The sequence below is a fragment of the Topomyia yanbarensis genome, chromosome 2 (genome assembly GCF_030247195.1).
Source record: "Topomyia yanbarensis strain Yona2022 chromosome 2, ASM3024719v1, whole genome shotgun sequence".
NCBI classification, from domain to species: domain Eukaryota; kingdom Metazoa; phylum Arthropoda; class Insecta; order Diptera; family Culicidae; genus Topomyia; species Topomyia yanbarensis.
In genome coordinates this window covers 29,584,838-29,729,016 of record NC_080671.1, presented here as the reverse complement: position 1 = coordinate 29,729,016, position 144,179 = coordinate 29,584,838, and the positions used below count along the sequence as shown (strand labels likewise).

The following is a 144,179-nucleotide window of genomic DNA, read 5'->3' as shown; positions in this document are numbered from 1 at the left end:
CCCTGTCGACCGAATCCACCGTTTGCTGAGAAAGGGCAAGTACGCCGGAGCATCCATCTTGTAGGCGGCCGCAATGGAATATCTCGCCGCGGAAGTATTGAAGCTGGCAGTAAATACAGTTCGTGAAAACAAAAAGATCAGGATCATCTACCGCTATCTGCAACTGGCCACTCGAATTGACGAAGAGCTGGACAAATTGCTCTTCGGTATAACCATTACCTCCAGGGTGCAGCTTTGCTTAACATCCAGGCCGCTTTGCTAACGAAGAAGACCAAAAACTTTAAATCTGACCGAAACAATGAAAAAAAAAGAATGATTTTTTTAACAGGATTTCTTTTGAATCAGTTTTATCGTGTGAATTTTAGTTTAGAAGAAGAGCTAAAAGATGCACATTTTTTGTACAATTGCTTCATTTACCGGAGAAATATTTTAAAACATTTGAATTCCAAACATTGTTACGCGAAAAATCAGAAACAGAAAATAAGTAAAAATACGAATTTAAGGAGTTCATCTGAGAAAACTTCTCATAACTCGATAACTGTGGGTGACAGAGACAGCATTTCATCGGCAAAAGTTTTAAAAATATTCTCCCTTGCAACTTTGTCGAAGACGGTCGAGCGTCGATTCATTTTACAACATAAGAACCTGCTGCATTCGTCAGTCATTGCGAATGGCTTCTGCTATCCAATGTTTAACGTACCATAATAACGGCCAACATCGTTCTATTCGTATATATTAATAACCCTTATTTTAACAGTAGTTGTTTCGCTATCTGCCCAGTAAGAATCACTAATTGTATGTTAGAGTATAAAATAGCAAAAAGTTAAACTACCTTCAACCTGATTTTAATACAATATTTCAGAAGACAGTAAAATTTCCAATTAACAGCCTAAAGTACAGTCTATTTTGGTCCGGTTATGTCTCTGACATTACCTACCCATCTTTTCTTTGAGTAATCCTCGAACGTCTTTGAACGATTTGGATTTGCCTTCGATATAGCGTATCGGAAACAAAATTTAAGTTGTTTTATATCGAGGTATGAAATTTATGTATGTATTTATTACCATCTTTCGAAAGGAAATAATTTTAAGCTCACACTTGATGCGTTGCGTTGCGTAAGGTCACAGTACTCTCATTCCCACACAGACTACTTGAGGAACATTGTTCGGGAATAACGGGTACCTGTCCAAGCAAGAACTTGGTGTAAGAGCCACAATTGTGGGCCACGACCATCTTTACCGTAACTTGTGATGTTAGAAAGGAAGTGTTGATGTGGTACTTAATTAACGGAAGCCCCCGACTCAGTGGCAGTACCACGGATTGGGTAGTGGGTAGGAATTTAGTCAGGATTCGCTTCAAGAAAGCGATATGACCGAGAATATAATTTTGTGTTGTAGAAGTTATATATTTACTTACGTCTGAACAGTTCACTGATTGATTAGAATAAATATATTCAGTTCTTTAATTTTGGGATGTTATCGGCTAAATAAGTCATAAAAATAATCGAAAACGACGTGTTGTCTCTTTATCCGACAGTTTCGGTGACTTCATGTTCATGTTAAATATTTAGATTTAGTATAACCGATTATTGAAAATGAATTCCATCAGAATCAACTTCAACTCCGGACAGCCGGTCATCGGGAGTGTTGCTAGCAATTTAAATTTTATTAATTCAAGGATGTTTGATTTGTTAGGAGCTTAGATTTTAATTTTTGATTGCCTCATTACATTAACATGTGATATGGCCCAATAGTTATGATAGCGTCCAATATTGTGGATTAAGAAAATACGCGAATAAGAGTGAAAATAACGACCATTGAAGGGAAACACAAGATATTGATAATCTAATGCACGGGCTTGTTAGTAATAACGGAATATTAAAGTAGATTAAAAAATGCAGACGTGGCGAATCTTCAGTACCTATTGACCCGTGATCATCGACACTATAGTTTGAATAAAGTCGTGTTGGAACTGCTCTTTGATCAACTATTCAATTTTGCGGTAGTGTTTTCAAGGAACAGAAATCTCTTTGTATTATTGCTTGGTTCAATTATTTTGAACAAATGACTACAATGAATTAGTGTTGATGAATAGATTTTTAACGTGTTACTCGTTCGAAATTATTCCTATTTCTATCACCATCTTTTGCAACTCTTTCCATTCTAATTATTTAAATTCAAGAGAATGTTGGAACTCATCAAGCAACCCGAATTTTTCACAGAGCTAATTTTTTTACCAAAAATTTATTGCTCAAGCTGAACACAAAACGATTTCAAATCTGAGAATTTTTATTTATTCAAACTTTTATGGGATTCCCACTGGCACGTCAGTTTCAAGATATATCCCAACGATTTTCGAAAATCCCTAAATCATTTAATACACAAGTCGCTTGACAATAAATATAATTCCAATTTACTGCAACCGCAAGCAGTTGGAAAAGACCACCTGGGAAACGTCCCTTTTGCAAGAGTATCACCTCTCCACCACCAAATTGAACCATCAATCAAAGCAACCCGTGTTCATCTTTCAAGCCCCATATTAACATATCAAAATACCAATTCCCATGCAATGCATTTTTAACACCCCGAAGTGTGGCACAACGGGGTGTGTGTGTTGGTGGTTTGATAATGAATCCACGATAAGATCAGCGTTCTTTCCCATCTCCCGCGTACTCACTGAACCACTGTACCCAGGCCGTGGTTGTTTGTTGTTGTGTAACAGCAACCCAGCTTCGAGTTTGTGTCGGAGGCACGTGCGTGATACGAATTAATCGATCCTTATCGAAATTTCCGCTTCGAACAAATGAATCCTTTTTTACTTTTGGTGGATTTTCTCCCCTTTATCGTTTTGGTATCACTATACACGAGGGGCATTGAACACTGTAAGTAAAGCAAACTATTAACCTATTTGTTTGCGGGAAACAAATAGAAAGTGTTTATAGTGCGTTATCAGCTAAAACTGATCAGCTCAATAACTTTTTCTTTGTTGTTATTGCATTATTTTACATTGACGAGAAAGGGTTTGTATTGTTCACAGACGATACTGTTATTCTGAATAATACAACAGTGTCAGACACGCTGACGGGAAGTACTTTTTCACGCCAAGTTAGCTCCCGCTGATCAAGTTCCTAGTCCCCGTCGAGGGTGGAAAAAATGCGGATGCACTTCCAACGCAGCGTGACGTTTTGTACATACATAGAAAGTTAGGTGAATGGAGAATGAACTGCAAAATGGGTGCTGCATTGGCTTTGTTGGCAGTAATACACACATTCGACTTTAATTTACAGGAAACCATATCCAACCTTAGACCCTCCCTTTCGAATTTAGCACATATATTTATAATTTTTCATTTGAAGCGATTTTATTGTTAAAAGCGTCTTCCAAAACATGATTTTCTATTCCTTTTAAAACTTTTTACAAATCTAGTATTTTATTTAAACTGTAGAAATACCGCTAATCTGGAAACGTGTCTAAACGGTCTTTCGATAATACAGTGTCCGTCGAAGTGAAACCAATTAAAAAGGCTATAAATTCGGTTTAGAATATTATTTTTTATTTATTTCAACGTACAAAGGTTTAAATATAATCAAAAATACAGAATCAATTCACTTTTGCTCGTTATGATCATCTTTCACCGTGACTATGGCATTGCAATAGTCAAACACGAATCACAAGCTGCCTAAATGTGACGCCGGTATTTTGGCCCACTCTCGGACAATGGCTTTCTTCAGCGTCTCTGGGCTAAGGTATTGTGCGTGTTCATGATTTTTTGCAGAATTTTTAATTTAATTTTTCAAAAGTTATCAAAAAAATTCTGTGAACGTGAGGCCTGGGGAGACTTGATCAAGAGAATTTTGAAAAATGGGAACAAAAAATAATGACATAAAACATACCCTAATCATTTTTTCCATAATGCCGAGATTCTTGGTTAGCAGTAAAAATATAAAAGGGTTTCATTTCATAAATCTCGATTTTTTAAATGCATTTCTTTTTAAGGATTAACTGTACTGCTTACATTGCCTGTTGATCCCTTCATCTTCAGGTGTACATCTGAAGATTTTAGGATACATAAGCTGATGCTGGTATTTTTTACTGAATTTATTGTTTCCATTGCCGATATTTCATATATTTTTACATACAAACTGAAAAATTCTTGTGAGTAAACCAACAAGTTTGTATTTGGAATGGGGCTTCTGAAGCCAATTACTATTCGATTTGGTGGTGTTCCGATAAAAAGTCCATTTTTGTGCCGGTCTACTATTCACACGTCACGAAATCACTCATATTACTGCCAACTTTGATTACTAGGTGTGATTTTTTGCGTGATTAACATTAACAGTATGTACCACAGAATAGTAAATATCAGACATTTTTTATCATTCTTCAGCTTATTGCCACTTGGTCAAGTCTCCCCAACATTATTTATTGCGTTCAATGTCCTACAAATTTTAGTAATACTTATTCCAACATTTATGTGAATCATAATCTACTTCATAAGGAGTATAATATGAGTACTTTAAAAGTATTTATTAGTCGAGCAGATATCTCCTCACAAAGTTTGATAAAAAATACATCAGTTAACACAAATTTATTAATTACGGCATATTTTCAATATGGAAAGGATTTTGCATTCCAAACTTATAAAATTACCTTAAAGGATCGAAACAAGTATAAAAGCATTTTTGAAAAAAATCAAGAACCTAATAGAACACGCCATAGCCAATAATAGAATATCTTCCCATGTTCCCCTATGTAGTATGCCTATATAGGGTTCGTCGCGGTTGCGGTAATTACCGCAACCGCGCGGTATTTACCGCACCCGCACCGCAAAAATTGCGGTGCGGTGAGACCCTTTTTCCCGCGGATGCGGTGCGGGAAATGAGCTTCTACCGCGCGGTATTACCGCAACCGCGCTTCAAAAAATAATTGTCTGCAGTCTGCATTAAAAAGTGAATTAAAACTATGACTTTTACCATTTGAGAAGGACGCAACTAGATTTATTTTCTGAACGAATGCTTATCAATGTCATTATTAGGAAAATTCTTCTGTCAGAACGTTCGAGTCTTACTTATTACCCTACAATAGAGAAACATAATAAACATTTAATTGCTCTAATTTCCATAGACTTGACAATGATTTGAGAAGAAATTCGAATATAATCTGTATTCGACCTATCGCAATTTGATTTTTTACATTTTGGTTATTCTATTATGATAAAATATACTATTACTAAGAAATAAAATCTATAAGCTGTGTCCAATATAATTTGGCACCATTATTTTTACGACATATTTTGAAAACTATTTATTTAATACTTCAAACTAAAAATTTACAAACGAGCCTTTTCAAATACATAAAACGCACAATCCAATCATTGAAATTGTGCTGTCAAATCCAATTAAAAATGCACCATTTCTCTCGATTTCTCTTGGAAATCGCGGAATTATGAATCGTTTTCGATGACATTTTCTCAACTGTGAATTTTGATTAATTTGGAGAACTTAAAGATGAACTAATCATACTTAGATTTAAAAACAACCCACAGAATGTAATTATCATCATCAAACCAAACGAATTTGGAGGATTTTTTTTTCGCGTGCATCCATTGTTCGTCTAACTGGGAATTTTTTCTACCAAATTAATATTTTTCAGTTAGGAGTATTTTGTAAATTTTTGAAAGTAGAGCTTTCGTAGTTAGTGTAGGGCATTGCGATTTTTTTGTGTTTCTCAAAGCCTCCCCTCATACTGTGAAAAGTGTAAAAATTAGCCCAGATGCCAAATTTTGAATAGTTTGGACAGTTTTTGCCTTAATTGAAAATTTATCTTGAAATCTCAGCGTAGAGGTTAGGTATTTTTACATAGAATGTGTATGCAAAGTTTGAATGAAACCGCTTAAGTAGTTTTTGAATAGCAGGTACCACCGCAAACCATGTTTTTCCAGAGACGTTCTACAAAAAGCTTCGTCACCGAGTCGTTTGTCGACTGCATGGATTACAGCATGTTATTGAAATGATACACTATAATGTACAAAACTTTTTATCAATTCGCTTAACTCCAAGTTTAAAAAAATCGCAAAAAAGTATTTTTTTGCGCCAAAACCCTTACCACTCCCCCCCTTAATAAAACTTTCACGTTGATTTTTTTCATAAATATTACATTCAGAGGAGTCCGTAAAGGTAATTTTGGTGTAAATAAGAATAACATTTTATTATATATGGTTATACAAAATAAATGAATAATTTTTAAAAATACATGATTTTTACCGCATTTACCGCATTACCGCGCGGTGCGGTGCGGTAAATGCAATGCGGTTGCGGTATGCGGTGCGGTTTTATTATTTTTTTGCGGTTGCGGTGCGGACTATCCATTTACCGCCCACATCCGCACCGCGACGAACCCTATGCCTATATATACTCTCTTATTCTTACTTGCTGAAAATTAAAAACTAATACATCTACGATTAACGAGCAAAGTAAGAGAAGAAGATTAGAATGTCGAGTGCACTATTAATTTGGAATTGAAATACAACACCATTGGTAAGAAACTAGCCCATTTGGAAAACCATTCCGACGGCATTCCTAACCAAAACTCACCAAAAACCAATCAACAACATAGCGCGGTTGGCTCACTTATTCCACCGGATCGAAGTGTGCCACGCGTGAGCGCTCCGAACTGACAGCACTCTGTCATACAGTCTCTGTGTAATGTGTCTTCGCTAACAGACTGGCAGTTTCTCCATTCTTTCGCTTCGCTTCGTTGGTTGTGTGAGGGGAAAATGAGTATCTGTGTGCTCAGGTCAGTACTTTTGGAATTAGGGGAAACGAAGTATTAGTTTGGTTGTTTTGTTCAGAGAGGCCATATTCATGCTGTATCATTCTTTTACTTCTACACTCTACACGGTGTTTGAATCACCGATAATAGTGGATGTTGAAAAAAATTACTTTTTTATCAAAAATATATGTTATAGAGTACTTGACAATCTGTAACTGTATTGGTGTGTTCTACGGTTTGTTTTCCTCCACCTGTCATAGATGGAGGAAAACTAGGGTTACCAACCGTCCTTATTTTAAAGGACATGTCCTTATTTTCGAGGTTTTTGGAAAGCGTCCTTATTTTAATTCAAATGTCCTTATTTTTAGTCTCAGACCTTGGCATATACAACGTGGTTCAACATGATGTTTTTAACAGGGCATGTCATGTTATTGTCGTTTAGTATTGTTCGCCACCACAGTATGCTCACCATTTTCAAATTTATTCAACTATATTTCGAAAATCAGCGATCTGTGAGAAATGTGTTTCGTGCACTCCGACCATAATATGGTCGACATAATCGGCCAACTTACTCCACTATTCGCCATACAATCAAAGAGTAAAAGTTGCAATTCTCGTTATTGGATGATTAGCGAACGAATCGACCACATCTAGCACGCATTGAAGAAAACATAGCGGCGGTGACATTCCCAAGCAGAGTTGCACGAAATCATGACTATCACCTTTTCATCAAAATGTACGTAAAACTTCGGTCACAAATCAAAATGATCGTCGTTTTTAGTTGAGAGAACTTGAGCAACCAAAACTTAGCATAGTGAGTGCCAGCAACAGTGACGAGGGAGAGTGAGAAAAAAAAATGACGGCGCGCAGCGCAGACAGCAGAGTCAAGTGAGCACACAATGCAAATTCTCCTCTTTCCGTTTTGTTTACCTCGCGCTGTTTTGTCTACCTCGTAAATTCAACAAGCTTAGTTTTATTCATTGAATTATCACCATATGATTCAATCACTAAACAGTATTTATTGACCCTTCTGCGCTTGCCTTATATTCGAACGAAAACAGTAATATACTGAAATTTAAACTTGAAAGATACGTATATGCTTTTTCACCTGGTTACCTGTAAACATATTTATCAAGAGATAGAGCACATTTTTAACTAACCAAACACATCAATATGACGAAAAAATTAAAATCTATTTGTTTTGTTTTCCTTGCATTTCAACTCTGCCTACTGCGATTGCGAATAAATAAAAGTCAGTTTCATATTATTAGGGAAGCCCATAGAATGCAACACGAATATTATATTATTAAATATTACATTGCTTTAGCTAGTTCCATAGTCATACATCAAATGAATTTATGAATGCGCGTAATTCTATTACAGCTCTTATCCAAACGGCGAAGGAAATTGAAATACAATTTTTCTCGAACAATCTTTGGTTAGCAACCAAACCACTTTTAAATAGGTACCTAATGTATTTGAACTGTAATATTGAATTCAAGGCTTGTATCGTGCAGAATTTAAAACTTCCCTTGCCAGACTTAATGACAATAATTTTCGAAACTGACTGTCATCGAGAGGTTTCAGTCAAGCTGAAACGAAACGAAGTGAGCAAAAGAGCAAAAAGACAGAACATTTTTCCGCAAAGGTACTCACGTAGTATGACTGACAGTATATGTTGCTATATCAGTGTGAGAGCTTACATGGAAAGAGAGTCGAATATGAGTGCTTGCGACCGTGTAGGATGGTTTTCTGTTTACGGTTACCGAATGCAGCACTGTTCCCAAGCATCAGAAACCAACATTACTCGACTAATTAGCTAGATACCACTTGAAATTCGTCATCAAAAATTGGACCAGTCGAATGGATTACCTCAAGCGCCAACATGGTCAATATTTAAAAGAAATTGTTTTCAAACAATAAATGGCAAAAATGTTCTTTTGATTGACAAATAAATATTTCGCGATTCACTCAATTTTCAAATTTTTGCGAGATCAAAAAAAACGTCATGATGAATCACCCTGTATTAAATTATTCAGATCAACTTTATTCCAAGAGAATCAATTTCAATTGTCAATTTCAAATACTTCCAGCGATTGTTTTTGTTAATGAATACTCTCTGCGACTCATTCCAACCAAAAGTTCTTTTACTCAGAAGTAACCAAAATTTGTTGGATAGCTCGATATGAGGTTTGGCCAAAGTGGTTATCTTCGCTCAATATTGACACTACACCATTTAAATTTGTCTCGATCAAGATTCAACGTCCCAGATCAACTGCTGGAAAATAAGCCAGAATCCCGACTTTTTCAAAATTCTGGCTCAAGTGATAAATGATTCTGGCTCGAATTCCGAATAGATTTGGCAGGGATGTCCTTAATTTGCTCTCAGTCCATTTGGTAACCCTAGGAAAACAAATCGAAAATAACTTTTCGGTCGGATTATTTTCAAGATGAAATATGATCAACCGGAATTGTACGTCCCCCGAATCAGTTATACAGCGACATAGAGCATTTCAACACCATTATAAATACTTTACGAGAGCTAATTCAAATGTTTAATTAGGCTGACAGTTTTATATATGACAGCTGGAGGAAAACAAACCCCCAAGTAGTGTGAGTGAAATCGTTTGCATAGAACTCTATTGAATTAAATTATTCATTTTTTCTCTCACTCTATTGAATTAAATTATTCATTTTTTCTCGAGTCTCTTGGCTATTTTCTGCAAATTGATGATTAAGAGAAACGAAAGATGCTTTATTTATTTTAACTTGTTTCGCTCAGACAAACTACAATTTGCTAAAAACTTAGCAGTATTTAGAAACTTTAAAATTGTTTGTGGCTTGAATCAGCTAAGGACCGGTATTTATTTGACATATTCATGGAATATCGGCAGCACCTATCTATAGTCGTAGCTATTTAGGGGGCCAGATTTTGGAGAATGTTTGTAATTTAAGGTCTTAGTTGGGTTGTTTACTTGCTCGATAACATTTATAAACTTCAAGGAGACTGATTTACCGTACGGTATTGAGGTTGGTATGCAATTTTGGACATTAATGTTCCAAATGACCATCAACCGCAGTGAACAATAGTTTCGACTTCGACGTTTGGTTAGTACTTTGAAGACAGTTGTGAGGGGTTTTTTGTACTCGAACAAAAGTAACTTCCAGATAATCCAACAGTTTTGGCAGCTCCCGAGTTAACGCTGATTGATTAACTATGTACGATAGGGTTCGTCACGGTTGCGGTAATTACCGCAGCCGCGCGGTATTTACCGCACCCGCACCGCAATAACTGCGGTGCGGTGAGACACTTTTTCTCGCGGATGCGATGCGGGAAATGAGCTTTTACCGCGCGGTATTACCGCAACCGAGCTTAAAAAATAATTGATAAAGTCTGCAGTCTGAATTAAAAAGTGAACTAAAACTTTCTTTTTTAGCATTTAAGAACGACGCAAATTATTACCTTACAATAGGGAAACATAATAAACATTTAATTGCTCTAATTTCCATGGACTTGACAATGATTTGAAAAGAAATCGAAATATAATCTGTATTGGACCTATCGTTACTTGATTTTTTACAATTTGTTTATTCTAATATGATAAAACAATCTGTTACTAAGAAATAAAATCTATAAGCTGTGTCCAATATCATTTGGCATCATTATTTTCACGACATATTTTGAACACATTGAAAAATTTACAAGCGAACTTTTTCAAATATATAAAATGCACAATCCAATCATTGAAAAACAATTGAATTGTACTGTCAAATCCAATTTAAAAATGCCTCAATTCTCCCGATTCCTCTTGGCAATCGTGAAATTATGTATCGTTTACGATGACATTTTCTCAACTGTGAATTTGGTTAATTTCGAGAACTTAAAGATGAACTTAAAAATGTCTTAAGACTTAAAAACAACCCAAAGAATGAAATTATCATCATCAAACCAATCGAATTTGGAAGAATCAGTAGTAAGGGAGACAAATGTTTGAAAAGCGTCCAAAATAAGGAGGGGTCCAAATTAGGCTGATAATCTTATCATTCGTTCTTCAACATCGTATTTCTATCTCTTTTGGTTTCTGTGTAAATTCGCAATGAATTTTCCTGCAGTTCGCTTTTTTTCGCATACGTCCATTGTTCGTCCAACTGGGAATATTTTCTACCAAATTAACAACAAATATTTTTCAGTTAGGAGTATTTTGTAACTTTTTGAAATTAAAGCTTTCTAAGTTAGTGTAGGGTATTTCGAATTTTTTGTGTTTCTCAAAGCCTCCCTTCATATTGTTACAAGTATCAAAGTTAGCCCAGATACCAAATTTTGCACACGAAAATGTTTGACCCCTACCAACTTCTATTGAAGTTTTTGCCATTGGCATTAGGGAAAAATATTAGAAAAAATACATAAAAAGGTAGAACTTTCGAACTAGCTATTAGAAAATTACAACTCATTGAATTTTAAGGGAGCAATCTTAGTAGGGAAATTGTGGGAAAAACCGACACCGCACAACTTTTCCTAGAAATCAAATTATTCATTTCATAATGCTACATTATTATTAGTACGTTTATTTAGAGCATTTGAAGAAAAATTGGATTTACGTTAGTGCGCCGAATGTCATAAAAATAAACAAAACATACGACAGCAGCGTTCATACTCGTCTGGATGTTAAATTTTTTTAGTAGATTTTAAGGTTTTAACCGAACAAAAGCGTTTCAAATCACCCCATTTTTCAGTACCTATTATTACCGGCCTTTCCTATGATCAACTAGATGCATTGAAGACGAGTTTGAGAAATTCAATATTTTTAATTGCTTTCATAAAATAATGTGCGCTGTTGGGGTAAAATCGACACGCTGTTAAGATGGTTGTGTATACTTGCGATTCATTTCAAAATACTGGGGATCTTTGTGACACTTCAATTAGCCTATTAGAACACTATAGTATTAGCAGAAATACACAGAAATACTTTTATTGTGTTTATTTCTTGTAAGTCTCTCTAAAAATCAATTTTTTTTACTTATCTGATTCTATCGAAGCTTTTGATATTTCTACAAAAAGCTCATCAAACCGAATTTCTAGTGTTCTCTTGGTTTGTCATAGACGAACTTTATCACAATGAGACAATGATATTATGTATACCCCAATAGATCGTTGATGATCAGAGTCCGAAAAATAAAATCTGAAAAAGATAGTTTTACTAAGAAGTGTGTGTGTCACTTATAAGTGAATGAATCCAATTAGCAGAACGTAGAACGCTTGCAAATCTTCTCTTATGAAATAAAATGACGCTGAAGGTTGCAATGATGTGCGCAAGGATTATTGGGAAATACTCATATCAATAAATAATCCTATAGCATAAAATACTCTTATTTATAGTACTACGCTTTCGAACTTTCTTCCCCTCACTACATGATGAAGCAATAAAAAGCACATATTTGCATCATACATACTCACACTTTATTAATCACGCATATATCTCATTTTTAATAAAGATAAAGATTTTAATAAAGTGGAGAGAAAATATATTAAAGGGGGTGTCGATCTTACCCCTATGGGGTGCCGGTTTTACCCGCAGTGCTTACAAAAAGTCACTTTGTTTTCCAAGTTTTACAACCAATATTTTTTAATGAAATTAATTTTTTGAAGCGCTGAAAAAATTAAGTCTTGTTAAGAATTTTCTGAAGAAGAATTGTGCATAAAAATTATAATTTCATTGGTTTTGTGGCAACTTAGAAAAAGTGTTAAGCTTAAGGTATCGGTTTTAACCATAATTCCCCTATTTGAATAAGAATACATCCATTTCTTGAAAAATACGAAGTAAGTGTTTTGACGTTGTTCCTAAAATCCCCTATTTGTAAAAACATTTCTGCTGTATGCTGTAAATCAGACATCTTTTGCAGTTTTTCAAATGTCCTTCAACAACTCTATACCGGTTGAGATAGGATGGATACCTGTTATGTTATGTGTAGAACGATTTCTAATAATTAAATTAAAAGTTTTCCTTTTAAATGCTGCGGAAGACCGTTTTTGTATGTATAATGATGAAATACAGCTACATTTCATAGGACTTCAGTGTTATGCTAATATTTAGCTTGTTTCGAAAGTATTTATCTCAAGATCTACGGCATTTTATTAATAAACCTTGCAAAGTTGACATTTTTTAATAAATGTTACATTCTGAGGAGTCCGTCAAAGTTAATGTTCGTGTGAATAGGAAATATTTTTTATTATATATAGTTATTCAAATAAATTAATAATTTTTCAACACATTTTTCAAAAATACAGAATTTTACCGCATTTACCGCATTACCGCGCGGTGCGGTGCGGTAAATGCAGTGCGGTTGCGGTAAGCGGTGCGGTTTTAATATTTTTTTGCGGTTGCGGTGCGGACTATCCATTTACCGCCCACATCCGCACCGCGACGAACCCTAGTGTACGATGCAGTGAAACGAAACAGGTATTTCTTAAACAAGGTTTTTTGACAAAAATGAGTAACCTAATTCGGGTCAAAACCAAGCGTCAAAATCTCTCGAATCTAATGTTCAACACAGCGCTCGATGGCACAATACGAAGGTCGAATGTGCCTCACGAAATATCGCATGCTACTGGGCTTTGCGGACGACATCGATATCAGTGACGTTGATCATAGAGTAGTATAAAATCCATGTTTAGCCTATTAAAAGGGAGGCTGCAAAAATCGAACTGACAAGACAAAGTACACGGTAGTTGGTAGAGAACAAGGCAGTCCGAACGGTACCGGTTCCGCAGTGGAAAGTGAAGGGGTAGAGTACGAGGTTTTTGATGAATTCACATATCTTGGAACACTAGTGACTTGTGATAACGATGTTAGCCGCGAGGTAAAAAGCCGTGTAGCGGATGTAAATAAGTCTGTCTATGGTTTGTGTAGCGCACGCTTCACTTGTTCTATAAAAATCGCTTATACTCCCTGTTGCTCTGTGCTGCAATAAGGTATGGACGCTGAAGGAAGCAAACTATCGACTGCTTAAGAGAAGAAATCTAAGTTCAGTACTAGGCGACACAGCAGAGAATGGAGAATGGCGCACTAGCTGTACCAAATAGACAAACATGCTGCCCACACTACTTTTACAGTAAACGGCAAGTTACGGCGGATAGCCTAGAACAACGATTCAATAGCCTACCGATCGCCAGCATCTAGTTTAACCTGCCTGTCCGCCATTTCGTTTACTGGGTGATATTAGGAGGCTGATATAACACAGTAGACTGCAGTTGGCTGGACATTAGACTGGTTCAATTTTTGACTTTTAGCTCCACCAGGCTTTATTGATTACTTTTATGGCCCTTAGTAATTGTGCAAATTTTGGTATCGATCGGTTGTGTCTACGGACCCTCCAAAAATTTAAAAGATTGTATGGAAATTAGTATGGAAAATCGGTTAAAATTGAAAATAAATTCTTAAAAATCACCTCATCAATCAATTCATGAGAACACTATATATTTCTAAAGGTATTCTTCTACTGAACACATTCGTGGAACATTGTAAGTTTGTGAAAATTCGCTGAAAAAGTTATTAACTAAAGAAGCAGCATGACTTCAAAATAAGTGGATTTTCCCAACAAACATTAGGAGCTGAACTATAAGACTACGTGTTGATTTAAAGCAGATTAAAGGTTATGTAAGCTGAATAAAACTTTCGCTGAACTATTTAAACATTAACAGTTTATTCAGCCTATTTAAAATCCAGTATTCGCCAGTTCCAACTAGGCTGAACTATACTGCTAATAAATGTAATAGCGACAATATTAAAGCTTTTATTCAACCATCGTAATTAGACTGAAGTGCGAGTTGAATAAACGATGCTGTTACCAATAGTACTATCTTTAATCATTAAGCTGCACTACATGTCTTCAAAAGGTTGTTTCTACCTTTACATTTACTGTTATACCACCTTTGACTTTTAGCTGAATTATGTGTTTAACAAAGGTAATTGTAACTACTACAAAAATTGGCGCGATTAGCAAATCATGAGGAATGGCAACCGACCTGGGTTCGAGTCCCAATACACACACAATATTTTTTTTTACTATTAAGTGAAGGATTTTTTTTTTATTATTTCGGTACATTCCAATTGAGATGTTTTGCATATATTACAGTTAAGGAGCAATAGATCAATAAATGAATAAAGAAAGTTTATTTAGTTTTTTTTATATCTACTGAGTATTCACCACGGGAAATACACGATTTACAGTTTTTCGATGTACAAGCTTACCAAATCACACGCGCCCTCGTTTATGTAAATTTACCTTTTAATTCGAAACGGTCTGTTTACTTGTGAAAAATGAATATTCTCATATTGAACAAAAGAGAAACTTTTTTTCCAACGTTGCTATAAATGTTTTGACACCAGCATTGTTACCATGATTTTTTTCTATCCATCGACTTGCAAACAAAGGTACAATGAAATGATTATTCACGCTGGCGAACTTAATGGATATAAATAAATAAACTATTGAATTCGAACAGCGACTTCCGCTTACCCAAAAAATCACAATGGAAAGAAAATCATTTGGCAGGGAGTGGTAAATAAATTGAGGAGATGGCCACCTTAAACGACTTCAATCCATCATTTCGTTACCACCACTTTCATATAACACCCATTTTACTTATCTAAATGTTTTGTGACAACCATAAATCCTCACCTTGGAAATAAAAATGACTACAATCATCATTTTTGAAATAAATAAATTATCTAATTTAAAATTCCCGAATGTTCTAAAAATTATTAATTAACAAAATTGAAGTAAAAAAATTATCGTAGGTTGGGATTCGAACCCAAGCCAACTAGGTTCACTGAAATCTATAGAAGGCTACTGTAGCCTTTGTACAGACTCTATTCAGCAGCATAGACTTGTCGGTACATCGGTGAAATCTTAAGCATTCGATGTATGCAAGATTGGTGCAGACAGTAAGGTAAGTGCTTAGTATTCAACAGGTTGCTGGTTCGGATCCAGGTACGTGATATCATATCCAACAAGGTAATACAATTTTTCTCCAACTGAAACGTAGCACTAATAAAAGAATATGGCTTCCAAAGAGATTGATGGCGTGTGTAACTTGAAATAAATGTCTTTTTTAACAATTTTCCTATGATAATTCTCTCAGCTGAATAGCGGTAACGAAAAGGTTTATTGATAAAGCTGAACTGTGGTTTTCTTCAGGCTGTATACGTGCTGAAGAATTGTTCTTTCATGTGTCTTAATCAGACAAGCTGAATAAATTCTCCAAATCCCGGATGTTTAAGGGTGGAATAAACGATATATGAGTACACGTATACTTCCAATGTTCAGCTAGAGCTGAATAAAGCAACTGTTAAAACGTCTATAAAACCACGAAATGTTTGTTGGGTTATTATTAATCATAGCAACCCTGTTTGAATAGCTGCATCCACCATACGGGAGCGGTGGGTGGTAAGCCTAGTTTCCACTTGTATAACGAATTTATTTTTAATTTTCACAGATTTTTCTTACTAATTTCCATATAAACTTTGGAATTTTTGGAGGGTCCGTAGACACAACCGATCGGTACCAAAATTTGCACAATTACTAAGGGTCATAAAAGGAGTCAGTAAAGCCTGGTGGAGCTAAAAGTCAAAAATTGAACCAGTCTACTGGACATGTAGTTCGAATGCGAGAAAAGAGACCAGTTAATGTTATACTCAGCAGAGAACCTGCAAGAGGTCTTCGACTTCGGGGTAGATGATGATAATGAATGATGATTCGAATTAAAAATCGAAAAGCAGAGGCCTGTTTAGCAAAGAATCGAATATGGGTGTTGCTTACGCGACAAAATAATTTTATCGACTAGGCGTAAGGTACTCTTAAGTATCGGTATTATTTTGAAGTACAGTACAAATATTTGTTAGCTGAAACGAAAATCCTACACTGTTCAGAAGGATATATAGTCACATGACGTGCGAGAAAATCCCAAAAATCGACGTCATGTATTCTTTTGCTAATATTTATTATATTTTTCTGTGTGATCGAATGAAATTATCCCAATATGTTACGAAAATCGGATGAAAAAACCATTTTCAACATGTCGTTGAAGCAAGGATTTTGGTTCAATTCAATTCACACGAATTATTAATACCTTCGAACTTTAAATGGCGATATTTCACGTTCGAGCTGAGAAGAAATCATTTACGTCTGTAACACTATTAAGAAATTGAATGTAATATCAGTAATTTATATTTATACGCCTTACAAATTTTGAGATGGCCTCCCATGGATCAGTTATTATGCATCTGACTCGGAATTTAGTGTAGTTTCAAGGCTTCATCTTGCGCATTTTAGCACCAAAATAGAGACACACTGTAGCTAATTCCTCTTCTAACAAATCAATTACCTACACAACTTCATATTGGTGAAAAACTAATGATTCTTAATAATTCTAGAAACCACTTCTGCTATCAGATTTAATTGGCCACTACTATTGACGTGTACATTAACCCCTTAGCACCCACCGCTTTCAAATGTGTTTACATAACCAATAAGGACACATTCAAATCTGTTATCTATAATGGATTCAGTGACCAAAATGTGTTAAAAATCCAGTTTAAAGCCATTTTTTATACTTTTGTCACAACTTCGTATGACAAGTTGCCACTGTTCGCTACTACCGTAATGGATACCTGAGCATTTCATTATGTCAGCTGTTGGTGCACCACGTTCTATAACAGAAATTTCCATAAATCTTGTTTTCGGATGGTGCTTCTTGTTGAAGGTTCTGTAACAGGTAGACTATGAATTTTCAGTTTTTTTTTCCTTTTTTGAAAGCATGTTTTCCTGTATATTGTGCAACAACTGATCAATTCCATTTCGTACAGTAAAGGTTATAAACGTTCGAACCCGTGTATCGAGCCCCGACTATGTACGGGGAACGTGCCATTTGAGCCAATATATTCTGATTCCTGATCGAGCCCTTGGAACACTACGTCAAAATTTTCATAAGAATTCTCGAATAATAAGGTCTTGGGGAAGCATTTGGATTTCCGACGAACTTAGGTTTTCGGATTCACACACCGACAACGACGGATGTACCACCGAACGGAACCTATGTTTATCAGTGGGGAAACAGATCAACAATTGGAAAATTACCATAGTACACTAAATTAGTCTCACTTTATTTCAAAAAAAGTTTGATTTCAAAATAAAAAATCTACAACCACGAGTCGCCAGCACTGCATGATTTTAGAAAGACTTCAACCACCGACAACCAGGGATGCGAACGGTTCTATTCTTCTTCTATTCTAACCCTTACACAACCAGTATTGAAAAGCATCCTGGAAAACACTACAGTAATTCTGTATTGTTTTTCTTGTCAATATTAATACTTGAAGCATATTTTCATATGTCGCAAATATTAAAGCGGCCAGGCCTACTGTGCAGAGTTCGATTTGGAAATGTTTCAAAATTAGACGGCAATTAAATCATTCATTCAATGAATAATTTAATTAACGAATTGTTTTGAATCTTAAAGGAGGAAGAAACGAGGACAACTGTACCGACCGTTTCAGTTTGAAGGGGATACAATAAATCGTTGGGAGTGACTTGACTAAGAAAGTTAATGTCACTCCTTTGGTCCTTTGGGATGGGACAGAGGTATTTACTCCTTGCCTGGTTTAAGGCCCCTTTACTCGCTCTCAAACTTACCGTGCCGTGTCAGATAAGAATATTAACTATAGCTACATAATTCCGAAGAATTCAGAAGTAAGTGCAGATATTATTATCTAGAGACAGGCGATCCACATACCCCAATCCATGACACAGTTCATACTCTCCCTGCCCAAATATTGAAAAATATATGCATATAACGAATCTTATAGATATACTTCAGATAGTGAAAATAAATTGTAACGAAATACTTAGAAGGAATAAAATCACCTAGCGCTATAGAAAAAATGACATAACAATTTGAAAGTAGAAAATAATATAGTCAGAACGATCTCGCCGGTAATTGCAAATACATCACACTGCGTTGTGGCTATGTCAGCGTAGATTGCTGGTTGATGTTTCGCTTCTGATGCCGATGATGAAGACAACACAATATATACGGACGTTGGCAAAGGGTAAGTTTTGCTGCTGGAACTTGCTAGCGTTACTCCACTAGCCGCGATGTATATTGCAGCCACAGCTGGTCTATCGGTGGCGGATCAATATTGACGAGTGTAAGTGAAAATCTGTATTCGGAATAATATTTTGTACCACTTGTCCCTCTGCTACCACTAAATATACAAATTCTCGGTAATGTTTAATTTCACTATAATATTTTAGTAATTAATTGATTATAAGTCAATAATTAATTAATTAATATACTGTAGATATTGTAATGGAAACAAACCGACGACATCAGTCTTAAGAGGCTTAACTTTGTACCTCTCATTGTAGGATGACCGATTAAGCGAACCATCTGTACCATTCACCATCACGTCGAATCCGCTCAAATGCCTTCATAGTCTTGTGTACAATTACCGCTGAAATCACCTCCGAACCAGAGTTACAAATAATCGAAGCTCTATTTTGACGGCTGAAAATGAACCTGATGCGACTCGCGGTGAATAGAAAAAATATTCATTCAAATATCCATGTTATTCATTCAGTTGAATATCGTACAATATATTCATTTCACTAATTATCAAGGAAAATGTTTTCAAATACCGGTAAAGCATATGAAACAACAATCAACATCGCATACATTGTGCCAGGGCCTACTTTGATGCGTTTGATTCGTTGCTGCACGGTCGCTTCGTGTAATAATCGGAGACGAATGAAAATGTGCATGGATGAATGGGCGGTTTGTCCGTTTGACGTTTTCAGCTGCGTCACTGAATATTGAAAATGAATGTGGCTGAATATGATCAATTTTCATTCAATGAATTTGAATATTTTTGACTCTGCTCCGAAAAAAAACCAGCGGTGGCGGGCCGGGCGAAGGTTTCGCTCGAACTTCACATCCGCACGTAGAAGCTTGCTTCTCAGCGAGCAGCACAATGACGCCAAAATCGTTCCGGGAACGCTGAACTAGCTAACCACCGTATAGCACTCCGTGTTCTGGCACCGAGAATTCGTCGGAAGTAGTCCAACAAATAAAATGCAGCAAAATGTTGCATAGAAAAAAAGAACTGACAGAAAAATCAGAACTGTCTCGAAAGAGACCTCGCCTACTATCCGACAACCAGGGACGCGAACGGTAGCGGTAAACTACATATTTTCCGGTTCATTTACATTCGCACAAGTCGTACAGTCCGCTACAGCGACACATCACTACTGTAACTAATGGCCGGTTAGCCCAGTACAAGACCCTCTATAGCTTCACAGGGTCGGGAACCGCGTTAGGAAAAACTCACCTGAACACTCTAACCACGATTTGGTCTCAACCTGAAAACAATTTCAAAGGCGCACGCAAGAAATGTGTAAAACAGAAAAGTCCAATAACCAATTTAATTTAAATGAAACTAATTTTTATTGAAAAAACGAGAAATGAGGAAAAAACTTTTATTCAACTTACTGGACACAGCGTTAATTCGTCGATGATGGCTGCTTCCACGTGCTGCTGCTGTCCGCGTGTTCCGCCGGCCGATGGCCACCGGTTTTCGTCGCTGTCTTACCGCTTGGCTGGGCCCCAGCTCTTCCGCCGAGAACTTTCTCCGGCCTTCCGTTGGTTTCACTCGGATCAGCGCGGTCGTATGTTGACGGACGACCGTTCGACACTTCTGAGCCACTGCCACTTTTCTGCGGAAGAATCTGGCCTTAAATGTGGCTGACGAGAGGTCCCGATTTTCCAGCATCGAGAGTCACTTATGCACTCAAAAGGTGGTGTAAAATTTTACACTTCAAACTTATGGCGAATTACTGTGCCGATTTACAAAGTTCCGGGAATGGTAACGGCTTCCCGACACGAATATAAGATAATTTTATTTTTATAAAAACTGTCGAATAACTGTTGATAAAAATCACTGTGTGGCTTTCACGGAGTCAGAAAATAAGAGAGCCCAACCATGTGGTACAGGAGCTTATATAGCCAGAGGGATTCACTCGGGCGGTTTCGCTTCGGGTGCTGGCGCAAAGGTATAGCCTTCATTCGGCTAAAAACGGTGGCTCGGCAGAACACGCGATCATCTTCCCGCCCGATCATCAGGCGTACCATTCAGTCTGAGTTTTGAATAGTTGTTTTTTTTTTTCAAAACCGACGTTGTGACGACCCACATATTCACGAGTATTTAACTGAAATGGAATGCAACATGTTCAATTTATTGTTTGGACTCGTAATTAATTTGATTGTACCATTATCTTTATATAAAAATATCTTTTTCTTGCGTGTATTTTACATTTAACGAATTTTTTTAAAAAACATTTACAGCAATACTGACACCCAGTCATTGCTTTAAGGTGGCACCTTGTCGAAGGTTACAATACTACACCTGCCAGAACGGTAGCCAAACCGAGTACACTTTTCCGTACAGCAGTAAATACATTATTGTTTTGCTGCTGTACTCCGATTGCTCGGTGAGAGTGCGGCGCAGTAAAGTGTGCCCTCTCGTTTTGTACACTCTTCTCTGCACATTCAAAGAGAGACGGGCCGCACACGAAAGCGTTGATGCTGATCGTGACGTAAATGAACCGCATTCATTGTCGTTGTTTGGCATTATAAATATTAAATAGAATAAAAATATTAAAAGTGCAAAATAAGTAAAGAGAAGCTGCACCGCTCGTGGCTGTACTAGGGGCAGTATTTATTTGTCATGTTACTGCTTTGCACACAGGCTGTCGTACAGCGCTGGGCGTCCTGCAGTAGCAAACGACAGCAGCGTCGTATGAGAAAGGAGAATGTATGCAAATGTGTATTGTCTCGAGAACAAAGGAAATATTTAATTTATTCTTGCCATCATGAGTAAAGTTGACGAAAAAACTCTGCTCCGACCCAACACAGCGGCCGTTGACTTAAAATTCTGTTCAATACGATTAAGTTGACGTGGAGTGGAATACCTGCTGAAGGTGAAGATGCAGCTTAGGCTTGAGGAGGTTATGTATCTTCAGTATCATCATCTTCGCAATGTAGTACTCGTATCATTCAACACGTTAGTCCAAGCCGAACGTTTCGTTTTGCAGAACAACTTGAAGCACGTGGCTGAAAGTGATAAAGTTGGAATTAAGATTCCCGTGTATATAGAAAAAGACTACGTTAATGTAAAGCTACATGACCTATCACCCCGTACCCCTCCTGATCTAATTGCAAAATACATGTCGCAATACGGAGAAGTAGAATTCGTTACACGTGTTACACGTGATACGGAGAGAAATGTCTTCCCAGGTACACCTAACGGTGTTCTTGTCGTGAGGATGAGGATCGAAAGACCTATCCCCTCCCACTTGACTATTAAACTCAAAACCCACGATGCTACTATTAACCAAACTACGTTATGCACCGATGAGGGGCAAACTCCAACATGCAAGTATTGTAATCAGACAGCGCACCACGGAAAATCTTGCGCCGAAGCTACAGAGGAGAATGCATCCATGGCAAACCAACCAAAAAAGAGTTTTCAATACCAATACCTGAACTACAAACGGTTTCCAAATTTGTGGCAGCTGTTCAGTCCATATTGACAACAGCAAAAGCAGCATCCAGTACCTCAAAAACTACTGTAAGCAACATCGATGAAGAAAATAATAACAATGACGACGGATTTACATTGGTCACCGTAAGCGTAAGAATCAGGAAAGAACACCTGATCGCGAGCACCAAGAACTTTTAACGATGATGACCTTGATGCGAAGGACAGGAGAGAATAAAATGATCCCCATGATGCAGCAAGCGAACCGCGAAAGAAGGTCTCCGCTCGCAGTAAAAAGTTGCGCGCACGAGATCCAACGAATAATCAATAATATTTGCGTTTATTTTTCTTCTTACATATTATTATTACATGAAAGATCCACGGCTCCGTTAAGCTACCGCTATGAGCCGTGTCAAATAAACGAAATAAAAAAATAGGGCATTCACAATTATATTCACAATTATAATACAGCAAAAACCCGGCTCTATCAGCCCTTTTGGTGTATTTTCCGTAGATGTAGCCTCATAACACTGGGTGGCTGACGAAATCGGATCGAAAAACTGACCAAATTGGGGGCTGATAAGAACGGGTTTTCACTGTATGACGAGCACAAGAAGATTATATTCTTTTGCTGCTGAAAAAAATAGTGTAGTATTAAATTCCAAACCCCATCTTATGGTCAAACCACAGCAACATTTATATTTTTTTATTCCATTCACCATGTACGATTTGAAATAAGTTGTGGTGACTATATTTATAAATTCGAGTAATTTTGAAGATTCGTGTTTGTTTTTTTATTTAATTCGTATATTTCATACGGTTCGTAGCTGTAGTCCGCGGTTCTTTGATATGTTTACAAAATGTAAAAATGTAAATAAAAACTTGGTTTAAATCACAATTAGACATCTGAGTCTTTCTCTTTTACCCAATCTTTTCCATTAGAAAGTAAAGAGATAAGCTTTCAACGTCTAAATTAGTCCTACAGGATATACAAGTACAGCGTTGACCCATATTTATAAATACCCTGTTGATATACAAACCCGATTTTACGAACCAGATCTATCTCTTAACAATAGCAAATCGTTCAAGAAATGGGTTCAAGTGCTATCAGATTATAGTCAAGATTTAGATTTTGTGCTTCAGCAAATAGAAAAGTTAAATTAAAGACCTATATCTACATTTAATATCAGCAAACTCATATGTATGTAAGCTCTTTAATCACAAACAAGTTAATTTTGTGAACAAACTAATCGCATTCTTTAACTGATAACTCTGGAACCATAACTGCGATCCAAATGAAATGTGACATTAGTTAGGAAATGTACTATACCTTTCATTTGAGACTAAGTTTTTGAAAATCGAGTCTACGGAGAAAAATATGTGTATTTAATTTCAGAAACTTTGTCAAGGTATTACCGGTTTATATGAGAATTTTATGTGTGACCACACTCTTCAACCCGAAACGCCAGAACCAGAACTTTATTCTAAATAGAATTCAATTGCAGCCTATGGTGGTATTACACCTTCATTTGAGTATATTTTTTTTTAAATTGGCCCAGCCAGTGAGTGATATCATTTGACACGCAAACATTTTCTGATCTCGACGAACTGAATCGAATGATACATGAGAATCAGCCCTGCGAGTTTCAGTTAAGAAGTCGGTTTTCAGAGTAGGGGAGAGAGGGTAACAGTGGATCAGCAGGAACTATGAAACATTCGCAATAAAATCACAATGCATGATCGGAATCGTCTAATTCCCTCATATTTCACAATTTCTAATTCTTTACACGTGTTGCTATATTTTGGAAGAGATCTGATAACTCTATCTCTTTTAATGGATATTTGTTTGTTTTGTGATAGCCAGAGTAAATTTGCAATGATAAACATTATTCCATCTTTATGAATTACCATTCATTGAATAAATGTTTAGTCTATTGCTATTTATTGCAAATTTTATGCTCAACATTTGCCGCGAACAAAGTTTTTTGGTAACTACTCATGGTTCTGTGTGATTTCACAATTTTCATGAATAGACCCATTGGGTAACTGTGAAACGATGGCGTATGGGGAACAGTGATTTTTGTTTGTTTTTGTGGTCTGTCTCAAAATGTCAATGGGTTCCGATTTTCCACACTAAATACTACTCATATAGTGCAAAATTAGTAAATTTGGCCAAATTTTGTAGAAATTGTCTCTTATTTCAGGATTGCAGCTAATATGCATATATGGTGGTTCGATGTTACGCGATGATATAGTGGATTCTTTCGTAAACAAACGATTTTCGCCTCAATATAACTTTAATTCAAAGCGTTAGGATCATTCTTCGTCAAAACAAAAGAACAAAATTTATAAGTAGAATATTTCACTATAGACGACATCGTGTTTCATAGTTCCTACCCATGGGGCACACTGATACATTTTACCACCAACTGTTTATTATCCAAAAAATGTTATTTCCCGTGAATTTTACCAGCTGGAAAAAATATATGTATTAGTTAACAACATAGTGGCACTATGTATCACTTTTGATTACACAAATAACATGTATTATCATCAAAATTAAATTGTAGAAAAAATGTGTTTCATTGTTACCCTCTCTCCCCTAACTGCTTAGCTTTTATATGACAAAGGCAAAACAAATGTTATTGATTATCCGATGAATCTCGTGCACGCAACTTTTTACTGATGGTGGAGACCTTCTTTTGCTGCGGGGAAACATTTGTCTGCTCGCAAACTGCGTCACGGGGATCATTCAATTCTCTTCTGTCTTTCACGTCAAAGACACCATCGTTAAAGTTGTCTTAGTGTTCACGATTTTCTTTCCTGCTTCTTGCACTTACGCGTGACTAGTGTAGATCCGTCGTCAATGTTATTGACTTCTTAACTAATGTTGTTTACAGTTGATTTTGGGCTGCTGGATGCTGCGTTTGCAGTTGTTATTATGGCTTCATGATGACAAGACTAAATAAAATGTTTCCTTTTTTTTTCAAGATAATAAACATTAGATCGAGATGATATTTTTTGTAAAAAAAAAAATAATGATTCAAATTGCAAAAACCCCTAAATCAAACAGTTTTAAATGGTTGTAAATTTCAAATAGCCAGATAGCTAGAAGTGAACAGGAATTGACAGCAAAGCCCAGTGTATCTAATGTAGCGTAAGAGACGAACTGAGAGAGTTCATTTCTTAACGTAGCAATGAGAGCACCAATATGAAGAGTTTTATTTTTGAACATTGCTGGGCTTCTTTTGCACTTTGTGGAGCTAATCCTTCTTATTAACCTGTGAAATCAAGCTAGTCGCATTGATAGGAACCCATTTGACTCAAACCCAAAGTATGGCTGAATTTTCTATCTCAGGGTACAAATTAGTGAATTGTTTCTCTATACCGTTTGTTTCTTTAATACTTCTTGATTGTGAACAGAGCAGCATTTCTGATGTGATGAAACTGAACAGAGTCGACATCCGGTTTAGGAAATGCCACTTCGCCGAATCTTGCTACCCTTGAAATCAATTGAGAAAATGTTGTATGCATACATATTCCCTTAAGGTTCTATTAAGTCACGCTACATCCTCGCTGTAGGAATAGAAATGACGACGCCGTTGCTTAACTGATAAGTCTGACTGCTGTTAATCACAATATGTTTAAATCCAAACCTTCCTTCGTATGGGAAGTGGCTCACATTTTGACTTTGCGATTTTCGTTTAACCGTAAACCGAGGCTTCGAATTTAACATATACAAACTCCATTGTAGAATAAATTTATTTCAGAATTACAAGATTTATCCATAATTAAAGAAAGCTCAAAAATGAATAAAGTGTACTTCGCTTGGAACTCGGCCACTTTTTCTTTGTTGCTGCGTATCTAGTGGTCGAATTCATATTAAGACAGCCAGATTATCCGCAAAATACACTTGATTTAGTGGTGAAAGTTTCGTGTCGATACGTGTCATCTTCATAAAGTTATGCAAGATGGAAGACGAGAAAAGAAAATCAATCCTATGCACCCACTTCGAAAAACCGACACTGACCTGTTAACGCAGCGATATTTTGTGGCAACATTTGTGCAGCGTCCTGAGTCGACTTTTCAGTTTTATTTAACTTATGCCTGTTCAATACTTTTCGATAAGGTGGAATTGCAGTTGGGTGTGAACCAAATCCACTTTATTGACACGGTACCACTGTACCACCTCTCGGCTGTCATGGTAGCTTGCCAAATCTAGACAGAGCTTCATTGCGACTTTATGAGTCTTAATGTAAGGTAGTACACATTTCTACAGGCACTCTTGTTTATAGAGCTTCGAGTCCATTGATAAAAAGCGTGGGATTGCGAATTGGCTGGGACCTCTGGCTGCAACTAGATTAATTTTTTTTCCAGGAGCCCGCACAAACGGATTTTCGTCGTGGGTGTGTAGGATCAATTTTCTTTTCTCGACTTCCATCTAGCACAACTTTTTTCTGATCATATAACTATTAAAATTTCACTACTGAAACAAGTGTATTTTACAGACACTAACAGTAAATTGCTTCCAATTCCGATAACTAGAGGTACTGCTGCAAAATTCAAAAAGTGTCCGAATTCTAAGTGCAAGATGCAAGTCTAAGGCACGGTTTAAATATTTGATTTAACGTGTCCTTAATTTGGTCTCATCCAATTTGGAGACCCAACAATACATCTATGATGATCACAGAGATTCCCTGAAGTACAAAAGACTTCCTAAAGTTAGAAGTTTGCTGATGTTCTAAGGAAGCTTGTTTGAAGTTCATTGAACTTGATTTAAGATTGTAATGCTTTTCTCAAGTTCATAGTTTCCTAAATCGAGTTAAACATGCTTCAAGCACGGTTAATTTTCCTAGAGTTCACAGAATTTCACTCAGATACAGTGAAGTTTGAATTAATTAACTGAATTGTAAAACATTTCTAAACTAAAAACTTTGTCTTTCGGAATTTAGTAAAGCTTTTCTGAGGTTTATATAACTTTCTTGATGTTTTTAGAACACCACTGAAGTTCACAAAATTTTCCCTAAATATTCAAAAATTCCCTATAGAGGTCCGCAGAATTTCTCTAAGTTAGCAGCACGTTCTTTAAGCTTGAAATTCTATAAATTACATTCACCATTGATACGAGTTCTTCAGCTCTCTATGTTTGTTGACTCCAAGGGGTGAGCCGCTTAATACAAATCAAATTGTGCTCGCAAATAAACAGCGTGGTAGCTTGTGCCGCAATGTGCCACGATAAGATTGACTATTTCGGGAGTGTACGTAGGGGAGCCCGGGGCTAGTTGGCGGTTGGGGTAAGTTGGCGGAACACTTTTTAATTCGTTTGTATTGATCAGTTTGTGCTGTATTTTGTTTTGTGGTTTCAAGTGATGTGAACTACATTTTCCAATGTGTTTATAACGAGACTCCATTTATTTTGTGAAAGTGCGGGCGATATTACCTTTTTCTGCGTTAATTTTTTTTTTCGTTTTCTCAAACTTTTTTTGTTATTTCTAGCGAGTTGTAAGTTATTTCGCCAGGGCCGTAGAGAGAAAATACGGGCCCGGGGGGTCCAGCGTACGGGCCCCCGCCACTGTATATTACCCGTGCACCACAAAGTTAAATATTTGGTGACTTTGAAAAGAGCCATTTTTGTCAATAGTATTAGTAAAAGTAAAGAAAAGGAAAGATTATAAATGTAGTGATTACAAAAATTAAAAACATCTAAACGGAGGTCAATGATACAAGGAAAAAAAACAAAGGGAAAACTTAATACTGAAAGAGTATACAGAAAAACTAAAAATCGCAAAGTCAATCACATAACCAACTTAAAGTCAATTGTCAAAAAATGTATAATCAAAAACAAAACCTATAAAAATCGATAAAAGAAAACAGGAAACAAGACAAACAAATTGCAAAGATTAAAAAAGTCAACAAAACAAATAAAAAGAATATGAACATTGATATAAAATTAAAATGCATAAAACTGAAAAGTTAGAAAATAATAAAATATATTTAATATAAAAAACAAGAAATATTTAAAGCAATGGAAAAGTGAATAAAACGTTAAGAATGCATAAAAGTAGAGGAACAGATAGACAAAAATTAAATAAACATGAAGAAATTTAAAAAATAGGGAAAAAATCAGAGGATTTTGAAAAATTTTAAAATTGGAAGGATGGAAAAACGAAAAAATGATGAATTTTGGAAGGAATCTATTGAACAAAAACGGACAAAATGGAAAACAAAAAATAGTAAAACACCAAAATGGCATACCATAGAAACATACAAAATCGAAAAAATAAGAAGAAATTGAAAAAATAAATTAGATTATTTAGAGAATGGAAAAAAGTTTTAGAAATAAAACTTGATAGAAATTTAAACAACAGCCTAAATGTAAAACGAAGAAAAAATGGGTATAATGGCAACAAAGATAAATCTAATGTTTTCTAGAAAAATTTATATATAAAAAAACAAACCTATTGGAAAATGGCCAATAGAAAAAGCACTTTCAAAATAGGTTAAATGGAAAAATGAAGAATAACAAAAATGAACAAAATGAAAGATTAAGGAACATGTAAAAAAAAATAAAATTATATTAAATTAGCAATGAGAAAAAGTAAAACCACGGAAAACCGAAAGGTAAAAACTAGAAAACATGTACCAAAATACGAGAAAGGTGAATAAAAGGACAATAAGACATTTTGAGATGAATTTAAAAAGGAAAAATGCAAAAATATATGGCGAAAAAAGAAAAAAAAGAATGATAAGAATGAATGGAGTAAATAGAAAAATTTTAAAAGTTGGATGGAATGACAAAAGTAACAAATAAAAAAGCAGGGAATGAAAAAAATATAACAACAGAAAAAATAAAATATAATGGAATTCCTTCGAAAATTTTCAAATAAAATGGAATAACATAGATGTGACTATAAATTAAGGTAAGTGGTAGTGATAAAAATGCAAAAATGAAGATCGTGAAAAGATGGATAAAATACAAATATGGTAACAAAGGAAATAGATAAAAAAGGCAGAATGTTGAAATTGCATAAATACAAAAAAATCAACAGCTTGAAAAAAATTTGAACACTTTTTTATGCTGTCTTCCGTTTTAATTACACTATTTTAAAACTGCAAAAATGCACTTTTATATCACAGATACGTATTTCGGCTACGGCTTGCAGTCTTCATCAGTGTTTGTATCAATATGCGAAAGACATCAAAAAAGAAAAGTGTTTAATATAAAATTCCACTAAGTCGCCCAAAAACAGCTGAAAAAATTGATCATCGAAATTTTAACAAAATTTTAAAAAATCCATGTAAAGATAAAAAATGGGGAAAATAGCAAAACATGAATCAAATTTCAAATAAGGGTTGTGGTTAGATTTTACGCTATGCTGGTTTCGAAAACATTCATAAAAGCTAAATAAGCTCTGCTTTATTTCTTATGTAGCTCGTAGCACAAAATATATCATATATTCTTCACATTTACCGCTGAGCGTAATGCTGTGGTAGAGCATTTAGGTGTATTTTTGCATTTGTAAACAGTTTTATTGATTTAGTGGGGGTAGTACTTCACATCCTTGAATATTCACAAAAAAAATCAAAACGCACCAACCACTTTCGCTGTGAAGGATAACCCGAGCGAACTTTGCTCAGCTCTACAATAAACAAACACGGGGCGTAAAATCACACTTCAGTGTTTTTCGAGAATCTTTGTGAGGAGCATATAATCCATTGATCCATTGTAGTGCAGGTCCTGTGGGGTAAAGTAAATCTGATCCCAAATGGTGGTTAACACTTTTTGAATATATTTGCCAACATCGAAGGACCCTACTTATCGATTAGCGTCTGCAACCTGAGGATGATGTTTATGATGACTGTGTGCTATAAAATGATGCTGAGGGTTCCTGATGAAGAAAAAATTGCATTCTTTCGGGCGAAATCCGAATTATCTGAACAAAGACCCGGAATTCGCTTCCAAAAACCGATATGGCAACCCTAAATAGAAGGTTGAGAAGTTTTCTTTTTCTTTCCAATAATTACTTTCGATAATAATCCAGCAGTTGCGAAGACAGGAAATTCAATAAATCAAAAAAATCCATTTCATATTGACGAAATTTGAAGACAACCTCATGACTTCTAATCAAATCATTTATTTTTTACCCTTAGCAAGTCTGATTTTTTTTCGATAATAGAAAGATTAACCTTAGGGCCGCTTCGCTTCTTCATTCAGGTTAGAAAATTTTCTTTAAAAATTCTCCATTCCTATCTGCGGGGTTAGGAATCGAACCCAGGTGAGCTGCGTACATGGTAGTCGATGTAACAACAACGCTATACCCGCCCTAGTCTGATCTTCTGATTGGGTACACATATATGCAGTAGTTTAGAATTTTCACTATTCTAGTTACATCATACACAAGATATTGAATTTTTTGTTGACAAGTATTGGCTAAAATTTTAGTTTCTGTAAAAAATCCGGACCCCCTTCAAAACTCCGGCCCCCTTCAAAACTCCGGGCCCGGGGAGAAACAACCCAGCCCCCCCCCCCTCGGCGGCCCTGTATTCCGCCAATGTATACGTTTTTCGACAGTATCAAAAATAATCAAAAAATTAAAAGTTTTTTTTTCAATTTTGAACAGCATACCCGGTTGGGGTAAGTTGGCGGTGTGTATTTGTTCTGTAATTTATTCGAAATTTTTTTTTCTCACGCGTATGGTTACTGGGCTCAAGAGTCAACTTAGTAATGATGCCCTAGTGATCTAATGCAAGATGACAGATTTGTTTCCGTACTTAAAGAAAATTAAAGTACACTGGAACAAAAAATAATAAAGTTGTTCCTGTACTCACTTCTCTTTTTTCCTACCAGAGGAAACGTTGTTTTCAAAAATTGATTTCTGACAAGCTTTTTAGTTAAATTTTGGTGCCACGCGCAGCTTCAAAGAAGATTATAACCTGTTGGTGATCTAATGTACTGCAGACGTACCCTTTGCTCAGAAGATGTAATCGATACTCACCCTCTTTCCGAGCAAATTGTTGGGGTCTTCTCTCTATCTCCCTACCTCTCTCTCTATCTGCCTGTCTCTCTCGTTCTTTCTGAAAACCGCAAGCAAATTATCATGGTCTTCTCTCTCCTGCCCATACTAACCAAACCGAAGAGTCGGCTCGCACTCAACATCAGCATATGCTCTTTATTCGATGAACCAGCTCTATCAACTCACGTTAGACATGTTTGAACTTGTTCACGTGGAAAACACAGCAAAGAGATTTTAGAAGCGAGTTCTATATTGTTTGAACACTCGCGTTGACAGGTACGTACATATCTTGCTGCGTATTGGATATCAGCTGAAAATTATAAATTTCATAAATTTTTGTGAATTTGATTACTGATTACTGAAAAGTTTTTTGTATACTTTAAAACGCGAAATTACTAAGAAATGAACATATACCAAAAGCAGCAAAAGATTTTGATATTCCTCTGTGAACGCTGGAGAGATATTGTGCGAAGGCCAGAAAGGAAATCGGTGTTCCGATCTCTGCAGAAGAAAGAGGCTAATCTAAATATCGGTTACACAAACGTACGGCAAGTAAGTGGATTATAAAGATAAGATTAAAAATCAATATTTCAAAGTAAAATATAAATGAATTTTCAAAGATTCATTATTATAAATAAAATAGATTACATATATGGAGGTAGGCACAGCGCAGAATGCTGTTTTCGATGGCAGTGCACCGATGTAGTGGATTGCATTGGTTTTGCACTTTCTAGCAGAAGTGGCAATGGAACATACCCAGTTTTCTGCACTTCTGCTAGAAAGTGCAAAACCAGTGCACTCCACTACACCGGTGCACTTACAATCGAAAATCCTATGAGTCGATTGCCTTAAACTCCTCCCCAGCGTATTGGATTAATGATATTAGTAACTTGAAAAATGAGGTGAATGACATTAAATTTTAAACCTTTATTATCTAAAAGAATAGAATAAAGTAGAACTAAATAAATTCTTTTGTAGTATTTTACAATAACTAAGACTATAAAAACCATCGTTATGTTGACGATTGCAGTATAAAATAAATATATAAAACATAGCGCACTTGAAAAATTTAAATAATTGAAAACTTTAATTTTTAAGTTTCTTATATTTCACTTTAATTAGTGTTCATTCATTATATCAAATTCAGGTATTCAATCCTAAGCAAGAGAATCTATTGCTTGAGTATCTCATCAAAACAGCGTATATTTACTTCGGACTTTCGCCAAAGGAAGTACGAAAACTTGCCTTGGAATATGCAGTAGGTGCCGAAATCAAAACGCCGGTGTCGTGGATCGAAAAAAACATGGCCGGAACTGACTGGTTCAGCGCTTTTTTAAAAAGACATCCGACACTTTCAATCCGAACTCCTGAAGCAACTTCTTTGGCTCGAACAAGCAGTTTTAATCCAGTCAACGTTGGAAAGTCTTTTGATAATTTGGAGATAGTCCTTGCCCGAGAATCATTCGAAGCTAACGACATTTGGAACGTCGATGAGACCGGAGCTACTACAGTCCAAAATCCAAATCGTGTAGCCGCTCGTCGTGGCTTCAAGCAAGTTGGAAGAATTACATCAGCAGAACGTGGTTCTTTAGTTTCAGCGGGTGGAAACTCCATTCCTCCCTTTTTTATATTTCCAAGAGTAAAATTTCACAACCATTTTATACGCGATGCTCCCACGGTTAGTGCAGGAGATGCCAACCCTTCTGGATGGATGAACGAAGATGGGTTTCTCAAGTTTGCCCACCATTTCGTTAAACATGCTCGCCCTTTGAAGCAGCGACCTGTGCTACTCTTACTTGATAACCATGGCTCACATTTGTCGTTGGATGTGTTGGATTTTTTTGTGAAGTCACAGTTTTATCTTTTCCTCCACATTGCAGCCATAAGCTGCAACCATTGGACCGCACAGTATTTGGGCCATTCAAAAAATACTACAATTCCTTTGCTGACTCCTGGATGACGTGTAATCCAGGAAAAACAATGTCTATTTACGATATACCGGGTATTGTGTGCTCTGAATATCCCATTGCTTGCACACCATCTAACATCAAAGCGGGATTCAGAGTCGCAGGAATTTGGCCTTACGATCGCCATGTTTTTACTCCGGCAGACTTTTTACCTGGATAGTCAACAGATCGACCAACCTCTGAAGAGGAGCACCCAACAATCGTGGAAACTTCAGCACCCGAGAACCACGAGATTTCTCTGGAAAGAAACACGTCCAGAAATGAGCCGTTTCGGTCTACTCTGCCAGAAGAAGTCAGACCTTTGCCCAAAGCAAATCTTCGAAAGACAGAGGCCTCGCAAAGAAAGGGCAGAAAGCGTAGGCAAACTGCGATTTTAACCGATTCGCCGGTAAAATTAGCGCTTAAAGAAGAGAAACAAAAATCATTTGAAAAGCGAGATGCTCTGGTGAAGAAAGAGGCTGAAAAGTTAGTGCGAGTTGCAAAGGAAACTGAACTTATCAACAAACGTGCTTCGTCAGCTTCAAAAATGACTAAGAAAAAATTGAGTTTTGGTTACTAATTTGTACGATATTATTTCTATATGATTGCTTTTCCTTACACCGCCAACTTACCCCATACATACCGCCAACTTGCTCCGGGGTCGGGGTAAGTTGGCGGGTTTTCCGCGTCTTATATTTATGTCAATAAAACTGGAAACGATTATTCAAATATTTTGAAAAAAAATATGTAAGGTAGCCAACAATATGCAATTCTACGTATTTTATTTTACACGTTTGTACTAAGTAAGAGAGATAAAAAGGATAATTCAAAACACCGCCAACTAGCCTACGTAATTTCGTACGTACACTCCCGAAAAAATGTATCTTATTGTTGAATTGTTGTACTACTGGAATCCGTTTAGTTAAAATAAGTTTCTCCCTACTCTAAAAGTAGTGTGTTTACTGACTCCTTATCCAATTCCATCGAAAAACGATTCCAATCCACCTTATCAATCCCCTTAAAAGCGCAATCATCGTTAATCAAAACAAAATTCAGTGAAAAAAATAACACTTGGCATGCAGGAGGGTGTTGATTCGTATCACCCTTCCCGATCGGCACTGCAATGGCATCAAATCGAAACGCGGGGGTGCAACAACTTGCACACGCAACATTCTACCACCCTCTATATTCACGACCGGCGGCGCCTCACCGGGCAAAAAATAACAACAACAGCGACAAGCGTCAAAACATCTGCTCGGCCGCCTGCGATGGCATGACTCAGTACGCTGACACCGACCGTACAAATACGAGCGCTTTTGTGAATGAATAACTTTCTTTTACGGGTGGTGCACCCCGCCGGAAGAATTTCACTACGCTTACTACGATCTACGAGAGCAGCGCGAATGAACAGGGAATGGAATGAACTTTTCCACCCCGGCGGAAGGGGGTGTGTTTGCGCAGACTTCACGGTCGCGATGAATCAATGCCGCCACGTTCAGGCGGTTCGGGATGTCAGTTTGTATGCCAGTTGCCGGTTTCGAGTCGAAAGCTAACCGAACTTCCTCGACCCGGTAAGGACTTCAGTAAGGATTCGGCATCGGGAAAGTGAAGGTTTACCGTGTGCGTAGCTCCGCGCTTCAGCAAAGTGAAAAGAAAGTGGCACGTTTCGTTCGGTTTCACGGGTATGAGAGCACGACTTAATTCAAAAGGGGGGTGGTAAATAGGAGGAACATTGTATTGCTGTTTTTTTTTTGGTTCGTTTTCTTGGCTCTCCTCCGGCGCCGCTCTCGTGGTCCAATGTTCGGATGGTTAAGGACTCGTGGTGCGTACGTGTTCGAACTGCAAAATTCGTCCCCGCCTGTGTCAGTTGTGTTATCCTTTATATTTTTTTTTCTTTCGCTGCTTGACGAACGAGGGTTTTTGATGCGTTCCGTGATCGAAAACGAATTTCGATGCGGGGTTTGCGGGAAGCGTCATCAATTTTTCGCACCGAAACACGTGTAGCTGGAGCATAACTACTGCCTTAAGGATTACCTCCCGGCTCCGGCAGACGGATTACTCATACCAAGACCAAGAGCCGGTTTGTGAGACGACGACTTCATGAACAAGGATTACCAGTGTGTTTGTGGGTGTTTTTTTATATTCCACCTGGGTTTTATCTTTTGCCTCTGTGTTGATTGGTGGACGGGAATAAAACGGAAATAGCTTGGCGTGTGGAAATTTTATAGTCTGCAAATAGAATGGAATCAGCAAGGTGATTCACATCGTGTTTCGGGTTGTGGAATTTAGTGCACGGTAGCGAAGATTAGCTCGAAACGGCCAAGCGTGAAAAAGTGGGAAACAGTGTTACTTTGAAACAAAAAAACCGAGTAGTGCCTGTGTTAGCATCATCAGCGAGAAAAGGGATTTTAAGGTCAGCCGAAACAACTTTTCATCAGACAAGGATTACCGAACGGATTAACGAGCATTGATTCTGTTAGTTTGCTGTTCAAGGGAAACACAGGATTACACGAAGGGAATCAATTGGATTACAAACAGGATTATAACAAAGTGAAAATGTGGTAAATGGTTCCTTGGGAAGATCAGAGTGAAACGTCGACAGTGTAATGAATATTGGAACGATTGTTCCTTCGTCACAATCAACGTGAGGTGAATGTCGTTGATACCCTTCTTGCATAGGAAAGATTCTGTTGAAAACGTTTACTTTTCGTCTTTTTTCCCGAAGCAAACCTAAACTGAATCCCATTTCAAGATTCGACCACGCAAACGGAACCACTTTCAAGTTGAAGGAGAGTCCCGACCGCTGAAGTGTCGCTCGAGGATATGTACGTTTCGTTCTTCAGAGGGAAGAAAATTGCCTTAGATTTGATTGTTCAGCAGCTCTACTGCTGCCACACTTGGAAGCGTCAGCAACCGACAGCAGTCTAGAAAATATTCTCTTCTCGGTTCAGTGGGTGGAAAACTTCTCTGGCTGATGCTGTTGCTGCACTGCAACTGTTGTTCTTTGGCACAATCGAATGCTTCCGCAAGCGGAAGGAGTTTGTCGGAGTTTAGTCTAGTGCTGCAAATGAAAATTGCATGAGATGAAAGTGATAGTCATATCACAATGCAGACAGTGAATGTTTGCCAAGGTTAATATTATTGGTCCGGAAGTTCGTTGCTGTCCCCACTGATGGTGGAAACTAATAAGGCAAAGTGAGAATACGGGGTTTAGAAGTTGCTTTGTAAATTGAAACAACATGCTATAAAGATGCTGCTTACGGGATGTTCATTAAAGGGGATCTAGTTCAGATGTGCTTCTTCAAACAACGGTTCGAAATAACCAACATAGAATCTCTAGAAACAGTGTACAGTGTTTGATAAGCTACATTCATTGCTTCTAGAGCCCCGGCACAATGGACGTGATGATACTTGCAATACACGTTCGACATAGGAAGAAGTTTTCCGCACCTTAACTTGCAACTAAATACGAGCGAAGTGAACTTCACTATTTTTAACCTGCACCTGTTGCAGCAACAAGAGCACTTTTTTTCCATCGGTAAAGGATGTCGTGTACTGTAAAAAATATGGTTTCACCGAGGACTTTGCTAGGCTACTTTGGAATGGCTTTAATAAGTTTGAAAATTTGTTGATATTGAAGGTATCGTAAACAGAGTTCAGCCAGTGTTTTCCGTTGGAGTTAAGCCCATGCCAGCATGTGGAATGAAGTATAGTGGCTTATATTTATATCCTGTGAACTTTGCTCCAGCATATTGCGGTGGCTTTCTAATATTTCCAAATTGATGTACCTGAGAGATTTAAGAGCTTATATATCTTGACTTTTAAGGATTGTTTGAATGTTTGAGTTTTACGTTAAGCTTTCAATACCAGTTTACTAGGGCAGTGGACAACAGATCGAAAAATAAGGAAGTGAAATAACAGTTTTAAAACCCGTGAAGAACTTCTTCCACTCTACTGCCTAGGATTCGAAGATATTTAGCGAATCCGGCGCCTACACATTAACAGTGTAGTTCCCCTGTTGCTCACTGCCTCAGTAAAACTAGTATTGGCGGTTGAAATCCTTAATCAACACGCAACAAATTGTTCAAAAACCAACAGCGTTAGATTTTACGTCAAATCTTTGTGATAGGCATAAGGAAGGCAGACATTCATACCGGCTTGAACCTTCGTTCGTACCGGTCACAAATCTTGATAGCTCCTGGTTCACCTAGAGTTTTTCAACAGCAACAGTCTTTCTCAAGACTACCTATATTTTTTTCGACAATTAGTTTTTCTCAAGGCAACCTACTTTTTTTACACAATCAGTCTAGAGTTTCTAGACTAAAACATTTTTCAAGAACAATTCAGCTTAAAGAAATATTTAATTCTTCCAACATACCTGGGTCCCTCCAGAAAGGCCTTGTGCCAAAAACTAAAGCTAAACGGAAAAGAGTATCTTCTCAGGGGAGTGGGCGTAGCGTATTGGTAAATCGATTGCCTTGTACGCAGCGCACCTGGGTTCGAGTCCCGACCCCGCACATAGGGTTAGAAATTTTTCCTAAGAGATTTTTCTAACCCGAAGAGGCGAATGACCTTAAGATTAAAACCTCTATAATTGAAATAAAAAAAAGTATCTTCTCCACCCGAAAATTCAATTGACTGCAGCAACTCATTCGATGTTTTATCCGAATGTGAAGCTGATAAAATTTCTAAATTTCCTCGCATTGCGCATAATGCTAATGAGAAGAAAACGAAATTACATCCGCCTATAACAGTGATGATCTCCTACTTCAAAGCCTTTCAAACTGAGCGTTCCTTCCGGACGTGAAAGTCTCTTTTCAGATTGGCCGAAGAGGAGAATGTCGAGTTACAGCGGAGGAATTGATTCATGAGGTAGCCCATTCAAGGCTGTCTTGAAAGGGCTACCTCAAGGTCAAATTTTGGATGAAATATCCAACGAATTGAAAAATTTACTTGGCTTTTCTCCTTCACAAGTTATTCTTATGAAGAGAAAGGCTAGCGGCGATAACACGCCAGTATGCTTTGAAATTATCCAGGAGCTTTATTTAATTCATTTTAACCGTAATGAGGTTAATAATTTGAAAGTATTTGAAAAAGCATGTTTTATGTTTCACGTGCGAGTAAAGTGGGAACATTATAGACGACATAGGGGCAGAATTCAAAATCTGACCCAGTGTCGCAGATGGCAAGGCTTTGGGCACGGCACAAAAAATTGTCATTTGGATTCCAAATGTATGATCTGTGGTGATAAATCGCACATGAAAGATACTTGTCCGGTGAAAAAAAACCACAAAAAGTTTCAAATGCGCTAATTGTGGCGAAAATCATAAATCGAATTTCTGGGGTTCGAGAAAAAATTATAAATTCTCGTTCTAGACAACAAAAACAACAAATAAAAAATGTACCTACTTCTTCAGGTACACTTCTAGAAAACTCATCCAAACGTGCTTATCCGATTCAAAATAGATTAACAACTTCTTCTACATCCGTCACTCCATCCTACAGTCAAAATAACGGCTATCGTTACCACGCCTATAAACTCGTTTGCACCCAACGCTTCCTTTAGTCCAATGGATCTAGGTAGCGTAACGGAAGAAAAATTAAAATACTTGCAGGACTCTATGTTACCTATGACGATTGCCATGTTAAATTCTACCTCCATGTTTGAAGATTTTCAAGCGGGATGGGAATTTGCTAACAAAATTATAATGAAATTAAAGTTAAACAATGACTTTAAATAATCGTTTAAATTTATTAAATTCGCTCGTTCATTAAAAACGCGCGAAGACGAATTTTTCAACTTCTTGAGGATACACAATGTGCATATAGCCGTTGTGACCGAAACTTTTTTAAAACCAAATATTAAATTGAAGAGTAACTCTAATTTTGTTATTCATCGATTTGATCGAATTGTTGGATTCGGCGGAGGAATCGCAATAGCGGTTAATCGCAGGATCAAACATTCCGTTACGCCGTCTCTTGACACCAAGGTGATCGAGAGTTTGGGTATCGAAGTTGAAACTGATCTTGGTATCATTTTTATTTCGGCAGCCTATTTGCCTTTTCAGTGCACTGGCGAGCAAATTAATTTCTTGAAAGGAGACTTACAAAAACTTACAAGATATCGGTCGAAATTCTTCATAATCGGTGATTTTAACGCTAAACGCGGAGCCCGGAATAATGCTCAAAGCAATTCCAACGGTAAACTACTTTTTAATGATTGCTCTGCTGGTTATTATTCAATTTTGTTCCCGAATGGTCCTACGTGCTATTCGTCTGTAAGGAATCCATCAACAATTGATTTGGTTTTGACAGATCAGTACCAACAACACAGAAAAAAATTTAATACTCCTATTATTGACGACGATCTTCAACTTCTGATTCACTTGAAGAATGTTCGAAGACGTCAATATCAACGTTCTCGTGATCCTGCTATGAAATGTATCTATCAGGATCTACAAAAAGAAATTAAGCATAGATTGACACTCTTAAGAAATGAAAATTTCGCGAAAGAGGTTGAACAAATCAAGCCAAATTCTAAACCTTTCTGGAAACTTTCTAAGGTTCTTAAGAAACCTCAGAAACCAATTCCAGCTTTGAAGGAAGGTGATCACATACTTCTTACAAACGAAGAAAAAGCTTAAAAACTTGCTCAGCAGTTTGAAAGCGTCCATAATTTTAATCTCAACGTTGTGAGTCATATTGAAACCGAAGTCTTACAAAAATATGAAAACGTTTCAAATCAAGTATTGTCTCTAGACAATATTGTTGAAACAAACTATGATGAGATCAAATCCATCATGAAAATGTTAAAAAATATGAAAGCACCAGGTTATGATGGATTTTTTAACATTCTTTTTAAAAACCTTCCCGAAATCACCATGAGATACTTGGTCAAAATATTCAACAAATATTTTGAATTAGCATACTTCCCTGAAAGATGGAAAAATGCCAAGGATATTCTTATTTTGAAGCCAGATAAAATCCCAGCAGAAGCATCTAGCTATCGACCAATTAGTTTACTCTCTTCTATTAGTTAATTATTTGAAAAAATCATCCTAACTAGAATGATGACACATATCAATGAGAATTCTACTTTTCTTCCTGAGCAGTTTGGATTTCGTATTGGACATTCAACTACTCATCAACTTGTGAGTGTAACTAACACGATAAAGACAAATATCTCAGAGGGCTATTCCACTGGAGTTGCTCTTCAAGATATCGAAAAAGCTTTCGACAGTGTTTGGCACAAAGGATTAATTGCCAAAATGTGGGATTTCAATTTTCCAATTTACATAAGAAGGTTAATTAAAAATTATCTTACTAACCGTACCCTACAGGTTTCTTATCAGAATTGTAAATCTAATAAGCTACCCGTTAAAGCAGGCGTCCCTCAAGGATCAAGCGTCGCACCAATCCTATACAATATTTTTACCTCTGATCTTCCAAATCTACCTACAGGCTGTAAGTCACTATACTAGCGTCTCATCCACTGGTAGGAGTCTTCGTATTATCTGCAGTCGACTGCAACGAAGCTTGAATATTTTCAATGATTACCTGAAAAAATGGAAAATTTCCACTAATGCGGCAAAAACACAATTGATTGTGTTTCCGCATAAGCCAAGAGCTTCTTCTCTTAAACCAAATAATAACCATATTATTAAATTTAATGGTTTGAACTTAACGTGGTCAGATCAAGTTAAATACTTGGGTTTGATTTACGATAAAAAACTCATTTTTAAGGATCACATTGAAGGAATCGAAACAAAATGCAATAAGTATATAAAATGTTTATACCCTCTTATAAATAGGAATTCTAGGCTCTGCCTAAAGAACAAACTATTAATACATAAACAAATATTTAGACCGGCAATGCTATATGCAGTGCCAATCTGGGCAAGTTGTTGTGCTACTAGGAAAAAAACGCTTCAAAGGATTCAGAATAAAATTCTGAAAATGATTTTGAAGCGACCTCCCTGGTTTAGCACAAATGAGTTGCACAGACTCGCAAACATAGAAACATTAGAAATTATGACGAACAGTATTATAAGCAACTTCCGACAAAAATCGTTGCAATCTTCAATTGCAACGATTAGCTCTCTTTATAGTTCATAAGTTAGTTTATAAGATTTGTTTAGCTCCTTATTCAGAAGACAAGTAGGTTTAAAATATACTACTACTTGTTATCACTTAAAAATAATTAACTGAATCATGTAAACAATAGAGATGAAAAGTCACCACTTGTGGCTGAACACCCAATATACTAAATTAGAAATATAATGCAAACAAAACAATATAATCAAATAGAAAACCTGTTTTAATCCACCTAGCGGTGCAATTGTGCCTTTCTCATTTCTCTAAACTAGGGCACGGAGGCTTTTTATGTTCAACATAATTGTGGAAATGTCCATTACATTCTTAGTACACTTTGCACTTATACACAATGGCATGCCAGCCACGAACTTGATGAGCTACGTGTCGACGGTGAAACACTTGAAACAAAAAAATATCATACTCCATTAGCCTAATCAGCATTAGATCAATGTTATCAGCTTGCTAACTCATTTTGTCATGCGGGGATGGGTATGTGAGGAGGGCGAAAGTCCCACGAACGAACGACTCCCCAGCTTAAATTGGTATGCTTTGTAATATAGTGGTGGATTAAAGATGATGGGGCTGAAAGTGAGGGGTATGAGGTGGTGGTCTGAGGGGTGATTTAAGGAGATTTTTAAAGGAGGGGAGTGAACAGTAGAGAAGGGGTGTAACCCCTCTCCGTAAACCATCAACTACGCCCCTGTTAAAATCCAGAAACCTTATGCGAGTCGAAAAAAAAATTTGGCCGGGATTAGGTTGACGTTTTTCAGAGTGATTGCATAACCTTTCTATATGAGAAAGGCAAAAAGGCAGACATTCGCACGCACTGCCTCTTCGATATAGTCATCACCAGTGAGACGACTGTTGTGGCAATGCTCATGCAGCGATTGATAATAATATTTCTTGTCAGTGGCGTAGCCAGAAATTGGATTTGGTGGGGTTTTTGATGAAAATCGCTGATTTTTCGAAAATGCTAGAATCTGCTGTAACTTTGTTAGAATAGTGTACAAACAAGAAGCATCAATAAATAATAGGTTTCAAAGCGCTATATTTAACATTCTTTTATAATATGTTTTGAAATTTTAAGAATATGCACTTACAAAGTTGAATAAATGTTCAAAAACTTTTACCGCGGTTAAAATGGAATAATTCCGAAACCGTCAGCTTTGAAGGTTTAAAAGTTTCAAAGAACTTTTTCAACATAAAACATCGCGTATTCTTATACAATAATTTTTGTAATCAATTCTCTTAGAAGGGTAAAAAAAGTAAGAGACAACACGTACCTAGAAAAATGTTAGGACTGCTGTTTAAAACGATATTGATGAAATTTTCTTAAATAAATTTTTCTTCAAAATAACTTTTTATTTTAAGATTTAAAAAACTGGTTCCTTCGACAGTAATGTCAGAAAAACTTATTACGGTACCCTAAACGCACGGAGCATTGGTGTCTTCAAGAAAGTTATTTGAAATAGCACTCTCGAAAACTTTACTGAAGACATCATGTCTCGAACTAAAATTTGTTTTTGGCTCATAACATTTCTCCAATTGCATAATATAGGGACATAAGCATACCAATGGAAAGCTAGAGGCGTTAGCTAATAACTGATGAAGAAATTTAATTTATTCCGCTAATATGAAAAATATTACTGACAATTTAGTGAAATGATCATTTATTCCTATGTAGAAAAATTTGGACGGTTGTCGGTACCCTACGGAAATGTAATAAAAATGGCAGAATATGAATAAAAATCACCAACATTCAAAGAGAAAATTAAATTCATTTGTTTCAACAACTATCGAAAGGCACTTTTAACTTAAGTCCTCATCAGAAGCACAATTGGGGTTATGAAAAGTTGGTATGCATATTACGCACCACTTACGCACTGGCGGATCGCATCCATTGCAATTGAGTGATTTTTAGTCAGTTATTTTTTTACAAAAGCATCAGAGAAATAAGACAAACGTTCACACAGGTACGTAGTCAGAGGAGGATGGGGTTAGAAGGTACCCCCTTCAAATTTTATGAAAAAAAATTAAAAATTGACGCAAATCAAAAAACTGAAATTTGCAAACAATAGACTCCCCCTGGACGTGACAATCTGGTGTATACAATGACACCCAGCGATGAAAACACGACCAAATGCGTTTTTTCATGTAAATTTTCAAATGAAATCCTATACAGCGTCGTGTCCGACGACAACTTACATCTTTATTTACAGGGTGACCAACTTACACCACACAGAGTTGAATTAGATTAAAGTAAATGTTACCCAAGTAACCAAAAGGTATGGAAAGTGGACAAGAGGAGCCAAAACCAGGAGTGAAAACCTAAGAGTTAAAACCAACTTGGATTGCTTTGATTTTTTTACTCACTCCCAGAAACGTACATAACAATGATTGGTTTCCACCGCTCCTTTGGAAACAGGCTGCTTGGTTTGAAATGTGTGGTTTATTTGAAACACTGGTCGGTAAGGTTGTCAAAGTTTCTTCCGTATTCAATGTTCAAAATAATTCGTTGAAATTCTTCATTAAATGAATAATTTGAATACCGTATAATTTTGAGTCATCTTGATTTTGCACGCTACACAGTTGGCCTGGATGCTTTAATGATTCTGTAACATATCATATGTACCACAAACGTAACTATTGAGAAGAAAAATTGTACTCTACACATTACAGGTAAAAATCAATCAAATTCATGAAAAAAAAATGATTTTGTAAAATGAACCATTCATGAAAATCATGATCATGTATCCTGAATAAGTTTTTTTATGATTATAGGTCATAGTTTGGTGATACACTGATTTGTATTAACTGTATCGACTAAAAGGGAATGGAACGATTTCAGTAGATCAGTTACGATTTCTATGTACGTTATCGTGATATTTGTGCATTTCATGAATAGTCATGAATTTCACAATTTCTGTTCGTGTTATCGCGTCATCTTATTAGTGAGCTCCCTCTCGGATTTTTAGAATGCAGTATTGTGGTTCATGTTCATGATTTTGGGAGCTTTGCCACATTTCGTATTTTTTACAAATATTACTTTAAATTTTATTCATGAGTTTACCGTCGAAATTTTTACACAAAGTACAGTGACAATATGAACAGGGTAATGGAAGCGTAAGTGATCATCGCCATCTTTATGGTTTTGTTAACAGTAGCACGAGCTCGAACAAGATATTGCTGAAGATTCATGAACAGTAATTGATAAGGGACACCAGCCAATAAGTTCAGCAAAATACGGAAAAACGTCTCATCTCTCTGCTAGGTACATTGAATCAGGGTTTTCACATTAATTGGAAAGACAAGAAAAATTCCTTCTTGGGCGTAAACTAAGACACAAAGGGCAAAGGGTTCGAGATTGGTTGGTTTATCGCACAAGGAATTTTTCTTGTCTTTCCATTTAATGTAAAAAAACCTTGATTCAATGTACCTAGCAGAGAGATGAGACGTTTTTCCGTATTTTGCAGAACTTATAGGCTGGTGTCCCTTATCAATTACTGGGTCTGTTCAAAAACTAATATCCTTGAAGGGAAACTGTTCATCAATTGGCATAAACTTAAAGGTGGTATTGCTTTACAAACCGAAATTTTCTCATTTTGGACTTCTATTCTAAACCGAGATACTGAATCCTTCTTATTGCAGTATATTAAATGAGATTAAAATTAACTTAGTTATGACAGTTTTCAAATAAAGTATGCATGGAAGAATATCATACGCAATTCAGATATTGCAAAGACATGTTATCGAAAATGGTACATTTTGAAGATTAAGTAGAAGTTTAATTGTTACTCTGTTATTTTAAATATAGGAAAATATTCTATCCTGATAATTTTTTTTTTAATTTTGTAAAATACTGCACGCATCAACATCCTCAGTTGCTGTTTATATTGAAGTTTGAAACTCGTCTTGAGAGTCTAGAACAAAAACATCTATGTAGCTAGCATTACGCGTACTTGGCTTTTCTATCTTAAATCGATTTTATTCGAATGCTCTTCGCTCTTCGAGGTGCAAGGTCAAACGATTGATGAATCGATTATTTAGTAACAGTTTTTTGAATCATTTTTTTTCACTTCTTCAACAAGTTCTTCCGCTTGGTTTAGTACCAGAGCAGCTCCAGGTCTTGGCTGATGTTCGTAGCGTTTATTCACCTGAAATAGGAATTTTCATCTTGCATCATAAAATATTCAAATGGTACAGTCGACAAGCTACTTTGATTGCCATACCATTGCTGATTGCATACAAACATATTGAGCTTGAGCTTGTGCGGCCACCCCTGGCTGACTCCACTATCTGAACTAGATATCGATCCATCAACTCATGGACCGGGGACCACCGGCTTTACTTGAAACTTCATCAAACCAATCGAATTGAGAGGAATTCACAGTAAAGGAGGCAAATGTATGAAAAGAGTCCAGAATAGGTTGGGGTCCCAATTTGGTTGGTTACTCTACGTCTTGTACTTTAAATCCCTTCTTGTACTTAACGGGGGATTATCATACAAACGGTAAAAACAATAATGAATCTTTGCCCCTAGTTAAAAAAAAATGTTTCCATGTTAAAGGCCTAAACGATTTCTTTATTTTTAAGATTTTATTAAAAATTGGTTCATTTTTTCCGTTAAAATATCGAAAAGTTGACATGTTTATTCAGTTGGTGTCCTAGATTCCAAGAGAACGGTTTGATCCATATTCATGATATTAATAAGAAAATTTCAAGCTCTTCAATGTGGACCTAAAAAGGTTGAAAAGCATTTATTTTTACTATTTTTAGCTAGAAATCATAAAATATTGTTTTTATTAGCCAGAAATGAATGTATGTATTTTAACGAATTTTTTTCAAATTAATAAAAGTTCAAGCCTTTAATATGGAAACTTTTTTACACCTCGCGCAAAGATTCAGTATGATTTTAAGTATTTATATGATAGCCTCCCCTTAAATGTACATTACTATATCAAACCCTTTTTAGGTCGACTCAGATCATTTTGAATTGCTGGGCGTACTATTTTTTATAAGAATATCGTATCTGGCGGTACTTCGACACTTACTACGCCACCTAGTGACGAAAACATGAAACCGTCGGATTTTTACATATATTTTGAGTTATTCCATACAAACTTCAAGCCACTTTAGAAATACATAAACTTACTGGATAATGCAAATGTAACCGTTCAGCGATATCTTACGGTTTTCTGAACTATTTCACAAACTCCATTTGTGACTCTACCATGTATTTTTGGCGCTCAGCGCCGCTTCAATTTTTTCCGGACATCACACTGAATCTTGACAAATGAATACCCAAGTAACCATAAGCGTTAAGCCATTGCACTATATTGGCTATATATTTGAACTAAGCATTAACAAAGCAATGAAGGTCTATATTAGCATCAATAATGCATAACTGCACAGCCGATATATAGCATTATCGCTTGCTCTATATACTTATATAAAGCTGATATAACGCGTACATGCTTCAAGGATCTTTAAAGCATGTAAGCTTTACAAGTGCATTTAGTGCCATTATAGAGCAAATAAAAAACCGATACAATTCTATTGTAATGCTGTGGGTTTATTTGTTATGCAACTCTTCTTGAAGATTATATTCGGCATATTTCATTTCAATCGAACATGTGCAATATAGTCTAGTGAGCAAACGCAGCGCACTTACCGTGAAGGACGAGGCAAGGTACCTCAGTTCGAGACTGACTAAAGGTAATTTTCGTAAAACATTCATATTATGTGAGAAAGAAAACCCATTAACCCATTATAACTCAGATATGTTAAAACTTTTGGTTATTTATACAATACTTCGTGAAGCGTCATATTATGCCCAAATAAGTATGGGAAAAATAAAATAATCACTTCGGAACGTTTTGTTGCGGAAAAAACCAACGTATGAAATTTCATACGCTGGGCTGATAGGGTATCAAAAAATCATTACAGAGAAAATTCGTGTAATACTCTTCTATTTAGCAGGACATCGAATAATATATTCAACCTTGCGAGATCATTCATTTATCAGCTTTTTTGAATGATTTTAACACTTCCCCCCTCTCTCGTACCGTTTCGTCTCATGATAGGTTCGTTGGATCAAACTATCTTTTCCTTAAACTTTGTGATTATTTTAAGACAAAGAACATTTACTTACAAGAATTTACATAAAAACATATTCTGGTTAGAAGCAAGCATAATTTGCAACGTATTAAGAATTTGATACCTTTGAATGCACAGATTCAACGTTAAAATCGGCGAGAATGTTGTAAATTCCCTCCAGGTCCTAAAGAGGAAATAATTTCGCCTTAGAAAAAAAGATATCGGTTCAGCCCAGCGTATGAAATTTCATACCTTGAACTACCAGCAGAATTTTCGCAATTGTTTCGCCAATTTCTTCCATTTTTTCGCACTGAGTCACATCTTTTACACTTCTCGTGGTCATTTGTTCTCAATCAGAAACAAGAGTTGGTGATTTATAAGAGAAATTTAATAATATGTATTGTTCATATTTAGGTTCGCATTTTGTTCAAATTTGATATTCAAAAACACAATTAAATTTTATAAAAATAGATGATTTAGCATACACATTATAAATTATTGGGTATTAATTAACGTTCAACGAAGACTAGAAGTTTGAAGACGCGTTTATTGTATAACAAGAATGGTTCAGAAATGTGTTGTATTTGCGTTAAGGATATTCACTACAATGCATTAGAAGAGAGACAATTACGGTTTTAAACAGAACATCTTGTTTTATTTTTTTTTTCTTTTTGCTTATCATACCGAAAGGAAACATAAGAAATGGTTTCAAAACCATGGCGGACAATGACAGCCAACTAAAGCTTTTTAATAGCATTAGTATTGCCAATATAAGGCTTTCAAAATTGACATTTGTGCACTGGTGCTATATAATAGTATTAGTACTGCAGAAACGAGCTGTCAATCTCTGCGCAGTAATAGCACTATATTTCGCCTTTTCTGGCATAATATCAGCATTATATCAGTATTTAGGGCTTCACGGCTCTTTAAGACAGCTTTATATGTGGATCTTAAGCAGATATTAGGCTACGTTATAATGCTTAACGGTTACTTCCCAAGCAACATATGTAACAAGTCAAAGAAAAGTTTTAATCTATTTGGTTGAATATCAGTTGTAGGAAAGTATCAAAGCATTTTTTCAGACCATGGATTGTTGCTAATAGACCACAAACAAGTTTGTTGCTGCTAATCGAACCGTAAAAAGTAGTTTTGTTGACTAAAAGAATTATTTTCCTTTTAACAACACTGACTCTAAGCGATAGTCAGTAGGTGGAGCCTATTATGTTTGATAACTGTTAGTTGAAAGTAACTCAACATTATAGTGGAAAGCAGCTGTCAGCGTTTGTTTGCAATTAGTATCATATAAAGAACATAATACTTGCAAACTTGGAAAATACTTGTCGATACTTTAACAAAACAAATTTGCAACAACGAGATGGCGTTATCGATGCATTTGTATTCGTTGTCTTTCTTCTGTCAACGAATAAGCCACAACGAGAAGGCCGCCAGGATGCTTTCATAAATTTTAGCACTATACTCGAATTGCATATTGGTAGGCGCAATCGAAAGCTGCGTCATTTGTCTGGAGCGCTATATCTTATTGTTATATTTTCATCCATTCCTGATTTTATGTGAGGGCGCATTGAAAATATAAACGTAAAATTTAAAAATTCACAGTAAATCTAGATGCGCCGGTGAAATTTAAGTATACAAGAGCAAAATGTTTGCTTTCAAATATTCCAAATTATCTTGCCAAAATCACATCGCATTATTTCAGCGCGGAAAATTTTTCAAACATAATTGAACTCGATTTGAAACTAGGTGGCAAAATTGATTTTCAATACAGCGTACGTTTTCATGACAAGTTACAAATAGACTCCGCCTTGGGCTTTTTTGGTGATGAAACAGTTGAGATCATGTTCACCTCGGCTTGATTATTGCATGTGATTTGGTTTCATTATTAGTTGTTAATATTATTTTACTACAAAATATGTTGCTTGGGTTGGGTAGTTTATTTTATATCTGCCGCTCCTATCTATGACTGCTCGTTAGCAACTGGACACATCCATGTTATATTTCATGACCCAAAATGCAAACTGAATTCATGAACAATATTCCGATTTTTTTGAAAACCCCATAAAGATCTCAAGACCATGTGCATAGTTTATTGACAGTGGAAATGACGGAGTATCTCCTGAATTTCACAAGCGCGCAAGATAGATCGTGAATGAAACCAGTTCACAAATCCATAAATATTTTATGATTTTGTGGATCATTGTGAATCATGAATCACAATGAAATGAAACGTACATGAATAAAATTTTGAGTTCTGTGAAATTGTTCACGTGACACGAAATTGCATACTTTTTAACTATACCGTGAAAGTAAAAGCGTATTTTATGATTTTGTCAACTATACCACTAACGCGAATGATGAATCGTGACCACTATACCAATAATATCCGAGATTCGTGAATTAGGTCACGAGAACTTATCAAAACAGATTTTTGGAACTGATGCAAATCCACGAAAACCATGCAACATTAACTCCCAAAAACGAAAATTGGATTAAACTAATTCGCGCGTTAAGGACACAAGACCTAACTTAAATTAAGTTTAATTTTTGTGTATCGAATTCATCTCGTCAGTAACTTGAACCAACTGGGAGTTTACTTAGATGGTGCATCTAAACTAGTGCCCAAATTAGCACTAGTTACTAAGTTACTGGACGTTGGCATAGAAATAGTGCAACATACTGAGAAGAGAGGAACGACATCCAGACATACAGTAAGGAAATAATGAGCACAAAAATTAACAAAAAATAGAAAATTTCTTCATAGCACCCTCCTCAAAATATCCACCCCATTACCAAGAAAGTCGACAACAATGTAGGATAGATTTATTTTGTAATGTTTTTGAAGAGCATCAACAAGGCGGTAAGCACCAAAGCTCATTCTCCGGCAGATTTATATAAACACAGAAACAGTGCGTTTTGTTTGTAAAAATAATGAATTTTACATGTGACGTAAATCTTATTTAACATAAATATTTTGTGACTGAAACGAAAAAATTACTTAATTTTATGTTTCTTTTCGTGTATCTTGAATCCCCATGAAACAGAATTTATTAATACATAACACTACTCTGAGAATTATGTTTCATGACCCACTTTTACACCATAGTCTGGAGAATACTTCGTGATTCTAAACTTAAGTGAGTAAACTTGTAAAACGTACTGCATGAAACTGAATTCTGTGATTTGTAAAGCGTAAATTTACATGCTCTTTGACTTAGGCGGCAGTATCAAGCTAACCGAATTTAGTCTCATTTCAAACTTCTCTGGAGCTGTGCATCCTGTACTCTTAGAAAAAATCGTGTAAATTTAAATCTACTAGGATGCACATAAAGGGAGCGAACCGATTGACATAAATTTACGTCTGTCTGACATGACAATATCTCGAAGCATAAATTTGTGTCATTTTCTTACTTTTACATGATCTCATGTAAAGTATTATTGTTATGTAAATTTTAGGACAGACGTAAATGTATGTCAATCGGTTCGCTCCCTTTATGTGCATCCTAGTAGATTTAAATTTACACGATTTTTTCTAAGAGTGTAAGTACTCATCTCTGGTATACAAATCCAACAATCAGTTCTCAAAATCGGCCAATCGAACTGGAACTTACTGGTTCCACAAACTTACAAGCATTACCAATTTTCTAAGCCTGTCATTTACCAGGATACATTAGCCAAACTTCCACTCAACACGCATTGTTATTCAAAGCATCCGCAACTTACACTGTCCGGCGCGTTCATAACTTTCTCGCATACGGAATAAAGCTCCTTCATTATTGGCAATCATTATCCTCATTTTGCTAAAAAGTTCCTACATCGTCGCAGAACAAGTTAGATTATCTCCCGCCTTGGAGACTGTCCTCTTTTCGAAAATCATGCTCGGCACGTAATGTATAAAAGTTTGCGGAGTTATTCCCTCTGCGCTGCTGGCTGCCTTCTCGCCTGTCACCCAACTCGATTGGCTTGTTTATGGCCTGGCTGGAACCAGTTGGAATGCTGAAATGATAGAGAATTTTCCAAGCTCCAAAAGCCATGTTTCAATTAATTCGTTTCAACACCAACAAGTTTATTACGGTACCACGGTAGCCCAAACAACGAACAATTAATCGCTTCCGATGGGAGGGGGGAAGGGGTAGTAAAAAGTTCACCAAACCCATCCTATCGACAGGTGAAAATCTTCCCGTTTTGTTGGTAGGCAGCAAAAATAAAATGATTTACCACTCTCTGGCGTGTTATCAAACAATTTGAAAGTTTACCAGGAGCCGAGTTGAACCTCAGTACAGCGAGTTTAATTTGAATGAAGTGGGTGGGCACTGGAACATAAAATATTTAATCATAGTTCGGAATAAAAACGAGTTTATGAGATTCGCTGCTCTTTCAGCAGTTTGAAAATGTTTGAAGTAAAAAGAGCCTTGAACTACCTACACCAGTATTTAACATATATTTACCTCACTGTCGGTTGCACCCTGCCACGTTGTGCTGTGAGAGAATACAATTTTCTTTTTCAACCATGGCACACTACGTTGAGGAAACAACAGTTTAGTGAAACCTCCGTCCCCGTCGATTTACCTAAGTACAGGTTGAAAAAGGGTGTGACGAAAAGGGGTTTCCGCTCGTGTCCGCGTCGGTGATACAGAGTAGGGTGACTTTGATACCGACTAGCAAGTGCAGGATAGTGTTGATGAACTGAATTTATAGTTTGCAGTGGCAAACCCTGAACGGTTGCGTGGGTGGGAACGGATGAAAGATGTTGCTTGCTCAAAGTAAACGCTACAGTTCTTCTTCGTTATTTTGTCTTGTTTGTTTGTTTTGCTCTTTCACTGTAGTGGCTTGGGAAATTTACTGTATATAAAAAGGAATTTAATTTATTCGCTCACATTTTGTTGTAATTCATATTATCATTCTTTACAAACTATATACCATAGAATTTCTCTATGCTGAAAATCTATTACACTTCCCGAACGTCCTCAAACCGTCGCAACACGACCATAAATATCCATCAATTGACATTCCGTAATTGAACGCCCCTGTTTTCAGCACTCTTTCGATAACCCACCGAAAGAGATAAAGCATCAACGGGAGAAGCCTTCCGGCACCCAAAACCGATAACGGTGCTTCTCGATAAATAAAAATAAAAACCTGCAGTGATCTGTCGTCCTCTGCCATGAGGAAGATAAATCGTGCGGCAGCATTTCGGTGGAAAATAAAATTTTCCGCAAACCCGAAATTTGTTTTCCATTTCTTCCCTTCAGATCTCTGCGAGCTTCAGGCTCTTTCCCAATGTCTAAGGCGCAATTTATCATGGCGCGCTTTACTTTCAAGTGTTTGACCCAGATTCCAAAGTTTGCACGATTTGGATTAAAGTTTTTTTCTCCGCTTACACTTTGTTTCAATCCCGATACGGAGCGAAAAACCGAAGAACCATAAATAATGCTGTTTGTCAAACATGGGATGAAAAATCGCCCAAGCAGAGATGAAAACAGCAAACAGACAGGCATCCAAATCCCCCTGCCGGCACAGCCGCAAAAAAAGTAAAACGCTTCCATGGGATGAAAATTTTCGTCCGTCAGCCAGCAGCTCCCGAACCCGAACTCGGATGGTCGGGCAGCGGAAGCTGCTGGGTACGTGAATTCCAACAGAACACCGGAGATCAAACGCATTTTTTTCGGTGGTGCAATTAATTAGTGAAATTATTCGGAATAGAAATTGTTTTAGACTGGAGAGCCCTGGGCGGTGTTGAGATGGATAATCTGGCGTATGAGTGGTTGAGCGGTTGAGAATTTAAATTGAGATCAATTAGACTTGATGCTGTGGGGTTGTGAGTGAATGTGCGATGACAGTGTCACGAGTGTCTCACTTCTGAATCCTTCAGGATAAAGTTATATACCGAATAATTCATTATCTTGATTCTAGGTACATGCTTTATTTACATTAGCTGCCTAACAGGATAAAGATACTAGTACAATTTTCGTTGGGATAGAACTTTTGCTAGTTTAGGCGTAGAAATACTATCGTTTATGGACGAGATGTTAATTAGGTCTTTCTCGAACGCGCCTGGTAAAAGTTTTCGGAAGTCATAACACATTTCTGTGGGGAGCTTACATGGAGAGCTCTACCAGAATGTCTTTCTTGCGAATTTGATAATTGAGCCCTTCTTTGGATTTAAACACACACACGCAGTTAATGCTACACAACAATAGGTTATGATTTTAAGCTGTTGTTGAAGAAATCTACAATCCTGAATTGAGCGGATGAGATAAAATATTTGGAGATCATCAGCGAAGCACTGGAGAGGATTCATCAGCACCAAATACACGATATTGAAGTAAAGCACAAACATCAACAGTTCTAAGTAGCTTACCTGGGTTATTCCTGGCGTAGAAGTAAATGTTGATTCTTAGCAATATCCAATGGCAACCATTATCTATCAAAAGGGGCAGATAAGTTAGTGTAAACAATATATGTTTCACTCCCTCTTATGTAGGATGATAGACACGGCCGGTACACTGCTCAACGTCCTACTGCTAGTACCTAAACAATTAAATTTATCATGCCATATTTAAAACTAAATCCAATTGTTTCCTTATGTGCTTTTAACATCTATCCATATTTAAAATTGAACATCTAAAGCGTAAACCTGGCAACAATAAAACAAAGAGGCTTGGCGAGATGGGCCAACCGTGGCCTTAGCCTGTCATGGAGATGACAATACAAATGGAAAAAGAAAATAAGAAAAAAAAAGCAAAGAAGAACAAATGTGAAGCAGTGTAATCTGCCCATCATAGCTGGTACAATTATTGCAGAATCATGACAGTGCTATTTTGAAAATGTTGACAGCTGCTAAAATCTTTAAGAATATCTGCGGGAGTAAGATTTTTTTCCAAGTGGACTGCAGGCCATTCATATGCCGAATGTCTCATTGTTTCTCTTTCCAATTTCCTTGTAAGCAAAATAATTTGAAAAGAAATATATGGCGGGATTGTTGAGAGATAGAAAAAAAAAACATCGAATGTTGCAATGAAGAGATTCTAGTGCATTATGCTTTGTTTCTCGTACTCTGAATTACAACATTCATTGAGAGAGATTTTTTTTGATTTGCTTCACGAAAGTAACTTGTACTCAGTTTCAACATGTAAGGAATGAGAAATTGATTTCATAAAAAACCAACGATCGAGACCGCTGAAATCTTCATACGCCGAAAAATCTTTTTTTTTATCACTTTATGGACAGCTAGGGCCGAGGGTGGTGGCTAGCGGATTTCATACACCCTTGACCTGACGGACAAAGCTATGGTGCCTTGAACACAGGCAACGCAGATCCAAGGCCATCATTGAAATGATAAGTTCTGCGTTTGAGATGTACTTCCCCCGGTTGCCAGACGAATACCTGTAATTATTACTTGTTGCTTTGTATGTATGAATCTAATATTCAGTCCTGGGTGGTGTATGCGTGGAAGGTGTGGTTTTTAGCGTTCGAGTCCAGGAGTGCATATCTGTCTGGGTTAGCGTGGGCGTTTACTAATTATGTAATAGTGTGATCGCCAAAGGCTCGAGCATTTTAATGCTAGCGTGCCTCTAACTTTGCGTGCATAAATTCGATTTTAGATTCGTGTGGCCATTCGCATATTCACGTGTATTCTTGAACGATCGCGCGCGGACCGTGAATATAATTAATTTTTAGTGTATGGTAGAGGAACGTGTTGTGTGGTGAATATGCATCATTCATTGCATCATTCTTGATTGGTCCAACTGAAGGCATGAGTCGAGAGTAGAGAATTCCGAACGTTGCTGGTCTATGATCGCGCGAGAGGTGGGTTAATGCTTGAGACCGCGGTTGTAAAGTTATAGGTGCTGAAAAGTTCACTTAAGTAAGGGGGTGTTTTAATGTTGGCGAAATTGCGAGCGTAGGTGTGTGTGGATGATTGAAATTGTAATGTAAATTCGCGTTTTTGACCAGGTTTGTGTTATCGCGAAAGTTAGGGGCGTTTGTGCGCTTTGGATGTGAGTGTATATAGGAGAATATGCTATTGATTGTGTTAGTGAGTATGAGTATGAACCTAACTTAAGATATAGTAATAAAAGGAAAAATAACATGCCGAATGTTTCTTTTTTTAGGTCACTAACCGTGCATTGCAGAATGCCCGAAAACTCTGAACTAGGCCTCGTCGAGTCCAGTCTGTCCGTCTCGTCCTGTCGTGTCTAGGGTTTCCAGGTTACATGCATTCACCAGATGAGACTAGCTTATGTCAGCTTACTTGTGCATAGGTTTCGTAGAATAGAGGCGATCATCGAAATGATAGATTCTACGAGTGAATGCACTTGGCCTAGTCACCTTTCAAGCATTTGTGTATTTGTGTATGTTGAGATATGTGTAGAGCCTGTAAATAATATTTTAATACGAATAATAATTTATACGTTAAAATAAGAAATGTGTAATATACTACTTGCAGTTTGTTGATCGTTCCTACTTATCTGATTCCATCGAGTATGAGAATACATCTCCATTGTTCTAAAACCTGGCGACGTCTGATGGCAGAGAAGAATCATTGTTGGCAGCAATGTTGCTCTTCTTGGATGTATGAGCTCGAAAAGGTCACCACAATAATATAACGTATGAGACCGAAAATAAATAAAAATAAAATAAAGAGAAGAGTTAGTATTGTTATTGAGTATTAATAATATTCCGATTTTTCCGAGAGTTGTCCTACTGGAGCTGTAGAGTTAATTGATTCAATTAAGGCGTGGAGGTTCACTCTCGAGACCGGGATTATTAATTTATAAGTGCTAAACCATTCACTTAGTCACCGGGGTGTTATAATTTTTATGATATCGTGGGTGTGGTCGTGCGTGGATAATCGCGACGGACTCGAGCGTTTGTATGTGGACGTTTTTGTCGCGTGTGCTAGTATGTATGTAACTTCGCGTGGACACATTATTTTTATAAGCGTGTGGCCATTCGCATGTTCGCGTATTCTTCAATGATCGCGCGTGGACGTCTTGTCTAGTTTTTATTTCTATTGGTCCAGCGAAAGGCATGAATTTGGGCTGCTAGGATCAAGGGCGGAGACTTCCGGACGTGACCGATTCATGATTGCGCGAGCTTAGGTTCTTAGGTTCCAACGTTCACCTAATCAATCGGGGTGTTTGAATACTGGCGAGATCGCGGGCGTTCGTATTTGTGACCTGGTTTGTGTTATCGCGCAGGCCACGTTTGTACGTTTGGAATGAGAGATTGTTAGTGTATATGAGAGAATAGGCAATTTGTGTTAGTGAGTGTTAGCATGGATCTAATTGAAAATATAGCAACAAAAGAAGGGTGCCTGCAAAGAGAATTGTATATTATTTGACCATGGCAGTGGATAATAAAGGTCACCAAGTTAAGTACTAAAATTGATCACAATGTAGCTTAACTAAAAAGAAATTAATCATATCCCAAGTTTCCGTGATATAATCACTGTAATACTGCTTTGGTGGAAAAGCCCCCGGACCACATCAAGGTACAGTATCATGCCGAGGGAGAAACTGATTTCATAAAAAAAAACCAACGATCGAGACTGCTGAAATCTTCATACGCCGAAAAATCTTCGAACAATACACTGAGAAAAGAGCAAAATACTCGATTTTACTCCCTGAATAGTTGGCAATACAGAGCTTATGGCGCTAGTTTTATAAACCAGTCGTTGAATGCTCGAAAGGAAGGATTCTCACTGTCATGTCAGTGGGTTTGCAACAGTAACCAGGCAGCCATCCCGTATGCTGAGAATCGGATTTTAAACATTTAAAAAAGGCGAGATTAAGTCCTTTTTTACAATTTCACACCGCTCACTACAGTATATTTTATTCCTACATTCAAGGAGAACTGGAGTTAGTTACAAATGAGACTTCGAGTTCTTTGTTCGGCTATTAGCAACACATTAGTCCCATATATGGACGATGTTGGTCCAACATTGGTCCGATGTAGGTACAACATTAAACTGAGCCGAAAGTTTCGAAAAATAGTTTTTTTGCTATAAATCAAGATTTTGAGGGTACACAACATTTTTCATGCAAAATTTTGGGTTGCATTTGATGAGATCTACAATCTATACTAGGTCTCTTGAAAAGTGCAAAATCACTGTAGCACCGTGTAATCAGTGCCAGATAGCTCGAAAGTTCGCCCAGATAATCTCAGAATAGTGATGTTCGTTACTGGCAATAGTTTTTTTGACGTAGGACTACGTCTTTGTTTTCGATATGGGGGTGCACTTTGCAAATTCAACAAAAATGGCATGTAACGAAAAGTAGTCCAATTTTAAACGCAGATTTTTCGGAAATTTGTCACAATTTTTTTTCCTGTTTCAGTAATCACAGATGGTAAAATGATATTTCACAGATTTCAATGTGGTATGCATGTTTGTTAACGGATGCATGCGTAACCTGCATGATAGCAATCTGTGCTGTCATTGCACAAAGACGAAAACTTTCTTAGCAACAAATTTACGCGGATCGATGAAAAGCAAAGATGATTAACTGTTATGTGTCCAACAAAAAAACACCTTTAAAAGGCCAACGTGGGTACCCGGGTACCCACAAACTGAAATGCTCATAACTATGGCTTCCTTTATCCGATTTGGACACTTTTAGATTTTTTGGATTCAGGAACTCGTCCACTTTTTGATTTGTAAAATTGAACCGGATGACTGGATCTGCTTGGTAATCCGGACTTTCCAGGGTAATGTTCCTGTACTAGGGTATGATTTGTAAATTTTAATAATGTTCTAGCAATGTGAGTATCAAAACTCTTCAAATTGTCTCGGAAGTCAGTTATTTATTGTTACGGGACCTAATGGCAATTTTAAAAATGGAATTGGAATGAAATGCCCACTCACGGCCCCATGGGAACCTGCTCCGGAATGTCCGTTCCGGGGTCAAATTACCAAATGGTTCCAAAACCACGAGATACAGCCTACTGATGCAATTCCAAGAATTTTGATACCCATTTTGCTAGTATTCCATTGAAGTTCACAAATAGTATCCCAGTACTGGAACCTGCTTCCGGAAATCCGGATTCCCGGGAACCGAATAACTTGATTCCTTTTTACCAAGTCCAAAAGCGGATGAGTTCCTGAATCCAAAACACTCAAAATCATCAAAATCGGTTGGAAATGACATTAGTTATTGGCATTTCAGTTTTGTGGGTACCCGGGTACCCACGTCGGCCTGTTACGTAGTAAAAAAATTCAGGAGCTCCTCCTATCCCCCCCTTACTATATCAACAATATTATTAACCCACAAGCTTGACTTAATGAAGTTCTAAGATGTCACAAAGTTTCAATTTCCAGTTAAGGATAAAACATAGGAATTTCATTAATTGAAACCTAAAAAGGTACCCGGGTAGCGCGTCGGATACATAACGGTTAAGACCACTGCATTCGCTACATTTGTTTACGTACTTTAGGAAAGTTAAAATGATGGCAAAATAAATCTAGAAAGCTTGGTCTATACATGAAATGTGATTATATTGTCTAAAATTTGATTTTTCTTCACCGGTCCGGGTTTTTTTACCACACACAATCGAAAAGTTTTTACAATTTTTGAAAGCTTATCTTGTGCTTAAGCTTAAAGATTTAGTTTCAGATATTAGTTCGGTTACGGTTTTCTTTCTTAAGATCTTCTCAAATAAGTTTAATTGGATTCGAACGCCTACTACAAATGAAATAACCTGATAACCAAGAATGTTTGGTTAGATGTGTAACATTCGATGTTGATTGGTTGTGCTTAAACTATTCGTAAGAAATATATTTGAATTATTATTACTCTACATGTACTAAGAAAATAAATATTTTACATTAGGTTGTATAGTCCTACGTCTACAGTTCGTGCAACCCCATAGGGCTGCCCCTTATAGTTTTTTATAAAGGACTAACGCATTTACATGCCCGCTCACAAAATTGAGATCGACGGTGCGGTCACCGATACAAGTTTGTCGTTCGGGGCTGGCTATTTCAAGAACCCCCTGCTCCCGCCGGAGAAGATTTTGAAGATCTGGCAAACGCACAGATGGGGTAAAATTATGTGTCTCTTCAAATTCGTATCGGGTTCTCTTGGGGGAACTGCTTTGCATTTAATTATGTCTTAATTGACAAGGCTCGTCTGCCTGTTTGGTTCTTTACACCGTGCGTCATGCATTGCACTAAATAAATGAAATGGACCATTGTAGCTATAAGGATCTGTTTTGAGAATGCTGTAATGTGTGTCTATTGTGGGGAGAGTCCACATAATCTATTACCATGGTCCGCGTACAAAGAGCGCTCGAGAAATCTGAGGTGTTCCCTTGAAAGATGCTCTAAGTGCTCATTGATAGAAATACTGAAAAGAAACCTACTCCAATCACCACGCTAAATCGTTATGCTCCATTGGATCAGGAAGAGTATGACTATGAAGATTCTTATATAGGGACATCTCTTACTGCAGCTAAAATATTTTGGTATTTGATTCCTTGGAAAAGTTTAAACAAACAGCTCCTGGTCTTATAAATCCAAAATCGTCCTGAGAACGAAGAATGAAACTAGGTAATTATTATTAGTGAGTACCCAGTTTCATTCTGCAACAATATTATTAAACAACGAACACATAAATTGTACCATACTTTTGAACCTAAAAACACTGATGTGACAATGAAATTTTTTTTTCTGCACCTTATATACCGGGTCTGGAGGAAAATAGCCCGGTATTTATCACAGCATAACATAATACTGGCTTTTAAAACCATTGACAAAATTAAAGACACAGTACACAGTAAGCTTAAGGACAGAATAGAAAAAGACCGTCGAACTAATGTTGTTTACGAAATACCATGCGGTGTCTGTACAGATAAAACATACATTGGACAAATCAGGGCCGGCGGAACATTTTTTTCTCGAGTGGGTAGTAAGATTCGCAGTGATTTCTATCGGTACTGTCGAAAGCTCATATAAGTGAAAATGAAATTTTCCTGATAATAACTATTGACCCTTTGTTAACGGGCTGTATGACCGACGGCTCATTGAAAATGTGTTACTGATACTATAAAGATAACAACCAATTACTCCATTCTTTTAAATTGCGCGGCATTAATTTTTCGTTCCATACGATAAAATCTCCTTTTTGATGCCCGCATGATAGTGTTGACTAATAGGAAAGTACGACGACCGACATCCTTTCATGGAGCTTAATGGAGGTCGATTTGAATATTTCCTCGATTCCAAAAATAATGCAGACAGGTCTCCTTTTCAATACAAATTAAATCCATCAGTACAACTGGCCTCTGGATAGCCTAATTTCGATTTCGTCGAAATATCGCCCATTTTGTCTACGTACCCGCCCGGGAAGTAGAGATTAATTGTGTAGTCTCCTAGAGGGGCCTTAGTTGCGAAATATGGAGTTGGCTCCTTCCAGAACCCTTTGCTTCAATATGTAAAACTTCTGGTATGCAAGCGATTGCGTACAACAAAAATCGAGGAGTATATGAAAACAACTTATTTTCCCTGAGCCTCATTTCGAACCCTTCGCCGGATCTGTTCTTCCAAATTTTGTTCTTTTGAACGGGGCTCGTCTATCTGTTTACCTTTTTGTGCCGCGGGACATGAGCCGCCGTCGTTGCAAACAATGGGGCCGCAGAGTTACCTCATTGTAGAAACAAGGCACTATGTGGAAAATGCGGAATCACGAAAAGTTTTCCTTCTGTAGAGAGACTCCGTATAAACTGTCGACATATCTCGCATATGAACTGTACGGGTGAAAACTGAAGCATTCTAGTAAGGAACGCTCCGAGAAGAAATGCTAAAGATAGTTGCGCCCCGGCCACGACTAATTTCTACCCTCCCTTTTTCACAAAAGACACTAAACACTTTCGAAATCATTTCCTCTCCTATGCTTCCTCGTAAAGGCCTGAAAGTGTCCCTCGAAGGGTGCTGTTACAAAACCGAAGTAAGTGGCTCCTGGTCTCAGCAATTCCACATGGGACATCCAAAACCAAGCATCTATATATTACAGTTCAATTATTTTCGTAGGTTTTACACGATGCATTTGCATTATCTAAAACCTAGTTAACTTCTGACGTAGATCTTCCACAATTTAAACATTATTCGCAAACGCCGAGAAAACACTATGGAGGTGCGTTTCTGTGGAACAAAATGTGCCATTATTTTAATCGGATTAGCCTCGGTACCAGGTATTAAAGTTGTCGCTTCTCAAATCCTAATCAAAGGCAAAGACTTATTGATTTTGTTTCGGTATACATAGCACCTCAGCTGGTTCTAGAAGACTTCAACTCTCACGGTATGCCATGGGGTTGTCTTCACGATGATAACCAATTTATCTTAGTGCATGATATTCGCGACAATTTAAATGTTACCATCTTGAATATGGTGGAAATGGCACGAATGCCTACTCCACCAACGCGGCAAAGTGCGTTAGATTTATCATTGTACTCGACTTCACTACAATTTGTGTGGTCGTTGATTGAAAGAGCTACGCGTATATCCGAAACAATCTAATCAAAATAATAAATTCCTACGATGGAAGCACACAACGTTTTTACTAACTTGATTCTCTAAACTGCGATTAAAGGCCAGACGAAAGGTGTACCCTACGCGAACAACCGTGGACGGTCTCCACTCTATGGTGGGCAGAGAGTCCTCAGAATTGTACGCGAACAGGTCCTATAAGAACTTTTTGAACGTCGGATCGCCCGAATATACGCGATGTTGGAAACCCAAATAAAAAACTGAAAACTGAAAAACGCGGTTATTGGCACCGGTTTGTCGACGGATTAGCGAGAGAAACAATATTTCGTACGTTGTGGATTTTATGCAACCTTTGATTCATAATACACGGAACCAAGAACTCTTCAGCGACAACAGCATTGCATGATGATCCACATTCAAACTGTAGACGTTTCGCGATGACATGTTAATACTGCATAAAAAATATGATTGTTCTTTAAACGCACAAATTTATCTGGCATCAAAGATGCTCGTGCTAAGCATTGTAGTGTGCATATCATCGTAACGTTCATCAGATGATGAGAACTATGCAATGCCAATTATTATAACAATACTGGTGAGGACGACAATAAAAGAGGCTTTACTGCAAACGTTCTGCCCACAATACTTATGGTTTTATATTTACCTATCAACGACCATGCCCACATCGTTACAGTTCCAAGAGGGCTCTTTGATCGATGAAGCATCGTACCAGATATATATGCTAGTCTGAGTCTTTTCACATTGCTCCATTCCAGGTAATAAGAAGGTGGACACTTAGGTATTAGAAGCTGATATTTATGAAAGATCCCACAGCTTTAACGAGTTTTTCAGTATTTCTTGCCAGAGGACACTCTAAAATTGACAAATTTCGTGGGACAATGGAAGTTTAGGAATCTCAAAGGTTTCAACAAACCTTGTTTAAAGGGGATGTATGAAGGTCGTGGTTTCCTTTGGATGATACCTCGGGTTATGTCCAATCATTATACCAATCTCCGGCATATTGGGGTTGTGCGGTGCACAATGTATGGGATCAGGAATCTGGATGGCTTGTCTTGATGGTGCTCCAAAACGACGACGGTTGTCGATTCGGAACAGCAATAGGTTGTCCGTGTGCTAGTCGAAATGGTGTCCACAATAGATTACCGCGGGTGGGGTCTAAATGTGGATCAATTCGATGGGACGAACACTAATTGCTTCCTTGGGTGCGCACTCCGATGCGCAGCAAGTCAGTGGACTGTATTGCGATGGCTCAGCTACAGCAGCAAACGGATGCCCCAGATCCAGCAGTGGAGGACGAAACACGAATAGTGCTCTTTCGGTGGCAGAAAGGAAAATTCCGGATTCTCTTTGGATTTGTTTATTTCGCGATGTTTACGGTTTGAAATTTACAAAAATACTGATATGATACGTACAGAATGCATTACTTTTATACCTGATTCATTTCCGATGTCTGAATCGGCGTTGTGTGATGTTGGCTCCTCCCACCTCCATTGAAACGAAAAAATATGATGGTACGGCTGGACGGGAGGGGAATTCTTGCTAGGACATGATTGAACATTGATATTTCTACTTATGAACTATGGGGGAATTATACAAGTAATGGGATAAGATTTGTATTCAAGAATAAGATTTAATAATGGATTGGGTGATAGTGGGTGGGGAATTTAAAGCAAATATCGGTCAGGGAAAGACAAGAGGAATTTTTATGAATTTAGACGTTCGATACCGAACAGGGGTCGTGAAGAGTGGTGTCTGTGCTTGTGGCGACGGTTATCGCGACATTAAACATGTTGTCTGGTCGTGCGCCTAGTGTTTTAGCGTCATATCTCCGTTAAGCGAATCCCTTCAGCCTCGTTAAAGTCCGAGATGTGCTGGTTATCCTCGATCTCCCCAATATGTCTCTCATATACATATACATGATAGATATCCAAATTTAGTTTTTATGGTTGATTCGAGTGGATGATTCCTCCCTTGGCAATTTTCGAGTGGGTGGTACTACCCATACTGTTTAGTGTTAGACTTTAACAAATATTATATTTTAGTAAGCCGCTGAGGATGACTGAACATGTTAGTAGGTCGAAACGTCCGGGTAAAATGCAGTTTGTTTTAATTTTCACCGAAAAAAATCGATGACCGTCCATACCAAATTTGCTAGCGGTTATGAAAACAAAGCAACAGATGTGCAGATTGTACGAGTTTCAATGTTCTGTTCTCATGTGCAAGAACAGAACAGAGCCAATAGTCGGTGCTCCGATGCGCAAGAGCATGAGTTCGAATCTGGGTGTGTGCGTCCCTTTAACATCATTCGTGAAATCGTCCAAGTATTTATATATGACTTTTAGCTACACATAACTATCTGATAGCCCGATTTCTAACGCAGGCGGTTTTTTTGTCTAATGCGTATTGGTCACCAATACACATATATCGCTGATACATTGGCAAAATTCGTTGTTTCTGTTTCTTGCATTCAATGCAAGGATGCTTCTTGCAATGTTTACACATTACCAGAACGCTTTCAATTTTTGCTCGTATTTATTGCAATGTAAGTGATTCTTACCCGGTCGTTTTGGGTGTACGGAAACCCACTTTTTCTTCGTGTCATCCGCAGATTTGATATCCTTGGAATGCTTCCATAGTGCCTGCTTCATAGTCGTCCAGTATTTTTTTATGGGCCCTAGTTCCGGTGCGTTAGGGGGGTTTATGTTCTTGGATACGGAAGTGACCCCGTTGGCTTCACACCACTCCAGGACACCATTCAAATAGTGGCACGAAGTTAGACCCGGCCAAAAGATCGCTGTTGCTTCAATAGAGAAAGAGGACATACTACTGACCTAAACCTAACCATTATTTCACAAAAATGTTTAGTTCGTGCGAATCAAGTACTGACACACAAGCATGCACTGCTAGGCCCCATGCAAAACTGATTGAGACACCACTTCGTTAAAAGTTTAATAACTTCTTTTAACAAAGCCGGATTATCTAGCAGTCTTCGACAAAGTTGTAGGCAATTAAATTATCTTTCTTATTTTTACTTACAGTGATAATACGATGCATACAGTGCCACCTAGCGGCGAAAATGCGAGTTAGTGGGTTTCCTCCATGCAAATTGCCGAAAAATCCCATACAAACTTCAAGCACGTTGGTCCGATAGCTAGACTTGTCCGATTTGCTTCAAATTTGGAGCAAGTACTCCTGGTGGGACTAGGAATCAACTCAGGTATGGGCCAATGGGGGTCATTTTTTTCCTGTCACTCTAGTAGACACTCTTCGAGGGAAATCTCCCCGTTTACAGTCCTTGTAGTCACTAACGGCACCCTCCGTTTGCCACATGAGCAGGTCACTTGCCACATCCTGTATTTATTGTCAAACTTTGAAAGTTTCTGCTTCCTTACTTTCTCCTGAACGTCAAACTAGTACTGGGCAGAGAAGGACAGTAGACACGGACGCTGCCGGAAGTCCACCTTGACGTAAGTTTCATCATCCATTATGAGACAATGAGGCTTCATCAGCATCTGGGTGTACAGTTTTCAGGCCCGTCACGATTTGAAGCCCTCTGCCCTTTGTACGTATGCAGTCCCTCTCGGTCCTTGGCTCTCTGAACGAAAGACTTGGACAAATTCGCTCTTTTGGCCACATGCCTGACCGAAGCATTGAGATTCCGCTCAAACGCTTTCACTACACGCTTATGATCCCGATCACTAATAAAACATCCGCTCTGACCGCATTTCTCCTTCCGTTCGATGCTCAGAGTTTGGTAGTAACGTTTAATTACACGACTCACCGAGTTGTTTTCCGATGTCCCGATGAGAGAGTAGAGGAGTTTCCAGATGCTTGCGTAAAATCAATTCGCGATCTTTCTTTTCGGGTGGTGCCATTCTTTTCAATTTTCGAAAAACTGACAGCGATAAAATACACTCAGTCATTCGGCATCGGTTCTTATTTATTCGACGTTTCGGTTTTGTATAGCACAATCTTCAGGGGGGAAATAATAGTTTGTCATAGGAATTTAACGAATAATTTTTCATCAAAATTAGTTAAATCTCCGCTGAGTTGTGCTTGTCCGACCCCAAGAATTCCAAATGTTAAAAACCCGGGACCGGACACGGATCCGAGAATTTTAAATTTAAGGAACCTGAACCATTGCGGGTCCAAACATCCGAGCCCGACCACGTCTAGCTCTTACTCGGTCAGAAATAGAAATTTCATAGACTGGGTAAAGTAACGATGCGTTTTATTGAATTTGACCTTGGAAAAATATTAAAACCGCTCTAATTGATAATAAAGTATGATTATAGAATAATTTGGAGCACACAAACCTCATGAGCATCAACGTCGAAATGTCTGTTGCAAAATAAACAATTGGAAATCGATAAACGAATATGCAGCATGTTTAAATTTTGACTAGTGTTATGTAGAATTATTCATAATGCTCCTAATTTTGTTCATATTGGTTAAAAAAATTGTAATGCGAATATTCGATGGCGTGTCAAAATCTCGTGATGATCTAATAGCTAGTGGATCAACGCATATTTCTCTAGGAATTCTAAAAACAATGAAGCATTGTGAGAAAGGGAAACTTAAATAAACGTCAGCTAAGCAGCATATGCTACATCTTTTGTAGCATTAAATCAATCAATGAAGGTAAATGTAATCTCATGAATAAATTGCCGGTAGCACGCATCATTAGATCAAGATTTATTGTCTCCTTTGAACAAATGCTTCGAAAACGAACACGAAAAGTAAACGTTCATCCTCAACAGAATCTTGCCTCCATCTTGCACCCATTCCTCCTAAAAACAACCATTTTATTCCCTCCCACAGAGGATCCCTTCTCAAAGCAAACCAGCAGAAAGCGGCCCTATGCTAATCGCAATGACTGCGTCCCGTCCCATCAGATGATCCCGAGCAGCAGGGTTGCCAGTCCACCGAAAACACTATCCACGGCTACCGGTACCGAACACCAAACCAAGGCCTCCCTTGATTGGGATTCACCGAGCGTTCAAACGGGAACGGTGAAGCGTCGGCCTTGCTCGCAGGGATCCAAAGAAGCAACGCCTACTAGCTGCTCACCGCCCGCACACCATCAGCCGTTTACCATTGAGATCGATATAACAGAGACAATTGAACGGGATGAGGCTCAGCAAGGCGTTCAGAGTCCGGCCATCAGTGCCGCTAGAGAGAAGAAAGAAGCCAGTGTTCCTAATCGAGGAAACATGAAAAGCAGTGGAAGTGCCGTGAAACAGTCGAAAATTGCAGTGCTTCGGCAGAAGGCTGACGACGCCAATAGGAAATTGAAAGGAAAAATCGCTGGGGAAGAACTAAAGAGTCCCCCGGCAGCAACGAAAATATCCATCTTCCAGAAAACATCTAATCTACTAGCAAAAACAACCAACGACAATAAAGCCCCACCTCAGTTACAGCAAAAACTTAAAAACAACATAATCCCCCCAAAAAAGCCAGTCAAACAATCAACTGTCACCGGCGGAACGCTGGAAAGAAGAGAAAAGCAAACCTCCGGCACAGCATCGAACGGTGGTCGCAGCCAGAAAAAAGTTTCCTTTATCCCTAGTCTCTCGGTCGAACCTGGTGGTGGACCCGAAGGAGGGAGTGCCTCAATCAAATCCAGCACGGTGAAAGCGATTGTTCGGTCCCGGCAGCAATCGCTCAGTGACACCGGCGGCGTACAGTTTAAAGAACTTTATCGGGATTTTCCGGCATCGGTTGGCGGGAGTGAGTCGACCCTGTCAGACGCGGATCAAGTTCACGCTTCTCCACCCCCGTTGCCACCGTACCGAGAACCACCAGCGCCTCCAACGCCTCCAGTGTACGACACGGTAGAAGTCATTCAGCAGGATCTAATTTCAATGGAACCTGTCAAAAGGAATGAAGACATCGTACCGGCAGCGAAGGAGTCCACCACCAAGTCCAAGCTGAAGGGATTCGGCCTAAGCAAGTTGATATCATCCGCAGGGTCGGGCGAGAAGAAAGGTAATAATTATGTGACACTGCCACCCTCGCCGAAAATGAGCAGAGCGTCTCCCAAGGGCGGTTGTGAACTGCCAGCTCCACCAACACCTCCCCCGCCGCCAGCACCGGAGTCACCGGTGAAGAGCTATGGGTCTCCGGATGATATTCTCACCAAACCGGAGTTTTCGTCTCTGCTGTTGAAAAATTTGCCCGTAAGACAGAGAAAGGGTGCGGTTCCTCATTTGGAAAACTACTGTCTGTTTGATCCTTCGGTGGATTTTTTCAACGAGAAAGAACACAAAATGAGACCTATTCCGGAGTCCGTCGAGCTGGCGGATTCCGTTCTGTATCAGAACCCGCTGATTTATGATGCCATCGATTGGGACTCGGACAATTATTTCACCCTTGAACCTGATGGGTTCGATGTGGAAGCGAAAAACAGATTATCGCTGGAAAAGGTGGAAGAGAAAATTGATGAAATTTTCAACAAGACACGAACCTCATCGTCTTCTAGTGGTTCGAGTCCCGACTATCCATCGATGGTAAATTCGGTGATTGAGACCCCGTCATCAAATCTGGAATCTACCGACGAAAGTGATTATGGTTTTCGAAATCGATTGATAGACCAGTTGAAAGTAGTTACCAAATCAATTTCCGGTTCAATCAACGGGGACCAGCAGGAATCTTCGTACTATGGCGTGGTAACTAAAACAGCTGTCAGTGAGTTTGGTCGGCTCCAACGCCAGTCAGCTTCCCTGCCAAATTCACCCCTGCAACAAAGAAAAAGTGATGAATCATCATCCTCTTCACCACCCTCCAGTTCAAAAACGACGGATTCGTCCTGCAACGATGCTTCTTCCGCCCTCGGGACACTCGGCTCTGATGGACCGTCTTCCACCAGCCCACCACCGCCATCGGAACTACCATTTACCAACCAAGCATCCCTACCGTCTTCGAAGGTGACGAAAATTAAATCAGATCCTTCTTCCTCCACCACCACCACCAACAGTAGCAAGGTTAATTTTCTCCCTCTCCTGTCCCATCCGGCCTTTTCATTAGAATCCCTGAAATCCAGCGTCTCCCTTCCTCACTTACAAAAATCCTTCACCGGGGCAATCAGCAAAAACAACTCGCACCCCAACCACCACCACCACCACCATCAACCTTCCCTAACGCCCTTCGCTGGCACAGCAACCCGTAATGGATCTCTCGACGCCACGCCACTCTTCAGTCGGCTTCGCAAACAGCGTCCACTTTCGAACCATAGTGACGCCGACAGTGGCTTCCTTAGTCCGGTTACGCCGCCGGATTCGACCGGGCACAGCATTCAGAACCAGATCCTTGCCGGTGAGCAGCATCAACAGCAGCAGAAATTGAACGGAAACAGTGACACCGTCGTGGTTCTGGAGCAGTGCGATAACATCCAGGAGCTGATCCAGGTGAGTACCTTTTAATTCTACAGTCTGTCTGCGACAATAATAATAATAATAATGAACGAGCACGAGTCTTGTTATTGTGCGGAATTAACTAGCCTCGGGAAAGGTTCGGATAACGAATTCCAATCACGTGTGAGGGTTTTCACTGACTCACTTCGAGCAATGAATGATAGCTAATTAAAACGATGGGATCGGAGCTGATCCGGTCAGGAAATGATTGTGGAATCGTTTGCCAACCAAATGGTAGATGTTTTGTTTTAATCAATTGTGCAAGGCGACAGGGAAGGTGGATGACAAATTACGTATTTGGTTTGTTCTGTAAACACACCGGGAATGGGAATATAATTGTTTTAACGTTTTTCGAGCACTTTCCTGTAGAGCAATCAGTCAGAAACGGGGAGACAAATGAGCGGGGAATTAAATTGCAAAACTAATTATCTTGTGGACAACCGGATGTTATCGAATGACAATGGTTTTTTTCGCACCTGCAGTGTGTAATTTGAGTTCGTTTGTATTTCATTATTTATTGTGTCGGGTGGGTTGATTAATTAACTGAGAACCCTGATATATTCATCGGTCGTTGACAATTACTTAAATTTTGTTTAGTGAAACGTTTTCATCAGCACACGAAACTTAAAAGCTAGTAAATTGGTGAAATATATATTTTTTACTGTAATTTCAGAAATGTAACTTCTAATTTTTGGAAGCCCCAGTCAAAGGTAGAGCATGACGCAAATCCTTAGCCAGGATTTTGGTTTGGAAGGGACTAAATCTATAATGATAACCAGCGATGCAAGATTTTGAGAGAAAATTATTCCGACATCAATGGTTTATAGTTAATAAAAGCCCAGAAAATTTGTTTTCTGAAAGAAGAATGACACATGATATATTGATGAAAAATTAATTTTAAATGTGATTTTTGTAATTTCCTAATATTTTATAGAAGAATTCCAAGAATGCCAGTATCAATGGAACATATCAATGCAGAATGTCGCTAGTACATAATTCCAAGGTGGCCAGTCTGTGCATGGTTTTTCCCAAGGGGTTTCCAACAAGCCAACATAGTGAGACTTAATCAAAGATTACTTTGATTTTTCTAAATAATTCGGTAATCCATTGAATACATTGGTAATCAATAATAATCAGGGTAATTGTCTTTATTCCTAAAATAATTCACGTAATCCACCATAGGTACAATGTAATCAATTAATCATAAAGTAACCGTAAAATAATTCGAAACTGCAAGACCAATTTTATTTCGATTTTCACCTATTAGCTCTCATTTTTGCCTTTCTCAATATTTAAATATTTTTTCAGTTATTCCACATATGAATTTCACATATACGTAAATTTCAGTCAAAATCTGTATTTCAGAATATATCAAAATGATTGGGCCACAAACTCGAGTAATATCTAACGAGGTATAACCAGGGCCGCCGAGAGGGGGGGGGGACCGGGGTGTTTCCCCCCGGGCCCAGAGTTTTGAAGGGGGCCCGGATTTTTAACAGAAACTAAATTTTTGACAAATTCTTTTTCGATAAAAATTTATTTGAGAAGACAATTAAAAATTCAATATCTTGTGTATGAGGTAACTAGAATAGCGAAAGTTCTAAACTACTGCATATTTGATATCAACTATGTTTATACCAACCTAATTTTCGCATCGAAACAAGATCAGATTCGAGGGGGCATAGCGGAATTTGTACATTGAATGTCATGTACGCAGCTCACCTGGGTTCGAATCCCAACCCCGCACACAAGAATAGAGATTTGTTATATTCCTAACCTGAATGAAGAAGCAAATGACCTTAAGGTTAAATTCTCTATAATCGAAACAAAAATATGATCAGACTTGTAAGGGTTAAACAATTAAATGGTTTGATTAGAGGTCATGAGGTTGTCTTCAAATTTCGCCAATTTGAAATCGATTTTTTTGATTTATTGAATTTCCAATCTTCGAAAGCGCTGGATTAGTATCGAAAGTAATTATTGAAAGAAAAAAAACCCTGCTTAAGGTTGCCACATCGGTTTTTGGAGGCGAATTCCGTGTCTTCGTTCAGGTAAATCCGAATTCGCCCGGAAGAATCCATTGGATTATTTTGCAATTTTGCGTTGCCCTTTTCTTTACCAGGAATCGTCCCACACTGTGTCCTCATCATCCTCGGGTTGCAGGCCCTAATTGTTAAGCAGGGCCCCTCTTGGCATTGACAAATATTATTTTAAAAGTGCCATTTGGGTTTACTTTACCCCATTGAACCTTCGCTTCAATGGATTAATGTTCTTCACAAAGATTCTCGAAAGAAACTGAAGTGTGATTTCACACCCCGTGTTTGTTTACTGAGAAGCAGCGCAAAGCTCGCTCGGGTGGTTATCCTTCACAGCGAGAGTGGTTGGTGCTTTTGGATTCTTTGTGAATATCCGAGCAAGCGAAGTACTACAGCCAACTAAATCAACAAAACTGTTAACAAATGCAAAAACATAGGGTGTTGAGCCCATTTCGCCATGTTTCTATTATCACCCTTCCCATTTGAAGCCGTTGCTTAGAGCAGTGTCTGCCGTCTTTGTTCAACGCATTGAGTCAAATGGCAGCGCAACAATAGGGACACTTGATTCGAGTTTTCGTTGCGCTCAAACACGAGAATTTCACTGCTTTCAGCGCATTTGTGTTATTAAATTGGTTCATAACAACGTAGCAAAGCTGTTGATGTCAATTTTTTCGCATTCCATTCCATTGATTGGTGAATGTGAAGAAAATAAGATATTTTTCCTCCTAGTGCTACGAGCTACATAAGAAATAAAACAGTGCATATTTATTTGTTTTAAACGTATATAATAAAAAGCAATGGAAGCGCTCCAAAATTCAGTCGAGTGATCACTTTAATTCGAAATTCTATTTCTATATTCTATTCTGATTTCAACGCATACCCATGTGCCTCTTGAAATCTATCCCCTGCTCAGTAAAACTCTGCTGGTAAAAGTACCACTAGAGGCGGTAAATCTACCGCTATTTGAGAGCTCAATTGGTCAAATGAGTCATCAAAAACTTGATATACCAAAAGAATTCGAAATTAATCCCAAAATTTAAATTTAAAATTTAATATATTTGGTTTGCCGTTCATTGTTACAAAATCTATAAAAAATCATTTTTGTAAAGGTGTCATACTCAGAGGACGTAGCCTTTTTCGGCGATTTTCGACTACCAATTCCCCCTTGCAAAGAGGCCAGGGATGAAAAAAATAAATACGTTTTACAATTCTTTCAAATATCAACATTTTCATTATAACAACAAATTGCGTACACAACAAGCCCCTTTCGTGACGAGTATAGTGTCTTCTACTCGCGAAGTCTAAAATTGAGCACTTTTTTGGGAATAAATTGTAAAGCATCTACTCAATGAATTCAGAAACTTCTTTTTTATTTTGAAAATACATGTTTTGACTTTTCTTCATTGATGACTTCGATTTTGAAACTGAATAGGTCCGGCTTAAGTAAAGTTTTGGCAAATTGGGTTATCTGTAATCAGAAAACTCATATTTTTTATGATCATAGCCACATTGGCTATGTTTAGACCAGAGGGATTTCTTTTAATTTATAATTTGTAAAAGTTATCTAACGATTTGTGAAAATTTCCAGTATTTACGTTATTTTTTGGCCTATTAGAAACCATAAAAATGGAACAAGTTGACATTTTGCAAATCCCTCTCGACCAAACATAGCGGTATATTTTCTGAACAATTGGAGAAAAAAATATTGAAATCGGACCAGTATTTCTACGAAACTTGACCGCTTAAAAAAAATGGTACTTTCGGGAAAACGCGTTTAAAGATGAAGTACGGTGTATAACTCGATAGTAGTAACTTATTAGATAATCTACTATACCGGATCTACAGAGCTCATCTTCCTCATTACGAAAATGTTCTTGGCTTTGCACATTTTGCTCTCTCTGTTGAAATCGGGCCTATTTTGCCGCAACACCCACTTTGCGTTCAGAAAGAGTTATACGTTCACTGTCGAATCGAGTAGCACATCTTTCAGCTTCAGTTCCCAAGGTAATTCCCATCACCTCCATAGCTTGTAAGATCGATGAAAATTCTTGGTTGAAGATACTGACTGCCAAATAAGTCACAACATTGACCACCTGCCTGCCAGAAATTGTGCATGTGGGTCATTCCACGTCAGATTTACAAACAAAATTTTGATTCTTTCCAAAAAAATTTCTTGCATTCTTTAGCTAGAAACATATGACATGTATTTTTTGTTTTTGCTGAATATGATATTGATGATATTGAAGTTATTAGTTTTTGAACTTTTGAAGTTGAATAAATTGAACATTTTTCAATCACTGATAACTCGGAAACGATTCGATACATGGAAAAAAATATTAAATGAAAAAAGTTGCATTTTTAAATGAGCTAACCAAAAAAATTCCCAAAAAATATTTTTTGTTATATAATTTATGAAATTTGCAATTACTTGAAACAAATTGAATTTTTTGAAGTTGGACCAAATTTTTTTTACATATTTTTCTCTTAAAATATTAAGAATCATGTTAAAAAGATTACATAAAAATTTGGGAGTGGATATGAAAATACTTTGCGAGAAATTACAATTATAAATTTAAAACAAGGCAATTTTACACTAAACGCCCAGTGATAAATTTATTATAATTGAAATATCTCGTAAAATACTTTAAGTTCCATTCTGAAATTTTCAAATAAGATTATTTACCTTATATACTTATGTTATCAAAAAATTGTTTTCAGGGCGGCTCAAATTTTTTTTTTTTACTTTTAACGCTTGGATACCACCAAAAAAGTCTTGAATTTGTAGAATGCGGGTCATTCCACGTCAGATTTACAACTACAATTTTAGTTCCCTCGCAGTGTTTTGCATTCTTTAGCTAAAAGTTATTGACACGAATTTTAGGCTTTGGCTGAAAAATTTTTTGGGTCGTGCCGAAGAATTTTTTTTTTTTGGCTGTTCAAATAATTTATAATTATATCGAGAATTGTGTGTGAAAATTTAAGAATGGAACTCGAAGTATTTTACGAGATATTTCAATTATAACAGGCCTATCACTGGGCGTTTAGTGTAAAATTACCTTTTAAGTTTACCATTGCAATATCTCGCAAAGTATTTTGATATCCACTCCCAAATTTTTATACAATCTTTTTAACATGTTTCTTAATATTGGTTAATAAGGGCACAGAGAAGATACGAAGTCGAAACGCACCCAAGTAATAGGAAAGCATTTGTGCCCTTCAAGTGCAAAGACTGGATTTTACCAAAAAATGTTGTCCCAGTGAGAAATTTTAGTGTTTACCAAATTTTTCTCCTTAGGGTGAAATACAGCATAGTGCTTTCGCATAGGCCTGCTAGCCAAGACAAGTTTCGACTTCACTGTGTCTTATCGGCATAAACAGAACTTCTGCTCGGACGGGACATCACGTTTGAACAGAAGTTCGATTGAAACACAAAGTGTGTTTTAGTTTTAGGGGTTTGCGTCAAGCCGGCGCAAATATATTCCGACGCAAAGACTGGTTTTTACCAAAAATTTTCGTCCTGGTGAGAAATTTTGGTGTTTACCCAATTTTTCTCCTAAGGGTGAAATATAGCATAGTGAATAATTCATGTTTTTATAGGATTATGAATGTTTTCGAACCCAGCATAGCGTAAAATCCAACCAAATCCCTTGTTTGAAATTTGATCCATGTTTCTCATCTTTTCCATTTTTTTATTCCCACATGGGTTTTTTTATTTTGTTAAAATTTTATTGATCTTTTTTTCAAGTTGTAGATTGTTTTTGTATTTCTACAATTGTACTATTCTGCCTTTTTATCTATTTGCATACTTTTATTTTATCCATCTTTTTACGGTCTTTACCTTTGATTTTTTTCTATTGCTATCACTATCACTTTAATTTATAGTTTTTTCTCTGTTATTTAATTTTATTCGCAATTTTTCGAGAAAATTAAAAAAAATAAAATAAAGTATTTTTCTTATTGTTTCATATTTTAATGCCCTGCTTTTTTATTTGTTTCCTTTTGTCATTCCATCTAATTTTTAGAATTTTTCTATTTACTACATTTATTCTTGTCATAGCTTTTTTCTATTTCCTTGTTTTCATATTTTTGCTTTTCCAAATGCAATTTTACTTATTCAAATTCATTCAAATTTGTCTTATTGTTTGATTTTTCCTTTCTCCTATTTTCTTCCTCATTTTGTAGTTTTTAACTTTCCGTTTTCTAATAAAACTATTTATTGCCATTGTTCATTTAATACAGTTTTATTTATTTTTTATACTTTATTCTTAAGATTTATTTTCGTTATTGTTATTTCTTCCATTTCCATTTAACCTATTTTGAAAATACTTTTTCTGTTGACCATCTTCCTGTACGTTTTTTTTATTTTCTTAAAAAAATTTGATTTATCTTTTCTTGACACTACGCACTTTTCTTAACTCTACATTTAGTTCGTTTTTTTGAATTTATTTCAAATTTCATTTCTAGTGTTCGTGTTAATTTCTCCATTTTTGTTGGCTTTTTCTAGTATTTTTTGTTTTCCATTTTGTTTGTTTGTTCCGTTTTTGTTCAATACTTCCAATTTTCTTTACTTTTTCGTCTTTTCACCATTTTAATTTTCCAGTTTTTCGAAATTTTCTGGTTCGTTCATTTTTTTAATTTCTATATGGTTATTTTATTCTTGTCTTTTGTATATACTCCTCTAATTTTATGTATTCTTAACGTTTTATTTATTTTTTCTATCGCTTTAAATATGTCTTGTTTTTAATGTTAAATAAATATTATTATTCTTGATTCATCGAGTTTTTCAGTTTTATGAATTTTTTTATATTAATGTTTGTATTCTTTTTAGTAGTTTTTTTCATTTTCATTGATTTTTAAAATTTTTCCTGTTTTCTTATCGATTTTTCATTATTTTCACCATTTGTTCAATAATGTTCGACTTTTTTAATTTTCGCAATATGTTTTTCTAGTTTCCTGTTTTCCTTTATCAATTTTGTATAGGTTTTGTTTTGGTTTTTCTCGATTAAACATTTTTTGACAATTGACATTAATTTGTTTATTTGGTTGATTTTGTTGTTTTTAGCACTTTTGTGCATTCTTTTAATATTTAGTTTGCCTATTGTTTTTTATCTTTTGCCGTTGATCGCCGGATATATATTTTTAATTTATGTAATTACTACATTTTTAATCGTGCCATTTCCTTACTTTTATAAATACTATTGACAAAAACGGCGCTTTTCAAAGTCACCAAAACTGTCGAAGAGGTAAAAACTCCCAAAGTATTTATACTTACGTTTTTTTTCTTCATGGCACTACAAACAACTGGAGCAAAAAACTGGTACATAAACATAAAATTTCAGTGTACTATACATAATATCAGTGAACTCCAATGGATTTCAAACATTGACTTTTTTGTACTGAGGATATAGACAGTGGTGGGGGCCCGTACGTTGGACCCCCCGGGCCCGTATTTTCTCTCTGCGGCCCTGGGTATAACGACAATCATTGCCGGCTACAAGGTACTCTTGTGTTCTGTATAGTAAACTACGCCCATTAGCGATATCCTTTATCGGCGAATACCAAAACGGGTGTTTAAACATTTTAGTTTTTTTAATATCGTCGACAAAAAGGGATTAATGATAAACTTGGTCATATAATAATATGAATAAGAAACAGGATTTGCCTACTTTCAAAAATAGATTTTGTATTAAATGTTACTGGATCAGTCCGACATGCATTCCCCGTTGTGTTTTTCGATTTAGAATCTTTTTAGATTTTAGCATTTGTCACACAATCGTCATCCCAAAAATGGCTTACGTTTTACCCTCTATTAGATATTTTTTCACTCCTAGTAAGCACGTTACGAAATAATATCTTTGATATTTTTTATTCAGTTTAAATACGTTAAGTTTCAGTTTAGCTAACTTCCCCTCCACAAAATGTTACATGCATTTGACAAACCATTTATTCTTATTTTTACAGACGACTTTTCGGCCTTTTTATCTATTGATCTATTCCACTTAAATTGTAGGAAGAAAATAATCCGTGAATTTCGATTCTTGCTAGACTTATTCCAATTTAGGAGGAAAACGTTTGCATGCCTGATGCTGCTTTTAATAACTCGTCGTCGAAGAAATCCGCAAAAATTCCGTGGTGTTTTGAAACCACAAAATACAGAAGTCTAAATGTCGCGTTAGGGAACGACATTGCAAAATATTGAATCTTCTAGATACTCTTGCGTTCATCATGAATCCTGCTTTATTTCAAAATGCAGTATATTACATCGTTGCAGATATGTATAAGATTAGATTTTCAAGGTATCATATATTTTTTCAAGATAAGTACAACTCTTGACAATGATTTGGGAACAAGGCAACAATGTACACAAACGGCAGCACATTAACTGTTGCCTTCTGAAGCAAATGAAGTATTTATTTGGGTTCTTTCGTAGTGATTCATTTTTCTATTTAGATTGTTTATTTTAACTGACACGTCTATGTTAGCTTGACGGTGCCAACATTTTATTGTTTTACAATTTAATGTTTTTAAATCTAAGGTCCTACAGCTTCAATTTTTATTAAAACCTGAGATTATTTTTTATATTAATTCAATGGCCATTCCAAAACTAGGAATATTGATAATATACAAAAGTTTTTAATTTTAGTTCCTTAGGCCCAAGATATTGACTGAACTTCATTTACAATAAGGGAGGCAATTCGGAACTTGTTTGAAGATTTTGAAAACATTTTATTTTCTTTTGAAATACATTGACAACGGAGTCATTCACAAGAGCGACATTCACAAAGGGAGTGGTAGAGTTCATATTAGAGACAGAGAAGAGATAGCGGACATCGATGGCAGGGAGAGGATGAACGCAAACTCACACCGTTATTAGCATTTGCTTTTCGATAGTGCAACATTAGATTTTCTAAGAAACTCGTAATAGAGATCAAACAATGTTAGAAAAAAAAGTAATTCTAAATTTTGGATATTTATCTCCAGCATACCCAGTACCCAAAAGAAATCGTTTAGTTAGGATTTGGCACGACAATGCTCATCTCATGACCAGACAACACATTCAATGTCGTGATATCCCGTCGTGACAAGCTCCAAACCTCGTTCTAATGCGCCCTCTCTAGCTAAGGTGAAGCTAGAGTTTCGCCTTCTCAGCCTGGAATGGAGTATTTGGATGGGACCCAAACTAAGGTAATCTGGAATGGTTTTTCAGATAAAACACTCTGGAGATTCTGTGTTTTCCCCAGAAAATACAAGGAGTGCTATCGACTCTTCATCGAACAGAGATCCTCTATAATTAATCTATCTGTAACGATGAACTAAAAGTCGATGAGCAGAGTGTCAACGATCCCAAGGATATACTAAATTGCGGCTAATTCTAAGATATAAACGGTAGAGCAGTAAAATTTTGAATGAATATGCCGTCGAGCTTGGACACATTAGAGCACCTTACCATGTTCTTGTTAATAAACGAAAAAATGGATCCGTGCAAAAAATTACAAAACATTAATCGTCATCATTTACAAACAAATTGTACAAAAGGGGGCTATGATATGAATCTTGAAGAAGACCCACTTGCCAAATTGTGATGTTTGAAATCGTCATGCGAAAGATAGCAAGTTGTTTAATATCGGTGAAAGACCATGCTGACAGAGCCGTAGCGTGGTTATCTTGCGCCCTTGGCAGAGTCTCAGTTTTGCGCCCCTTTCAGTTCGACTTTCGAGTAATAATTTAGTGTGCACTTGGAAATTGCACACATATCCGGAGTGATTTATCTACACTTAGTCAATGAAGCAAATAAAATTTTCAGTGCTCTCCCAAGACTAGCGTCCTTGGTGGGAAATTGTTCAACGTTGTGGCAATCTAACCGGGTAGACATCAATATAGAGCACCAAGAGAACTTTGCAGGTTTTATTTGCAATATCATTCGTAGTCAAGTGCTTGAATGCGATTGACGAGGCGTTTTTTTAGGAGACTTCGTAAAATCAGTTATCGTTAGATGTTTAAAGGCAACGGACGAATTTTTTCGGGAGACTATACGTGCGGATCGGTCAACTGAGCAAGCGATTTTGGAATACAACCCGCCTCTATCATACAACATTCCGAAAAATTTATTTGAATATTTGTTCCTTCACCAACCGTTTCATTTATTTCCAATGGCTGAAAACCTGTAACAACGCCGAAAAACTCGATATCTAAAAGATTCGATCGCAAATCGTTCGTGTTTGACTATCGTTCATTTTATCTAAATTATCGCACAAATCTTGAACTGTTCATGTGTGGAATCAGTTCACGGTGGGTGTTTGATGGCAACGGGCGGGGCATTTATTCAGGAGACTGTATATCAAGACCAGTATACTGAGAAGACAATTTTTAGGAGCTGTGAACTGGTTAGTCAATTGATGAGTACGGTGCGTATCATTAGATTGGAATTAACACGAATTAGCATCCAGCCATACATCGAGAAACGATAGGCGATCACACTTTTGCTTTATTATCTCCTGACTCGTTTTTAAATTTCTAGTATCTCCCGTAGTTTCTGTCCCACCGTTCCTATTCTTTAAGTTTTCACTTTTCGCTGGGTTCTAGGCCCGCGTATAAATGAATTCTCCTGAAAAAGACAGTAGGATAAATGGATGTCAAACAAGATTCACCATCGAAGAGAGTCCGATTCTCGTTTAAAAAATCATACGTATTAAACTAGGTCGTGCCATGTCTGATCTTCTTTCGGATCAAAGACTCTAAAGCTTTCGAAAAAAAATTCAGCCGCTACAGTATGTTTTACCACATAAACTCAGAATAGTGATCTCCTATCTAAAGCAAGCAACTGACATTACGAACGACAAGTTTTATCTGAAGGACTACCGTGTCTACATGTCTGTTCATATAGTTGAGATCGACGGCGGGGTTACTGAATCGATCTGATATTGCATGGGGTGAATAGGGTTGGCGTTTTCAAGGACCCCTTTCTCCAGTGAGTGAGATTTTGAATCACAGGATGGGATAAAATTGTATGCCCCTCCAAACTCGTATCGCGTCTGCGATTGTGTTGTCTAAGCAAATGTTCTTCGACAAGGTTCGTCTGCGTGTTCATACCGCGCGTCATGTTTTGCATTAAATGCAAGAAAACGATCCCCTTGTGGGGACATCTGTGACTGTTTCTGCTGTTCTGTATATCAGGAACAACAAAAATCCCAAACATTTCAATCAGAGTTGCATTTTAGTGCAGGATTGGTTGGGTCTAGGATAGTTACCGAGAACGTTATGATTTTGGGTTACTTCTAGCGGCACTGAAGAGACTTCAATTTTCACGGTACGGATGGAGTTAAATCTTCACAATGATAAAAGATCTAACTTTCTTCACGATCTTTTCTATAGCATTAAAGAGATAAATCAGAAATTATTCGTCGGTCTTTTCATTTCGAGCAATAATTTATGATTTATCTTCACTTATTTTATAACACAGATGAAGATTTCAGTGCCCCTCTAAGGTTAGCGCCCTTGACGTGGGCCAACCGCACGCTACGGGCCTGCATGGTGATGCAGCCCCTCTATATCCAAAAAGACTGATGTGTTTTTCTCTTTGTGAGCATAGGTCATTTGAATTTCCCTTGTAATCAACACAAGAAAATCGTTTAATTATTAGTTGTTAAAGATTGTGTATAAGAAATGATAAATAAACAAGCAAACAACAGTTTCTTATTTATCCGAATTGTCGTTTTGATTTTTGTCAGTTCACATACGTTGTGGCTTTTAAAGTAAAAATGATCCAGCAGAACTAGAATGGTTAAATGGATTATCTAATAAAATAGCGATGAGCAGATTCCACTTAAAATAATCTAATAATCTGAAGTAATTACAAACAGGAATTCACTTTGATTCCAAGTAATCTAGAGTAATTGAGGAATTTTACAGTAATCGTGTAATCAATTATTAATCGGACTTTCGAAAGAATAATCTTTAAAACCATGAAATAATCTAGGTAATTTTTTTCGCGAGTGACATGTAATCAACGCTGTTGGAAACCCCTTGGTTTTTCCTAAACCGACAACAGCAAAGGCACGTAGGAATCTATTATTAGTATGTTCAAAACGTGTCTTGAGTTTTGTGTGTGTTGTTTAAGTAGGTAGGAAGGAATAGATAGGTTTAGCATTTCATCGCAAATATACTGGAGAAGAGGTCTCTACATCAAAACGCTTTCTACCTCTCTGTGTTGAGAGTTGAACTTTCCAACGGCTCAATTGCATGTACTCTATGTCAAATCACGTAGTCGTGCCTTGATTTTGTCACCGTCAATATATACCTTCTTTCTAAAGCTGTCACATGTGACGACGGGTTTTGCTTGAGCCAATCTTTGTCAGTAATGTGTATCAATTATTATGGATGTATGGAAAGTTCACTTCTGTAAACTTGAGCTAGAAAGTAGTGTACATATTGTCCGAATGAACAAAAAAAGATGTTGCTTAAAAAAAAGAAGGGTGGGTAATGTCAGAGACATAACCGGAGAGATGTAGAATACATAAGGAACCCGTACTTCAAATATGTTGATACTCATTGGAATTTTCAGACAAAAAGTAATTTGGGCGAGGAATTGGTTGGGAGATTAGAAAGTATTGACTAAAGTATTGTACATGTAATGAAAAAAGTAGTATTGACGATATGGATTTCAAATGGGATTATTTCAATCCCAATCAATTTGTAACAATATCGTCAATACTCTTATTGACAAAAATATTGAACGTGTAAGGTCCGCTAAAGGATTCTCGTCCCGTATCCCAAAACATAGTTGTTAGCAAACCGTCCTTTATTAGGACGAATATATAATGGAAAAAAATCGCGCATGGTCTTAATGCTGCTCAATGTATCTGTGGTCGTGTCTTGTACACAACTCGTTTATTTTTATTGAAAATAAAAAGCGGATTATGTTTGCCGATGAATAAACTCCATTATTTAGTATTCATCACAATTTGAATAGATTTACAAGCCAGAAATATCAGAAATAGCATTAACGGAAAATTTGCTCTAATAACTCTTCACCAGATTTTGTTAGTGCTGAAAAGAACTATTTTGGCAACAGTTGGGACGCGCGAATTTACTTCTTGCTGGCAGTGATCTTAGGGGCAGCATTCTTGATAGGTGTGCAGTGATCTTTTTCTCGCTGCATCCTTTGGTTTCTTATCCTCGACGGTCACCTTCAACGATCCGGAAGCGTTAGCACTCGTGTCTGTGATTTTTTGCTTTTCGGCACCCGTATTGAAATCTTTCCTGCCTGTGAAACGAAGCCAGCCTGGCGATGTCACACATGTAGTTGGCGGTCTGATTACTAGTATGGAGCTGCCTAAATTAATGCACGAAGATGAATCCTAATAACGACATTCTCTCCTGGTGTTGACATACAGTCTTCGGACATTTAACAAGACTTGCTGCAAACGAATGAAATTCTTTCTGAGATTTGCGGCTCGGTGCATGAAATTAGCGGGAACCAATCACCAACGAGCTTCGGTCAGATGATGGAAAATCGGTTCTTTCCTGTGTCAGTGAGTGTACGCTATCTTCCAAACATCGGAATTGAAAGTGATAGTCTCTGCAAGTAGCACGTAATGACCCAAACTGATTCATCCACCAGCCGTGTACAGCTCATACATATTTTCTTCTCGGTATTGTACAGTCCTCCGTTCGCCCAAAGCAGCCAAATACGAATGATAATAGAAACAAATCTGTAACGGACTTATATTTAAAATTTTTCATCATTTAAGTGTTCGGTTGGTGCACCATATTGACGGCTCTGATCGAGATGCTCTAAAAATTTTCACCATTTCCGAGTAGTTTTCGAGAAAAAATTTCAAAACATAGTTTTTTCATTATTAGTGCATATTATACATACTCCAAATTTTAATACTACATAGAGGAACATATTTTCGACAAATTGGCCTAAAAATCAAATCATTCTGTTAAGTATGATAGAAGTTATTAACGTTCAAAATCTGACACGGCGCCACAGCCGATATTTTGAAACGGGACCCCTATATTGAAAGCTTAAATGTATTCTACATTAATAGCAGGTGCTAGCAGTAAAGTAGCATTGGTACCCACGCAACATATGCAACACGTATAAAAAAACTTTTTTACCTATTTAGTTGAATATCAGTTGTAGAAAAGTATTAAAGCATTTTTCAGACTATGGTTTGTTCACTGATAGAATATATTCGTAAATCGCTGTGCATTAGTTCCGTACAGATAATTTTCATAAAATATACGAATTTTTCGTACATATAATGAATCGTTCGTAGTTCTATTGAAACACATTTATTTTTTGTTACGAGTTTTTCGTGAAAACCACGAAACGACTTTCGTTGGCTTATTACGAAACTGCTTCGTTCGACAAACGAATTGTTCGCTGCTATATACGAATATCTTTATAATATTTACGAGCACCATTCGTCGAACCGTCAACGTCAACAGAGCTTCAATATGGAGTCATTGTTGCTATACGTCAAATAAGTGTTGATCATCACGACGGTCTCGGTCTGACTATTTAGTAGCCGTATCCGTGTCTGCCGGTTTCAGGAAGATTTTCTAAACCTCTTCCGCTTCCAGTTGATCCAGAATCCGGAGCAGTACGGATTCTGTTGAGCCATCGCAAACTGCTCGTTGGTTTTGTATGAATAAGTTCAAGTCTTTCTCTGCCGGAGCAATGCCAAAAGAATATTCTATTAAATACGAAAACTTCTCTTAGATAAACGAAATGAATTCGTGCGACCGACGAGATTGTTCGTAATATACATAGACGTTTGTTTATTAAAATAAACAAAACATTTCGTTTCATTCACGAAAACTAATGCCGTTTTCAACGACAACATTCGTGCAATGTACACTAAATAAGTAAAGTTTACGAAAATCTTCGTTCATCAAGCGACCATTTCTTCATACCACAATAAAATCGATTTTGCCAGATCTGTTTTTTTAACTAAAAAAATCGGTGTTGTCAAATATCGATCCCAAAAGATCGGCTGTAAACAATAAAAGGCTAATAAATACGAAAACTTTTCTAAGATAAACGAAATGAATTCGTGCGACAATGAAAACGTTCATCATATACATAAACATTTACTAAAATAAACGAAATTGCGTTTCTTTCACGAAAAATAACGTCGTTATCAACAATAACATTCCTGCAATGTACACCAAATATGTAAAATTTACGAAAGCTTTCGTTCACCAAGCGACCATTCTTGTTTATGAAATGAATGATGTGCATTAAGAAAATTAAACAATTGAATAGGAAATGAAGTGAAATACACTCATGTTTTTTCACGCGATTTTTTTTGTGCGGTATTTTTTACGCGGATTTTGAAGTTTACGCGGTTTCCATTTACGCGGCCTGTATCCCCTGCGTAAAAAAACTGTTGCCATTCTTATCGGTTTGGTAGTGAGCTTGGTGTGCTTCCAAGATGGACGTTGTGACAAGCGAAACTATCAAGTGCCGGCGAGTGGAGTAATTTTGCTGATTGATTATTGTTGGGAAATCCATACAGCAGTTTTGCTGGGATATAAAATAGTGCTGAATCGATTTCTAGTTTATGATTGAGTAAGGAGATAAACCGAGTAATAAGGGGAAAATAATGTGAACATATAAATTGATAATGTGATCGTTTTCTTCACCTTATCCAACGGTCGTTAAGAAACGAAGCAATTAAAATAAATGCCAAATTAATTATCATGATAGTGAGTGCTATTGTGTGTAACCGTTATCTATAACAAGCTCTTTGTCTGTGTGCCTCTATCAACAAGGAACAGTGGTCTCGAACTGGTTGGATAGCGAAGAGGCAGTGCTGGAAAATAAAAGTACAAAAGGTTTATAGTAAAGCCAAAAGTTGAAATAAATTTAGTGATGGAACATTTAAATGTGCTGAAGAATATCGAAAATGGGCTGCAAAGCCAATCCGATGTGGATTCGTGTTCGTCGTCTATTTTGAATTCTTCCTAGATTCAGGTGATGATTATGACGATGATGGTGTGAATGTAACGATCAGAGTGAGTGCACTGCGGGAGAGGGAAATCAAACCGAAAAACCTGTTTTAATCCACTTAACGGTGCAATTGTGCCTTTCTCATTTCTTCAAACTATGACTCCACGACCGATTATGTTCAAAATAATTGTGGAAATGTCTATTACATTCTTAACCCTAGAACGTTGCGTTTTCCACCTTAGAACATTGCACTGGGGTATAAATGTACCCCACGCGCTTGATCGCATTTTTCGAAGGTAAAAATGCAAACAAACGAAATGTATAATACATCACTTTCTTCGTTTTTAAATTTCGAAAACAGCTGTGTAAGTGAAAGTAAGGAATTTATTGAATCAATGATACATAAATTGGTGTGAACAAAATAAAAAGTGAAAAAATCGCTTACTATAATTTTGCGAATTTTGAATCGATTTAAAAAAAAAACAAATGATTCTAAAAGTTCAAAGAATGGTCTTGAAACGGTAAAAAAATGGAATTTCAATATTTTTGAAAAAGTGCAATTATTTTGAAGAGTGAAAGTTTAAAAATCGTGTTTTGGAAAATACCACGAAATGGGGTGGAAATTGAAATGAAAAAATATTTCTGACCAGTAATTCATTGGTAACACGCAACGTTACTGTTACTGCAGTTACTGTGCGCAAATTATACTTGCGAGACAATTGCTTTGAAAAACTATAAAATATAAACAATAAAACAATAAAAAATCAGCAAAAATGAGAACAATTTTTTTAACCGCTTCAAAATTAAATTAAATAAATTAAATAAATTATTAAAAACGATCATATAATACTAGTTGTTATTTACGCAATAACACAACCAATATATAAACTGGTATTGTCACGAATCACATTTCCACTGACAGCACGAAATCTGACGAAGCACTAACGGCAACCGTACACTGGGGTACAAATGTACCCCACGCCAACTTTGACACCTTCTTTCACAAAGGCTATAAGCAAACCACCTTTTTCTACTCTTACTAGGCACTCTAAATTTAAGTATGGTGAGGTCGGTAAATGCCGAATTCTCGTTTTCACACGACTCCAAAGAAGGCGTGGGGTACATTTGTACCACAGGGCAACGTTCTAGGGTTAAGAGAAGATTCAAACAATATTGAATATAGTTAAACAACAAGCAGCAGTGGTGCTAGAAAAAATCAATCCGTCTCTGCTTAATAACTTGTTTCTCAAGCCTCAGATCGTTTCGTGGTCTTCAAGACTTTGTCTCTTTGTTAAATTTCCACATACCGATTTAGTTTTTGGAGGCAATGGGCGACACCTGGAGGAATTATTTTGTGAAGTTAATTTTCCCTTACAAAATCCCATGTAAACTTTAAACAGTGGGCGCAAAAATAGTTTTAGGGATCGAGCTCAGAATTTGAACAGTTGTTCATAGACTCATATGGTAGGAGAGACCAGGGCTAGTTGGCGGTGTTTTCAATTTTCAATTTTTGCCGCTTTGATGTAGGTAGATCTTGCAAAATAGAACATGCGGCTTGAAAGAGCAGACTGTTGGCAACATCTCTGATTTTTTTTAAAAGTGTTTGATGCAATTTCTCTATTTTTAGAGACAAAAATATGTGACGCGGAAACCCGCCAACTTACCCTATTATTCTATTTTTCAGTGCAATATGTTAACAATCATTTTCAGTGGTGAAGACAGATTTAAAATCGGTTAGGTAACAGCTGAGATGTTTATATTCGATTCTTCAGGTTGCAACCAGTATCAAAACAGTCCAACACATTAGGAATCTCTGAAATTGGAAACCCTCTTTATAATATTATTTGACAAAAACTTCGGGAAAGTCCCCTTATGATCAAACGGATGTTGAAATTAAACCGATTCCTCGGTTTGAAATTATATCTATGGTCCTCATTCGGGCCCTTGGTGACTTTCTTCCGCGCCAAAAATAATTGAAAGAACCCAAGTTACCATAAGCATTAAGCCATTGCACAATATTGGGTATATATTTGCATTAATGTTGCATTGAAACTCCATTGCAGCATTAACAATGCAATAAAGCTCAATATTAGCATCATTATTGCATACATGCACAGTCGAAATATAGCATATATATGTATACGTATATAAAGTTGATATTAGGTGTTCATGCTTCAAGGATCTTTAAAGCATGTATGCTTTACATGTGCATTTAGTGCCACTAAACAGCAAATATAAAGCCGATATAATTCTGTGAATTTATTCGTTATGAAACTCCCCTTGAAGATTATATTCAGTATATTTCATTTCATTCTAACGCATGCAATACAGTGGAGATCCGATTTTATCAGCCCCCGATTTCATCTACCCCCGATTTTATCAGCTTTTTGACCCGATTTTATCAGCTTCATATGAAAATTGATAGTTGGTAGTTTGATGGGCTCTAGCAGTCGAACCATGTTGAATTCGAGTAAATCCTTTCTTAGGCATATATTTCTTATCCTAGAGATCCGAAAAATGCAAAAATAAAAATAATATTTTTTTTAATTTTGCACTGTCAGACCCCCTTAAGGGCAACTTAAAGCAAATAATCAGAAAGAGTTGCGAGGTTATATCTAAGAACCAAAGAAGAATATTTTAAGATCTTCGTTTTTATAAAAAGACAGAAAAATATATGTCCCGATTTTATCAATCTCCCTGTTTTATCAGCCTAAAATTCGCCAAGGGTCGGGTCTTCACTGTACAGCCTAGACAGCAAAAGCTGCTCACTTGCCGTGAGGGACGAGGCGAGGTCCCTGTGTTCGAGACTTACTAAAGTAACTTTTCATAAAACATCACACGGTGCTACACTGATTTTGTACTTTTCAAACGATCTAGTATAGGTTGTAGATTGCCCCAAATGCAATACAACACATTGTTTGAAAAATGTGCACTCTCAAAATCTATTTTTCAGAGCTTTCGGAATCAAAAAATTTTCTACTTGGTCATTTTTCAACCGATTTTTAATTTTTTGAGTGTTCTAGAAAGAAGAAGAAATGGCCTTTCCAACGGTATGCTATCCTGATCAGAAACACATAACAGAAACATTTCAAAACTATATCTCTCACTGCTACTTTTTATAATTTTCTGTTATTTTAACTACTACCGAGACCAGATTTATAGCACAGCTAACTACGAAAATTGCATTCTGTTATAATCTTGCTATTTCATTCTGATCGGAATGTTATGTTCTTTTGTTAAAGATACTTTGTAGTTTTGGGATAACAATACGAAATCAACCATAATTTTTCAATTTTTCCTTGCAAATTATGAAATTTACTCAACATTCTTCTAAAGAAGCGTCTAAATTTTGATAAAAATTTAGAAAGAGCGTTTGATTTTGCACTTAAACTACCTATTTATCATCAAAATCGGTTGAAAGATGGCAGTTATTATTATTTTTTTCCAAATTAGAAACTTGCTCGCATGAACTCTTAAGGGGTTAGTGAGGTATTGTCTCGCACTATAATTATATCTTCCGTTATTTTTTTCCAATTTCAAGCCCAAAGTTCACATAAATACTTTTGAATGTATACGTAATCGAGCAAAAAAATCTATTTTTTGAATATTTTATGAGACTGTCCTCTTAAAAATTCATGCGAGCAAGGTTCTAATTTGGAAAAAAAATTAAAAACCCTGCCATTTTTCAACCGATTTTGACCAAAATAGGTCCCTAAATCTCCTGTTAAACGAAGACGCTTCCCAATAAAAATGTAGAACAATTTTCATATTTTTAATGAAAAATCGTAAAATCATGGGTACTTTCATATTGTTGTCCCAGAACCGCACAGTATTTTTAACAAAAGTACATTATTTATCATACCGTTGAAAAGGTCATTTCTTCTTCTTGCCAAAGTACTTAGAGAATTAAAAATCTATTGAAAAATGACAGAGTAGAAAATATTTTCGTGCTGAAAATCCTGAAAAATTGTTCGTTTTTATAAATCAATTAATCATACGTGATTTTGTGTTGTATTTGACGATATCTACAACCTTTAACAGACCACTTAAAAAGTACATTTTTTACTGTGTAGTACCGTTTTATTCATATCGTGTGAGAACGAAATTCGATAAGGATATTCATTACAATGCATAAGAAAGGAGTCAATTACTGTATTTTTAACGTTTTCCTTTTTGTACATCATGCCGAAAAGAAAACATAAAAAAAATCGTTGCAAAACCACACTGCGGAAAACGACAGCCAATTCAAGCATTCTAATAGCATCTGTGCACTGGTGCTATATAATAGCATTAGTACCGCACAGTAATAGCACTATAGTTCACCTTTTCTGGTATAATACTGGCATTATATCAGGATATATACTTATCAGCTCTTCAAGACTGCCTTATATCTAATATAAAATGAACAAATGACAATACTAGCGACCACCCTTTTTCGTAGACCGTCTGTAAGTACCTACAAAAGAAGTTGAGATCGACGGTGTGGTCACTGAGACAATTTTGGTTTGCGACAATTTGCCGAAACATGGTGATGACTGTTTTAAGGGGAGCATCTGGTGCAGTGGATAAAAAAATTTACTTCTTTTTTATTCGCTTGATTGTTAGCATTGAGCGTTTTTCTCTAAATTGCATTTTTCAAATTGGCGTATATAATAACTCGAAAACTATTCAATGGATTGACTCGATTTTTTTATGAGAATGCATAATCTGTGTAGCCAGTCGATGAACCACGGAAATATTTTCTCCCCATTATTTTGAAGGAAACTAAACGGATTTTACATTAAAATATCAGTTAAAAATCGATTTTTTATGCCATTTCCCGAAATTCTTTAGATTTATGTCCTTTTTTATTGGTTCATTGAGTAACTACAATTCTAAGCTTTATAAATCTTACTGAATTTCTTGTTGTAGATAATTTTATCAAGAGTTATAAGGAGCCGAAGCGCTCCTTGACGTAGAAATGGTTGGACGTCTGGTCTTGTGACGGTCGTATGTGTAGTACTGCGTCACTGGAAAATACTTTTTTCGTACATAATGAATGTATAAATAATTGCATTAGACAAGAAGTCTATTGTTGCCTTGTCTTCAAAACCGTAAATCGTGAAAGAAAGTTATTTTCGATTTGAGCACATTACACCAGATCACCATCCCCCAATGAATACTACCAACGATTGTGTTTAACAGTAGTCACAGCTAACAGAATAAAGACCTATGTCAGTTCAAACTCACATCTTCCCTGGGTTTTCTTTACCTAACTATCTCCTCACTGACAAGGTTCATCAATTTGTTCGCCGTTTTTTGCCTAACCGGATTAATGGTAAACAAGTGGGCCAGCCGATCAGTGTTATGCGGTGAAATTTGGTGTGAGAATCTTAAAAAAATAGAGTGAAAATATGGTAATGAAACTAAACTTTAGAACGACCAAGACTTCCGAACTTACAACAGTGTTCTTCTGAACATGAACTTTAGCGGTACAATGTTCTTGATGTGAAGAAAATGGAAAAAATGACTTCTAGTTACAAACATTTCAATTCGCCAACAGAAGGCCGAATCTAGCATCACTTAAAAACTAATAACATCGAACATCTCTAAGCGTTAACGAGAACGAAAACCATTACACAGAACATCCCTATATGAATCCTTTATTCTCAAAATTCGTTGTGAAATAATAATTTTCTCTTGGAACACGTGGTCTCATTTGTAAGAAACGTCTCTCGTAATAGCTCCAAAAGTGACCCAAAACCAAGTTCACTTTTGTCCAAGAAAACATTTTCCAAAAGCAAAATCGAAACCTTCCTAATCCTTACTATAACTGCAAAACTGCTGGTTTAAACACGGTTCAGTTGAAGTTTTCCTCGTCATACAAACTGAACTATCAAGGTTATCCTCTTTTATTCTGTAGTAGACAAGTTATGGCTACAATGATCATTTTTGAATATCATAGGTTGCTAAGATACTACACTAAGGGGTGAGCCTAATAATATTTTTTTTACCGCTCTAATGGTACACTAAATATTTATATAGTAGTACCTAGTATAAATTAATTGCTCTATTTTTTCTTTAATTTTTTATGAAATTGCTCATCAATGGAAGACGTCGCATAGTATTTGTTTAAACGTAATTTACTGTATTCGTAAATGAGCCAAAATCCAAATAGAACTCGTCTTCATACTAGTGGATACACAAATATCCACGATTGATAATCAACTTGGAATTTGAGTCAATATATTACATTATCGATCAAATATCAACCATTTTTCCGTTTTATTTTGTATGATTATTACACCAAAACATACTCGTATTGCATTTCAACAACTCCCCACTCCCCGCTATCGGAAACTGCTAGTTGGCATAATGTTCCGGTCCGACCAGCCATCCAGCGAAGAAAGCATGTGTCAAATCGTCACCGGTTCCTAATCTCAATCCCCTCGTTTATTTAGATAACCACCATCCCATCGCAGCAGGCCTCTAGCGTACGCGTGTCTGCTGCCACTCTCCACCAATCCAATGGGAATCACTTTCATCCACAACCCAGCCAGGGAGCAGCAGCAGAAGATGATTGCGATTCCATCTGTCTTTTACGGAGCCACGTGCCGCTCATACATCGTCGTTTTCTGGGATAATGGCGGCTTTTAAGGCATTCGTTTAGAACTGAAGCCGGAATTTAAAATTTGGTTTGGTTTAAACGCTGGGAGATGATCTGATTTCTTTACAATAACTGCCGGGTATCGACTTGATTTATGGACAACCGCCGGTGGCAATAGCAGGTAACTTCTGGAACGGCACGTGGCCTTGAGATGGTGGGTGATGGGTTCAGGTTTGCGAAGTTTGAAATGGCAAAGTGTTTTGTAATGACAGATTTCGAGGCGTGAATGAGGAAATTGTTTTTTAGCTATGTAAAAATTATGCTGCTACCAGGAACCGTATGAAACAATCATTCCTGTTTGGCGGCAAACTTATGAACTCGAAACAATTAGATAAAATTTATTTGGGATCAACATCTCAAATAATTCAGCATTGTTTTTCTTTAAACTAACAGTTTGAGGAAAGATTTTCGAATTTGCATAACGATATACATTTCCAAAATTAATACATACAAGAAAAGATACAACATCAACATAACCCTATTTGTTTATTTATTCTAAAACATTAACCAGCACTAATCTAATTAAAATCTGACCGAATCCCGAGCAATAACTTGATTAAAATATCAGCATCCCTTGCCGACGTGAGATGATATTTCCACGCGTCAGTAAACACTTTTATTAAAAAATAAATTAAACAAATAAATCATGTCGGTAATAATATCCTTCTGTCCCTCCCTATCCGAAAAATAAATGCAACGAGCAAATCGCTACAATTCGACACGCTAATGCAGGACTGCCGAACCATCAGAAATAGTTTACAGGACCGAGTACAATGTTTTACCATTCTAATCAGCCACGGTTGTGCTAAGTTCCTCTCCACCCACGCCGATGCTCATTTCAGTGTTTCACGCATTTTCCTGCCATAAGGCAAGTGCATGTTACCCTACGTGCCCATACAAATAGGGTTCAATTTTTATAATTATTCTACCAATTGGATGTTTTAGGGTGGTTCTCAAACAGAATAGTCACCAATTTTCAGTCAAATGACTGTAATTGTCTGTAATTACGTGTCAAAGTTGAAAATCGAACCACCCAAACCAGTTCACACGGGTCAATGGAAATGGATCGAATTTCCTCGAATTCAAATGTCGGCATGCATCCCGTCCCTCCGTCCGTCCGTGGCAAACTGGCGACAATAATTGAGATGACTTTTCATTTCTTGTTCAAAGCCAGGGGCCAAACCGTTCACCCCTCGAGCAATGTGCAACTTGTAGTACACTTGTTCCTCCCTTCTGTAGGCAGACAGACGGATATTGCTTTACACTAGCACACAACAGTTCCAAAATCCCAACAGGCGACGATGACGACGACGCACGAATGGGATTTGGTGCAATTCCCATACCGAGGGTTACTGCTTGCATTTCTGCACCCTTCCACCCGGTTTACGGGGTAAAGAAAAAATAATTCCAGTATCGCAATTGCTTGATGGAATTTCCATAATCTTAATTACATGCCACAGCAGAAGTCGAATTGTATTGGGAATTTTCGCTCGGTGCATGAAAAGGGACACGATGCTGGCAATAATTACGAGCACGATTTTAAACAAATACCTACAACACCCCTTGATGGTGGTACCTACACTTTTCCAGCCGGTGGCATATTGCCTTAGGAGACGACGGCGTCGGATTCGTCAGGGTTGTTACAGAGCTGATACGATTGCCGCTGGCAATAAACGGCTATCAAAACGAGGGAAGAAAGTCAGGCGGATTAGAGTTTGCTTGATGGCGGATAAGCTGATAAGCGCATTGTGGTATCACTCGGTGTGGAATAGGTCCGGGAGGTTAACGTCCTTTGCGTTTTATAAGCTGAGCAGGGATGCAGAAAACTGGACGTTTCTACATTTATATCTAACAAATTCAGCTACAGATTTGCTACTACAACTGATGGTGTTGTATCATTGATTCTAAGTTTTTAGAAGCTTCAACTGCATAAATATCCTGATCAAACTATCGGCAATCTGTAGCAAGGGTGAATCCAGAGAAAAAATTCAGACGGGGGTCTGAAATTGTGATTTTGAAATGAACATTGTGCAATCGTAATATACGTAATAACCTCAATTAATGAAAACCAGTGACAAATTTGGTTTAAAATTGAAAAATAAAATTTCTGAAGTTGAAACTTTCGGGGGGTGTGCCACCGATCAATGCAAATAATGGGTAACGATTGGACCGGTACATAAATTTATTATTTCGAAGTAGAATACTTCTAACGTTTCAATATAGGGGTCCCGTTTCAAGATTTTCTGCCGGAATTTTACCCGATTTTTAAAACGCCGTTGTACTGAATGAAAAAATACCGGTAAAACCTTTGGATTGTTAGCCTCATCAGGGTGAATTTGTTGTGGAAGGAGATTCTGTTTGTAGTGTTTCTTAGGATTGACCAGGTCAATCAAAGTTTTCGGTTTAAACGTGTAACCGGCTTCTTTCTTCCTTTCAACTGAACGCATAACCTCGCGACTTCACTACCGAAATTGAAGTAACACGGTTACCAAGTTACAGTGATTTAAGCGCCACCTTCCTAAGAACGATCACTGTACCAGATGGTGTCCGGCCAAAGACTCTTAACTCGGGCGGGTTAGGTATTCCCGATCTTACTCTAACCTACGGTAGTTCAGTATACTCTTTGATCACGCGAATCGGGAAGAAATCTCGAAACCACGATACCACAGTGTAGGCGCACGATAGATCAGTCTAGCTTGAGTAAAAAAAGGAATCAAACAAATTAGCAAGAATCCAAACTTCCTAGCTAGCTTCCCACGTTTATTTTGTAAATCACAACGATCCAAGACTACCGAATGTGAATGAAAAAAACCTGTTTTAATCCACCTAGAGGTGCAATTGTGCCTTTCTCATTTCTCCAAACTATGATTTAATAGCTGGTTCGTACAATATAACTTTATGGAAATGTCTTTCATTCTTATTACACTTGGTAAGTATATATAAGAGCACCTTTTTGCATTCATCGCGGTATCGGTTTGAATCGGAGTTTTCTATGTGATCGACCTCCACAACCCGTAACTCCGGTGCTGGAAGTCGGATGGAGATGGAATTTAATATCAGTTTCTGGGGACGCAACACCTTTCATTTGAGACTAAGTTGAGCAAATCTAGCCATTTTCGAGAAACCAATATAACCGTTATTCTGACTTTGGATGCTTCCGGATCCGTCGATGGTGGCCAGTGTGGCCAAAGAGACTTTGAATGACTGTTGGGGACCTAGATCTACAAATTCAACAGTTGTGTTTACATTTTGGAAAAAAAATCACCTTTTTACATTCATCGCAGAATTCGTTAGAATCGGGATTTGCTGCGTGATCGTACGTATCACCCTGTAATTCAGGAACCCGTATTTCGGTATACGGGGTGGATGAAGGAAATCTGGGAGTGAGGGTGATCCAAGAAGAGGGGAGTGATGAAGGAGGGAGGTGTAAGGGCAAGGTGGGGAGGGGGGGGAAGGGGCGGCTACGCAATACTCAACTGCATATTTTGCCTTCCATTTGAGACTTGGTTTGAGAAAATCGGTTCAGTCATCACCGATGTGACTTTAATTGTGGAATATGCCCGGAATTCTGGACTTCCGGAATCGTCGATAGTGGACAATATATTCAAAGAATGTTTGATTGGAAATCAGTGATCTAGATCTACGATTAGAAGTAATTTGGTGACCATTTCAATAGTTTTTAGCCTCTGAGGTATTACGATTGTACCGATTTATATGGTAAATTCCAGTGTATCCTTACTAACACCCCTGTAACTCCGGAAGCAAGAGTCAGAACCGAATGAAATTCAGCAGCAGTCAATGGCATTACTGTATCTTTCATTTGAAATTAAGTTCGTAAAAATCGGTAGAGAATTCGTTGTGGAATGGGTGTGATATTAGCTTAGGAACTTGGCGGGTTCCCCGAGGGCGTCATGAACCGTCATAGGTGGCCAATGTGGTCAAAGCTGCTTTGATTGATCATTAGTGATCCAGACCCGCAAACTAGAGTAATGTTACATCAATTTTAATATGTTTTACATCATTTGAACATTATGGTGGTACCAGTTTATATGGGAATTTGCTGTGTGACCGCACTTTTCAACCCGTAACTCCGGAACCGGAAGTCGGATCAACTAAAAATTCAATAGCAGCTTATGGGAGCGTTACACCTTTCAGATGAAACTAAGTTTGTGAAAATCGGTTCAGCCATCTCTGAGAAAATTGTGTGAGTTTAAATGACACACACACACATACACACACACATACACACACACATACATACACACACAGACATTTGCCGATCTCGACGAACTGAATCGAATGGTGTATGATACTCGGCCCTCCGGGCCTCGGTTAAAAAGTCGATTTTTACAGTGATTGCATAGCCTTTCTTTATATGAGAAAGGCAAAACGTGCTATACAATTGGCCAATCTACTACCGCTAACACTTTATTCTGTTCTCTCTAGTGAGTGCGCACAACCGTAACGGAACGAGCTTACTTGTTATGCCGGCCGGCAGGGTGACGATGACAATCCCTCGGAGCTTGGGTTTTCGAGGATCTTCGGGTGGCAGTAGCGTAGTTCGCTGTTGTCGGGTCGATTAGGCTAGGAGGCCGCACCGTAGGCCAGAAATGACGACGGCCGGTGACGGTTTTGGTGGAGATCCAACGGCTTGCCAACTAGCGATTCGACCACGATGTTGCGTTCTTCACCCAGAACTAGCACCCGCGTTGAATGGGTAGCGTCACCTGATTAGCACAAAGCTTAGTTCACACAATTCACTAAACCAATTAAACGGGTTTCGCACCTAGAATTTTGCCTCACACTCTACACACGCAACGCAAACTTTAAATTTTTACTCAAACGCAACTAATCTCCAGAACGGTCTCCACCAAAGTGACGAGCTTATCGGGAATCTGTTCATGTGTTCTGACCCTTTGGCGGTATCGTGTGTTCGCGCGTAATTTGTTCTGATTGGCTTTTGAATAAATCCCTTTTGATCATTTCCATTTCTTCGGACTTTTATTTGTTCCACTTTTCCCGCGATTAGCGTAAGTGAGAATAATTTTACGCAGACAAGTAGGCTTTTTTGTGTAAGAGTTGCCATAATCGAGCTTTCTATATTCTAGTTCAGCTATCGTCCGCTAGGGTGTCAAATTTATAACTGGTAGACAGTAAGGTAGTTTTGTTAATTGAGATGGAACAAATCAATTTGTTACAAACGAGAAAATGTTCTCCGATGGAAATTTACCGTCCTTCGACAAACAATTGTTTCGATAATTAATTAAAAATAAATTACTATGCTATATTTTCCTCTTTAGGGTGAAATATAGCATAGTGCTTTCCCATAGGCCTGCTAAGCCAAGACAAGTTTTGGCTTCACTGTGTTAAAACAGAACTGCTGCTCGGGCGGGACATCACGTTTGATCAGTCGTTCGATTGAAACACAAAGTGTGTTTTAGTTTTAAGGGATTTGCGTCAAGTCGGCGCTAATCTATTCCGACAAAAAGTTAGTGTCGGTTTCTGATGAGGCGAAGCCAAAACGCAACTGTTAAAAAAATATAAAAAAAAATAAAAATCAATTGATTAGGTCTTCCAAATCCATTCTTGCAAATTCCGGTTCCAATAAGAACTTATGGGGGTTTATCAATTCCCAATATTGGTTCGAACCGGACTTCGGATAGCACTTATGGCGAGAAACGATGAAACGACTATCGTCTTCGAGTGTCTAATTAATACTGGCGCTATATACATTAAACTATATACAGAATGCGTGAGCTATCTTGTGAGTGTGATGTGTGATCGTATCATATGCTACCTGGGATGGTTGATCGTGTGGCTGATTGTGTGATCGGGTTGAATACAATCTATTTATGGCAATGGTGCCAGATGCGCCACAATACTCCCTCCTTTAATTTTTTTAATATCTTGGAGGGATTTTTACATGACGTCCTGATTTCGTCCGATAGACAGGGTGTTGGCAATCGTCGATGGCTTTGGTGCTAGGGACATCTCTGGTTACTGTAGTATTGGTTTCTGTTGCTGGGAGAAATGCAACCTTTAGACGATCGATTGAAATCGGGGAGTGTTTTCCGTTGATGTCTATGATAAAGACTTTCTTCTTACGGCGCAACAGCCGAAATGGTCCTATAAATGGATGTGTTAACGGTGGTTTGATTGCACATACCTTTACGAACACATGACTGCAGTTGGCCAGTTCCTTCTGAACGAATATTGCGGGCTTCGAGTGATTTGTTGTTGGTGTTGGTCGTAGCTTTGCAAGGGTTGCCTTTAGATCCACGATGAACTCGGATGCAGGCTTCTTATTGGAGCTCTCGACCAAAAATTCACCAGGTAGACGTAGCGTGGTTCCGAGTGTTGCTTCGGCTGAGGATGCTTGTAGATCTTCCCGGATTGCAGACCGCATACCGAGGAGGACAAGGGGTAACGATTCCGTCCATTTTGGGTTTGCGTGGCACATGATGGCAGATTTCAGCTGCCGATGAGTCCTTTCGATTTGCCCGTTGGCCTGGGGGTGATATGGCGTCGTTTTCAGGTGATTAATTCCTAGGATGATGGACAGCTCTCGAAAGAGCTCGGACTCGAACTGCCTTCCTAAGTCGGTTGTGATGTTGACTGGTACTCCAAATCTTGCGACCCAGCCACTCACGAAAGCTCGTGCAACGGTGATTGCAGTCATGTTAGGGATAGGTATGACTTCTGGCCAACGAGTGAATTTGTCAAGCATGGTCAGACAATATGCGTTACCATCCGATGGTGGTAGTGGACCAATCAAGTCCATGTGGATGTGTGCGAATCTTTCACTCGGCGTGTGTATTTGAATGATCGGCGACTTGTTGTGGCGGTGTATTTTTGACTTTTGGCAAGGTATACATTGCACAACAAAGTGCTTGCAGTCCCGACGAATAGAGGGCCACACATACCGATCAGTTACCAGACGTGTTGTTGCACGCACACCAGGATGTGAAGCACTGTGTAGTTTCCGAATTACCTCCGTACGGAACTCTTTCGGAACGAATGGGCGGATTGCATCTGTTGAGACGTCACAGTACATCGATGTGGTGCAAAGTGGTGATTTGAGTGTCTTCAATCTCAGTGTGGTGTTTGGCGGCGGGCTTTCTAGAAACATTTTTAGTTCTGGGTCTGATTTCTGCTGCTCTGCCATTCTGCTGAAATCAATTGGTACCTCTGTGTTGGCGATTGTTTCGATACGACTCAGCATGTCGGCAACTTGGTTTGCCTCTCCTGGTACGTGGCGAATATCCGTCGTGTACTCGCTGATGAACGCGAGCCGGCGTTGTTGGGTCGGGTTTGCTCGTTCCGGACGCTGCAGGAAAGCTGTTGTTAAAGGTTTGTGGTCGGTGTAGATACAGAAGTCGCGGGCGTCTAATGTATCTCTGAAGTACTTCACCGACGCATATATGGCATACAGCTCCCTGTCGTATGTACTGGCCTTCTGCAGGCAGTCGTTCAGCTTACTTGAGAAGAATCCTAGGGGTTGACGACCTTCTCTGGTGATTTGATGTAAAACCGCACCGATGGCCGTTCCTGATGCGTCAACTTCCAATGCGAGTTTGGCTTCGGCAGAGGGGTGCGCTAGCAATACGGCATTTGCCAGGTCCTGCTTACATTTATCGAAGGCGGCGCTCGTGACTTCGTTCCACACAAGCGGTGTCTGGTCGTTGCGGAAGTTTCCCGGGATCATGGCATGCAGAGTTTGTTGGACATCAGCGGCGTGAGGAATGAACCGTCGATAGAAATTTATGCTGCCCAAGAATCGTTTTAGCTGTTTGGCGACTATTGGGCGAGGGAACTGCAAAATAGCGGCGACCTTGGCCGGTTTTGGTTTGATGCCATTTTCCGTGATAGAATGTCCAAGAAAGTCAACTTCTGGTTGACCGATTTGACACTTGCCGACGTTGATGGTGAGTCCGTTGTCCCGGAGGCGCTCGAATACCACTCGTAAGTGAGATTCATGTTGTTTTATGTCATCCGATGCGATGCAAAGGTCGTCGATGTACGGAAATATAAAATCCAGGTCACCGAAGATGTCGTGAAGAAGTCTCTGAAGCGTTTGGCCAGCGTTTCGTAGTCCGAATGTCATAAATTTGAATTCGAATAATCCGAAAGGGGTCGTGATGGCCGTTTTGGGGATGTCTTCGACTGCAACGGGGACTTGATGATACGCACGCTGTCGATACAAGAAAATATCTTTTTACCGTACAAAATGTTCGACACATCCTGTATGTGTGGTACAGGATAGCGATCGGGCACGGTGATAGCGTTCAGGCCTCTGTAATCACCGCAGGGACGCCATTTTCCATTGGGTTTTTTAACCATATGGAGGGGACTTGCCCAGCAGCTTTTGGATGGCTGGCAAATTCCCTGCTCCATAAGAAACCTGAACTCCGCCTTGGCTTCAGTCAGCTTTTCTATCGGTAGTCTGCGAGGGCGGCAGAAGACAGGTTGGCCAGTCGTGACGATGTGGTGAACGGTTTTCGCTTTCGTCGGGAGGTGGTTCATATTAAGGATCGTAATGTCCTGATATTCCTTGAGAAGGTCTGCAAATGGTGCGTTCACGTTGAAAGTGGTTATCATGGGTTCCGTGGCGGTCTGGATATTGTTGACTTCCAGAAGGGTAGTGTTGTCAATCAGCTTATTTCCGCGAACATCTACGAGAAGGTTGTAGTGTCTGAGGAAATCCGCCCCGATAATTGGACCCTTTACGTCGGCGATGGTAAATACCCAAACGAAAGACCGCCGGAGACCAATATCGATAGTCAGACGTCTGGTACCGTAAGTGTTTATTGGGCTGCCGTTAGCAGCGAATAGTTGGTTGTATTTTGTTTGGTTTAGCTGTTCTCTTGGTGAGGGTGGGATCACTGAGATATCTGCACCGGTGTCGATTAAGTATCTGATGGATGACTGCTGATCGTGCACATGGATTCGTTGAATGTTGACTGTTTCGTTCTGGTTTGCAGTGGGTCTGAATCCAGGTGGTGAATTTATAGGTGGTTCTATGCGTTCTGTGGTCGGGTGTACACAGGGATTTTTCCGTCGAAAAAAATGCACGGGTTCTCTTCTTTTTGTTTTTCACATTTTTGTGCTTGTGCACCATGGCGGTAGTGAAACCAGCAAATCCATCTGCGAGGGGCGCGCGACTGCGATGGCGTCGGTTGTCTTTGACTGTGATGGCGGCTCTGCGATGGCTGTCTTCTGTAGCGTTGTCTGCCACGGTTGTCACTGGACAATGCTTCATCCAAACGGCGGGAGAGTGCTTCAATTCGCTGTTCTAATCTTGAAATGGACGATTCGGATTCGGTCGAATGCACAGCTGCTACTTCTCCTCTCGGGGCTTCCATAATTTTGTCAGCTACCACTGCCTGCTCATCGAGGCCAACTGACGGCACGGCGGCGATGATCGAACGGACGGTGTTCGGTAGGGCGCGAAGCCACAAATTGGACAATACGCTGTCGGAACAGCCTACTCCACCGAGACGACGCATCTCGGATAAAAGTACAGTCGGTTTTTGGTCACCGAGTGTCATTCCGGACAACAAACTGGTCAGACGTTGATTTTCCGACGGACGAAAATGCGCAATGACGGCGGCTTTGATGACGTCATATTTATCATTATTGGCGGAATTATTGCACTGGGCGATCACGTTGTAAACGTATTTAGCCCGTGATCCTAAGGCGACGATGACAGCGTTGAACCTAAATTTATCGTTCTTAATCTGGTTGACGCTAAAAGCGGCTTCCAGGCAAATGAACCACGTGTCGATGTCATCAGGATCGAAATCTGGATAGTTGATTTTCGCAATGACGGTGGTTTCCATTGTATGGCCAATGCGTTCTTCAGCATCACTGACGCCACTGCCAGCCATTTTGTTCTTGTCTTCACTCGTCATCACGAGAAGTTTTTTAATATGGTTCGGTAACAACCGGAGTTTTTGATGGACAAAACGTTGTCCGATGTGCACGGATTTATTCACTCGCAACGTTAAATACCAATGCTCGGTCGGGGTCACCAGAATATGGGGGTTTATCAATTCCCAAAATTGGTTCGAACCGGACTTCGGATAGCACTTATGGCGAGAAACGATGAAACGACTATCGTCTTCGAGTGTCTAATTAATACTGGCGCTATATACATTAAACTATATACAGAATGCGTGAGCTATCTTGTGAGTGTGATGTGTGATCGTATCATATGCTACCTGGGATGGTTGATCGTGTGGCTGATTGTGTGATCGGGTTGAATACAATCTATTTATGGCAATGGTGCCAGATGCGCCACAAACTTTTTTAATACCTCTTTCACAGTTCTGACTAGTCTTTCTGCCTGTCCGTTACTAGATGGGTTGTATGGCGGACTTTTGAGTACTTTTATGCCTTGTTTTTCTAAAAAGTTCACAAGGAATATGCGTTAAAACAGCGGGCAAACCAAACCGAGCAAAAAACGCTTCCAGTTTTTGGAGAACTTTTGCACAATCCGTGCCTCTTTTCATCCAATCTACTTCAACCCACTTAGAAAAACTGTCTGCTATCAATAAAAACGTATGATGTTAAAAATAGAAGAAGCCTATATGTATTCTACTAAATGGTTTAGTAGTTGGTGCCCATTGGGACTTCAACTCTGGTTTATGAACAATCGCCTTACTGTTACATACATCGCAACCTGATACGAAGCTTTCAATATCGGAATTTATCCCAAACCAATAAACTGAAGGTCTGGCTAATTGTTTCATCCTAACAATGCCGGCATAGTTGGCATGTAAAAGTTTTAATATCCCGCCTTGCATTTCATTTGGTATTACTACTCTGTCCTGGAATAACAAGCACTCGTCTACTAATTCCAAATCATGCTGATTAGAATACATGTCGGTAAAGCGTTTGTCAAGTTTTTTTTTTGGCCAGCCATTTTGCATAAAACGAATTATTTCTTGTAGAAACTCGTCATTCTTGGTCCTTTTAACAACCGCTACAGAATCCTTACTGAAATTTATACTCCTAATTAACTCGGTATCAAATTCTTTGGGAACCGGCTGTTCTAATGGGAATCTCGAACAAAAATTCGCATTTCCCATTTTGGCAGAAGGCCTGTGTTGGCTTTCAAAATCATATATCGAAAGTTCTAGAATATAAAGTTGAAGTCTTGTGACGAATATTGAGCCAAAAATACCAACTAATGGTTTATGGTCCGTAAAAACTAAAAACTTTTTTCCATAAATATATTTATGGAACTTTTCAATGGTACAAACGAAAGCAAATGAAGTATAGGATAATTTTTTTGGGCGTCATTTAACGAAAAGGATGTAAAATATATCGGTTTTTCAACTCCGTTAATAATGTGTGCGATGACACCCCCAAGACCATAGCCCGATGCATCAGATACGACAACCAGTGGCTTCAAGGGGTCATAAATTTGCAAAACTTTCGTATTTACAAGTAAATTTTTACTCTCGACAAATGCTTTATCGCAATTTTCGTCCCACTCGTATTATACGTACTTTTTAAACAAATTATATAAATGAAACAATCTTGACGACAACCGTGGTATAAATTTATGATAATAATTTATCAAACCCAAAAAGGATTTCAGTTCCGTCACATTTTGTGGCACCTTAGATTTTTGGATTGTTTATATTTTGTCCGGACATGGCGATATACCGTTTTCATTAATAATGTGTCTAAGGTATGGAAGTTCAGTTAAAAAAAAATTACATTTCTTCCAGTTAACCTTTATGTTTGCAGAGGATAACCTGTCTAGTACTAAATCTAATTTTTGTTTGCATTCTGCAAGGTTTTTACCGGCTATTAAAATATCATACAAATAACAATAAACCTTATCTATATCCTTTAGCACCTGATCCATCACTTGCTGAAAAATTGAAGCGCTCGAAGAAGCTCCTTGTGGTAGTCTATTGTATGTAAATAATCCCTTGAATTTGTTTATAACCATAAATTTTCTAGACCTTTCAGATAGAGATAATTGTGTATAAGCCTAGTGCACAAAATACTTTGCATCCTGCCAATCCGGCAAATAAATCCTGAGCGGTTGGCAAAGGTTATGCATTAGGGATTAAAACCTTAATAATTGAAACTTTACAGTCAATTACCAATCTTATTTCATTGTTTTTCTTTATTACAATTACCACTGGAGACGCCTACTCACTTGTTTGTATAGGGGTGATAACTTTTTCTTTCTGTAACCTGTCTAAATATTCCGAAACTTTATCTCTTAAACGGAAAGGGACCTCATAAGCTTTTTTGAAAATGGGCACTTCACTTTTCAGAACTAATTCTGCTTCAAAATCCACAATTGGGGACGAAACATCTTTTTTAAAAGCATTAGCAAACTTCTGCTTCATCTCTTCAATGATTTCATTGTTCACGATTATCTCCAAATTATTTATTGTCTCTGTATTCGTGAAATATGGTCGCCAATGGAAAAAAAGTATCTAGTCATGTACGACCCAATAAAGGGGTAAAGTCATGTTCACAATTTATTACCAGGAGCTTCCTTCCCCCTAAATTTTATCGAAACAGTTGCTTCCCCGCTAATTTTCAAATTATCCCCATTTACCACAATCAATTTTTTATTACTCCTAGAAAGTGGTTTGTTAAAATTAGCAAAATATTGCTTTTTATTCATAACGGAGACTGATGACCCACAATCATTTTCCATTTGGATCATCTTATCTTCCACCATTACATACATTGGATTATTAATACTATTGACGGACGATACTTGCATGCATTGCATACTACCGGTATCACATTCATCATCGCTGTCTGAATCCTCGGCACGCATCCTGCCGAACATTTCATTCAATCCTCTGTTTCCGCTGGGTCCTGGCTGGTCCCAAGTATCGACGAATTGCACCGTATCCCTTTTCAATTTTTTTTAGCTTGAAGCACTTTCATTTAATATGCCCCTTTATGCCACAGAAATCGCAAACGAATCCTGAGTAATCAGGCCTCTTTCTCTCCTGATTTGCTCGCCATTCAGCGGACTGTAAATTTTCTGCTGTGTAGGGTTTTCTTTTAAACCCAAGCCCATTCTTAACTGGAATCTTATATTGACCAGGTCGGTCTTCATTAGACTCATTTTTATCCATTTTATTATATAAAGCTGCTAATTTACTAAACTGGAAACCGACCTTATCAGGGGTGTGAAGCGATCTGATTTAAGTTAAGTGAAGCGATCTGATCAACGACCTGGTCGCCATTGATGTTGGTTACTAATGTCCTTGCATTAGCTCCCGCTATCTCCCAAGTCGTAATTATTTTTTCCGCTGACTGTTAATTTTTCTTCGTTTAAAAGTCTCTGTTCCAAGGCTCGATCACGCACACAGCTATGATACGATCCCTGTGCAGATTCTTTAAAATTTCCAAATTGGCAAAATTCAGCTTGAAGCTTAATTGACAAAACGAAATCTTCGACGGATTCATCCGGTAATTGAATTCGGTTGTTAAACTTGAATCGTTGTATTAAGTAGGGTTCGTCGCGGTGCGGATGTGGGCGGTAAATGGATAGTCCGCACCGCAACTGCAAAAAAAAAATAAAACCGCACCGCTTACCGCAACCGCATTGCATTTACCGCACCGCACCGCGCGGTAATGCGGTAAAAATCATGTATTTTAAAAATTGTGCTGAAAAATTAGTCATTTGTTTTGTATAGCCATATATAGTAAAATGTTATTCTTATTTACACGAAAATTATCTTTTATGGACTCCTCAGAATGTAACATTTATGAAAATATTCAACTTTGCAAGATTAATTAAGATGGGTAAGGGGTTTGGCGCGAAAAAAAAAACGTTTTTTACACGATTTTTTTAAAACCTTGCGTGAAGCGAACTGATCAAAACTTTTGTACATTATAGCGTATCATTTCAATAACATGCTGTAATTTTTCCATGCAAAAATATCCACAAACGACTTGGTAACGAAGCTTTTTGCAGAACAGAACGTCTCTGGAAAAATATGATTTGCTGTGTTACCTGCCATTCAAAAACTACTTAACAAATTTCTTTCAAACTTTGTATACAGATTCTATGTAAAAATACCTAACCCCTACGTTGAAGTTTCGAGATAAATTTTCAATTAAGGCAAAAACTGTCCAAACTATGCAAAATTTGGCATCTGGGCTAACTTTGACACTTGTCACAATATGAAGGAAGACCTTAAGGGAGACTTTAAGAAACACAAAAAAACGCAATGCCCTACACTAACTTCGAAAGTTTTACTTTCAAAAAGTTACAAAATTCTCCTAACTGAAAAATATTATTTGTTAATTTGATAGAAAATTCCCAGTTGGACGAACAATAGACGCACGCGAAAAGAAATTCTTCCAAATTCGTTTGGTTTGATTGATTAATTACATTCTTTGGATTGTTTTTAAGTCGTATCATTAGTTCATCTCTAAGTTCTCCAAATTAATCAAAATTCACAGTTGAGAATGTCATCGAAAACGATTCATAATTCCTCGATTGCCAAGACGAATCAGGAGAAATGAAACATTTTGTAATTGGATTTGACAGTAAAATTCAATTGTTTTTCAATGATTTTTTTCTTTGAAGTATAAAATGAATAGTTTTTAAAATATGTCGTAAAAATAATGGTGCTAAATTATATTGGACACAGCTTATAGATTTTATTTCTTAGTAACAGTATGTTTTATCATATTTGAATGACCAAAATGTAAAAAATCAAGTAGCGATAGGTCGAATACAGATTATATTCGGATTTCTTTTCAAATCATTGTCAAGTCTATGGAAATTAGAGCAATTAAATGTTTATCATGTTTCTCTATTGTAGGGTAATAAATAAAACTCGAACGTTCTGACAGAGAGATGTTCCTAATAATGACATTGCTAAGCATTCGTTCAGAAAATAAATCTAGTTGCGTCCTTCTCAAATGGTAAAAGTTATAGTTTTAATTCACTTTTTAATGCAGACTGCAGACTTTATCAATTATTTTTTGAAGTGCGGTTGCGGTAATACGGCGCGGTAAAAGCTCATTTCCCGCACCGCATCCGCGGGAAAAAGTGCCTCACCGCACCGCAGTTTTTGCGGTGCGGGTGCGGTAAATACCGCGCGGTTGCGGTAATTACCGCAACCGCGACGAACCCTAGTATTAAGTCGGATGCCGTTTTATCGAATCGTGCCTTAAGCTTTTCGACAATTTCATTATAATTTACTGCCTCTTAATTTCCATTTGGAAACAACAGTTTCAACTCGGTGTATACCGCCGGTCCGCTCAATGGGCTTTTTTAGTTTCTTCTGGCACCTTGTTAACCACGAAGAAGTAACCCAAACGTTCAACCCACTCCGTAAAGGAACATCCTTTACGGTATGGTTCGATTGTCGTATTAACACTCACTTGAGCCATCGTCAAAAAAAATAAAAATCAAATCAAAATTCAAAACTAATCACCCTAGCAACACACCATCAAAATACCCGCAAATAATCGTTCTGGCAATGTGGAGTAGTGTCAGACAACTGTTATAAAAATGTTCGTGCCAATTAGCGAAACAAAAAAGGGTAATTAAGCGCCAACCGTAACCTGTCGACCTTCGCCGATGCTTTCGAGTATTCTCTCCACCAGCCACGTAAGCTGCACGCCGCCCTTTAGCGACCACGAAATTCAGTTTTTTGCACTTTTGCCTATATAAACGAAAAGAAAGAACCCAAAACTGACGCCACTCACGAAAATGGCGTTTTTTCTTAATTACTTGATTCGTTTATATTTTCCATAAAGATTTTAATTTACATTTGTTTTACTCATATGTACACTGTACCAAAAAGTTACTGTTATAACTGTTATACATAAGATCCTAAAAAATATATTTTTATGGGAAATTAAATCCTACTAGTAACCAATGAAAATAAGCACTTATTAGCTTAAATCGAATGGAAATTGTGAAAGTTATTCAATTTTTGTAGAATGGAGTTTTTTTAGTTTCTCTGGGTCAACTTAGTGAACCGTCTCGATTCCAATTTTTTCTAAACTTTGTTTCATAATATATGAGGGACTCTCTGTCAGAATTCTGTTAAACAAGTGGAAGAATATTGAATCATTTTAATGTGGGGTAATATTCGAACTCGTTTATCCAAATGATTCAAGACTTCTTAAAACAATATGTTCAGGCTCAGTGGAGTAATGTCATCAAAAATTTGGCATTAAAAAAACTGCACGATCCACAACGCCTGGATACACACATCGGAAGCTTAAGACGCTGCAAAATGTTAAATTCGGACACTAGCTTCACGAATGATGACTTATCCAGCTATTTCGTGACGTTTTGTTCGACTAACAATTTATTTTACGTTATTAAAACGTCTTGAAGTTTATAATTTGCAATTATATGGGGTTCACATTGGCTTCTACGATGTACCGATTTTACTGTACTGGTTCACAAAATTTCAATATACTACAATATATTGCGTAAAACATCTAAGTGCAATTACAAAATATTCTACGTACTTCAAATCAATCTCAAGTTCAGATTTTGAGATTTTAAACCTAAAATAAGTCTTATTCGATGGCCTACATAATTTCAAAACACGAACTGCTAGATGTTCTGTGAAGGATAACATATTTAAAGTTTTACAAATTATTAATTTTATAATACTTGACGTATGTAGTATCACATATTTCTACGGATTAGTATAGTTTGTATTAACATTGTACAAAATCCAGTTGAGCAGCTAGCATTTCAAAAAACCAATTTTATGACATGTGAGGATTTAGGTTATAACGAGTTTTGTATCATAAGAGTGTTATTTTATGTAATACACTTGTAAATATTACACGCAGTATTGCATACCAATCATTCGATTACTTATAATTTCATTGAGCCTAAAATTATTGTTATCAGAAGTCTTGAATCATTTGGATAAACGAGTTCGAATATTACCCCACATTAAAATCATTCAATATTCTTCCACTTACTTGTTTAACAGAATTCTGACAGAGAGTTTCTCATATATTATGAAACAAAGCCTAGAAAAAATTGGAATCGAGACGGTTCAATAAGTTGACCTAGAGAAACTCAAAAATCTCCATTCTACTAAAAATTAATAACATTCACAATATCCATCGGATTTAAACTAATAAGTGCTTATTTTCATTGGTTATTGGTAGGCTTTAATTTACCATAAAAATATATTTTTAGGATTGCATTATCTTGCCCAAAATATTGACCAATCGTTCATTTTTCTTCAAAAAATGACGAAAATCAAGAAAAAGTTCAATAGATTCGTAAAAAACGCCAGAACCAGTAGTCGCACTAAAACCAAATGTTCCAACGATCGAAAGTGCATTCAATTACCTTAAAATCAACATTGTATTATTTCATATCGATGCACTACAACCGAAGGTATTTGGATTTTGCTGAACGCACTTTTAATTTTAAAGGTGAAATTATTTTTTTTACTGTAACTCGAAAACCGTTCTACTGTAAATTTTTTGAACCTCATTTTCGGATTCAGCACGACATTTTACATCAGTAATGCTGTTCGAATATTAAAGTTCAGATTTTTATTTTGTAATCTAGTATTACCTGATCCATGATTGGTCGGTACACTTCGGTGTATACATTGAAGTGTGAACTGGTGTGTGCTTTTTGGTTCGTTTTCGTCTGGCAAGCGGTAGTGCGGGTATGATTGACGATTAGATAAACATCGGTTGTTTCGTTGTGTAAAGGAGATGGTGTTGGCTTAATAGATGCTGATATTATGAGTTTCAGTTGATGATTTGATACGAGTTACTTCGTAAAACTTATTTACGAGCTTATATGTAGAACTTCCATCCCGGGAATATTGTTCCCAGGAATCCCGAGATTTTCATTGTGATTTTTAATTTATTCCCAAAGAAGGAAATATCGCGACCGCAAACATTTAAAGCGAGTAGTAATTTCAAATTATGCTTTGTCAACTGGTTTGCAGATCAATGGGCTATATATCATTAAACTCCGTAAAATGCAGATATTTTTTCGAGATTTCTTCAGGTATATAACCCAAGCCATACTCAAGCCACTGCTAAAGAATGTTTATTTTTTCATGCCAAAATGGAGAGATTTGCCGACCGCTGTTCCAAAGCAGCTCTTTACAGTAGCGTTAGTACTGCGCCTGATAACTCCGCAACCGATGAACCGATTGATCAGATCTTTGATTTTTTTTGTTATTTTAAGGGTTAAGTTTTTAATGAAAGGGTTTGAAACAAAAAATAGTTATGAGAATGGCGTTGCTTTCTTAAAAAATCGATGACTTTTGCATACAATTTTTCTGTTGAGATATTTAAATTTTTGAAGATATGAAAAGAAATACTGAACGCATTATCTGTACAATAACATGCATATCCAAACGCTGTCACTTTCAAGGATGCGGCAGGACTTTGAAATGGCCTTAAGATCAAACAATCCGGATATTCTCCCGTATCGATGATAGACTTCACCCCTCGCTGCATAGTCCGTCCATTATCCGCTTGATTTTGATTAATTCTTTGTTCGGAGTGATACTGATTCTACTGTGACAGAAACGGATTCGATATATCTCGTTTTTCACCTGTTTGAGAATAGCCGAACACTAGCGCACTAGGATAGGTTCAGGATAGTTACATTAGCTTACATTATATTAGCTATCCCCTAGAGCGAGAAAAGAAATGAAAAAGGCATTATAAAATCCGTTACTACATTAATCAACACCTTGAAAAGGTATAAGATTATCGAATAAATTTGGTCAACATCTTTCCACACCTCCTTGTTCGTAAAGTGTCATTTTTGCCCAAGACCCGAAGAAATCTGAAAATGTATTTTTTCTGCTGAGAATGGGATTTTCTATACGTTGAAATTTATCTGAATTTACTGTTCATTTAAACCCAACATTTTTTGTAAGTTCTTGTTAATCGACGCGCATACCTAAAAACTGATAAAATTTTAATAACTTTCTCGGGTGATTTTTTATCGATTTATAGCATTCTACGATGTTGTAGACAATGTGATTGTTCATCAGATTCTCACTTTTAGTATTTTTTGAATGTCTATATTCCCATAAAAGCATAAGAGTCCCAAATGGATTTTTGTCGAAATTGAGTTATCTGTTGGATCTGTTGGGTGGAATAGTACCGTAAACCGGGGTGACTTTGATCACTCGAATCTTTTTTCGTAGATCGCTTATTAAACCAGAATAGTCTACCGAATCATTTTAGTTTGAAATGATTTTTACTCTAAACTTATGAAATACTGGTTTGTTATACTTTTTGAGTATTTTGTTCGGTTTTTGGGTACAAAAACTACAAAAAACCGAAATTTGATTTTACCTTATTTTTACAAAGTTTTATAAAGTGTGTATTTTTATAAAACAAATAAATCTCAGATTTGAGCAAGAGTAATAAATTACAAGCGAGATTTTGTTTTCCTTTGGCGTGGGATGTACCAAATTTACTTTTAAGAGTTTTTGTTTATTTTAAATACATTTTTTGAAAAATAGCTGTAAGCGGACAATTTTAGGTAAAACCATCGAATCTTGTTCTCCTTACATCAGTACATGGTTTAAAAATATTAAACTTGAAAAAAATGTGTTGCGTCTAAAAATATGCAATGATTACTTCCAAAAGTGATCAATGTCACCCCTGTTTACGGTACCAATTAGTAGCAAAATGCGAATTAATTTCAATAAAAAACTTAAGTTTTCAATAAAAACACTTAAAATAAAAAGTTGTTTTAGACCCCCGACAGAACATTTTATTTTTACTTTCAAATGAAAGGGAAAAGTCTATTCCTTCATATCCCGAAGTTTTACAGATGCCGAATATTTTTCAATAAAGTTGTTCGACAAAGACACCGTGAAATAACGGTCCGTAAAACCAGATTAATTGTATAACAGGCTGATACATGACGGGATTTTTACATCCACATTAAGACCGGCTTAGTTTATGTGCGACTAGATGACGAAATGTGCATTTTACGTACTTTGTTTGCGAATATTGCGGCTCTACAAGTGAAAAACGCTAAACTAAATTAATTTTTAACCAAAAGGTTTTTTTTACCTTTTAGTTAAAAATTGAAAGTTATTTTCTCTCGAATGGTAAAATTTAACCGAGAGAGCGAACCATTTCAAAAGTTGACATTACGATAGTTATGCAGAATCGACAGCTGTGATATCCAAAAGTTGGTAGAGGTGTGAACATTTGTCGATATTTTAATTTTTTTTCTTATTACATTTAGTATGACACCCAAACAAATCTTGACACAAACACCTTATCGATTCCATCTTTATCCCTTCATTTTGTTTTGAAAAATATTAACAACCTCAATCAGGTACAGAAAATGTTTCCACCTTTCTATTCTGTACCATGGGCAACATTTTAACTATAGAGCTGACAAATTTAACTAGCGCTCTGTCAATTTTAACCATGCTCCAGAGCAGGATTATTTTGCAAATAACTTTCGAAGTGTCAGATGGATTTTAACCAAAAGGTCAAAATTTCGCCAAAAGGTTCACAGCCTAAGAAACCTGCTTGGTTAAGGTTTGAGCATACAGTGAAGACCCAATTTTATCAGCCCCCCATTTTGTCTACCTTCGATTTTATCAACTTTTTGACCCGATTTTGTCAGCTTCATATGAAAATTAATAGTTATTAGATTGATGGGCTCTAGCAGACGAACCATGTTGAATTCGAGTAAATCCTTTCTTGAGCATATTTTTCTTATCTTAGAGATCCGAAATATGTAAAGATAAAAATTCAATTTTTTTTTGAATTCTGCCCTGTCAGACCCCCATAAGCGAACTTTAAACTAAATGATAAGAAAGGGTTATGAGGCTATATCTAGGGACTAAACAAGAATATTTTAATAGCATTGGTTTTTCAAACAAAAAAAAAAGAAAAACATGTCTCAATTTTGTCAATGTCCCCGTTTTATCAGCCTAAAATTCACAAAGGGGCTGATAAAAACAGGTCTTCATTGTATTATTATTTAGGAAAAGGTGGAGTAAAACTCGGAAAATATAATCATAGCTTAGCTATAGAACATAAATTGGGAGAATTTAATAAATATCATTCCTTCGTAATCGCAATCATAACGCTTTACGAAATATTTAAAAACATGCAATGTTTCAAAATCATTATAAATTACCCTTTGAAAAATGGAAAGGACAAAACGCAACTTGTCACCACAACAAGGGGGCATAATTCACGGGACAAAAAGCTCGTTGGACAAACAATTAATTTTGTTTTTTGTTGGGATTTCACAAAAGTGTAGCTTTAAATCGCCTTAGGTTATGCAATTATTGGGTTTGCGGAACAATTTTTCTGTTTTAGATTAAAAAGATGGGTTGGTAATGTCAGAGACATTATCGAAATGCAGTGGCATACACTTTAGGCTGTTAATACGGATGTTGTAATTTTTACTAATTTCATAAGTATATTCAATTCTCTGCTGTTGCCAAATGAATTGTTTCACGCTCATTAAATGCTCTGTTAGGATAAATATGTTAGAATATTTCAGATTTCGGTGTGCGAGCACCGATATTTCGGTATTTCTATTAGAAATAACGAAATAACTGGTTTGTATACAACCCAACAGAATACAGTCAAAATTGTAGCATTCGTATTAACAGTCTAAAGTGTATTCTACTTTTTTTCCTTTTTTATTTCGACTCTGTTAGTCACATTTTCTTTTTTACATTTCAACGGCTAGAGAAATTAAGGTTCTCAAGGTAAAGATGAACAAGTCTGTCTATTCCAGGACATTCTGTGAACTCGGGTGATTCGTAGTTATGCTGCCTAAGCTCGACCCTCATTAGCAGAAGACAAAAGTTAATCCCGTGAGATATTAAGCCTGTTCTAATGACCCTGCCGCTTCTAGTTTTCCGATCTGTTTACTTCACATCCTTGCTCTCACTTGAGTACTATGGCTCTAATTTTCATTACTTTCCCTACTCAGTAATCTCTAGCTAATTGAATGTCGTTAAAATGTAAAAAAATGTATTCTACTTCACTCCGGTTATGTCACTGACATCACCCATCCATCTTTTGTATTTCAGTTACTGAGGTTGTAAATTTAAAGACATTCTCCTCTCTTTTCGGGTTAGAAAAATCTCATAATAAATCTCTAACCCTATGTGCGGGCTTGGGAATCGAACCCAGGTGAACTGCCTACAAGACAATCGATTTACCAACTACGCTGTGCTCGCCGTCAGAGTAAATGAATTATCCCAAACCCCCAAACAATCTTCAACTAATAAATTATCGATAATAAAAAAAATCTTGACAAGAAAACTTTCATTGTACACAAGTTGCACAAGTCTGAGGTTTTGTATAAAGATTAATCTTCCACAGACACAAAAAAGTGGTTTAAATTAGAGTTACCATCTGTACTTATGTTAAAGGACATGTCCTAATTCTGACGATTTTAGTAAGCGCATCTTTTGACAAACTTAAATTGTACTTTATTTTAGTCTCAAACCCTTTACATATTTGAAATCTTTCAGAACGAAGGGAAAAAAACGTCTTTTTAACCGGTCACAAAGATTTGTTTTACTCAAAAATGAGTAACATTTGTTAGTTAGCTCATAGAAAATTTAACAGTTGCAACATTGTACAGTAAACCGACAAAATCGGGCGCTTCGAGGTCGACCTATTAATTACCGACTAAATTGGGTTTCGTCGATGAAAGGTTTACGTCAACAAAGATCCAGATTTAATATTTGGGCGGCAAAAAATGACGGCGGCGAATCTCCCAAATGTTGCATTTGAAACAGCCCCCTACTTGCCAGCAATTTGCTGGCAAATTGAAGGGCAATTAGCGCATCCGAGTTGGCAAATTGCACCCAGTTAGCCAGCAACTTCCTTTTTTGACTGGGATTCAACGCGTCCTTAATTTGCTGTCAGCCCATTTGGTAACCCTATTTCAATGACTTGTATAGGCCCTGTCAAGTTGTTCCCCCTCCGGTTTTGATACATACAAGGACCTTCTCGTATAAGCAATTTGATATTCATGCCAAAAAAGAAATCACAAACATTAATCATCAACATGTTCATGACAAATGTCACCGTTTTCGATGAGCGATTTGTAATTTCCAACGCAACGAACACCGCCCAAACCCTAAATTGAAAACACGTTTTGTTTGCATCCTTTCACCAGCCTTCCGCATGTAAAACTCTCTCGGTACCGGATTTGTTTGGAACCTCATTCCGGTTCCCAACATTTCAACAGCAAGGAGTGCAATTGATTGATAAATTGATGAACAAATATTTAAAACATACCCTCTGACGCTCCAACCAGGGTGGCCAACTCTACGGATTTTCCCGTAGATCTACGGATTTCTGTCCTTTCTACGGATCTACGGATTAACTCGTGAAATCTACGGAATTTTCAAAATTTCTTCAGACTTCTACGGAAGTTTAGTAAAAATAATACGTATTCGATTTCATGACATCAAATAGACAATTGTGCATGTTTTGAATTTCGAAGCCAATCGAATCGTAATCGGTTGATGAATTTGAGTAGGAATACACAAGAATCCCGAATTATATTTCTGCAAAATTTGACTGGTATTCAATCTAGAACATTTAAATTAAAGTTCGTATAGTTCGTTCATTTGAAGTACAGATCAACGCGAATTCCTATAATGGACGATGAGGGCTTTCTCTCATGAAGGCAAATGGGGAATACTATTGGTACCTTTGAGCCAATATTAACTCTGGGTTGAAAACGTGATTAATTTCTTCGATGATAAACAAATTCATAAAATGTTATCGGACCCAGTAACTGAACTGTATTTTGTTTTTTGCGATAGTGTGACAGATCACCGATAAACTCAACAGATTATTCGCATCGAGAAAATCGGATTAGTATTACAAGACTGAAGCTGAAACAAACATTGGGATATTTTGTGGAACCAGAAAATCTTGTTCAAATTTGTGCAGTTACTGAAACCAACTCTAAAAACTTTGAACATGTTCGAAGAAGTTGTTAGGATATCTGTATCTAGTTATCTATCTATATTTATATCCGGAAATTCAATATTGAATTTTTTACACCAATACGAACCAATACAACTAGGTAAGGGCTCTCGATTTTAATAATTGCTCTTTAGAAGACTAACCCTATATTTTGGGAATACAACTTGTGAACTTATCATCTGTTTGTGGAATTTAAGGTAGTCCATGATTCAGTGCAATAAAATCAGTTGTGGTCTCAGATAATGTTTGAACTTGACTTCCCGACAAATTGAATAGTTTAAGTTAAAAACAAGCTACACCTTTGGCTATTAAACATCCGACTCGTCTGTGACGCTTGCTGTACTGAAGCTGGGCAATGCACTTTCTGATTTGTTGTTGAAGAGTGATTGAAAGTGCGATGCCAAGAACAGCTGTACGAAAGGAACACTACTACCATTAAAAGATCCCGCATGCTTCTTGGTTTCTGGGTGACTTAGACACCATTGTAGTCGACCGTAGAGCAGTGGAAGAGGATTTTTTGCCTTTTAAAAGAGAGGCTGCCAATATCGGTCTGAGTAAAAACTCTGGTAAAATAAAATAAATTGTAGTTGATAGAGAACCAGATCGCCAGCACGGTGTTAGTTCCGAGATAGAAATTGACGCGGCAACAGGTTGTCCACGAGTTGATATATCTTGGAAGACTAGTGACATTAGTGACAGTCGTGGGAAAAAGCGGATTGCTGCTGTAAATGGCATCTTCTACGATTTACGTACTCAACTAAAGTCCCGCAGCCTATGGACACACACAAAACTCTTTTTATACATATCGCTGATACTCCCTGTTGCTCTATTCAGATATGAGGTGCAGTCGTTGACGGAAATTGATTATCAACTGGTATGCAAACATGAAAGGCTTATAAAGTACAGCAGACTACAAATAACCGGGTATGTAGCTAGTTTTCAGGAAAAGAAAACAACTAAAGTTCTGTTCAGTTGTGAACCAACGACATCCAGGTGCAGATCCCGCACTCGAGAAATAGGTGAGCCTTTTTCTCTCAAAATTGGAACATAGCCTTAGGCAAGAATGTCATGCCAACGAAACGATGATTGGATTTCTTTAAACAAGTTTTTTTCGAGTACACGAAGTAGTTCGACGAGATAAACTTTAGAAAGGTATGCCAGTACTCCGTTTATATGCAGAAAATTGTGCGTGACATGTCTCCGCGGAATTACATAATTTACTCCCATTTAACGATGAATTCCCAGATGCACTAGTGTCATGCGAAAATAATGGTCTTGACAGAATCAAACTCAATTTTTGAAGTATCTGATGATCCGACAAAGAGTCGATAGTGGAATTCATACAACTGATTTCTGCAGAAAAGCATTGGTCCACGCGACATGAGACATGTAACATTGTTATTCATATATAACCAGAATTCGACCACAATTTGTATCGGTCGATTGCATTACACTACACCCAGACAGTTGGATGAAGGTAAACGGCTTGTTATCAAAATTCAATTTGCATTTCGCAACGGGAAGGGTACAAATGATTTTCCTACGCTGTTTTCGGCGAAAATTCAACTAGCATACGCAATAAAGAGCGACTGGTTTGTGTATTCGTGGCCAATAAAGGATCATACGATTCTGTAGCAATTGTTATCTGGAATAAACTTCACTGTTAGTTCTAAGTAACTATTCGTATAAGTTCGTACAATTTTAAATAACTATTTGTATAAATTGTTGTTTCCATAAGCCGTGGTTTCAGTCACAGAGCTACAGATTTGCGAAAAACAATGCAAGGTATATTTGAACATTTTTGAACTCTGGCTGGAAATTCGCGTATCGAGTTCCCCTAGAAGGAAATTGAGCTGGTTTTCAATGAAGCATGGTCCAGCGCAACTTCAACTTCTAATAAAGGATAGAATGATCGCTGAAGTTTCGAATTTAAGTACCCGAAGGGTAGTTCGATTCATAATGCATTTGAAAAAGATACATTCGGATCCGATATCGTTAGACTAAATGTCAGCAAGGAATTAATTTTATTCGCGCATTAATTCGATCTTGGCATGGTGTTTACCTATGAAACTTAAAAAGATTGTATCAAATAACTATATTCTCTGTAACTGAGTATGGGAGCTGTGTTTCGGTTTAGCCACAAACACTTGTATTATCAACGTGGAACGAATACAGTTGCGTTGTTTGTATATTGCCCGAAATCGAATTCTGGGATATCCCTTCAGCCACGTGCGCAAAGTATTAATTCCTTTACGTGTGTATCTCTCACATTCAGATTACACGTTCTGCATAGAATACACGTCCATGGAATTTTTGCAGGAGTCCGCATCATCTACGTTCGCTGGTTATACACACTATGCAAATCTCTTTCATATTAGAATCAATGATAGTGAAATATGCGTGTATGGCAAGAGTTACCAAGACATCGAGCATGTTGTTTGGTCATAAGATTCCTTAAATGTCCGAGCTAGATCACTCAGTGTCCATATTCGTGATATTTTGGTCAGCCGGGATCTGCCATTCATGTCGCTGATCTATTGTTTTTTAAAGATCGCAAATATGCTGATGTGAGTTCTTCCTAAAGTCAATTATTTCTCAGAAATTGAACCTCCATATTTTCGGTTTCTCGCATATAGCAGCTATTGAGATTCTGCAGCACAGCTGTACGGCCCTTTAACCTATAAAACAGAGTCGTTGTTAGTTCTTTTATGTGTAAAGTATAATATGCAAATCAATTCAGGAAGTGACTTTTTTTAATTATTCGCGATAATACATAGAAATGTAACTGACCTAGTAGAAAGAATATTTTAACCATACTTATATTGTTTCATAACTTGATAATTCAAATGTAAACAGAAAAACTGATTAATACACTCAGGTTTTTTTACGCGGTTTTTTGCGCGGTTTTTTACGCGTATTTTGAAATTTGTGCGGTTTTCATTTACGCGGATCTTGAAATTTACGCGGTTTTCATTTATGCGGCCTGTATCTGAGTGAATTCCAAAGACAAAATATCAACTATTTCCTGATCTAAAACTGAAAAGTATTAACCCTCCGGCACTCGCGTCGTTGTATTTTGTGCAACACCTTCCGAAACTCTAACGAAATTTTCTTCCTTGCTCGTTCGGGGAGCCATTCGCGTGAGTGCCGGAGGGTTAAGTGAAGTTGCTGAAAAAACGCCCCAGGGCTCCAATTCAGCTTTTTATTAACACGAGAAAGTTAAAAACTAAATCCAAGATAACAAAACGCTACATCAATTGGGATTGAAAAAGAATCCAAATTTACGTTAAAAATTGGATTCTGGCGGGTAAACTTAAAATCTACGGATCTGACCTCATTCAAAAGTGGCCACACTGGCTCCAACCCCCATCATCCAACCTTTCACTCAAACATTCGCTGATGAAAAGCACTTTTCACGTGAAAATATTTGCACTGTTTTTCCAGTAGTCCCCTCCCCAGTAATTGGTCAGACATTGTAATTTGCATGCATCATCCGTGTACGAACAGTAATTTGAGCAACATTAATTAAAGCTTTCGGTTGAAATAAATTTTAATTTTGGAAATTGTCCAACGAAAAAAAAAAGAAACACTCTGCTCCCGCTCCCAGAAAGGATAGTCAGATTTTCGCCTGAGGCTCGCACCACAGAAAAGGCTCCGACAGAAAACAGCAAGAAAAAAAATCACATCCATTATGCAAAATATTTTCATCAAACTGGCAAGCAGGCGTTGCAAATGTTTGATTCTGGGCAATCGGGGGCTTGCTGGGATGGGTCGGTATTCAATTTGGCGGGTGAAAGTAGCAGCAGCAGCAGCAGGGCCGCAAACTCTAATTATGATGTGGTCAGTAGTTTATCAGTGAGCGAAAGAACAAAGAAGCAGAATGGTTCTGGAGTAAATAATGTTGCCTGGTTTCGTTCGACTGCATTCAAGTTTTTTTTTCGGGTCGGATGCTGGGGTAGGGTAGGTTTATGGATGGTGTCAATAACAGGACTTTACTGTTATTTTGGCATAGGGATCGACGAGATTTACCGCAGGCAATTTATTTGATAACGAGTTTGGGCCGATCGTGTGCGCTGATGAAACTGCAGCAGGTTATGTAAATTAGCTTAAAATAGGAACCTGTTCGGTGGTTAAGCGATGTGCTCATTTTATTTCTAAATTATGCGTCTCCAGACTACACTCGTAATAAAATAATATGAACTCGTATTACCTCAATAATGACAGCAACATAATTTAACCGTAAAACCCATTCCGTTGAACGGATTTTTATAGGTTTTCACAGAAACTTCCTGCTTCTGGTTGCCTACGTTCTGTTAAATTCTGTGCGGTACCTTGAAAACACATTTACATATGGTGGTCCCCGTCTCGTCTCACACGACAGCATAGACACAATGCTCGAGGAAGACAGAAACAAAACAAACAAAGGAAAACAGTAGCGACATAGCACGCTTTGCAAAGGGTGAGTAGGAAGCAGATGAAGAAGAAAAAATTATAGAGGAAAGAAAACAAAACCCAGAACCAGCGAAAGCCGATATAGTCTAAATAGAAAAGGTTATTTGTGCGCCGGCGTACGCCGTCGCCGTGTGCCAAGAAGATCGGTCTTGTTTTAGATGGGTTTACCGGGAATACAGTATGGGGGCAATTTTCATTATAACGCATTGTTTTGGAAGCACTTCGAGTTTTTGATATTACTAATTTGAATATGAATTAGATCAAATAAAATTCCCAATTTCAGATAACAATAGTTGATTGAATGGGAATTGATCACAGTAGGCGTATTAAAAATTCGGCAAGGGACTGTACAATTGCTCAATCACAGCAACCACCGTCACTTGAAGTGCTTCACGAAAGGGTGGTATTCAGCAGTGTGAAATAAGGAAAGAAACTGTAAACGCAAAAATTCTGAAAACCAATGGAAAATATCACTTAAACAAATAATTAATTTTTTGGGGTTTGACGGAAGTGCCAATATCTTATTTAAGATTTTTAGTGGCATCGCTCGGGAAGAAACTAATCGAAATTTACACTTGTTAATCCAATATTTCCGTCGGAGTTTCGTCTCTATGTATTGTTTCAGCGTGTCAAGAATTGAGATGCTTACTGAAAGTGCTCAGGAACAGGTTACTAATTGGAAAATTATGGCTTTCATCCAATTGAAAATTATTTTTTTCAGAGAGGGTAATTATGGCAAACAAATACCAGAAAGGAGTACGTCATAAGGATCAATATTCGGAAGGGGTACATGGAAAGAAATAGGTTGAAAACGACTGGACTAGGGTGTTCAAGCCAATTTTTGGAATTCACCTTGAGGTCGAAATCCGGAAAAAACGTTAATGGTTGAACATTAGACGGGCTTGGGATTGTATGGAAAAAACTAAAAATGATTCTAATAAGAGAGCACAGCACGTTTAAGTTTTTTTTGTGTGGTCCCAAAGATCTGTGCAAATTATGGTAGTGATTTGTTGCTCCTCGGCTTTGCGCTTTGTGACAATAGTTTGTATGAAAAATAGTATGGGAAAATGTACTTCGTTGCATTTCATACAGGTCCCTATTTCACTCAAATTGAAAAATCAATGCAATAAAAGACTAGTACAGAATGTGGTTAACAGCTTTGCCGAAGACTGTAACATGTAAGAATTTTTTATACCAATCGTATTACTCACTATCTAATTACAAGTTAAATTTAGGGTTAGGAAAGCTGAGTCTTTTAAAAAAAAACCGGTATTGAGAATGAAAAAACCGGTAAAAGTCAGAAAAACCGGTAAAAACCAATTGAATTACCAATACAACTGTATCCAAATACTGAAAAATTATAACAAAATGATCCACAAATATTAGGTTTCAAAGCTATTAAAACTTGCAGTATTATGCACAATATCTGCATTAGGCTACGGATGTTACGTTTGTGACGCTACCTTTTTTGTTTCGTGATGAGTTAGTACAGGAAACAACTCTCCCTCGTATCAGACAGTTTCCGTACTTCTATCTTTGATGGCTCAAGAATATCATCATTGAACTGAATAATATGGGATATAATCAATATAAAAGTAGCATTATCGTTATATTCGTTGAATGAATAATACAATGTATCATTCTTTCTTTCATGAGCTGTTCTTCAATGCATATATTTTCATCTTGGACAATTACACCATGCATGTATGTGAAAACTAATGAACGTTCGTACCTTAACACTAACGAGATTGAATTTAAACAAGAGTGTTGAGCCTATTTTAGTCACGTACAATTTATCGATTCTACTTCGAGAAATTAACGCAAACTGAGTTTCCGAATGCCAATCATTCGGTCTGCTTCTTTTTTTCGCAAAGATTTCTTCCAGTATACAGGGTGTTTGGTTCATGATGAAAATCCTCCCGAAGGGTAATTGACTGTCATATTTGTAGAAAAAAAATCATACCATCAAATCTTAACCGTTACAGAGTTATTGAACTTTTTGTATAAAGAAATTGTTTATCTTAACAATCCTCTAACTCGAAAAGTATACTTCGTATTTCAAATCTTTTAGTTCCATTGGAAAGGTGAAAAAATTCCCTATTGAATGGTGTTCTCATATCTTCCAGTAAGTTAATTTGAATTGCCTTTTAGTTGTAAAGTAGTTTAAAGTTAGTGTTTTGATGAGGTTTTCATTATTTTCTCAAAATAATGAATTATGATTATAACAGTATGTATTATCCAAAAGTTGGGGTTTTAGACGATTCACAATTTGCTTTTCTACATCATATTCCTATCACTTCTCGTTTCTTTGTAATTTAATTACTAAACTTTTTCTTGTAATCGACTTGCAAGTGCTTAAAAGACTCCAATCTAAAAAATATGCTTTATATTGTTATTTTCAAAGGTTCATTGGAAAGCTGAGAAAATTTTCTTTGGATTTTTGTGCTAATATTTTTTAGTTAGGTGTACTAAATAATTTTTCACTAATAAAATAACTCAAATTTTGGAGAGTTTTGTAATTATTCTAACACACGATCGGGGAGCAGAACGAAAAAAAATGGCGAAAGTTAATAATTATCAATTAATTAAATTTATCGTTACTATTATTGATTTGATACCCCTTAATATTCTTTATAACTTGTTAATTGATACTTTATCCCTATCGCTTTTCATTTCGCTGCGATTTAATAGTTAAAACAGCATGACTTCATCACAAATGTATTGGGTTCGAAATCGTTGTTTTGAATATGAAACGAAGTGATAAAAATAATATTGCTTCGAAGCAAAAAGAGATAATTGAATGGAGTCAAAGGAAGATTGTAGAACTTGCTGAGATGCATTAATTCCATGATAACAATGGTGATGTTTATTATTTACTATTTTAAGAGAATTAACGAAAATGCTAATAATAACACTAACTTAAAACTGATTTACATCTAAAAAGAATACTAAATTCACTTAACTGAAAGGTATTAATACATTTTTCTCTACAAAATTTTCCTGGCTTTCGAATGAAAAGAAGAAAAGGTACAATAAGTGCCATACTCTGTCAATTAGAGCTAGTATTAGTAAAAATGAGATAAAAATATCCAAGTTCAATAATCCAAACACATGAAAATAAGGAAAGATAAGTGTATCATGTCAAAGAACAAATTATGCAGCTCTTCAAGACTAACAATCTGAATTATTAAAATGATGATGTTAACTATTAAGATTTTTGTGAAATGAACGAAAAACTGATCAAAATTGTTAAATTTTAATTAATCTATCTATCTATCTATCTATCTATATATATAAAAGTCAAAGTTTGTATGTATATAATTTATAGACTCCCAAACGGCTTAACCGATTTCCGTAAAAATTTGCACAGTAGGTATTTGGTATGGGGCGTGTTTGTGTGCTATTAGTTGGAGATTATCTACCCGCCAGATGGCGCTTTGGAACAAATTGTGTTTTCCTCCTATTTCGCAGAGTGTCGCAGCAACGTGCGATGGGTATTAGCTAGTTTACTTTAAAACGGTTATTTAACTTCATTAGCTGAAACAATTGAGGACATCGCTAACTGGAAAATTCTCTTACCTATACAATGGACCTAAACGATTTGAAATACAAAGTATGCTTTTTGAGTTAGATGTATTTTAAGACTTAACTTAGCAACGGTTGAGATTTGATGGGTAATCTTCGATACAACATACCCTCGATATAATTAATTTTTCAGGTCCAAATTTCTCTTCAATTACGCATGTATTCCATATTTTAAGAATTCAATATGTTACACACTATCTTAAAACGTACTAATTAGGCTTCTAATGAGCATGTTAGCAATTGGTTACTTCATTGAAGGCTACGAGAACAATTTTTTTCCAATTCCATTTGCGTATGATCGTAATTTATTAAAACCAGCCATTTATCTTAATAAATAATACAAGATAAGTAAGTTCTAACCAATTGTAAGTAAGAAAAATAAAAATTAGTGTGACCATTGATAGTTTGTTTGGGGACTGCGGAATCTGATTCCCTGAGCTGAATGACAATGTTTATGTTTCATGACATGTTTTGCCATTAAAAACAGTATGAGAAATTCAGTCATATTTGATGACAATCAGTTACAATCCCAGCAAACCAGCAATCGTATATAAAAGTTTACAATAAATTACAAATAATGACAGACTAAATCAAAATTACAAATAGTGCAAGCAAAAATTATGTTTTGTTGTAAAAAGTTCACATAAAATGCAAATCTGTGATCGAAATACAATGTTGACTTGAAGTTATTTATTAGTCCACTACAACTTAAAACAAAATTGTACATGCGGAATAATAAAGACAATTTTGAAACATTGTATATAAATCAATTTGCAATTGGATTAAACTGCAAAATCGTTCAAAAAAATAGTCACCTCCTTATTGCACTTCGCAAATTCTCGGCCAGCCTAATTCAATATTTGAGCAATAAAAAATGACTTGAGTACAGAATATAGGTTGTGATTTGACAGGTATAGAAAGTATCATTGGAGTGCCATATTTAGGTTGGATTATGGTATTTTTAGATCGTAATCACAAAGCGATAAAATGGTCAAATATAATCGTTGCTTGACAGTGTATAAATAGATGAGTACATAGCGGCTATGCTGGGAATACGAAGATCTCAGGTTCGAAACTGGAAGTAAATCGTAGCAGGTAATTATAATAATTGATGTTCCAGTAACTCCTACCTCACCCATGAAAAACATATCTACCAGTGTTTGGGCGTAACTGTATCTTATAACAGAATTATGGAAATTTCATCCTGATTTTTTATTTTCATAATATTATTTTTAAAAAATGCTTCTTGTTACCACATTGGTGACCTTAAGCTGCATAAACCTTCATGTGTGATTGTAAAGTTGATCATATATACACTCAAAATGATAAGCTAGATGATTGTATATGGCTTCTGATGAGATCAAAATTCGTCGTAAATCACATAGTTCTACTATACCGATTTGTTGTACGTATATGGCCTCCACTTTTGTTCACATAGAAGAGATCTGTGCATTTTATACAATCAATTCATATCGTTGAAGAGTACAGTTAACCAAATTGCAACTTATTAAAGTGAATCAAAATGTTGGCTGGGAATCGCTTCCTGAAACTCTGGAATTCGGTTCTACGGATTAGAGATTCGTTTTATCATTTTCGACATTTGGGCCATCAAATTACATCAACTATATGATCTACGAATCATATTGAAAGTAATGCGGACACATTTAACTCCAATTTCAGATATTCCGGATTTCAGTTCCCTGGAGTGTTTTGTCGGTTTAGCATTGATGTTGCCATCATGTGACGCATGAAATTTCGTCTTCTTGACGATCTACGAGGAATCCAGTGAAATTTATCAACATTTTACTGCTGTTTTCTGAGGCTCCTGAATCCTGGTGCTAGAAGCGAAGATTGTTTTCGAATTCTTTTATGTGTCACGTTAAATAAATAAGAGTCAGAAATCATTTGTAGTTACACGGACTACTGTGCACGTTTTACGACCGGTTTGATGTATTTAGGAAACAGGTTAGCGGACTGAAATATATTTTCAGAAATTCTTAAATCGAGGATACAAGTTATTAATTTATGCCTAACGTCCATTATGCCAATCGTCCGTTATGCCTAATGTCCAATATGCCTAACGTCTTTAAGCCTAACGTCCATCATGCCTAACGTACGTATGCCTAATGGGGTACAGCCGTATACGTCTATAAAGCTGATATATCGCGTACATGTTTCAAGGCTCTTTAAAGCATGTATGCTTTACATATGCATTTAGTCCCATTATAGAGCCAATATAATGTCGATATAATGCTATCCTAATGGTGTGTGTTTATTCGCTATGCAACTCCTTTTGAACTTTATAGTCGGTTTATTTCATTTCGTTCGACCATGTGCAATATAGCCTAGACAGCAAAAGTAGCGCACTAGTCTTGAGGTACGAGGCAAGGTACCTCTGTTCGAGACTTACTGAAGTTAGTTTTCATCAAACTTTATTCATATCGTATGAGAACGAAATTCCGATAATAATATTCGTTACAATGCATTAGAAGGGAGTCAATTACGGTTCTAAAAAGTGTTTTTATATTTTTTCCTTTCTATTCATCATACCGAAAAGGAAACGTAAAAAAATCATTGCAAAACCGCATTGCGGAAAATGACTGCTCTAACTAATGTGTTCAAATGGGTGGAATGAATAGAGGAGCTAAGATGAATCAGGGAGCAGTAACCCTACTCTTTTCACAGATGCTGGGTAGTATAGAAAAAAGGAACAGACTGTTTTCTGTCAAAATATATTCGTATTTTCTTTTTCATTTCTCCCCCCTTCTTGTAAGATACATTTGGCTTAAATTTAAAGTTGTATATTTGAACAAACCGTTTAGATATTTATACATTTGAGAGTCCTGATTGGCCGTTCCGAAATTAGTATAAAAATGATGGACAAAAACATATTTCTGTGAGATTTAGGTTCAAGTTTGTTAACTTTTTGGAAAAATTGGAGGACTTCTATTCATCAAACGATATACGTGCAAGGCTTTTCAACTGCAACTGCTATTACATTTTGGCTTCAAAAGGAACAAATTTTACATAACCTAGGATAAAGTAGAAAAAGTCTAGTAAGAGAACTGCGGAGAGAAAAACAGCATTTTTTGGCAACGTATGCCCCGGCATTGTATGGCAACACGTCCAATGTTATAAGGATAGGCAATGTTCGATTGGATTCGTTTTTTGACAGCTAAACGCGAATCCAATCGATCCAAAATGGAGTCTCCGCAGTTCTCTTTCTATAGTTTTTCTAGGATAAAGGTGTCAAAGCTCTTTGAATAGAAATTCCGGAATCGCTATACGCTGAACAGAAATCGCAATAGTCAAAGAGAAACAAAAATTTTGTCCATTGTACGAAAATAGGAAGCTCAATATAAAAGTAGATATAGAAAATACCACCTTTATCCGAAAGAGGCGTTGCTGTTGCTGTCTCCAGATTCTGGGCAGAGATTCCAGTTTTCTTCATATACGGTGTTCGCTCTTATTATTAAGCGGACTTAAATTACTAGGAGAATTTACTGAACGTATGGCTCAGCGCGATGCTTTCTTGTTCGTTTACTGTTGTGATCCGTTTTCTACGTTACTTCCGGAATTTTTTCTTAAGAAAAAATATGAAACTTGGTTTTCATGCCGTTTCCTAAGACATGTGTTTCTTTTGGAAATAAAATGCGATTTGAGTGCAAACGAAACCTTACATTTATACAGTCTGATGAATGGAATCCGCCCCAAAAGTTTTTATACATATACCCAAAAAAATTTCTCCTTCAATCATCTTTCTTTTAATATTGAACAGGAATGACAGGATTTTCAATTAAAAGTTGCAATAAAATCCGTAATTTGTTGCAATGACTCGAATTGTCTGATTAAGTTCATTTAAATAGAAAGTTTTGAATTTAAGCCAATTGTATTTTGCCAGGCAGGATCTGATCAGGAAGGAGAGTAGTTTTAGATTACAATAGCCACCCTCTAGAATAAAAATAAATATTATAAAGGTAACACGAATACATGATAAAAAAAAATAAAATCTGTTAATTATTTTAATCAACATTTTTAAAAGGTAAGGGTATCGAATAAGTCAACATTTCTCTATACTTCCATGTTCAAAAGATATAACTGGCTCCCATCCGACGGAATCTGAAAATATAATTTGTCCGTTTAAAATGGGACTTTGTAAACAGTAGAATACACTATTCGACTAAACCCAACATTTTTTGGAGTCCTTGCAAAACGAGTTTTTAACCAGTGGGCACGTGCAAATCTAAAAACTCATAAAATATAAATAACTTTCTTGGATGATTTTATATCAATTTATATGTTTCTACAAAGTTGCAGTCAATGAAATTTTTCATCAGATTCCCAATTTTAGTATTATTTGAATGTCTATAGTACCACCTAGTAACGAAAATGTGAACTAGTATCCTTGTAAAACCTAACTTTTAAAACACAAATCTTTTAAACGAAAAGTTGTTCTCGACCCCCAACCGATTATTTTGAGATCGGTTGCAAATGAAAGGAAAAAGTCCATTCTTTCGTATCCTAAAGTTTCGTGGATGCCGATTTTTTTGAATAAATTTGTTCGACGAAGACACCGTGACTGACATTACATCAGAATATATAACTTAACGACTCTATAAGACTGCTTTGTATGTAGATATAAAGCAGATTTTTGGCAGATTTCAGGCTAACAATTCAAATCTAGGTTCATGTGATTCAGATTCTTACAGTACAATTTTATCGAAAACAATAAGTCTTTACGATGAATAGGATCTGTGATATTTTGGATTGAAAAGACTCGTAGTACATTGTAATTAATTTAACCCATCTATTTAAAATTACAGTAACTTTTAAAAAATCCTAGCTAGTTACAGTTTTCGGCAAAGTTGCTAACCCCCTTTTAGACAATCTTTTCATTGGATGGATTTTCAGCTAGTGTGAAATAGCGATCTGAAAGTGCGGAAATTCAAAAAGTACTAATTTCCACACAAACTTTAAACGCAATGCGCAATGCCAGGGAGTAACCAATCGCCCCCAAAAGTTTTTGGAACCACAAAAGAAACTTAAAAAGGACTGTGCTGAACATTGCTCTATTGAACATGGCTCACCGGAGTCAACGAAAGATACAAATCTTGTCTTTTGTTTGCTATAAACAGCTGAAACTGATTTGCTATGATGGCTCATAGGCCCTAATCATAAGTTTGTCGAAAAAGTTTTATCTAAAACCCCCAACAATAATAATTCAACACGTTATGTGTTCAGTACATAATCTCGAAATGATCTTACCGAGCAGAGCCAACTTTTTTTCCACCAGTTTCATAACAGTTGAATATTCCAGAATAAGATACTAACATATTCTGAACTAAGTCTAAGAACTTTGATCCAATTACCTCTTCGGCACTCGCGCCGTTGTATTTAGTGCAACGCTTTCAGAAACTCTAGCAAAATCTTTCATTGCAAACCTTATAAAATGTGAAAACGGATTCTATGAAGTATGTTCTGTTCTTCCAACTTTTATTTCGATCGCTCAGTTATAATAAGTAGGTTTAACGCAATTTCTAGTTGTATCTCTATTCCGTCGATCAATTATTATCGGTGAATTCCTCGGCACATCAAATAATCTCTACCGCCTCAGTTTACTATATTATGTAATTCAATTCCACGCTGAATACCGCTCCTTCCCGACAGAAGCATAAAATCATGGGATATCCCCATCGTCCACCTCACGTGCTACCATTCCACCAAACCACGCTCGGGAAGTGAATAAACCCTCGGTGCATGCGCAAACCTATCCCTATAAGTCTGTATACGCCGTATTTTTTGTTCAACACATCTAGCAAAGCAGGCGAGGCGCGTGATGCGCACGCGTATGTTTTGGAAATATTTAGGTACGGCTCTAGCTATTAGGGTTCGTCGCGGTGCGGATGTGGGCGGTAAATGGATAGTCCGCACCGCAACCGCAAAAAAATAATAAAGCTGCACCGCTTACCGCAACCGCACTGCATTTACCGCACCGCACCGCGCGGTAATGCGGTAAATGCGGTAAATGCGGTAAAATTCTGTATTTTTCGAAAGTGTGTTGAAAAAATATTAATTTATTTCTATAACTATATATAATTTCCTATTTACACGAACATTAACTTTGACGGACTCCTCAGAATGAAAAATTTATTAAAAAATGTCAACTTTGCAAGTTTTATTAATAAAATGCCGTACATCTTGAGATAAATATTTTCGAAAAAAGGTAAATATTAGCATAGCACTGAAGTCCTATGAAATGTAGCTGTATTTCATCATTATACATACAAAAACGTTCTTTAGCTGCAATTAATAGGAAAACTTTAAATTAATATCATATCAGGTATCCATCCCATCTCAACCGGTACAGAGTTGTTGAAGGACATTTGAAAAACTGCAAAAGATGTTTGATCTACAGCATACAGCAGAAATGTTTATACAAATAGGGGATTTAAGGAACAAAATACGTTAAAACACTTACTTCGTATGTTTCAAGAAATGGATGTATTCTTATTCAAATACTAAGATTGCACCCTTAAAATTGTATGAGTTGTAATTTTCTAATAGCTAGCTCGAAAGTTCTACCTTTTTATGTATTTTTTTAAAATATTTTTCCATAATGCCAATGCAAAAACTTCAATTGAAGTAGGTAGGGGTCAAAAATTGTCCTGTGCAAAATTTGGTATCTGGGCTAACTTTGACACTTGTCACAATATGAAAAGAGGCTTTGAGAAACACAAACAAATCGAAATACCCTATACTAACTTCGAAAGCTTTAATTTCAAAAAGTTACAAAATACTCCTAACTGAAAAATATTAGTCGTTAAATTGGTAGAAAATATTCCCAGTTGGACGAACAATGGACGTATGCGAAAAAAAAGTTATGTAGAAGGAGTCTTAAAAACGAACTGCAGGAAAATTCATTGCGAATTTACACAGAAACCAACAGAGATAGATATACGATGTTGAAGAACGAATAATAAAGTTATCAGCCTAATTTGGACCCCTGCTTATTTTGGACGCTCTTCAAACATTTGTCTCCCTTACTGCTGATTCCTCCAAATTCGTTTGTTTTGATGATGATAATTTCATTCTTTGGGTTGTTTTTAAGTCTCAAGACTTTTTAAGTTCATCTTTAAGTTCTCCAAATTAATCAAAATTTACAGTTGAGAAAACGCCATCGTAAACGATTCATAATTTCACGATTGCCAAGAGGAATCGGGAGAAATGAGGCTTTTTTAAATTGGATTTGACAGTACAATTCAATTGTTTTTCAATGATTGGATTGTGCATTTTATATATTTGAAAAGGTTCGCTTGTAAATTTTTCAAAGTGTTCAAAATATGTCATAAATATAATGGTGCCAAATTATATTGGGCACAGCTTATAGATTTTATTTCTTAGTAACAAATTGTTTTATCATATTAGAATAAACAAATTGTAAAAAATCAAGTAACGATGGGTCGAATACAGATTATATTCGGATTTCTTTTCAAATCATTGTAAAGTCCATGGAAATTAGAGCAAGTAGATTTTTATTATGTTTCCCTATTGTATGGTAATAATTTGCGTCGTTCTTAAATGCTAAAAGTCAAAGTTTTAATTCACTTTTTAATGCAGACTTTATCAATTATTTTTTTAAGTGCGGTTGCGGTAATACCGCGCGGTAAATGCTCATTTCCCGCACCACATCCGCGAGAAAAAGTGTCTCACCGCACCGCAGTTTTTGCGGTGCGGTTGCGGTAAATACCGCGCGGTTGCGGTAATTACCGCAACCGCGACGAACCCTACTAGCTATAGCTATAGCACATGCGAATCGCATGCTAGACCTGGCGCATACAAACACTCCCAGCGACGCGTCGGGGTTTCCAAGACAACTCCTGTCGCCTACTAGGTCAGTACTAAGCCAAACATGCAATCGTTCTGATCGTATCGCGTACGGGAAGATTGCCATCGGTACACGCACGAAAGTTCAGGTCGACCACGGCGCGAACATTTTTTTTTCTGTTTTATTTCTGTTATGGTTTTCCAACTTGAAGATGATCGCTCTCCGTGCAACATAATTTGAAGCCGCCGCGCACCATTGCACGTGATGCGCGATCTAATTAGAATCGAATACATACCTTGCTGGTTGTCCGTATGCATCCATTTCCGTGCGCACTCGTAAGGAGCTCGGTTAAGTTGCGCCATTTACGCAAAGATAGCGTGTGTTTTTGTAACTTTTCACGCCGCCGTGCCCAACAGAGTGTTTGTTTTGGTCGTCGCCGTTGGCGACCGTTGACGACGACCGGCAGCGGCAGGACACCGACCGAATGTGACACCGTGGAAGCGATTGATGTTTTTGCGCTGCGTCTATGTATGTGCCTACGTTGCGTGCGTTGGCAGCTAACTGCAGTTTTAATGAAGCTCGGTGCGAGACGAAAAGTCGCGTGGTTGTTTTTTTGATTTCAGTTATTACTAAAAGGAAAATTCAGTGGAAATCGTGACGAATGATTACGAAACAGTGTGCCCTCTCTGTAGCGGTGTAGAGGATGAGTGCAGTTAATACTCAGTGAAAGTCGATAGTACGTGGTTTGCGAAAGTGGGAAGGATTTTACGAGAATGGTGTGCCACAAGTAGATGCTGTTTACAGTGCAATAAAGCCGTGAATATTGGCGTCGCAGCGATGAGTGATGTGTTGTTTTGCCCTAACCGAGTGGGATAGATCCAAAAGCAGAAAGAAAAAGGTTATGCTCTATGCTAAGATGTGAAATATCTGATGGCTGAGCGGAAATGACAGCTTCTTAGTATTCGCGTGGTTTTATTGGATGGTTCTGATTGGGAGTCGTATAGCTGCTTTTGCGATGGATGAAACATGATAGACGATGGCGACGACCCACTTGAGCAGAAGGAAATTGGGGCATTTCCTGATTTGATTGATGGATGGGATTTTTGTTTTCTTGGTGGTTATTAAATCGATCTGATTTGTTGCAAATTAAAGTTATGCGAGGCATCCGCTAGCTTTGAGAAAAAAATAGAATGGGTGTTGGTTGAAAGTGGAAAGATTCTTAATACTAAACTGCAATTTTGACAGTGGAGATAAAAGTTCCAAATAATAGTGTATGTCCTTACTAATGGAAATCTTTTAATTCAGTAGCATTTCTATTAAGGGGTTACATACCTTTTTATTTTTCAAAAAATCAAAAAAAAAATTATTACTTTATCTGAAAGTACAACTCCTTGCGAATATTTTCTCAAATTTTTATAGAAATCCGAGAAATAGATAGGAAGTTACAGAGCATTTCTGATGAGACGAAGTCGAAACGCACCCATGACTTTATTAAGTTAAGATTTGTGCCCCACAGGTACAGCGACTGGTTTCACCAAAAATGTTCGCCCTGGTGAGAAATTTTTCTCTTTAGGGGGAAATATAGCACAGTGCTTTCGCATAGGCCTGCTAAGCCAAGACAAGTTTCGGCTTCACTGTGTCTTATCGGCATAAACAGAACTTCTGCTCGAACGGGACATCAGATTTGACCAGTCGTTCGATTGAAACACAAAGTGTGTTTTAGTTTTAGAGATTTAGCGTCAAGCCCATAATTCCCGCGCATATAAATATTTTTAAGAGATAATTTCTCCTTGAAAAAATCTTAAAACCTTTATTGAACACTTTACAATTTTATATTACAAATGAAAAATTAATCCGAATCAGCATAATCGAACAACGGCTGGGGACGCTTATAACTGGTAACACAATCCGGCAGCAGTACTTTGACAGCACGTAAATCGTGCCGCGAAATCGACGGACTCCCGGTCATCTCCAAGTATCGCAGCCGGGGGAAAACCTCGCCAACCCGCTGCAAACACTCCGGCTCCAACCACGCCAGCTGCGATAGGATCAGTCGTTGTACAGTGTTCCGTGGAAGATTCTCGATCAGAACTCGCATGTAGCTCAGTGTCAGTTCTTCCAGACGGACCATATCGTCCAGCCGATCGAAAGCGTCCGTCATGTTGTTGGACCAGCACACGATTCCTTCCACCTCGAATCGTTTCAGCCGGGTGAAGGTTTTGCAGATATACTGGATGAAGCCGTTACCGTGGGGTTTACTGCCACTGTGTATCCGTAGTGTGTGCAGATTTGGCAGCATCACGTTGAAGCGTTTGATAACCGGTTCGTAATCCTTTGGGACTGTATCCATTGTCAGCACGAATTCTTGAATGCTGGGAAGTGGCTTGAAGTCCTTTAGCATTGAACTATGAAAATTGGAACAAAAATCAGCTAAAACGAATTACATGTTAGAAACGTTCAGGACTGACCTTAAGCTGCTTGCAACCCTTCCAAAAACTGGAAAGCATCTCCACCCAGATCGTCCGTTATATATATCATGAGCTCTTGAAGATGGGGATAGCGATGACCGATCGTTTGCAGCACCCAACGTGTTGTTTTGAGATTAAGCTTCAACGTCGTCAAATTGGGGGCACATGAGAAGAACTGTTGCAACAGGTTTTCATCCCAACCATAGACATGATCCTCGATTTCGAGTTTTCTTAGCTGCCGCATATCCAGGTCTTTAACGGGAACCGTTATACATGTTTTGTACAGGATTCTAAGGTGTATCAGCTGCGATGCATAGTTCTGCAAGATCCTAAACCAATGACCCCGATCACTGCATCTAGTCGAATCCATGCACAGATAGCAAACGTTCGGAGCTAATCGGATCATATCGAATTCCGGCACATCCAGCATATTGTCCAGTATTCGAAAAGTGGTCAGACTCGCTAGAACTGGAAAATCTTTCGGGGAAATTTCGTCTTCTTTACCTTCCGTGTTCAAACAAATCCGGATCTTCTTAAGCCGTGGCAACCTCCAGACGATTTCCCGAAACTGTGACGGCGTACACTCGGCGAATAGACTAAACTGATCCAGGTTGGATCCCAGCTTGTCAAGTAGAGCCAAAATAGACTCCATCTCGTAGGAACTGCAACGGCGATAGGCCAGCAAAATCTCCAGCGTCCGATAGGGTCGCCAGCTTTGTTGAAGTACTTCGACCGGATGCTCCAGCTGATATTTGAGTAGCAGTTTTACCCCGTTCCATGGATCGAAAGGACATGGTCTGCTGACACCACCGGCGACACACTAGTGACGCCGCCCGACGGTCGTCTATCCGCAAATAGCTCAGAATGTGCTCTAACATTTCCGGCGGCAGATCGTAGATGGTTGGGCGAGAGATTTGTTGCTGCTGCTTCGATGGCGCTACCATCGTAGGATGATTCTTTCTGTTATGGTGTGCACTTAACTTTCGTAACTGATTTGAGATAGTTGAGATTTGAAGGATTTTATAGTTGACAGCGGGAATAGGCGAAAAAGCAGAATGAAAAATATACCGAAATTTCATAGGAGTTTTAGGTACACAATACAACGTAGGTTACTTGTGAGTAATACAACGTTTGTATCCGCATTTGTATACCTGTTTCAGTTGATAGTTATTCGAAGTTTTTCGAATAACTATCTTCAATTCAAATAGACGTAATGGTTTGCATTTTTAGAACAAGTACTAGTACCCATAGATTGAAAATATTCAAATTGTTAAGAATTTTATTTCGTTTTACTATAAAAATAAAATTATTTTGTTGAAAATTTTCATTCGTTGTTTTGGAATAACTTTGATCAACAAAATCGAAATGAGAGATAACGCTCAAACTGTTGTGTAAATTGCTTATCTGCTAAATTTCATGGCCCAACGTTTGACGTCTCGAAGGAAAACGAAATTGCCTAGAAGGAATCAGCTTACTTTTATCGTACTTTTTCAGGTTAAAATAGTTAAACAGTTAAAATTAAATAGTTAACAACAAAAATCTCGGATTTTTAAAAAAGATCATCGGACAAAAATATTTACGGTTTCTGAAAAGTTATAAGCTGAAATTAATTGATTTCATTAATATACAAAGGATTGTTTGAACAGATTTAAACGATGCATGAGAGTTGCATATTGTAACCACATTTAATTAGCTAGGGACTGGAAGGTGTGAAATATTTGCCAATATTAAGAGCCATTGTAATCAAAGGGAGAGCAAGGAATTGAAGGAACGAAGTGTAGAAAAGCATGAAGTAGGGTCATATGAGCAAGCTTAGAGTTTCCCGAGTTGAGAGTTGTATCATTTTAAATTTGAATTTGTGTTCATAAAAGGAAAATTAACTGACGAAATCATCGTTATCGATAGATGCTGAACATGTTTAGAATATGGTTTGTCTTTTGATTCTATGAATTTGTTGGAGGGATTCATCTTATAGTACGTTACTGAAAAAAGTCTCATTTGATCAAACTTACCACACTGAACAAAGATTCATTTTACGGTAATACTAATTGCCAATTTATTCATAGCTCATAAACGTACCGTAAAACTTAATATCACTTCTTTGCAAATACAAGCTAGATTTATGCTAGCAAATTCAGCAGTTTCTGAAAAATTTTATTCTCTTGGCCATCGTAACTCGCGCCACAAAACGGAAGAAAAACGTTAGGTTTTTAAAAAAATAGACTAGAAAGTTAACTAAAACGTTCAAACAAAAAGCATACATCCCTGCAAAATTTATTCAGCCATCCGGTTAAAACTTTGTGTAATTTTTTTTTCTGACTTTCCCAATGCATTACCTTAGACCGAAAAAAACTTTTGCATTTCGTACACTTCCACGCAAATATTTTCAAAAATAAAGCGATGGCATACCCTTTTTAGTATTTCAGTGTTTTTCTATTACTCTAAAGCACACATTGGAACTTTAGTTTGATGTAATTTTCCGACTTCTCCATATAAATTTTACGATTTTCCTATCTTTATTCATAATATTCAAAAAATATACTGGAGCTTTCTACATAATATTTACATGTAATGTTTATTCAGTTTTCATAAAAAGTAGAAGATTTTCATTGGAAAATTTCACATCTTCCATTAATTGCATATCTAATCACAAACTCGATTTGGCTGCGCATACGTGGATCGACAGGAGATGGATAACGCAAATAATAAACGTTAGAAGGCGTTAGCGTTAGTTTCACAAGTTGCAGCATTTCAGGGATTACATCTTGATTGCGATGTTGCGAACAATGAATAACGAATATTTGTTTTCCATTCAAATATAGTTCCTTAATTGATTGTAACATTAATTTCAACATAGGGTAAAGTGCCTATTTTCACCATACTAAGCAGGGTACCTTACAAATTCATTAATTTCTCGGCCTACAATCAATGGAATGCGAAAAAAATTTACATCGACAGCTTTGCTTCGTTGTTAAGAACCAATATTATAACACAATTGCGCTGAAAACAGTGAAATTCTCGTGTTTGAAAGCGCAACGAAAACTCGAATCGAGTGCCCCTATTGTTGCGCTACCATTTGGCTCAATGCGTTGAACAAAGATGGCAGACACTGCTCTAACCAACGGCTTCAAATGGGTAGGGTGGCACTCGATTCGAGTTTTCATTGTGCTCAAACAGGAAAATTTCACTGTGTTCAACGCATTTGTGTTATCATCTTAGTTGTTAACAACGAAGCAAAACTGTTGACGCCAATTTGTACGCATTGCATTGATTGTAGACCGAGTAATTAATAAATTAGTGAGGAACCCCGTCTTAGTATGGTGAAAATTGGGCACTTTACCCTATTTGGTTGCATATCAGTTGCATCAAAGTATTTTTTCAGAACATGGTTTGTTGCTAATAGACCACAAACAAGTTTGTTGCTGCTAATCGAACCATAAAAGTGGTTTCGCTCAGTAAAAGAATTATTTTCCATTTAACCACACCGACTCTAAACAATACTTAGTAGGTGTATACACTTAATTTTTTCTGCCGAATCTCAGCTTTTTTCATATCTTTTGCGGAAATCTCAACAGCTGAGATCTCAGTAAACAATTTTTTTTTGCTGGGATCTCAGTAAAAGTGACGTTTCATAGCTAAGATTCGGAAAATATTTCACAAAAAATCAGCAAATAAACCTCACTTGACTGAGATTTCAATTGCCAAATTTGCTGACTACACGGCTGTTGGGAAATTGCCGAACCGAATTAAGTGTGTAGAGTGACCATACCAGACGAGTAAAAAACCAGGACAGTCGAAAGGGTACTGCTTCCCCCCGTTACCTCTCAGTCGACATTGCCTTTTCCGCATGTTTTCGGCAGGTAAAAAGTTCTGCGGTCTGACAGGCAGAGCTTCGACAGTAAAAAAATTAAAGGGTTGTGTACAGGACACGACCACGGTGACATTAAAAATGTAGCTTTTTTCAAGAGCGTGCAAATGAATTTTATCTATCACACATATCGACTCACGTTCTTGTTCACTCGCTTGTTTTCATATGTTACAATTTGCTATATACCCTCCCCATCAAAACATAATTTATTGAAGGTGTTTTAACGGTAATCTATTAATCAAGTATCTCACTAGGTGATTGGCATTATTTGGCTGATCCATCTAGTAAAAATAGGCTGGTCTGTCCAGAAAATATATTCAAAAGAAAAGTTCCATATTGAGAGCTGTGATGAGGAAACCCACGCCCGCCAACGGAAATATGCAGATTCTCCATGAAATATGAAATATCTTTTTCCATTTAAATTTTCAATAATGTACTAATGAACTTAAGTAAACAATCTTAAGTTTAAGTATTTCTTGATCGATTAGTGGTGGAAAAAATGAAATTATTTGATAAATTACATTGTTATGCAACGTTCGCACTACCAGTTAAAACGGGTTTTTATGCTATCTTGGTGACATTTTTCTTGTTGCTAATTATTAAAACGTGTTATAACTCTGTAGTGCAAACATTGTATTATTAAACCAATTCTGTAGCGTTTTATGTTATATAGGTGTTTTATGTGGTAATAGGACTGACATAATTATATCTTCAGTACAGCGGTTTGTTTCATAATTTAAAACAGATTCATTTTAAAATTTAAATTAGTATACCCAACCGTTCTATTTGTTGTATACTTTAAAACGCAATTAGAACTGTGTTTTAAATACATAGGGTAGGACAGATATTCTGACTGGATAAACAATTTTAAGTCCAGTAACGCTTAAGACATGGCTTGAATTTGAATCGAAAAAGAACACCCGCTTAAACTGCTGCTGGGACGGTAAGTTCTGTTTTAAAATTTTCCGTTGTGTGCAGTACGAAACAAAAGTGTTTGAAATTAGAAAACAAACATTTCTGCTGGGAATGTGATTGTTTCCGATGCAATTACACTCAGATTTTTCACGCAGGGGATACAGGCCGTGTAAATGAAAACCGCGTAAATTTAAAAATCCGCGTAAAAAAACCTGAGTGTACTCTCCTATATAAAATACTACGCTGCTGAACAGTGCAATAACTACAGAAGCACGTTGTCAGATGCCTTACTGATAAAAAAATATAACCGAAATATGAAACATGAAAACCAATAGGCTCTTTACCCTACGCAGCTACAAAGCGCCGTAAACATGGATTAACAAGTTACAACGCACACGCATGCATAAAAATAAATATATTTTTTTCAAACGCAACACTCAAGCAGCACACACCGTATTGAATTAAATCCAAACCACCCCGCCCACCCACTTAGCAAATCATTCTGTGACATCGTGCTGGTACAAGAAAAATCCGCACACGGCCACCGCTGCCGAAAATGCATAGCGTCTACCGCTTATTGTACTGCCCAGACGCTGCAACCATGATCTTACCCGTTCGACATAAGAACAAAAACTGATTCAAACGGGTACGCGTCACCTCTATTTATAAACTAACCGTATATGGTTTAGTCACTTAGGTGCGAGTGTGTGCAAATGCCAACGTTACCGAAAATCGATAGCGCTTATTGCATCGCCCGGAGACGACGTTGCTCATATGGGATAAGAGCAACAACTGATTTAAACGGACATGCGTCGCTTCTATTTATGACTTTTCGTGTTTCATTGAGTCACTAAGCTGCCCTCTTTTGACGGCTGTGTCTGAGAAATCTGCCTCACGAATGGTAATTTTCCCGTTTTTCGTGAACTTTTTAATTTTATCAATTTCCAAAAGTCTACTTTTATTGGGGAGATATTAAATTATTACCAATATTTAAGTTAGGTGTTTCTGAATCGGTTGGTGTATAAATGATTAAAATCCATTTAGTAATATCGGAGTTATAAGCGTGCAAACCTTACATAGTTTCGTTACATGGGAGATAGTTTAGATTTTAGAATGACACCTAGCCCCAGATAGTGGAGTAAGACATTTTTAATGTCAAAAGTTCTGGGAATCCGGGAGGAAGAGCTCTGCCAGAAAGTCTTTCATCGGAATTCGAGCACCAAGAACTTTTTCGGATTTACACAAAGGCAGTTCTTGCTACACCACCATCAGCAAACGTTTCACGCTAAGATGGTCTGTGCAGGACCGGCGAGGATTTTTCAGTATTAAAAACACTACATTGACGTAAATCAGAAAAATCAGTGATCCGAAGTAGCTTCCCTGCGCTATGCCTGGCAATCTCCATTGACAACCATTATCTCTCGTCTTGAGAGCTGCAAAACATACCGTTGTAACCAAAAAATTCTCCGTTTAATCGATTGTTATATGGAATCTGGTGGATAGCTTAGTGTAAATAATATCAGTTTGAGCCCGAGCTTGAAAAAATGGACAACCCTGCGTGAACTTGAAAGAAAACAAAATTCAATTCATGCCCGTAGAGATGAATGAAATGTTTGGTTCGTTTCCCTCGTCATTCGTTCTCCCGACACAGCGCATTAAGTTTCGGACATGCTCGGTTTCAGAAGCAAACTAAATTTTGTTTCCATCCTACCTATGAGAGGGATTATTGCGCAAAAGTGCACCAGATATAGATTATGCAGTTCACTTTTGCTCGCAAATGTAGAAGATGGCAGCTTGTGCCTTCAAACTGTTCATATAAAAAAAACGTTTTAAATCCACCTAACAGTGTGATGAGACATTTCTTATAACTTTTATCACTCTCTTCGGATATTATAACGTTTGAGAACATTTAGAACTTGATGCTTCGCGATGTTTTTGAATACACATACTACATGGGATAGTGGCAGGACTCAGAGAATCGCTCAAATCAGCATAGGACAACATCAGTGCTAGAAATCTCAAACCAAATCAATGGGAAAGCGAAAAAATGGCCCATAAAATAGACATACAAACGAATTATTGTTAATGCTCTGTTAATAAAATATCTAAATTGTGGTGGGAAAACTGAATTTTCCTAAAGGGGTTATTTATTGTACTGAGCCAAAAAAATCGATTTTTTTTTTAATCGTTTGAAGTTTATACTTTACTCAAATTTCCAACGCGACTGAGAACTAATAAACCAACGCTTTTTCTTGAAAAGGGCAATACTAGCAGTGACACCATTCAAAGAAAATCAAGGGTGAATATTTCCAGACTTGGTTTTATTTCCTATTTAAGAACTATTGTGTTTTTTACATCCTAGATTGCATGATTCAGTGATCGAAACCCAAAACTTCATAAAGTATTTGAAATTATTAAATTAAAATTTGTTTTTGCTATTGAAATTAACAAAATGATAGTATAGCCCCTTTGGCGATTGTTTACTTTTTCGGTCCCACCTATCAGCATTGAAGTATCGTCCTTACGTTTTTTTGCAATAACTACCGTTCTACACCACCGATTGCGTCCGTGTTTTTTCAATAGCGATCATTGTTACTATTTACAGCTGGCAACAGCTTGATAATCCTAAAAAAATACGAAAATAACAGTTTCGCCTCTAAACTGCTAGCAAAAAAGTATCGCCCTGTTTGTTTGCATGGAGCGTGGAGGGCGAAACTTTAAATAAACAAACAAAAATACAGTTTCGCCCATTGTATTTTTTGCTGTAGTTTAAGAAAGCAATATCGTAGAATACAAATTTTTAGGTTAATTTGTTGCAAAGCCCTCATTCGCATGTATGAAAAAAGCCTTATGTTTAAATTTGTAAGTATCGCCCTTTTCACAAAAAAACGTTGAAATTAAATCGCAGCTCCTGATATCACGCTATCTCTGAAGTGTATGCGTGCATAGTTCCTAATTTTACTTCGACATCGACTTTTTCTAAAGGTGACTTCCCAGTAGTATCCTTGATTTGAATTATTATCGCTAATTCTAATGCCAAAGAACAAATAAAAACCTCTCGAAAACGAACCGTTTGGGAAAATCATGATCATTACTGGAATTTTCATTTTCACGAAACTTTTCGATAACCTTCCGTCACTTGCGTTAATGCACTGGGTGCACAGTGCTCTGAAAATCTAGCGAAATCGTCTTAGGGCACCAGCGGATCTAATTCAGATCTATCTGCACGGCGAGTTAAATCTGTAAAGAATACTAAGAATTAATTTCTATTCCATAATTTTCAGTTCAACAATTCGAGAAATCGTGCTCACCGCAAGCCATGAAGAATAGACTACGTTAAGAAGCGATGGTCACTATTTATTAAAAAAACACGGTCAAATAAAAAATAAAAGCATTAAAAAATTTCAAATAGTTTATAATTTTCACAAACTTATTAGGAAAAATTGTTTAATAAGCTTTCGTAATATTGTGTAGGAAAAAAGCTGAAAATTTCAGTATTTTCTCTATCTGCAACATATAAACCCTTAAGTATACAAATTAATTGGAATAGGTTCGTCAAATTTTGGAAGAAGTCTATAAAATAACCCCTTGAAAACTACCTAAAAATTGTTGTAGTTCGATGCAATAAAAAATCTCCAAAAATGAAATGTACCTGTTAATGTGAAACACAATGAATAATACATACCATAAAGACCCATTTTTATCAGTATCATGGCGTATTTTAGGCTGACAGAATGGGGACATTGACTAAAGCGGGCAATTTTTTTTATAATAAACTGAAGTTGTTAAAATATTCTTCCCGTCCCTTGATGTAGTCTGATAACTATTTCTGATTATGATGAATTTTTCATTTTTGTATATTTCCATCTTCATGATAAGGAAAACATGCTCAAGAAAGGATTTACTCGAATTCAGTCTTATTCGTATGCTGGAGCCCGTCAAACATATGTTCATATTTGGCTGATAAAATCGGGGTTTCAATGTATTATAAAAGATATTCAGCATTCGAAAAAGTTTCTTGTGAACGAGTGTAGAACGACTTTGTTTCTACTTACTTGAAATCAGCGGCGTAGCCAGAAATTCGGTTTGGTGGGGGTTTGGTGAAAATTGATCTTACTGTCCAAACGGCATAATTCCGAAATCGTAATTTTTGAAGTTTTAAAATTATGCAGAATTAATTTTTCAGAAAATAGTAACAGAGTTCGTGTCTTTAGCGAATTTGTTGAGACTTTATTGTAGTCATGAATTTTAACCTGAGAAAATTCACCACCGTCAAAATTATTTTATCAAATGATGCGCAGTTTAACGTTTGTAAAACTCATCGAAGATACTAAACCTCCGAAATTGGCGGTTTCAAAATGATGATCTTGACCTTAAATTACTTTTTTAAAACATTTGACCTATACATATAATTGGCCATACAACAAAAATCAAATGCTCATCAAAATCGATCAGGACCTGCTAGAGTCCTCGAGAGGCTAGAGTGTTATACTCGTTATTAATCATATTACGTTTTCGTCTCAACTCGACGCATTCCCAAAATAAAAACCTGTTTTAATCCACCTAGTGGTGCAATTGTGCTTGTCTCATTTGTCCAGACTACGATTCCTGGTTATGTTCAATACAATAGTGGAAATGAATATTACATGTTCCGTACGATTTGCACATACGTACAATGGATCGACAGCCACGATCTTGAGATACTATGTGATACTGAAACATCGCTTGAAACCAGCGGCGGATCATGGAGAAAGATTCAGGAGGTCCAGGTCCTGCCGAAAATTTTCAACTTGTTAAGAAATTTTAAGCTAGTTTTAATTTTAAAGTAGCAACCCCTCACTGCATACTCCCTCCGGGCCGGTATGATTGACGATTTTTAGAGTGATTGCATAACCTTTCTATATGAGAAAGGCAAAAATGTACCAAAGTCCAAAAAAGTCAATTTTTGTCAAACATCTCAATGTTTCATGTATTTTAAAGTCATTTGGCACCAAAAATA

The 144,179-nt window shown here is 37.2% G+C and overlaps 1 protein-coding gene across 1 annotated transcript; it reads left to right on the top strand.

The window, feature by feature from the left end:
* Positions 1 to 31,779: 31,779 nt before the first annotated feature.
* LOC131679378 (uncharacterized) lies at positions 31,780 to 92,068 on the top strand. The gene is made up of 6 exons (XM_058960091.1): positions 31,780 to 31,929; positions 32,525 to 33,207; positions 33,258 to 33,379; positions 66,856 to 69,326; positions 69,393 to 69,440; positions 91,886 to 92,068. The coding sequence occupies exons 1-6, from the start codon at positions 31,780 to 31,782 to the stop codon at positions 92,066 to 92,068; spliced, it is 3,657 nt and encodes a 1,218-aa protein (XP_058816074.1).
* Positions 92,069 to 144,179: the final 52,111 nt, after the last annotated feature.

Excerpts from the sequence above, each read along its gene's own strand:
- LOC131679378 (XM_058960091.1), top strand. The coding sequence starts at position 31,780 with ATGAACATATACCAAAAGCAGCAAAAGATTTTGATATTCCTCTGTGAA. Across the intron at positions 33,380-66,855 it reads GTCTATTTACGATATACCGG|AGGATCCCTTCTCAAAGCAA; the intron begins GTATTGTGTGCT and ends TCCCTCCCACAG. Across the intron at positions 69,441-91,885 it reads ACATCCAGGAGCTGATCCAG|ATAACCACCATCCCATCGCA; the intron begins GTGAGTACCTTT and ends TCGTTTATTTAG.